The 128119-nt window shown below is 51.6% G+C and overlaps 5 protein-coding genes, 1 long non-coding RNA gene and 1 pseudogene across 14 annotated transcripts; 2 read left to right on the top strand and 5 right to left on the bottom strand.

Moving 5' to 3' along the window:
* Positions 1–19531: 19531 nt before the first annotated feature.
* Positions 19532–52418, bottom strand: GLYCTK (glycerate kinase). 7 transcript variants are annotated; one of them, XM_032411407.1, is made up of 8 exons: positions 45398–45739; positions 32686–34521; positions 29356–29622; positions 24878–25055; positions 22298–22713; positions 21907–22058; positions 21114–21289; positions 19532–20772 (listed from the first exon to the last, which is right to left on the bottom strand). In XM_032411407.1, exons 5-8 carry the CDS (start codon positions 22672–22674, stop codon positions 19906–19908), a joined length of 1572 nt encoding a protein of 523 aa, XP_032267298.1. In that variant the 5' UTR covers positions 22675–22713; positions 24878–25055; positions 29356–29622; positions 32686–34521; positions 45398–45739; the 3' UTR covers positions 19532–19905. The 7 variants fall into 7 exon arrangements, with proteins under 7 accessions (XP_032267298.1, XP_032267299.1, XP_032267300.1 ...); XM_032411408.1 differs by lacking the exon at positions 45398–45739 and having other exon boundaries at positions 32686–32953; positions 33462–34677; XM_032411409.1 differs by lacking the exon at positions 45398–45739 and having other exon boundaries at positions 32686–32722; positions 33462–34677.
* WDR82 (WD repeat domain 82) lies at positions 51488–70695 on the top strand. The gene is made up of 9 exons (XM_032411414.1): positions 51488–51976; positions 56249–56346; positions 59294–59360; positions 63766–63865; positions 64367–64483; positions 64906–65061; positions 65485–65554; positions 66326–66468; positions 67863–70695. Exons 1-9 carry the CDS (start codon positions 51816–51818, stop codon positions 67890–67892), a joined length of 942 nt encoding a protein of 313 aa, XP_032267305.1. The 5' UTR covers positions 51488–51815; the 3' UTR covers positions 67893–70695.
* On the bottom strand, positions 59367–63189 carry LOC116636619 (annotated as a pseudogene).
* Positions 70696–72096: 1401 nt separating the features above from the next.
* Positions 72097–77365, bottom strand: PPM1M (protein phosphatase, Mg2+/Mn2+ dependent 1M). The gene is made up of 10 exons (XM_032411405.1): positions 77142–77365; positions 76374–76497; positions 75978–76232; positions 75424–75536; positions 74995–75079; positions 74770–74888; positions 74544–74607; positions 74206–74313; positions 73948–74096; positions 72097–73587 (listed from the first exon to the last, which is right to left on the bottom strand). The coding sequence occupies exons 1-10, from the start codon at positions 77363–77365 to the stop codon at positions 73443–73445; spliced, it is 1386 nt and encodes a 461-aa protein (XP_032267296.1). The 3' UTR covers positions 72097–73442.
* A 240-nt stretch (positions 77366–77605) lies between these two features.
* Positions 77606–83979, bottom strand: LOC116636616. Its single transcript, XR_004300373.1, has 3 exons — positions 83583–83979; positions 79789–79922; positions 77606–78122 (listed from the first exon to the last, which is right to left on the bottom strand). It is a non-coding gene; the product is annotated as an uncharacterized LOC116636616 (long non-coding RNA).
* A 1360-nt stretch (positions 83980–85339) lies between these two features.
* LOC116636614 (twinfilin-2) lies at positions 85340–103764 on the top strand. 2 transcript variants are annotated; one of them, XM_032411404.1, is made up of 9 exons: positions 85340–85533; positions 89003–89080; positions 91312–91490; positions 91869–91964; positions 92174–92278; positions 92416–92541; positions 93659–93809; positions 93962–94083; positions 99244–103764. In XM_032411404.1, exons 1-9 carry the CDS (start codon positions 85509–85511, stop codon positions 102337–102339), a joined length of 3978 nt encoding a protein of 1325 aa, XP_032267295.1. In that variant the 5' UTR covers positions 85340–85508; the 3' UTR covers positions 102340–103764. The 2 variants fall into 2 exon arrangements, with proteins under 2 accessions (XP_032267295.1, XP_032267294.1); XM_032411403.1 differs by lacking the exon at positions 99244–103764 and adding an exon at positions 94479–96722.
* Positions 103765–108753: 4989 nt separating this feature from the next.
* ALAS1 (5'-aminolevulinate synthase 1) lies at positions 108754–122662 on the bottom strand. 2 transcript variants are annotated; one of them, XM_032411401.1, is made up of 11 exons: positions 122515–122662; positions 121336–121555; positions 118376–118603; positions 117429–117578; positions 116787–117009; positions 115360–115544; positions 114414–114593; positions 113910–114074; positions 111588–111856; positions 110762–110924; positions 108770–109078 (listed from the first exon to the last, which is right to left on the bottom strand). In XM_032411401.1, the coding sequence occupies exons 2-11, from the start codon at positions 121532–121534 to the stop codon at positions 108918–108920; spliced, it is 1923 nt and encodes a 640-aa protein (XP_032267292.1). In that variant the 5' UTR covers positions 121535–121555; positions 122515–122662; the 3' UTR covers positions 108770–108917. The 2 variants fall into 2 exon arrangements, with proteins under 2 accessions (XP_032267293.1, XP_032267292.1); XM_032411402.1 differs by lacking the exon at positions 121336–121555 and having other exon boundaries at positions 108754–109078.
* Between the last annotated feature and the right edge of the window lie 5457 nt (positions 122663–128119).

The following is a 128119-nucleotide window of genomic DNA, read 5'->3' as shown; positions in this document are numbered from 1 at the left end:
CTGGAAGCTTCGGGCTTGGGCAGACAAGCCTTTCGGGCAGGAAGTCTGAGGGCATGGAAGGTCTGGGCTGCCCCTCCCCTGTGCCTTCCTGCTGCTGGTGCTGAGGCTGGGAGCAATGCTTCACCGGCTGCACAGATGAAAGCCCCATGTGAATAGGAGGCAGAATGAGCCGGAACAGGGCGACAGGCATCCGGACAGGACGGCTGGAGCTATCCGCTCCCCACCTGCCCCCAGGCAGCCTCTTGGGCCCCCCAGGATCTCCCTCTGGTTTTCTAGGCCAGGAGCCCTGAGCTGCTGCTGAGAGAAACTGAGTCACAGGCATGGGGGCTTTCAGAGGACTGGGGTTTGAGGTCCGGGGTTCACCCTCTCCCTAGGCCTCCTCTGATCCTCCCCCTCTCTGCCATTGGCCAGCTAGTTTCAGCAGCTCTGACCAGCATTTTCTTTGATGAATAAAAATGGAGACAAATTAATTCTCCTTTGATCCATGAGGTCAGCTTGACAGACAAGACCTTAAAAGCCCAGAGCTCAGGGAGGAGTAGGAGTTCCTGGGGGACTGGAAGATTGAGGACCCCCATGAAGGCTCAGTCCTCATCCTGGCCCCCAGCCCAAAGCCATTCCCACCTGGACTCACGTGGAGCTTCCCAGCTCGAATTTCCTCCCTCTTTCAGTTTTTCTACAACTTCCCATCCCGTCTCAGGCTACACTTCCTCAGGAAGCCCTCCCTGATTGCCTCAGCCCACATTACACACTTATACTCTCCTCAGGGGCCCAGAGGACCATGGCCAGTACCACTTAGTAGGCAACCAGACATTGGTCACTGCTGGGTCACCCAACTGGAGGGTGGGCTTGAACAGCAGGGATGGTAGGGGGTGTGGTGCTGCTTTTCCCAGCAGCCCTGCCAGTCCATCAGTCCTGAAAGAGCCCTTAGGGGATGACTAGGAAACGGAGCGACCCACATCTGGAGATGGTGGCCACCAATAGCAGCCCAGTTGCACACAACTCCACCGTCACACCCCTTTCCCCAGCCTACCCCCCTTTGACCTGCAGTTCCAGACCATGCCCCAGAACAGGATGCTGGGAAAAGCAGGAACATCCAGGATGCTGAGGCTCTGCTCTCTAGGAGCAGGAGCCAGGAGGGGGGCCAAGTGATAGGCCCCCAGACAGTGATATCTTCCACAGGAATTTCCATGGGGCCCCGAGGAGCTACACAGGCTGCTGTTGGTCATAATCAGTGCCTCTGACTTCCCCTTGGCCCCAAGGAGCTCAGTGAACACCGGCGGCAGACCGGGACTGGCCTCATCATCTCGGCTCCATGACCCATCGAGGGCCCCCACCCCACTCCTCCAGGGAGCCTGAGTTTACTGAGTCTGGAAACCAGACTGCCATTCTGACCCACCCCTAGAAAGTTCTATGAACAGGGCAGGAGGCCCGGATTTTGCTGCCAACTCACTGGCAAGTCTCTTCCCTTGCTAGGTCTTAGTTTTTCCATCTGCACAGTGGGGTACACAGAACGTGCCGAGGCCCGCACCGGGGCCACCTGTACGGAATGGTCTGAGGGACACCAGGACTGTTGCCGTGCCCCAAAATGCCTCCATTCCTGGCAAAAGCTTCGCTCCCACCACACCTCTGGGAGGGAGCGCGTAAGGAATTCCAGACAGGTCAATAAGGATGGTTTGTTCTAGAGAGGGAATTCCTCATTAGCAGAGAGGAGGGGGCAGCCATCAGTGGCCAGCGTGTGATGAGCAGGGGGCGTTCACACAGCAGGGCAGCAGCTGGAGCTGACAGCCTCCTTGGGAATCTGCTCCCACACTCTAGGTAGGCAAACTGAGGGGGGAAGAAGGGAAGGGCCTTGCCCCAAGTATGAGGGGAACTTGGGGCTGGTGCATAGGATATAGGGAGCCACTAGAATGTGGGTCACAAGACAAAAACCAGTTGCCGTGGGGACCCCCAATCCTTTCCAGGAGCAGTGGGGACATTGGCAGGCATCCCACTTCTTCGGCTCCATTGTCCCTCCATTCTACCATCTGGTGGTAGGATACCAGAGACCCAGACACTACAGTTCCTAGGATCTCAGTTTCCCCACCTGAACTGGATTACCAGAGACCCCTCAGGCCATCCCCTGGGAGCATGCATTCTTCCTGTTGTGGGGGGTTGGTCCCTAGTACTCCTGATAGGCCACTCAAGAACCTGGCACTGATGGGTTCCCTGCCCAGATACCCTCTACCCCGGAGGGTCCCCTGGAAAATGTCATCTCCCCCTCCAAGCTGTGGCCCTTAAGTGTGCAGGAGGGCATTCAGGTCTCCAAGTGTTCTAACAGAGGTGGCCCTGAGAGTATGGCCCAAGACAACCCCTTCCCTCTGCTCTTCCCAACCTCGCTGTCTACCTTGATCCAGCTCTGGCGATATCCTGGCCTCAGATCTCCTTCCAAGCAGAGAGAAACTTACTCTTGGAGGCCCTGAGGGCAGAAATGGCTATTCCCATTTTACAGGTGAGGAGACTGAGGCCCAAAGGAGGCCTTGTCATGGGCACACACACTGCTGGTCAGGCAGAGCTGACTTGGCAGCTGGACCCTCCGTCCTTCCCCAGGGCTCTCCCTGTGACCCCTCCTGGGTCCACGGCCCCTCTTGACTGGCCCTCAGAGCAGGCAGCTGGGCCTGGGGATGGGCAGGGAGCACCTTGGGAAGAGCGCCTGGGCTGGGGAGCAGATGTGGGGGAGGGCAGCAGGTGCAGGATAATGGGGCCACCAAGGGAGGCGCAGGGAGCAGGTGCTGCCGCGGAGGGGGTGAGGTTGCAATTGTGCGCCCAGTTCTGGTGGGCCTGAAACAGGAGGGGAAGTCCTGTGAGCCCCTGGGCCACCCTGGCTTATGCTCAAAGGTCATCCAGATGCCTGGACTCAGGCACACAGCCAAGCCCCTCCCCTGGGTCCCAGCAACCCTCCAGGTTGCCATGACAACCAGCACTTTCATCCCTATCCCTTTGTCTGGTCACGGTCCAGCTTTTGTGACCAGTCATAATTGGGGGCGGGGGGAGATGCACTCAGCAGGGGTGGAGCTGTGAACCCAAGACAGAGGGGGCTGGAGGGCAGGTTAAAGAACACTGGAGACCAAAAAGCCTGGGCTTCTCTGGCCACCAAGCCTGCAGCCTCCTCTCCTGGCCTCTGACCACACCCTCGGAGCTGGGTCAACAGGCCTGGGGGTGACCTGCGCCCCAGGTGCTCCTATCCCTTCCCTGCACCTCATTTTCCTATCTGTGCCTGGAGCTATAGACCACCTATCTCCCCTGGTGCACTGTGAGGGGGGGCAAAAGAGTCCAGGCCAAACCTGAGTTGATTTGTTAACTCCCCTGTACAACTGGGGAAACTGAGACACATGGCAAAGCTGGGCCTTGGCCTGGATCAGGCCACAGTTAATGAGACCTCCTGGGGGACCCAGGACCTCAAGGCTGGCCCTCAAATCAAACAAAATTGAGCCTCAGGAGGTTAGGTGGTCTCTCCTCTGATGAGCGCCATTGGGAGGAGCCTGGCCACCAGGATTTGGCAGGAGTGGGAGCCAGCTGGTGGCCCAGGTCCCACCTGCTATGTGACTTTGGGCAAGTCCCTTCTTCTCTTGGAGCCCCAGTCTATAAAAACAAGGTGGGTCTGCAGTAACAGCAAGCCCTCCCTCCTATAGACGGAGTGAGAAGGAGAAGGACCTACTCTGCACAAAGCTCCTTGCCCAGCCCCACAAAGACCCCCCATCCTCTGCTCCCCCAGCATCACCCCTGGTACCCAGAACTTGGCAGCCCTGCATCCACCCGTCCTCACTGCTCTGGGCCTTTGCACCCTTGGTTCCTCCTCAGTGGTGTTCTTTTCCCTCAGACAAGAATCCGGAGGTCCCGGGTCCCCAGGAGTTGGTGAGCACGACCACTGCAGTCTTAAATCTAAAGGAGTCCCCTTGAGACAAGCCCTGATTGTCAACTGGAACGGGAGAGCACAGAGGAGGGTCCCAGGATGGCGTTAGGGATTAGGCTACAGCACCACGTGCCCTTCCTTCCTGGGCTGGGTTTTCTGATTCTTGAGGGGAGTCAGGGATTCCAGTCTCATGGGTGCCCTGAGAATGATCCGCACCACTGCGCTATGTGGAGTGAGCTGCTGTAGGGACTGCCAGCCTCCATGGGATCCAGGGCTCTGCAGGCACCTCAGGCTCGGGAGAGACCCCCCCTCCCCTGGGACAGCGCCACAGATATGAGGAGTCCCAGTGATGTGCCCCAGAGACGCCTATTGGCAGACATCTCAGTCCGGGTCGGTCTGCGTCCCCCTGAATGAGAGACTTGAGGAGAAGGGGGCCAGAGAGGAGGGGCCAAGGCTGCTCGTGCAGCCGGAGTGCATTCTGAGCAGAGAACCGATTAGAACCAGCAGGGCAGGTGTCTCACATCTCAGCACCCCTCGGCCATCTCAGGAAAACGTTACTTCCTCTTCCCCACGAACATCTTCCTCTGGGATTAGCTCTGTGTCTGGGCTGGATGTGAGAGGGACAGAGCAGAGCCTGCCTCCTGAGGCCGACAGGGGAGTTCTGGGGCCCAGGCTGAGGCTACATCACCGGCAGCCCGCGCCAGGAGGAAGACAGCGTCTACCTATATAGTTGTTCAGGGTTGTTAGGAGTTAGTGACCCATTATTGAGGAATTAGCATGTGTCCCTAGGTTTATGCACATCATGTCATTTTTTTTTTAAAGATTTTATTTATTTGACAGAGAGAGAGAGGGAACACAAGCAGGGGGAGTGGGAGAGGAAGAAGCAGGCTTCCCGCTGAGCAGGGAGCCCAACGTGGGGCTCGATCCCAGGACCCTGAGATCATGACCTGAGCCGGAGGCAGACGCTTAACTACCGAGCCACCCAGGTGCCCCCATGTCATTTTTTTTAAAGATTTTATTTATTTCTTGTCAGAGAGAGAGAGAGCATGAGTCAGCAGGGCAAGGGGGGGGGGGGTGCTGTGCAGAGGGAGAGGGAGAAGACGACTCCCTGAGCAGGGCTTGATCCCAGGACCTGAGCCAAAGGTAGACGCTTAACCAACTGAGCCACCCAGGCGCCCCGCACATCGTGTCATTAATCCTCACGCCAGCCCTAGAAGGTGGTGACTAGAATTATTTCCCCTTTTAAGGTGGGGACACTAAAGCTCAGAGAGGTTAAGCTGTCTTGGGAAACTCAGCAGACCCACCAGAGGGGTGGGAAACGGTCAGAGGCAGAGCTGAGGCCACTGTTAGATAGAAGACACTGCGAGGCTCAGGGTTTTTGAGCTCAGGGTAAAATTTATTTATTTATTTATTTTTTTTAGGGACGTCTGGGTGGCTCAGTTGGTTAAGCATCTGCCTTCAGCTCAGGTCATGACCCCAGGGTTCTGGGAAAGAGTTCTGCATCAGGTTCCTTGCTCAGCGGGGAGCCTGCTTCACCCTCTGTCTGCCGCTCCCCGTGCTTGTGCTCACGCGCGTGTGCTCTGACAAATAAAATCTTTAAAAAAACAAAACAAAAAATATTTTTTTTAAGTAGGCTCCACACCCAGCGTGGAGCCCAACATGGCGCTCGAACTCACGGCCCTGAGATCAAGACCTGAGCTGATGGGGTGCCTGGGTGGCTCAGTCGTTAAGCGTCTGCCTTCGGCTCAGCTCGTGATCCCAGGGTCCTGGGATCGAGCCCCGCATCGGGCTCCCCGCTCTGCGGGAAGCCTGCTTCTCCCTCTCCCACTCCCCCTGCTTGTGTTCCTGCTCTCGCTATCTCTCTCTGTCAAATAAATAAATAAAATCTTTAAAAAAAAAAAAAAAAAAAGACCTGAGCTGAGATCAAGAATCAGACGCTTAACTGACTGAGCCAACAGGTGCCCTGGTAAAACACTTTTTATAATGGCTGGAGCCAAGGTGGCAGGGAGTTCCCTGCCATGAGAGGCATGCAGGAAGAAGCCAGATGGGGTACCTGTCACTGAGCATCAGAATGGAAATGGAGTACCTGTCCCGAACATGTCAGACCCTAAGGTGTCAATCCCAGCCCCACCCCAGCCTGGAGGGTGCAGAGAAGGCAGCACTTCCCAAGTAGGGATTAAAGGACAGAGGGGGGCACCCTGTCCAGAATTATCCCTCTTGCCCCAACCCTCAGGGTGGCTTCCACTTTGTTAGTGAGAAATTTCAGAGGACCAGGGACAGGGCACAGATGGGGACACAAGGCTGGGAGTGAATGCCCCCAATTTTGCATCCTAGGCACTTTACTTGCCTCACCCTAGTCCCAGCCCCATGGGGCTCAGAAGCCAACCCCACTCCCAAAGCCCCTCCCCTGGGGGCTGCGGGCTCTTCTTTGCCTACCCCCTTTCAGCCACAACCAGTGCACCAAATCCCACCCCTACTACCTCAAACCCCCCTCAAGTCCAGCCACTCTTCCCTGGCCTTAGACCCCTCCACGGCCCACCCGGCCCCTCCCTGACATGGCCCCTCATTCTCCACACTCCCTCTGACCAGAAGGAGGCCCTTGTAGTTTCTGGCTCAGACCAGCTGCCTGACCCCCTCCTCACCTGGATCGTGTTCACAGCAGCTCAGACAGCTTTCCTCCCAGGTCTGACAATACTGTGTGGCCAGGGCCATTAGTAGGTCTGCCTCCTCCGAGACACCAAAGGTGCCATGGGCAGGGTCCAACCTGCCTCAGCCAGCCTTGCGTCCCCAGCCCTGGCCCCGCTGCCTGGCACAGAGGAGAGGCCCAGTGAGCCACAGCCAAATGGATGAGTGAATGGGATGGGACCACGGCTGGCAGGGCCGTCCTGAAGCTGGGGCAGGAAGTGGGTTTGGGGAGACAACTGGGCAGGAGACTGAAGGGGCCAGCAGGGCCTCTGCAGAGACCCCAGACTTGAGCGGCCCCACTCCCACCCTGAACCGCAAAGACAGGGCATCACTTAGAGCCACACGCCTGCAGGAGAAAGGAACCAGAGTAGGGATCCGAGCCAAATGGAGAGGGTGGCTTAGCTGGATTCCTACAGGTCCGACCGGCTGCCTCCCTCTGAGTCACACGTCCCCCTTCAGCAAAGCCATTTGACAGTCTTCGTGGGGACCGCCATGGGGCGTGAAGGAATCCAAAGGACAAGCCACAGCGGGCCCACCCTACTCGGCCAGTGGGGACGATGCCTGCCAGTGACTTTGTGCCCCGCCCCCCGCCCAGTCTCCCAGCCCCCCGCACCCCTGCGGAGAGAAGAGCTAGCAAGGTTGAGAGTGCAGGTTTCCCTGAGCCTGGCTGACCTTGAACCTGGGCCACTGCTCTCTGCGGGTGGTCCAGGCCTGCTGGGCTTCCCCCCCCTCCCAGCTCAGCGGCAGCCTCTCGAACTCCCTGGCGGGCTTCCAGGCCTCGGAGGAAGCCACCGCCTCTGCCGTCACTGCTGCTTCGAAAATGCAATTACAGCGAACAGCCGCCGCCTCACTTGAGCCTCGCCATCCACACCTGGAACTAATTAACTTAATTAGGCCTTAATGAGCTACACTGGTCGGAAGGCCTATTTTTACTTAATTATCCCCTGATGTGCTTGGCATGGGGGAGCGAGGGACGTGGAGGACGGCTTTGGCGGCCACCTCCTCGCCCTGCAGAGGGGATACCCAGGAGTGATGCCCGCCTGCCGCGAGTGGGCCCCACGGAACTGGGAGTCTGGGCGGGGGAGTGAGGCAGGGGCCACGGGCCACGCCTGTGGGGACAGCGCCCCCTCCCCCGGCCCCATCATTCTGCCTGTCCTGCCTCAGCTGGAGCTGAAGGGAATTACTCCTCCAACTGCCTCCGATGGGGAGGCCACTGCCCAGAGAGGTCGGAGACTTACCTGAGGACACACAGCTAACTTGTGATGATAGAGGGGGAGGTAGTCCCAGACACTCTGAAGGAGCATTTTAAGGCATGAGGGGGTCCTGTGAAGGTGGGCACGAGGCCCGGTTACCTGGACAGCTGGCCTCCGGGGTTTCCATGGCAACACCTTCCAGCCCATTTGGGCCTTGGCTCAGGAAAGCCAAGTTTGTGGAATCAGCTTATTTCTCCAGCTTTGGGGTGGGGTGAGGTGGTCTTGGCTCACCGGGCAGATATGGGGGCGGGCATTGAGAGCAGGGTCCTTCCCAACTGGCCCCTGCCTCCCTTCTGGAGACCTCCAGACGATTGGCTTGTTTGAATCTCTGGGCTCCTAGAGCTGACTGGGGACCTTGGGGCTTGTGTCTCCACTAAATATGGATGAGCTCCCTCTCTCTCTGTCTCTGGAACTCCAGACTTAAACCTGACAACTGTTTCCTTGGTGCCTCCAGCCCTCAATCTCCCTGTCACCAGCTAGTTCTTCCCAGTATTCCCCTCTTCTGAAAATGGCCACACCGTTGGCTCATGTGCCCAAGCCAGGAACTGAAGAGCTGCCCTGACAACCCTCCCTCACACCCCACAGCCAACACTCAGGAAGAGCCCTGTTGGTCCAGCTTCCAAACAACATCCCGGATACCATCTTCCCATCACCTCCCAGCAAGCATCCTGGTCCTAGCCACCATCCTCTCCCAGCTCTGCCCTGGTCTTCCAGCCTCCATACCACTGCCACAGTGATTTTTAAAAATCACTCCCGCGGCGGGTGGGTGGTCACTCTCCAGTTTAAAACCCTTTAATGACTTCCTGTCACACACAGAATGAAATCCATGGGCCTCAGCCTGACCTGTAGATGCCTGCCTGCCTCCCAGGTCTCATCCACCTCCTTTCTCCTCTTTTCCCTGCCCCAGTCATGTGAGCTGTCCTTCAGTGCCTCAGGGCCTTTGCACTTGCTGCTCCTTCTGCCTGGAATGCTCTTCCCCCAGTCTCTGGATCCCTCAGATCTTGGTTTAAATGTCACTGCAGGCTTCCCTGGCCCCACAGACTAAAGTGTCCCCCAGCCCTGGCACCTCACTGTGTTAGGATCTTCTGCATCACACGTGCATGATGCTGCTCTTGTTTTCCTATCCCTCACAACTAGGGTACAGGCTCCATCCATGAGGGCAGGGATTGCATCTGTCTTGGTCCCTACTGAATTCCCAACCTAGAACATCATACGCCTAACACATGAAAGGGACTTTATGTTGAATGGATGTCGAGGGAATGCCTTGACCCTCCCACAAACAGCCAGGGTCCCCAGCCCCTTCCTCAAGCTCCCCAGAGCCCACCCAAATATGTCGTGCCTGCAGATGGCATCCCCACATCCTCACTCTGGCCTCCCAGCCTCTGCTCACGCTGGTCCCACCTGAAGTACATCCTCTGTGCACTGAAAGCCTTGCCTCCCCCAGGCCCAGCAGGTGCTGCCCCTCCTGACCAGTGAGGGAGAAGGTCAGAGCTCTCTACGCAGTGTGGCCCTTAGTCTTGGCTCTTCCCGGTGCTTACCTTTGCCTCCCCTTCGGAGGACACTTGTTGCACCTGGGTCTGTCTGAACTCTGAGGTTGTGAGTCCCTGGAGGCATTTACCCTCATCTCTGCCTGCCCATCCCTTCCCACCCCTGCCCCCCAGCAACCAGGCCCAAGGTGCTTGGCCCAGAGTCAGCAATGAGCAAACAAGTCAGCCTCAACCTGACCATATAGATCTGGGACCAGCTCAGATAAGAGCAGAGTCTGGCCATCTGGAGGTATCGCCTATAAGATGAGGCACCACCGGGTGGGAGAGTCTAGGATGGCCCCCAGAGCCCAGGCCTCCCAGAAAGGAGACAGGGACTCCGCAGTTCTGAAGGGCAGAGGGCCCCGCCTGGAACAGACAGAAATGCCAGTTAGAGCTGCCTCCCCAGAGGCCCTGACAGCCAGGCAGGGCTCAAGTGGGACATAAAGGGGAGGGACATCTGTGATGACACAATTTAGAGGGGGATTAAATAGATGTCAAGGTGAGTCCCACCTCCCCAGGGGCTCTGGACAGTCCCAGGATGTCTGAGACCATGGATCATAGACTCTCTCCTTTCACACAGGGAAACTGAGGCCTGAGGGAGAGGATAGCCCAGGTGACTCAGCCTGCCAGGGAGTAGGTTTGCTGAGGCCTGATTTCGGTTCTCACAGCAGGTCCCGGAGCCTCAGTTTCCCCTTTGGCACAACAGTGGCACTGTCTCCCATCTCCTCTCACTTCCCTGCTTCCGCCACCTAGAAAAGCTATGGATGGTCTTGGAAAGGTCCGGGCCCTGCCTCCCGGCCTTGTGGAAGGGAGGGGAGGCAGGGGTCTGGGGAACCCCTCCCCCGCACCAGAGAAAGGAGCCTAAAGGGCAGGAGACCTCCCTGAGCCTGAGGATGATCTGCCTGGGCTCAAGAAGTCTCCAGCCATGTTGGGCTGCCTCTTAGGGTCAGCACTGCCATGATGGGCTTTACCACCCACTTGCTCTGAGCCTCAGTTTCCCTACGAGTCCAATGAGGATAACAGTAGACCTTCCGGTCTGTGGCCTCACAGGGCCACCATGAGCAGCCACCAGGCCAGTGGGTATGAGACAGTGGCTCTTGTGAGCAGCAAAGCCCTGAAGACAAAAGACAGATCCCGCTAACGGTGGCATCTCAGGGAGACACCCTGGGGGCCGAGGGGCCTGGAGTGCTCAGGCCCCCAGTCTCAGTCACCCCAGCCAAGCCAAAGCTCCTGCACTGTCCTGGGGTTGTGCGGGTGGCAGCGTCCATACGTGATGAGGGAGGCGGGGTCCGGTCACCCATCAGCCCCGGAAACTGCCTTTCCGCCCCCCCCCCACTGCCTCTCCGGTCCTATGCTGTCCCAGGCCGCCTGCAGTCACCCCCACGCACAGCGGCCGCTGCCTCCCTCCCAAGCACGGGCAGCTGCTCCGGCCTCCATGCCTGAACCTAAACTGAATGAGCTTTTCCACAATGTCGCCTCCCGCTGGCGGCTCTTAATTGCATGTTGAAGCCATGCGATGGAGCCCAACTTATACTAATTATGTCATTACCCTAATTAAGTAAATACCGTATGTGTTAATTGGCAGAAATCGCTTTGGGGGATGGGCGGGGGGGGAGGAGGCCTGTGTACCCTGGGCTCTCAACATGGGTGGGGGGTGGGTCGGGGGTAACAGATGCAGGGGATGCATTCGTCCCTCGCTTCTGCAGGTCCTGTGATCACCCGAGTGGGGTTTGGAGAGGACCCTCGGCCTCCACCCTGCACAGGCTCCCCCATGCCCCGGGGGAAGAAGCACAAGGTGCTGAATAGGTGGTCAGAGACCCAAGCTGGAGGCCTGCCTCTGCCCTGACAGGCTGGTGGTTTTGAACAAGCCTTTTTCCTCTCTCGGGTGCATCCCCTTGCCCAACACCCTCCTGCCACTTCAGCCACCCCAGAGCCTGTGGACTCTCAGTCAGTGGGCACAGGGGCATCAGAGAGACTCAATGTCCTGGCAGGACTAACCAAGCCACTGCCATCCATCTATGGGACACCAGTTATCTGACTGGCCATGGGCCGCAGGAGGGAGAAAGGCTGATGGCAGAGCAAAACTGTAGGCCGATATAGCACCAGTGTGAACCAGCAAAGGAACAAACAAGGCTGGCATTCTCCAGAAGCCATGTGAGGTGGGAAGATCTGAAGAAGTCTGGAGGGCTTCCTGGAGGAAGAGGAATTCATCTATAAGGGAGAGGAAATCTGGGTTTCAGAGTTCAGATCATCTTTCCCCATGTGATTTTGTTCTCCAAATTTTTAAGTTTATTATTATGACTCATTCGATTCAGGAGGTTTTAGTTTTTTTGTTTTTTTTAAGTAAGCTCTACACCTAATGTGGGGCTAGAACTCATGACCCCAAGATCAAGAGTCACAGGCTCCAACAACTGAGCCAGCCAGGTGCCCCTCACCGTGTGATTTTTAAATGCCACACTTAACCATAACTTTTGGATGGGGGTGAGGAGGGATAAGAGAGAAGTCGTCCGAAGGACAGCCTCCAGATGGGACTGCAACCATTTGAGAGCACCAGGGGGACAGAAGGAATGCCAGCCCTGTGTCAGGGACCATCGCATAAGCCCAGTATGACCAGAGCCCCCATCCTGCCCTCTTTAAGCCAATCAGCATGGACCAGCTATCAAGTGGGGCCCCCTCCCTGCCCTGTCCTTCATGGGGCTGTGGGGAGGGCCCAAAGGCAAGAATTCAAGGCCTCAAGCCCACTCAGGGCCAGGCAGGCAGGACCTCATCTCCCGAGTGGGCCCAGCTGCTGCAGAGAGGGCGTCCCTGCTCTTCAGGCTCTACCCTGCCCGCCGGCCGCGGGCCACAGATGTATGCAACCCAACTCTCAGGTGCCTTGGCCAAGGGCCTCCAGTCCCCAGGCCTCAAGCTCCCAGGAGGTGATGTCCACTCATTCCTTGCCTCTTCCAGACCTTCATTCATTCCACACAACATGATCCGGGCTCCCTTAGGCTGGCTCCACGAGATAGAAACAGAAGCAGATAGGAAACCATCCTTTCAGCCACATGCCTGCAACTTACTCTCAAATAGCTCAGGAAACAAATGATGCATGATTCTCCCTCCCTCCCTCTCTCTCTCTCTCTCTCTCTCTCTCTCTCTCACAGAGCAAATACGTAGAGCAAGTGAAACAAAATAATAACAATAATTGAATATGGCCAAAGGGTATATGAGTATCTTAGACTATTCTTATTTTGACAACTTTTCTGTAAGTTTGAAATTATTTCTAAATAAAAAGTGGAAGGAGGGAAGAGAGGATAAAAGGGAGGGAGGAAAGGAAGGAGGGAGGTAGTTTCTTTCCTTTCTCAGGCTTCCAGGCTACTGGAAGATGTAGTAAGACCAGTGGCAGCTGGGTTGATGTGGCCTGGCTCAGTGGGGCTGGGAGGGCTTCCCTGAGGAGGTGGTAGGGGGTGGGGCTAGGCAGAGTCTAAGGGGCATCTAGCTCTTACCCTTTCCCTGTGGGGTGGGGCTGGGGGCTGAGTGTCTCCCCCTCTCCCTGTCACGGCTTCAGGCCAGCCCATGGTTCCCTCCCCTCTCCTGTTCTCCAGAGAAGGTAGGTGCTCTGGAATTTCTACGAGGAGTCTTCAGTGGGACAAGGGGAACTTCCTTTGGTCAGAAGGCTTAGGAGGGCATTCTGTGCCTCTGGGCCTGAGAGGAGCCTGGACCAGCCCAGAGCACTATGCCCAGGGCCAGAGAGGGATGGGACGCCTCTGGTCAAGGCCACCCTGGCTTCCCTGCCACCTGCAGCACTAACAGGACCAACACAGACTTGTCCCTGGGCAGCCCAGACTGACTTCCTTGATGCCCTTGCCTGTCACAGCAGTGCTTCAATGCAGGAGGGAAGTGGCTCATTAGCCTATCCTGTATTAGGCAGCCCCAGAATTGTGGGGTGTGGAGAGGGAGGCCTCTGCTGCCCTTGGGCCTGTTGAGGGGCTGCAACTCTGGACCCACCCTTGTGGCCCCTTTTCCGCCTCATCTCTGCCCTGTCCCCAGCTCCCCACTCCCTCATCCCCAACCCTCCTGTTCCCTGAAGTGCCCACCGCCCTCCCCTCCTCCCCAGGACCCCAAATGCTTTTCCGTAAAAGGGGGCTTGCCCCACCCGGCTTTCAGGCCCAGCTTCAGACCCTATTGACCATCCCCTCCCCCAAAGAGACAGTGACACTGGCATCCTGATATGTGGTCAGTCCCCGCGGCCAGCGCGTACGACCTCTCTCAGAAGGAAGGGGCCCTGCCCACTCTCACAGCCCATCCCCTCTCCCCTTGACCTCGGGCTGCCACTTCAGAGCCTGGACCGCCCCAGAGTGGACCTGCCCTCCATTCGGGAGATTCTGTCCAGGACGCTGGGGACTGCGGCACCCGGAGGTCAGCAGGGGCTGATTCCTCCATTCGGACACCTTTGTTCTTCTCCCGCCTTTGTCCCCGGCCCCCCGTGCTCCCAGCCAGCCCGCCCGCCAGCCCAGCCCCTCAGCCCTCGCCTGGCGGCCCGCCTCCCCCTCCCATTCCCCTTCGTGGCCTTTGCCCACCCACCCAAGTGCCAGAGCGGGCAGAGGACGGGTGGGGCCCCCTGCCCCCCGCGCCCGGCCCAGCCCCCAGCCCGCTGCCGGCCCGCAGCCCTGCCTGTCACCCGGCTCCCTCTCCTGCCCACGCCCCTCGCCGTGCGGCCCCTCGAACAATCTCTCCCCTCCGTCCCCTCCCCACTTCCTCTCCCTTCACGCCGGCCCTTCAGTCCCGGGAGTCCGGCGCGATCTCCCTGCGTTCCCCTCCCTCCTGTCTCCTCCCTCGCCCTCTCCCTTCTCTCTTCCCCTCCAGCCTCCGCTCCTTCCCGCTCACTCACCCTCTCCCTCTCCCGCTGCCCCCCTCTCTCTCCCCCACCTCTTTGTTTCAGCGGAGAACTGGCTCCTCGGGACAGTTCCCACACTGCAGTGCCTCTGGTGCGGAGACAGCGCCACCGAGGTGAGCGGGGAGCCCCGGGGGCCGGCGGGTGGGGACAGGGAGCAGTCCGGCGCGGCGCCTCCCAGCCCGGGGCAGCGGGCACAGCAGTCACAGTGCCCGCTGCCCCAGCGGCCGGCAGGAGCCCAGGGCAGAGGGGCAGCCAGTTGGCCGCGGGGCGGGGGGGGCGGCAAAGCTGCCCGGTGCCTGGCTTCTGCGGGTGGTCTTGGGCTGATGGGGACGTGGGGGGCGGGGGGAGGGGGCTGGGCTGCAGGAATAGCCACACCTGAAGGTCTGAGTGCATGCCCAGTCCTGGAGTCCCGGACGCTAAACGCTGCCTCTGGCAGGGCTGTGGCTGTGAGGTTACCAGGTGGTAGCAGAGGCGCTGTCCACGGGGCTGTGACCCCTAAAGTGCCTGTCCCTGCTGGGCTTTGGGTTGCTGGTCGGGCATGTGCTGGGCTGCTCCCACTGCCCAGGTTGGGGGGTGTGGGCAGAGAAGGAGCGATCTGCCCCCCCGCCACAGGCTGGCTGTTTCACCCCCAGCTCCTGACCGCCAGACCCACAGAGCCACATGTGGGGAGGGGCGCTTCTCCCTCTGCGAGGGGTCTCTGACCAGCTCCCCCAAAATAGGATCCCCAGGACAGCTTTACCCACAGTAGTGAACAGTAGGGATTCAGGCCAGAGCCCAGATTCTCCTGTGGTCAGCTTCCTGAGCTGGACGGGGAGGAAAACCGGGGGACAGGGGGAGGAAGAGAACAGGTGGAGACAGAGCCCTGGCTCCAGCATGAGGGCTACAAGCGCAGTTATACGAGATGACCCAAGGCTACCAGGAGATCCAGAGACCCTGAAGCTGGGCGGGTGGGTGGGAGTGGATGGAAAAGGGCAGAAACCAGTGCTGGGGGCCCCGCCCCCTTCTCAGCTGGAGCTGGGGATGGAAAGGCAGGGCTGCATGGGGACAGAGCGTGCTGCTCACACTTCTCTAGAGAAGCAAGCAGGGTGGCTCTTCTGGCTGCCAGAGGAGGGGCAGGAAAGGTGGGGACTATGCAGAGCCCAGGGGGGAGCTCCCCAGTGGGGTGCATCTTGGGCATGCAGCCTCTGGCTATCTGGCTGGAGCACAGCCAGGTCCTAGAGCTCCCTGAATCCCCCCAGGGAGCCATCCGTGTACAAGGTCATGATGGGTAGTGACCCATAAGGCAGAGCTGCCGGGGACATTTGTCTCCCTGGGACTGGTCAGATGGAGCACTTGTTACTGGGGCCCAACTCTCCCTCACCCTCTTCCCTAATACGGCCTCCTCAACTGAGCAGGCAACAACCCCAGATGGACCAACACGTACAGAGAGGTGGAATCAGAGCTATGGGCGTCAGATCTCAAGGGCCCAGATGGGTTGCCACAGCTCAACCCAGCCAGGCCCAAGGCAGCCCAAGTCAGGGGAAGTGGGAGAGGATAAGCCTCAGGACTGGCCCCAGTGATTCCCCAGGAGCAGTTGACCTCCAGACACCCCTGTCCCAGGGAACAAGGCCACCCCTCCTGGCTTGGACTCAGCTCAGCACAGCTCCGTGACCCCACTCTCGTGCAGCACCCTGCCTGGGCCATTGGCTACACCCTGAGTGGCATGTCAGTATCCCCCCAGCCCTCCATGACCCCTGTCCTCCCCAGCACACCCAAATTCTCTCACTCGGCTAGGGATTCCTAGCCTGCAGTCAAGCCGGTTCTCCCCCACCCCAGTCTGGGCCTCATCATGTCCCTCACACATGATCCAGATCCAGAGGGATCAGGCTGTCCTGTCCTTTTTTTTTTTTTTCTGAGACAGGAGGGGGCTCTCCCCCAGGGTGGGTCAGCTCACTTTGGTTCTGTGACCTCTCAGGGCACTGTGCACACCAGCAGCCATTTAAAACTCAAAGACCATCCCTTGTGAGTGCTAGTCCAGTGCCGGAGGGCCTCAGTCAGTGAGGACCAAGGCTTTACTGGCTCTAACCCAGGCCCTGCCTGGAAGAAGGGGGCCTCCCTGTGTGGAGAGCTCCCTGAGCTTCTCCTTGGAAGAGGCTAGCACCTCTCCCTTCTTTGCCTCCCTCCCGGAGCACCCCCACTTCCACAGATCTTTCCTACCCAGATCCATCTACTGCTGACACCTCCCCAGAGCGGTGAGTGGGACAGGATGTTGTCCCCATTAGACAGAAAAGCAAGACCTGGAGAAAGGAAGGTGGCCAGGCCAGGACCTAGGGCCCGACTCCCACTGCAGGGCTCCTTCCAGGTCTTTTAACTGCCATCCTGTGAGAGCCCACATAAGGGCAGGGTGCCTATGCTCACCAAAGCATCCACTGGTTGCCCAGCTGCTCCGCCTTCCAGATCCTCAAGACCCTGAAGGCACTGAGAGGGGTGTCTGAGCCAGGGCTTCAGCCTTGGTTCCAAAGTGGCCCCCTAAATGTTTACCTGGACTGGCAGAAGACTGCTGGGGTGAGGCTGCAGAAGGCAGGCAGAGGGGAGCTGGGAGGGGCTCCCCAGCCTAGTGACGCACCTCTCTCTCATCTGTGGCACCTCCTCCACCTCCTGGCATGTCCGCCTGGCATCCCCCATCCCTGCAGTAAAGAAGGCCCCAGCACCTGAGTCCTAAAACAGCCTCCCGGCTGATCCTTGCCAAAATCCCAGGAGGCTTGTCACCACCATCCATGGTAAGTCTCACCCCCTCAGCCAGGCACACAAAGCCCTTCATGTTGGCCTCTGCCAGCCTTTATGGCCTCCTTGTCCAACTTGCTTCACCGTATCCCCAGTAGGTTGACCACACCAAACTGTGTGTCCTCACCCGGGGGTGGAGGGGAGCCAGCTCAGATGCCTGCTCAGGAGCTGGACACACAGATGCCCACAGGCATCCACACGCACACATACACAGACATGCAGACAGATGCAGACACGACCTCTGTGCAGGAGCCCATCACCCAAGTGCACGCGGTTTTCTACCAAATCATACATGCAATGGAACTGTGAAATCTAAACCAAAAAGGGACCAACAAATCTGTTTTATGGTTCCCAGAGAGGCCAGGCATGGTCACGTCACCATCCCCAAGCCCTTGAAGGGCAGCGGGGAGGCAAGAGGGGATCCCTGACTCTGGCTGAGCTCTCTCTGGGCCCCAGGGTCTCTGAGCCCCACAGGGTGGGCAAGCAGGTCCCGACCAGGCTTTCTGGTTCTGTGGCAGACTTGCTGGGCAGCCCCAGGCAAGCCACCTTCCCTATTTCTCCAGCTATAAAATAAGGGGACTGGGATTAGCTGATACCTAAGGGCTGTCCAGGCCCCCTGCCCAGCTCTTTTTAGTTCATGCCAAGTACAGAGAATGGAAGGGCCTGTAAAGGTGGCAGCAGTGAGGGGGGGCTGGGCACACTGCATGGCAAAAGCCTCCAGGTGGGCCGGGAAAGCTGCAGGGAATGGAAATGAGGTGGGCACAAGGGCAAGAGGAACCTGAGCCAGGAGAGACAGAAGCCAAGAGCCTCAGGATGGGAACAATTATTATGACCCATAATTGAAATTTATGGAGCAAATAATAAGTCCTATTGAACACTCACCATGCAGCGTTTATCTCATATTTTCATCTAGATTGAGGCCAAATATATCTGTTCTCATCTTGGGGATATCAAATGAGCAAAGCTAATGGGTTAGGCCCGATCCAGGCCCTGGCCTCCCAGCCCCCACAAACACAGACATAGGGCAAGGGTCAAAGGGACACAGGGGTACCCTCTGGCAAGCTCCCACCCACACCCACCCCCCTCAGCAGGCATGTAAGCAGCCTAGTGCACAAGCAGCAGCCCGGCCCTACCCCTGGCCACCCACGTGTGTGTGCTTACATGCCACCCCCCACACACACACTGTGGACAGGACAGACAAGTACTGCCGCAGGCCCTGCCCTCCCGTCCTGCTTTTGCCTGTAACTTGACACCCCGCACTAATGCTCGTGCTCCCAAGGGCAAGGACTGAAAACAGGAGGTTGTCAGAGGAGGAACAGGGCACAGGTACTTCCACGTAGGGACCATACCCCCTAGACTGTGACCCCGCAGTCAGTGGAAACTCTGTGCCGGTACAGAAGGGAAGGAAGCGGTGCCCTGCATCAGAGGGGTGCCAACTCCCCTCTTCCCTAAATCTCCCTGACCTCCAGAGCCTGGCTCACGTGACTCACCTCGCCTGTCCTCAGGTCATGAGCTATCTGCAAGCCGGGCTGTCCAGAGCCCAAGTGGGTAAGGGAGACTCTTCCCCGGGGGAGGGCGTGCCAGCCCAGGTCCGAGCCCCTCACACCGTCAGAGAGAAGGGCACAGCCGGGCTGGAGGAGGGGCCGGCAGGAGCAGCCCCAGGCCTCGCTGTTCTCTATGGCTTTTTATTCCTATGTGATTTTACTGCTCACTCATATAGGGATTGGAGCCGTGGCGTACGGCGGGGGCGGCCAACGGAGGGCTGGGATCCTGAGCGAGAGGGCCCGGAAAGAGGTAGGACAGCAGCCCCGCCATCTCCCAGCGCAGGCCGCTAGCCTAGCCGAGGGAACCTTTCCTCTGTTGCTCTCTTCCCCACTGACCTCCTCCCTAGCCAACAGTAACAGGGGGGTGCGCAGGGGGCTGCTGGACCCCCTCAGTACTCTGACCCACCATCTCAGCAGTAGAGACCCCCACTGCAAGGCTGGCACCAGGAACTGCACTGTGTCCCGAAGTAGCAGCTAAAGAAACTGGGATGTTCAGCCTGAGAAAATGGGCCTGACACAAGGAAATAAGGTCCAGAATCCTGTGTGGCTCGGAATAGCCCCTGGATACACAAAGGGCAGCTCAACCAACGGTGTGGTCTGTCCCTAAGGGCTGTCCAAATACAGAAGGCGAGGACAGCCTTAGTGGCTAGTGGGCTTGTACCCAGCAAGCTTTGCAGCAGAGCCTGGAGACTACAACAGGGATGCCACAGGGGAGTCACAGTTGGGACGGGTGGCCCGCCCCGCTCAGACCCCACAGACCGCAGTCCTTCGGCCTGTCCTCCCAGGGGTCTCTGCTGCCCACACTGCGTGTGACAAAGCCAAGCTCAACCTTCCTCAGCTCCTGTTTCAGTGAGACAGGTGCTGAGTGTGTCCTGCAGAGAAGGGTATGGGGAACCCCTGTGGAGTCCTAGAGCTCGGGCCGCAGCCTGACCCCACTCCTTTTCCCGGCAGCTCTGAGTCTTTGCTCTGAGGGAAAACACACGGAGAACCCACAGTGTGGTTCTTTTTATTTGCAGTCCTTCTCGCTTCACCCCACAGAAAAGACACTCAAGAGCTTGGCAGAGGGGCTGCCCGCTGTGGGGGAAGACCAAGAATAGCAAACGGGCCAAGGGGCTCATCCCAGTCCTCAGGGTTAGCTGCTGTCATGGCAGAAAGGGGGGAGAGGAGAGAGCCCCCATCTGCCAGTCTGGCTGGGGGAACGAACACAGAGCAGAGGCCCTGAGTATGAGGTGTCAGGGTCACCCAGGCAGCCAGCACCAAGGAGAGAAGGGGCCCTCAGGCCTGCTGAGGCCTTGGGGACCAACCCTGGTCTGCCCCAGGCTGCTACCCCGTAGGTCTCCTCTGTACTCCTACAACATGACCTACACCATCACCGCGGCCGCAGCAACAGGAGGTGAGCGTCCATGACGTTGGTGCCAGTCAGCCCCGTGTGCAGCAGGTGCACCCCGCCGCGGAAGCAGCGGAAGAACGTATGTGAGTCACTGCGGGACAGGAAGGAGGCCACGTCCAGGCCCTCAGCGGCAGCCTGGCTGGCAAGCTCAGGCACGACCCACGCCCCAGCTGCCTCCGTGGGCCCATCCTGCCCATCGGTGCCACCACTCAAAAACAGCACATCCACGGGCCCCAGCGGCCACCGTCCCAGCTCTGCTCCAACACGCAGAGCCAGTTCCTGGTTCCGGCCACCCTTTCCAGAGCCCTGCAACTGCACGGTGGGCTCGCCACCAGCCAGCAGGCAGATGGGGCCCTCAGCCCCCACCACGGTCTCCAGAGCCTCCTTTAGCCGCAGGTCCGGGAGCTGGAGCTCAGCTGCCAGCTCGTGGAGTTGTTCCTCCTGCTCCACGGTGGCTGCAGTCCCAGGCAGGGTGAGGTGGGCTCCAGCCACTCGGGCGAGCAGCCCGTAGAACTGGGCCACGCTTTTCACATCGCCCTGTATGGCTGCACTCAGCACCACGGCCCGGTACCCCAGCGCCTCGGCCCGCTGCTGGGCTTCAGCCAGTGCCAGTGCGTTGGAGCCGATGATCACGTTGAGCACGTGGCCACAGGTGTGTGGCCCGTGAGGGTCAGAGTCAGCCCGAGCCAGCACAGTCTTCACGGAACGTGGCAGGGCTGCACGAAGGCCGTAGCGATTGAGGATGTGCAGGCAATCTTGCACGTTGTGGACGCTGGCCACTGTGGGGCCGCTGGCGATCACCTCCACTGGGTCCCCCACCACGTCTGACAGAATCAGGCTCACCACCTGGGGAGGCGGCACAGAGGCAAGGCTCAGTCCCTCCGGGTCCTCACCCCACAGCCATCGAGAACAAGCAGCTACCCATCCCCTGCCATGTGTCCACACAGCCTCAGACGGCCCCGGTGTGTTTCCTCACCCTTTCCTAACCCCTCTCCAGGGGGTCTGCAGAACACGTGCCATTTGGACACCCCACCCCCATCCGCTCGGAGGCCCCTCCCAGCCAGCTCCGTGGATTCCTACGCCAGGCCCCTGCCAATTTGTATGCCGTTCCAGGCTTTTGTCTCCCTGGCACATGTGGTCTGGCTCCAGCAGCCCAGGGCTGCCTAGGGTAGCAAGGACCCACGCACCTGGGCAGGGTAGGCAGCCTGCGCCAGCCCCCCACCCTTGAGCTGGGACAGCGCCTTCCGGATGGTGTTCAGCTCCTGGATGTTGGCCCCGCGGGCTGCCAGCAGCTTGGTGAGTGTCTGCTTTTCCTCCAGTGTCACGGGGGGGATAGGCGCGGGCAGCAAGGCTGAGCCTCCACCTGCAGAGACAGTGAAGAAGTTGGGCAGAGGGGATAAGACTGCAAAGGAACCTCCCCACTTAAGGAAGCAGGCAGGAAGTACCCACGTTAGGGAAGGGGCTGCTGGAAAGGTGGGGTTAGGGTGCCCCCGTGTGGACATGCAGGGACCGTGCGTACAGTCACCACACCCTGGGCTGTGCCCTGCCTTGGAGCCCAGGTCCCAGCAGGCACTAGAAGAACTATTCACATTAAGAGCTTGGAATAGAGGGTAGACCAGGAGGAGACAGCGAGACCAAGGATGGGCTCCGTGGGAGCTAGAGACCTGGGTTCTAGCCCCAGATCACACTGGCACAGATAACAGAAACAGCAGGGACGTTTCACCCCTGCGACACCCTGAGTTATATGCTCCCTATATGCCCTCTTATGGTCGCCAAACAAGGTCATTCTGGGGAGGACCCCCAGCTCGGAGGAGGCCAGATAACCTGCCCAGGGCCACCCAGAGGTCAGCCATCCAGGCTCTTTACTGCCTCCCTTGCTCTGTGACCTGGGGGCTCAGACCAACCATCTCTCGCAGACCTGATATTTGGGACCACCACCACCGCCCCCTAAACTGTCCTGAGCCAATCTGGCACCCACACCTGAGATGAGTACAAGCAGCAGATCGTCAGCTGTGAGACCTTCAGCCAGCTGCCGGATGGCCAGTGCAGCCCGAAGTGCATCACGGTCTGGCAGGTTGTCCTCTGCACCCTCGAATACCTGGACACGGCTGTGTGGCTTCAGCAGCATCTCCCTGAAGAGAGAGAGAGAGAGAACAGACAGCAGGAGATGGGGCAGGTTCCCCTCCTCCCACCTGATTTCTCAGCTGTATAGGTGAAGAATGCCAACTGACACCCATCCCGGAGCCAGTCCAGACCCAGAAGAAAAGGGATGCTGGTGAGGGAGGGAGGCCTGACTGATCCAGCGCTGAGTTCGGGCCTCGCTTCCCCCCCACCTGGGGACAGTGGGCAGCAGCCCCCCAAGGCTCCTTACTGCTTGCCAGCATGCTCCATGGCAGCTCGGATCCCCTTGGGCACGCTGATCACACCTTGCACGAGATGCTGGCCCAGGAGCTCCTCAGCTGCAGCGGCCATGCCCAGCACAGCCTTGCCAAAGCCCACCAGGTGGAGGTTTTGCCGCAGTTGAAAGCTCCGGTCCCGCACCTTCAGCAGCCCGCCACTGGGATCCAAGGACAGTGCCCGGTGCAGCATGGGGCCTGGGAGCATGGCACCCACAGTGCTCTCGAAGAGCTGCTGAGCCTGCTCTGCCAGGGCCATGCCACTGGCCTGCCGGACCACTGCGCCCCCCGAGAGGAGCGGGCGAAAGGGGGCTCGGGCCACGCAGGGCAGAACCTGCAGGACTGCAGCCATGCCCCACTGCTCTCAGCACCACCGGGCACCCATGGCTGCCTAGGGGGAAGAAAGCACTAGTGAGGCTGCTGCAAGACCAGAGACAGACGCCCCCCCACACACACAGCCACCTCTCTGAGGGCTTGGGGCTGCTGGACCCCACAGCGGCTGCTGCAGTGGGCCAACTGGCAGGCCAAGACTTTCTGAGGCCCTCAGCTGCCTGATCTCACTCCAGTTCTCAGAGCCCAAGCCTGCCACCTACCATGTCCTCCTCTTCTGTAGGCTCTCCTCGAACCCTCTGGACACTCTGTCCTGAGTCCAAAGGTCCTGTTAGCTGAGCCCTCCCCCTAGGCCACCCGCTCTGGCCGGAGAGTTAATCATTCACAGAGGGAGCAATTCCTATCAGTGGGCTCCTGCCCCACCCCTTTTCCACCCCCTGCACTTCTGAGCGTTCCTCCAGGGGCAACACCCCTTTCTGGCACTCCTTCCTTGCCTCTTTACCACTTCTGTTGCCAAGAGGCTGCTGGCTGTCCCGCCGACTGACCCCGAGCCTGAGGACCTGCAGCCTGCTCTACGTCATTAGCTCGCGGATCTGGGCTGGGGAGCCTGGGAAGGCTAGGTTTATGTGGGGAGGCTGCAGGCTCACGGGAGCACTGATAGGCTCAGAGCACATCCTCAGGACACACAGCCTGCGGAATCCCAGCACTCAAGGCCAGTTCAGCAAAAGGTTCAGGTTCAAATGAGAAGTGGCAGCAAAGACTGGCTCATGCTGGGACCTTAGAGAAGTCACTAGACACCACATTGAGGCCACGTATCATGGGGCCCAAGCTGGACAGAAAAGGACACCCTTCCACCTGCTTGGCTGGCCAGACCCAGCCCTGCCAAGAAAACGCCTTTCGCTCCCACATAACAAGTCTTGGGTCACACCACCCGCAGGAGTGAGAGCCGAGTGTCTAGAGCAGGAAAGGCCAGCCTCCCACAGCTGAGGCCAAATAGTCATTTTCCCCACTGGGCAAGGTAAAGGCTAAAGAAGACTTGGGGTGAAGGTCAGGAGGCTGTAAAGGAGTTCAGGGACAATGAAGCCCCAAAGAGATCATCCCTAAAAAAGGCATCCACTTTAGTGATGCCCACCATAAATACCACCAGCTGACTGCAGCAGCAAGCGTGGACAGAGCAGGGGAAGGAGGCTGGGAAACAGGCTCCAGCTCTACCACAAAGACAGCTCCTTTTCTTTCACTGGGCCTCATGTCAAAAATGAGAGGTGGGATGAAAGTAAGACTAGTGCTCTCCCCTTGACATCCTTGGCCTCTCTGATGCTGCCCACTGTTAACACAGAAAACTTGAACCCCAAACACTTTATCCCACACCCAAAAACCTAACAACGTGTAGCCCTCAGTCACTTAGCCAGCATGGTTCTCAGCTTTCCCATAAGACCAATACTGCCTGACTCCAGCCCTGAAAGGGAACACAGAGGGTGCCGCCATGGGGACTCGGAAAATGGGCTCCGCTTTTGCCAGGAAGCCCCTGGGACTGGCCCCACTGGACTAGGAACCAAAAGCAGCTTAGAATCTAACAACAGCTTGACAGCCTGGGTGAACTCTGTACCTGTTTCCCAGATGGACACTAGCCTAGAGGATCCCAGCCTTGCCACGGTATACCAGGGCCCAGGGAAGGGGGTGGTGAGAATGGGGTGTCTTCAAGGCTAAGGTTGCCAGTTAAAATATAGGACGTCCAGTTAAATTTGAACTTCAGATAAACGAGGAATTTAAAATATAAGTATGTTCCATACCATATTTGAACATACCTACACTAAATAACTGTTGCTTATCTGAAATTAAAAATTTAACTAGACGTCCTGTATTTGTATTTGCTAACCAGCCACTCTCTACCCAGGACACCCTCCTAAACGCCCAGGTGCTTCAGAACGAAACGCGGAAACACCGAGAAGACCCTCCTTGACTCCGCCCCGCCACCAAGTGGGACTGGAGCCACTTCCGGCCTTCTCCTGCCTGCACATGCCCCGGAAGTAACGTCAGCCACAGGCCTTTGCCAGGGAAGTGGCTGCCGCGTGATGTCCGGTGGTGACCCGAGGAATAAGTGCCCGCCGCCACCTGGACCGCCACTGCCCCGCCCAAGGACTGCTTCCGTGGGGCCCCGCGCCGTAGCCTCACCGCTCCCCGGCTCAGGGACGCGGCTTCCGGTGCCGGAGACCGGAAGTACTCACGGGAGGGCGGAGCGGAATCCGGAAGTGTAGGGTGGGAGGGGCGGAGTCGGGGTACCGGCGCGAGCTGCGGTGGGACTCCGGTGCGGGGGAAGCAGGGGGTAGAGACTGAGGGCTTGGCTCCGCCCTGAGCTCTGGGAGGCTTGGATGGAATCACCTTCGGGCCTCACTGCCTTCATCTCTGCAATGGGGCAACGAATCCTGACTCACCGATTGCCGTAACCGTCCCCTCCTTTATGCCGTAGGATCCCATCAGTCAGCACATACATTCCTTGCTCCTATTAGGTGCCCGGCACTGGACTGAGCAAACGGGCTGAGAATTACTACTTCCCCACAACCCACCCCTTCTGGAGCCAGATTAAATCATCCTGGCTCTTCCCCAACGCTGTAATCCCCCAACAACTTTGTGTTCGCCTCTCTCCCCCTTGGCCAACCTAGTAACAGCTCGGACTCGGAAAGTTCTATTCCGTGATCCTTGAACACACAAGCTGTGTGAACAACGAATGACCCTGGGCCTCCCTGACTCTCCGCTCTCAGCCTGTGTCCACCCTTGAGCTCGACTTGATGCCCTCCCACATTCAAAAGACAAGTTCTGACCAGATTCTAAAGACACGAAAGAGTGCACTTTTTTTAACTGATGTTTTCTTGGGGAGAGAGGGAAGGGAGTTACATCACAAATCACACAGCAGACTTTCTAAAAATCTTAAAACATATCCCCCCCTCGCTTTTGCAATTGCCACATCTCTCCATATCGTGCTCTGCTCTCCCGAACTCCTACCTCCTTCCTAGCTGTTTGCCTGGATTTTTCTTTCCCTTTATAATAGAGGACCTTTTTTCCCTATCATTCTCTCCCAAACTTCCCCACTCCATCGTCAAAACAAAGGCACTTCTTTAGATGTGGGGAGATTGTAAATACTTAAAAGTTTGGCTTTTCTTTGCTTATAGTAAGAAGTCTTTATCAATTGTGAATTTATTCATTCCTCCATCATTCAAGGGACATTTCCTGACCTATGTGGGTCAAATGGTATAGCTACTGGGATGAATAAGAAGTGGTACTTTTAGTTAGGAATTTTACTCTGCTTTTGTAATGACAGTCCCACACTGCCGGAAGGAATGTGTATTTGAGGACCTTTTCCATTATTTACTGCCAGAGACTCATGAACAGACACCATTTACTATGCCAGTGCTGTTCTTCTGTCAGACTGCAAGCAGGAATATACCCATTTGTGAAATCCCCCATCCCAACCCACAGCTACTCACAAGATGTATTTAACATCAAGGTTTAGATGCCCACTGGACTGTGAGTTCTTAGAAGGTGATGACTTGGTCTAATTCATATTTGCATCTCTACTGCCTTACATAGGACCAGGCACTAATAAAAGCTGGGATTTCTAATTCCCCCCCGCCTTTCTTTCTTTCTTTTTTTAATGAATTAACAAGAGAACAGTGAAGTACTCAGCTGCAAAGTGCTGCAGACCCAAGGTGGAAAGAATTTCACAAAAGGAAAAGAGATGGTGGTGAATAGAAGGTGAAGCCTTCATGAAGCAGTGGGATTTAAGTCTAAGAAAACAATTAGGCTCATTAGACTGTAGACACATACCTTGAGAGTAGGCGTGAATATGTCTATCATCTTTTTTTAACAATGTTAACTATTTTATTTTTTCTAAGATTTTATTTATTTATTTACTTGAGAGAGAGAGAAAGCATGAGCAGAGGGAGGGGCAGATAGCAGACTCTCTGCTGAGTGTGGAGCCCAAAACACTCCATCCCAGGGCTTCATCCCAGGACCCTGAGATCAAACCCGGAGGGGAAGCCAGATGCTTAACTGATCGAGCCACCCAGACACCCCTGTCTATAGTCTTTTTAAGTGCACTTGGGCAATAAGTATCAATGTCTAAAATGTGACAGGCGACTTCAGTCCAGGGAAATAACTGGATGTATAGACAAAAATAATGTAGGGGTGGGACGCCTGGGTGGCTCAATTGGTTGAGCATCCATCTGACTCTTGATTTCGGCTCAGGTCATGATCTCATGGGTTGTGAGATCGAGCTCCACGTAAGGCGCGTACATGCTCTTTCTCTCTAAAAATAAATAAATAAATCTTAAAAAAAAAAAAAGATGAGGTAGGGGAGGAAAAAACCTTTTCCCTCTATTCTCTTAGGTTCAGTGGCTGAGGCCCTGGGACAAACTAAACCGACGGAAGACAGATTAAAGGAGAAAAAAGTTTATTTAAAAGTATATGGGGGGAGGGGGCTCACAGAAATGAAGTAAAAACCCCAAAGAAGCCATTAGGCCTGAGAGCTTATATACCATTTTTAACAAAGAGCGATAAATTTGAGAGATGTGATAAGACAAAAGGAGTTCGAACTTCTCGGGGCAGTAAATTGTGGGAAAGTAAATATATGGGGGAAACTAATGGAAGATAAGGATTACTGTAGTAAGATTTGTTTGTACAGATTCATCTTGGCCTTGGCTCTCCATCTCCTGGTACAGGCAGGACTCCTTTCTCATGGGAAATTTATGTTCTGCTTTTGGGTAGGAAGGAGGAGGACAGGGAGCCTTTTCTGCATCTATTCTCAAATGCCTTCAACTCAAAATAATCCTTATGCCAAAGTGACATATTTTGGGGTGGCATATTCTGATCCCCTTCAAATGGACATGAGATATTCAGCCCAGAGTTGTTAGGAGTATAAAGCAATCTAAAAACTCATTGATAAGAGAATTTATACAAATAAGTTATAGTACTTTTTTTTTTTTTAAAGATTTTATTTATTTGAGAGAGGATGAGAAGAGAGAGAGAGAGCACATGAGAGGGGGGAGGGTCAGAGGGAGAAGCAGACTCCCTGCTGAGCAGGGAGCCCGATGCGGGACTCGATCCCGGGACTCCAGGATCATGACCTGAGCCGAAGGCAGTCGCTTAACCAACTGAGCCACCCAGGCGCCCAAGTTATAGTACTTCTAAACAGACATTAAAAATGGTATTCTAATGTTACTAAGGTTTACATACATGTTACTTTTTGCAATGCTATTTTATGTTTTTAAAAAAACTATTGAAGGGCACCTGAGTGGCTCAGTTGTTAAGCATCTGCCTTTGGCTCAGGTCATGATCCCAGGGTCCTGGGATCGAGTCCCACATCAGGCTCCTTGCTCGGCGGGAAGCCTGCTTTTCCCTCTCCCTCTCCCGCTCCTTGTGTTCTTGCTCTTGTTATCTCTGTCTCTGTCAAATAAATAAATAAATCTTTAAAAATAAAAATAAAAATAAAATAAAAAAACTATTGAAAAGACCATTTAAGGGGCGCCTGGCTGGCTCAGTCGGTAGAGCACATGACTTATGATCTCAGGATTGTGAGTTCAAGCCCCCCGTTGGGTGTAGAGCTTACTTTAAAAAAAAAAAAAAAAGACTATTTAAGTCAAATATAAACCTTCCCCATTATTCAAGCAAGCCGAAGGAGAGAAGGCAATGTACTAGGGTAACATTACTCATACCTTATTGAGGGAGGGTTTACTGAATTTATTCATTCAGATTAAGCTTTAATTTAAATGTTCCCATTTAGAGGAAAGGAGAAAGTCATTTCTGGGTGATGTTAGGTCATCAGTGACCAGGGGAAGGTGGCAGTAATGGTACCCATTCTCCACTAACAGTGCTGAATCTCAGGAGTTCAACATGGATAAAGTACTTGGTCCCTATGACTCTGAAATCACCCTCCCACTCCGGCATACAAGCTCAAGAGGGTCATTGGGGTAGTGAATGGTACAAATTCGTGAGAACAGCGCTCAGCCTTGGGCTTTCTGACTTGGAACTTTGCTATAAATAAGTCCTGCTTGTCGAAGAAGCTGATTACACATGACTGCAGCCATCTGAGGTTTCAGATGCCTGAGGAGGTCTGGAGTGTTACTGCAAGCTGTCAGTCCAGCAGAGCCAGCCATCCCCCTAAATTACCTGCTCCTCTATCGACATTCACCCTGCTATCCTCCAATCTCAAACCACGGTGGTGGTTACTAGCTCTATTTACCACCTAAGTCCAGTTCTCTCCCCCTCCAGCACTTCCTGGCCCCCTTGTAGTTGAGAAGGGTCATTCAACTAATTCTGGCCAATGAGTAGCAAATGGAAGTGGTGTGATTCATTTCTGGGCAGTTAACTGCCCAAGTGAGGCCTTCCTGAGCATTTTCCCTTTGGACTTGGCCAACCGACAACATTCAAGATGGTGGCTTCTTTGCCAACCTAAGACCTGAGTGACTGATGGGAAGAGCCACCCTGCCAACCTAGAAAGGACAGGTATTGAAAGTGGAAAATAAACCTTTGATGTTTAAAGCCACTAAGATGTGGGAGAGAAAAAAAAAAAAAAAGCCACAAAATGTGAGGGTTTGTGTTATTGCAGCATAACTCAGCCTATGCTGGTTGATATGCACACTTTATCCTGTTGCAACTTGGTTTCAGAAATCAGGACCTGCATCTTAGAATCTTGATCTACTCTTGATACCTTTATCATCTGGAAAATGTTGGTTCTCACTGGCATTCATCTTGCTAGATGCACCAAGAGCTGAAGAACATCTTGCTGTGCATTCATAAATTCAGGAGAGTCTTGTGCACTAATCAATACCACAAGGCAGGAGCACAAAGCAGAAAGCAGCTTCCCTGAAGAGAAATTCTTTGCATCTGTCTTGGGTTTCTGTGGCACGGCAGATTTTTAGTCCATCAGTTCATGTGGTTTCTGGAGTCTTCCTCCTTTACTGCATTTTAATTGTGACTAGACAAAGATAAATGATAGCAAGAATTCAGGACCAGCAAGAAATGTAAGATTGATGTAGAACCAAAAATAGTGAATAGGAACGTTTTCAGTCTTTTCTCCAGTAAGATGCACTCAGTTTGGGGATTCAATCAAGAAAGTATTGTGAATTATTATACTGCATCCATAAGAGAACCTGTAAAATGTTCTGCCACCTTAAAATCCACTGTGAAGGGGCACCTGGGTGGCTCAGTCGTTAAATGTCTGACTTGAGCTCAGGTCATGATCCCAGGGTCCTGGGATCGAGCCTGGGATCAGCGGGAAGCCTACTTCTCCTTCTCCCACTCCCCCTGCTTGTGTTCCCTCTCTTGCTGTCTCTCTCTGTCAAATAAATAAATATTTTTTTAAAAATCCACTGTGAAAATAAAGTAGTGATTTTTTAAATTTATTTATGCAAAACCTGAGATAAGTCAGAGGCTCTCTGTCCTCAACTCGAGGTAGCTGCCTCCTCAGGGAGGCACTCCTGGTGTCTCTGGCCTCCCTTCCCACTTGTCTTTGACATCCTGGGCCTTTTCCTTAGCATTCAGCCCCTAATGCCTCACAGAGTTGGCACTGAGGGGTAGAAGAGCGCCCTTTTCAGGGTTTCCAGGGCCAGCTCTGCAGTGACCTTCCACCCTCCACCCCGGCCCTTGTCTCTGCAGTGCTGGACACTTCTCTGGGGCAGGCCCAAGGTGGGGTGCTCTGGGAGATGCAGAGCTCTGATGTGGGGATGCGGGAGTGAAGGGCCACTCAGTGGGAGAGGGTCAGGAGGTAGAAACCCTTCACAGCTATTTTTCTTGGAAGGAGGTGTGGGGGATCCAAACAATGCACCCAGAAGAAGCTCAGCTGTGACCGAGGAGGGGCTGCTGAAGCACGAGAGGCTGAGTTATCAGAAAGGGTTTTTAAGCCTTTTCAAACAGTTCTGTAGGCTTAGAGGCAGAGGCCCTGGGGCTCTATGCAGTCCTTCCTGGATCTGGGCAGTCTAGGCTTATCTGGGAAGAACCCATCCCTTCCTTCCAGAACAAAAAGGCATTGTCTACCAACAATTGACTTTTTAAAATGTGAATGATTACCTACCCTTTGCCCTAGAAACAGGGCTGGAAGTTTCCAGTTAGAAATCCAGACTCTAGGCTTATTGGCTGTGTGACTCTGGGAAAGTTACTTAACCTCTCAGAACCTCAGCCTTCATCACTAAAATGGGGTTGAGCATTAAATAAACAAGTGTTTAAAGTGCCTGCAGGGGGCACCTGGGTGGCTCAGTCGGTTAAGCATCCAACTCTTGATCTCAGCTCAGGTCTTGATCTCAGGGGTTCCAAGTTCAAGCCCCACGTTGGGCTTGGGGGCTCTGCCTTCGGCTCAGGTCATGATCCCAAGGTCCTGGGATCGAGCCCCATGTTGGGCTCCCTGCTTTGCGGGGAGCCTGCTTCTCCTTCTCCCCCACTTGTGCTCTCTAGCTCTCTGTGTCTCTCAAATAAATAAATGAAATCTTTAAAAAAAATATTTAAAAAAAATAAAGTGTATGTAGAAAGTCTCCAACTTGTGGCTGGGCCAGCTTTGTGGGTATGTGGCCTGTGCAATTCACACAGGGAACCAAGGTCAGAAGGGTTCCACACTTGAATATTGAATATTGTCGAATATTCTACTGTTGCTGTCTTGCATTCCTTAAATTTTTTGAGAGGGTGTCCATATTTGTATTTTGTCCTGGGCTGTGAAAATTATGTAGTCGATCATGCTACCAGGGGGAAGATGCCCTCCTTTCAGATCCCTCTGGTCCTGGAGCTCAGGACCTCTCTGAAGAATTCCAGCAAGTGGCCACATGTTAGGAGTGCCCGAGCTCCATGCTGGAGGGACTAGGGGAAGCAGAGGCGGCACTGCGCTTCCTGAGTGAGCAATGCTGAGGCTGTCCTGAGAAAGTCTGAGCCCCCTGCTAGGACAGGCACATCCTTGCCACTTGGCCCAGGAGAGCTCTTTAAGCAAGAGACCTAGAAACCCTCGGCTGGGCTCATTCAGTAGCCGAGGGCCAGGCTGATCACTTGGGGAACAGAACGCTGCAGGTAATTCAGGCAGGGTACAAGCCACATGAATTAGATGAAATCAGCCCGGGGTTCCTTGGGGAAAAAAATCAAATGTTCTAATCGTCTAATATGCTTTAAAAAAAAAAAAAAAGATTTTATTTATTTGACAGAGAGAGCATAAGCAGAGGGAGAGGGAGAAGCAGGCTCCCCACTGAGCAGGGAGCCCGATGCGGGACTTGATCCCAGGACCCTGAGATCATGACCCGAGCCGAAGGCAGCCGCTCAACCGACTGAGCCACCCAGGCGTCCCTAAAATGCTTTTAAGTATATATTAATTTGATCAACAGAAGGAAAAACAAAAAAAAAACAAAAAACCAGTAGAAAATATGTTTCACTGAATGAAAGCACTGCTAAGGTGCCTTTAATGCCGCAGAAGAGATTTGTAACTTCCATTTGGTGTAAAATGTTACCTCCACTGATGGCCATCATTATTTCCTCTTGGTGGTAAGTGAAATGAAGCATTCATTTAGTGAATCAGGCAATTTGTCAGGTACGAAGTGGTTCTATGCGAACTGAGTGTGACAGCTGAAGCGTGATGTACAGTCACCATGGGATGCAATTGTGTTCCAGCATTCTGCTCTTCCTCTGTGGCAATTATGTCCACACACACACACCCTTCCCAGAGAAGAGCCACCCAACTCTAGGTATTGTGAGGGCTGGTTTTAAGAAGTTGAGGGGGAGTTTAGAAAACAACACCCCTAGGGGTGCCTGGGTGGCTTAGTCATTAAGCGTCTGCCTTCGGCTCAGGTCATGATCCCAAAGTCCTGGGATTGAGCCCCGCATCGGGCTCCCTGCTCGGTGGGAAGCCTGCTTCTCCCTCTCCCACTCCCCCTGCTTGTGTTCTTCTCTCTGTCAAATAAAATCTTTTAAAAAGAACCACCCCCCCCCAACAAAGTATGCCGCTTTGACATGTAGATTGTTTTGAGCTGAAGGCAATTAAGACCTAGCCGACTCAGGAAAAGCTTCTTACCTCTCCCTAAACTGCCTGAGGAATTCAGATACGGGGCCTGTAAAGGAAGAGAGCTGTTACCAGAGACGAATGTTTACATCAGAAAGACTTACCTGCAGGGCATGGCAAACATTTGTTTACCAACCGTTTGCTTTTATCATCTTCTTATGAATTGTCTTCCTCCCCCTTGAAGCCCCAGCCCCCTAGGCTTTTCTCCTTAGTTCAGGATGGTATAGAAACCTCAAGTGCCGGAGCACCTGGCTGGTTCAGTCGGAAGAGCAAGCGACTCCTGTTCTCGCGGTTGTGAGTTTGAGCCCCACGTTGGGTGTAGAGATTACTTTAAGTGAATAAATAAAAACAAAAAACAAAAACAAACCCCTCCCCCAAAACCCTCAATTGCCTGACTGCCTGTAGGGGCCAAGGGCAGACTGCCCAAAATGTGCCACTTTGACATATTGCTTATTTTAAATAAAAGTTACTGAAGAGACAACCTATGCAGGAAAGACACTCAGACCTTCCTCTGTCCCCCTGAAAGCAGGAAATAAATCTCCCAGGTGAAAGACGCCCTCCCTGTACCAGGACCTAAAGAGACATCCTTATCACCAGAGATGGGAAATTTAGAGCCCAGAAGGCTATATGAACAGCTCTTGTTGCTTTTTACTAATTTATGACCCCAGGACAAATTCTGTTTAGAATTCCTTACTAATTGAACCTCCCAAAGTATGAAGTTTTCTTTGGTCTGTCAATTCCTCACAGATTTATTGTCTCTTTGTGTAAAAAGTATAAAAACTGCTCACCTTGGTTATTTCCTGAGGTCTCAATTCCATAACTGGGCCTCCATGCACATGTAATGAAACTTTATTTTTTTTCTCCTGTTAATCTGTCTCATGTCAGTTTAATTCTTAGTCCAGCTGGAAGAGCTTGCAAGTAAAGAAGCATTTTTCCTTCCCTTCTGTTGGCGTAGTTGCCAGGGTACTTTAACTCACTGGACATCACTTGCTCCAGATACTGCAGCCCCTGAGAGATCCTGGGACATCTGACATACAACTGGCCGAAGGTAAGATTTCGTACCATGTCAGCTTCCTGGAATCTCTGTGTGTGGAATCCAGTGGATCTAGAGTAAGGAGAATCTTTTCTTTCTCTAAATTCAGACTAGCAGAAGAAACTATGGAACAAAATCCTTGGGTTTAGCAACTCTTGGTAAAAATTTGATAGAGTAGTCTTTGGTTATTGATTCATTTTCTCCCAGCGATTGTCTTTGTTTTCCTTTCTCTGTGTCTTTTGTGTTGTCATAAAAAGGAATTACCATAGGGCAGAACACAGACATAGGCCCCATAAGCTTGCTGTTCCAGCTGGCCTCAGGAAATGGCATCTCTTGAGACAAACTTTGCTGTGGATCCTCTATGTAAAGACAGGATGAGGTTTTTCCTTTTGTTCTGTGTCCTAAGAGCCTGGCTGTGACCAATGAGAACATTCTCTCTGGTCTCTGCCTTCAGGAGGGTATACATACCGGAGTGCACTTTGGTGGCCAGCACAACAGAGACACGCAGTTACAAGTCGCCCCTCTGCCCATGACAGCTTGCAGGGGAATTTGTCATAAAAGGTCCCAGAGCAAAAGGGGCCTTTGTTGTCTAACCTTCATTGCTTGTCAGTGCTGGAAAAATCCCATTCCCGTAGCACCTGCCCAGTGTCAGTTTAGCGGGTCTATGACTGGAGGCATCTCACAATTTCAAGGGAGACCGGAGACATCCTTACCTCCTGTGCAATGAAGATCTTTGTTCTTACACTAATTTTGGGAATGAACTCTTGGACCATGGATCCTGCATCATCAATGCCCTCGCTGGACGCCTCTTGCATCTTTGGGTAAGCAATTAAAAGGCTTATTGGTTTGAGTCGCTATTAATGGGTCCTATTCATCAATGGTGAGACGATAAAGCCTTTAAATTGGCTATATTTGAAAAAAAAAAATCCTTTACAAAGAGAACTCTCGAGATGCCTGGATGGCTCAGTCGTTAAGCGTCTGCCTTTGGCTTAGGTCATGATCCCAGGGTCTTGGGATCGAGCCCTGCTTCGGATTCCCTGCTCCGCGGGAAGCCTGCTTCTCCCTCTCCTGCTCCCCCTGCTTGTGTTCCCCCCTCGCTGTGTCTGTCAAATAAATAAATAAAATCTTTACCAAAGGAAAAAAAAAATCTTCCAACTCTTGATCTCAGCTCAGATCTTGATCCCAGGGTCATGAGTTCAAGCCCCATGTTGGGCTCCATGCCAGGTATGGAACCTACTTTAAAAACAAAAACAAAAACAAAAACTCTCTCTTTCAAAAAGGGGTGGGGGCAGCTGTGCCTGAGTGGCTCCATTGGGTAAGCATCTGCCTTAGGCTCAGGTCTTGATCTCCCCACATGGACGTTGGCGCCATCGGCTCCTTGCTCAGCAGGAAGTCTGCCTCTCTCTCTGCTCATGCTCTTTCTCACTTGCTCAATCTCTCAAATAAATAAATAAAATCTTAAAAAAAAAAGATAATGGCTAGCCTTAGGATTCCCTTGACAAGGGGGGCCTCGGTGGCTCAGTTGTTACGCGTCTGCCTTTGGCTCAGGTCATGATCCCAGTGTCCTAGGATCAAGCCCCACATCGAGCCCCACATCAGGCTCCCTGCTCAGCAGGGGAGTCTGCTTCTCCTCCTTCCCCTCCCCCTGTTCATGCTCTCTCATCACTCTCTTTCAAATAAATAAAATCTTTTTAAAAACTTAGACTTGGGGCCCCTGGGTGGCTCAGATGGTTAAGCATCTGCCTTCGGCTTGGGTCATGATCCCATGGTCCCGGAATCGAGTCCCGCATCGGGCTCCCTGCTGGGCGGGAAGCCTGCTTCTCCCTCTGCCTCTGCCTCTCTCTCTCTCTCTCTCTCTCTCTGACTCTCATGAATAAATAAATAAAACATTAACAAAAAAAAATTTTTTTTAATAAATAAATAAATAAATTAGACTTAAGACAAATGACAACTAAGGTAAATTTCCTTTCTTAAAATACAGTCCTACCTGCCTATTTTAACTTCTCTTTCCCTAAAAGACTTGCAGAGAGCATTCCAGCCTAATCTCTAGGTTCAAAATATACAGGCTATTCTTGTAAATGCCGAAAGCCAGAAAGCGAATTTAGCAGAAGCACCTGGGACAGGCAGTAGGGCTCATTTTGCTGTAATCCAGTCCGCCAGCTTCAGGCATTTCTATGCAATAACCTCCACAGATGTATTGGACACCATCCCCCTACCCGCCCCCCCTACGTTCCCCATTTCAAAGAGTTCATATCCCTTGAACAGCAGCAGATCTTTTAAATTATAAAGCCCTTTTCCCTCCACTTTCAGAAGATCCTACCAAATTTAGAGAGGAATTAGAAAGATTAATTGCTATTCACAACCCCACTCACAGAGACCTTGACTAGCTGCTAAGGGGAGTTCTTCTGGCCCAAGATTATACTGTGGTTATTAGACAGGCCACTCTGCCCCCTGAAGAAATCCCCCTTCACAGAAGAAACAGGTGACCAAAATTTCTCCGAGGCCCTCCTACAAATGATCTGCCAAAGGGCAATATTCAGAAACGAATAAAAGCCTAGGTTAAACTGTTAGTACTCAGAAAGAAGGCTTTTGTTAAAATGCCTTATGCAGACTGTACAAAGGCATAAATCTTTTGATTCCCATTTTAGATTTAAAAATCTCCATGATACAAAGAAACAAATTTAGTTAAAGGTTGGACAAATCCCTTGATATTCAGGCTGTAATCCAGTTCTTTAGGGAATTAACATCTTTGTCTTACAAATATCTATAAAACCAGGTACTCAATCCTAGAAACAAGTCACAGCCAAACTTGCTTTACAAACCTCACCTATTTCTCTAATAATGTTTATGGATATTATACTTTTTTTTTTTTAAGTAGGCTCCTTGCCCAGTGTGGGGCTTGAACCCACCCTGAGATCAAGACTCACATGCTCTACTGCCTGAGCCAGCCAGGTGCCTCTGTTTATGGATATTGTAAAAGATCAAGATACTGGAACAAAATTGTCCTATACTGAGAAAAAACCACTTACATTCTTTCTCTGCCCTTTAAAGTTATAAATCTTATGTCTTTTAATGACATAGCCCACAACTGCCTGAGAATAAAGGGGAAAAAAGCAGGGAGGGGAGTAGGCCTTTTTTAAAATACAGGCTGCTGGGGCCCCCGGGTGGCTCATCAGGCTCCCTTGCTCGCAGGAGGCCTCCTTCTCCCTCTCCTACTCCCCCTGCCTGTGTTCCTTCTCTCGCTGTGTCCCTGTCAAATAAATAAATAAAATCTTTTAAAAATAAAATGAAATACAAGTTGCTAAAAGGGCTCTTTAAGACGGCACCTCTGATAACAGGCAGATTTGCTCCAAATGTGGGATATTTTGTTCACTTCTGGATGGTCTTGCTAAAATTGATTTGTAAAAGAGCTCTATTTAGTTGGTTTGAAGGCAAGTGCTTATAAAGATTGGGCATTCTAAAACTCAGAAATCTAGACACTAACCCAAATGTTTTTAAAGGTCATGTGATCTGGGAAGATGTTTGGTACTAAAGCTAATTTAAAGTTGGTTTAATACATTTTTTTTAAAAGATTTTATTTAGGGCGCCTGGGTGGCTCAGTCGTTTGAGCGGCTGCCTTCGGCTCAGGTCATGATCCCAGGGTTCTGGGATCGAGTCTGGCATTGGGCTCCCTGCTCAGCGGGGAGTCTGCTTCTCCCTCGGTCCTCCTCTTTGCTCGTGCTGGCTCTCACGCTCTCTCTCCCAAATAAATAAATAAAAATATTTAAAAATAAATAAAAGATTTTATTTACTTGAGAGAGAGCACAAGCAGAGAGGAGAGGCAGAAGGAGAGGAGGAAGCAGGCTCCCCGCCGAGCAGGCAGCCCCATGTGGGGCTCAATCCCAGGACCCCGAGATCATGACCTGAGCCAAAGGCAGACGCCCAAATGATTGAGCCACCCAGGCACCCCTAAGGTTGGTTTAATCAAGGTAGACATGTCTTTAAAGTTATCAGCATGAAAATTAAAACTCTTATTCTGCCTGTGTTTACTTAAAGTCAAGTAAGCTGATGTTATCTGTTACAAATTGTTTAAAATAATAGTGATAGTTTGAAAGGATGACTAACTTTGAAGTCTCAAAAAGTTTTTATGGGTAGTCTAAGCATAATTGTCAAGAACAAGTAAATTAAATAGATGTAAATAAGATAAAAAGTTTCAGGTAAACTTTTTAAATAGTTTCTCCAAATCTTTTTGTAACCTGAAAGTTTAAAGTTTTGCTAAGTTAAATAATTCATTTAATATCTAATAACTCATTTAATTAATTTAATTTAAATCATTTAATTTTAAATTAAATTTAATATCTCACTGCCAAATATGATAAAATTATAAAAATTGAGTATTGGACATAGGTTTATCTACTTTTGTTTTAGTACAAAGAAACTAAAGATAAACTTGGGTCTGTTAGAAAATAGGTTTTGAGCCCATTAATGAAAGATTGTACTATAAAGAAACACATGTTTCTAAATTATGAAATGTATTTTTTTTTTAAGATTTTATTTATTTATTTGAAAGAGAGAGAGCAGGAACCACCAGAAGGGGGAGTGGGAGAGGGAGAAGCAGGCTCCCACGGAGCAGGGAGCCCGATGTGGGGCTTGATCCCAGGACCCTGGGATCATGACCTGAGCCGAAGGCACTTAACGACTGAGCCACCCAGGTGCCCCTGAAATGTATTTTTTTAAAGATTTTATTTATCTATTATATTTGAGAAAGAGAGAGCATGCAAGCAGGGGGAGGGGCAGAGGGAAAGGGAGAGATGTCAAGCAGACACCCTGCTGAGCACGGAGCCCCACATGGGGCTCAATCTCATGACCCGGAGATCATGACCTGAGCTGAAACCAAGAGTCCAACGCTCAACTGACTGAGCCACCCAGGCGTCCCAGAATTATGAAAGGTATTCATAAATTTACCAATCTAAAGAACTCTAGTGTAACAGTTCACAATTGCTTACTTCTTAGTTTTCACTAGAAATTAAGGTTTCTAAGAGTTAAGCATTCTAATAAATGTAGTAATTAAGACAACTGGAAATAATAAGGGAAACAACTCTGTATACAAGGAAAATAAGGTATGTGCTTTTCGTAAGAAAAATATATGAAGAATGGGAACACATTTTCATTGAGGGAAAAGAAAATAATTTTGTCCTAAAGTGAGGCTGGTTATAAAAGAGGAAAAACTTAGGACAAAATCTGAATGTAAAAAGAAAATTATACAGGCGTCTGGATTGCTCAATCGGTTAAGTATCTGCCTTCAGCTGAGATCATGATCCCAGGGTCCTGGGATCAAGTCCCACATCAGGCTCCTTGCTCAGCAGGGGTCTGCTTCTCCCTCTCCCTCTGTGCTCACTCTCTCTCTCAAGTAAATAAATAAAATCTTTAGAAAGAAAAAGAAAGTTGTAAAATATTTATGGAAAAAAAAGAATCTTTGGAAAGAGACTTATGTGGTCAGTAATGGACACTTAGAATAAATTTATTTAAAATGAGTTTTAGGGGTGGCAGCCTGGCTCAGTTGGTGGAATGTGCGACTCCTGATCTCAGGGTTGTAAGTTCCAGTCCCATGTTAGGTATAGACATTACTTAAAAATAAAAATCTTTTATTTTATTTTTTTAAGATTTTATTTATTTATTTGTCAGAGAGAGAGAGAGTAAAGCAGGGGAAGCAGCAGGCAGAGGGACAAGCAGGCTCCCTGCCGAGCAAGGAACTCCATGCAGATCTCGATCCCAGAACCCTGAGATCATGACCTGAGCCGAAGGCAGACACTTAACCAATTGAGCCACCCAGGCATCCCCAAAATAAAAATCTTTTAGAAAAAATAAATAAAAATAAAATGAGTTTTAATATCAAAAGTACATTGATGCAAAATTAGAATTTGTCTTTTGTCCTTAAAAATTTTTTTCTTAGAGGGGCGCCTGGGTGGCTCAGTCGGTTAAGCGTCTGCCTTCGGCTCAGGTCACGATCCCAGGGTCCTGGGATCGAGCCTCACATCAGGCTCCTTGCTCAGCAGAGAGCCTGCTTCTCCCTCTCCCTCTGCCTGCCTGCCGCTCCCCCTGCTTGTGCGCTCTCTCTATCTCTCTCTCTGTGTCAAATAAATAAATAAAAAATCTTAAAAAAATTTTTTTTTTCTTAGATTTTTTTTAAGTTTATTTAACTAATCTCTACATGGGGCTTGAACTCACAAACCTGAGATCAAGAGCCTTATGCTATTCCAACTGAACCAGCCAGGTGCCCCTATTGGTTTGCTTTTTATAAGAAATTGTAAACAAAGTTTTTCTTTACCTCTAATGTAATCTGCCTGAAAAACAAAGATTCTGTATTTTATCTTTATCAGATCTTTGATTATTCAAAAAAACCCTGAATCTTAGTATTAAAAGAGCTAAGTTTGGGGCGCCTGGGTGGCTCAGTCAGTTAAGTGTCTGCCTTCGGCTCAGGCCATGATCCCAGGGTTCTGGGATCGAGTCCTGCATCGGGTTCTCTGCTCAGAAGGGTCCTGCTTCTCCCTCTGTCTGCCACTCCCCTTGCTTTTACTCTCTCTCTCTCCCTGTCAAATAAATAAATAAAATCTTTTTATAAAAAAAGAGCTAAGGGGCGCCTGGGTGGCTCAGTCGTTAAGCGTCTGCCTTCGGCTCAGGTCATGATCCCAGGGTCCTGGGATCGAGCCCCACAACGGGCTCCCTGCTCCGCGGGAAGCCTGCTTCTCCCTCTCCCATTCCCCCTGCTTGTATTCCCTCTCTCGCTGTCTCTCTCTGTCAAATAAATAAATAAAATCTTTTAAAAAAAAATAAATAAATAAAGAGCTAAGTTTTATTCAGAACTATGTAACCTTCTGTATTTGCTTTTAAAATCTTTTTTTTTTTTTTTAAGATTTTATTTATTTATTTGACAGAGAGAGACACAGCGAGAGAGGGAACACAAGCAGGGTGAGTGGGAGAGGGAGAGAGGCAGGCTTCCCGCGGAGCAGGGAGCCCGATGTGGGGCTCGATCCCAGGACCCTGGGATCATGACCTGAGCCGAAGGCAGACGCTTAACGACTGAGCCACCCAGGCGCCCCTGCTTTTAAAATCTTCTATTGCCACTTTGGTTAAATAGATAAATATTGTTTCATAATGATCTGTGATCCGGTTTAGCCAAATATTCAAACCTTGTGGCATTTTTTTGACAAACTTCCCAAAATCAAATTCTAAAATGAAATCTTTTGACATTAATCTAACAGGTGTTCCAGAGAGCTTCCGGAGCATTTGAAAGATTTTGTGAGAGATTAAACTAATTAGGTTTATTTTATATGTTGAATTACCTGGGAAGCATTGTCAAGTAAGTGTTCTAAAATTTTATGAAACTCCTAGAAATTTGATATGTTGTGGTATGTTATTATCTTGAAGTGTTGTATGTCACAGACGTAACTGAATTTCCTTGTCAATCGCACTGTAACGAACTTTAATCAGATCTTTAACCATGGCCATTTTTAAGTCTTTTATCATTTAAAGAGTTATACTTTTACTCAGATGCTTTTACAAAAGCTTCCTACAAATGTGTTTGATCTTCAGAGAGATTCATGGAAAAGAGTTTTTTGACAAATATAGGTTTCTGATAACCTTAAGATCATAAAACTGAACTGGGTAAGAATTTCCAGAACTAGTGGAATAACTGGATTCAAGCAGAATAAGAATTAGTAACATGGGACTAAAGGAACTGAGGAGGATGATTGTATTTTTATGAAATTTTTTGTTTAAAACATTGCTAATTTTTTAAAGATTTTATGTATTTATTTGAGAGAGAGCGTGCACACGCTCAAGAGCGGGGGGGGGGGGGGGGGGGGGGGGGGAGGGGCAGAGGGAGAGGGAGAGAGAGAATTCCAAGCAGACTCCAAGCTCAGAGCAGAGCCCCAAATGGGGCTTGATTCCATGGCTCCAAGATCACCACCTGAGCTGAAACCAAGAGTTGGATGCCCAACTGACTGAACCACCCAGGTGCCCCACATTGCTGATTTTTTTTTAACATTTTATTTTTCCAGGTTTAAGGAAACTTTCTCTTAGCTACCTGATTACAGCAATTTGATAAAATAGACCTTTGTGACCAAATTGAAACATTTTATTTTCTCCCTACTGGATCCCTCCAGAATTCAGAACTCTCAGTGAGAATTCTTTTATTTTCATGGCAATGTGTTTCTTTTTTTTCTTTTTTTTCAAATTTAATTTTTTTTTAAAGATTATTTATTTATTTATTTATTTTGACAGGGAGAGACACAGTGAGAGAGGGAACACAAGCAGGGGGTGTGGGAGAGGGAGAAGCAGGCTTCCCGCTGAGCAGGGAACCCGACGCGGGGCTCGATCCCAGGATCCTGGGATCATGACCTGAGCCGAAGGCAGACGCTTAATGACTGAGCCATCCAGGTGCCCCTGGCAATGTGTTTATTTGCAAAAAAAAAGAAAAAAGAAAAAAGAATAAGTTCAGTGAGAATCTGTTTTCCTTGTAACGGGACACAACTGGAAGCATCAGTTATATTACCAAGGCTTTGGAATGTTGTATTTGAGAGACATGCATAGACTCAGATATGACCAGAGACCTTTAAGGAACTAAGGTTGACTATATGGAGCCAACAAAGCCCCTTAGAAAAACAGCCCGGTACACCTTACTTCTGGGGTTCCTAGCAGCCTTTACCAGGTGAATAAAGAAGGTCACTTCCTGGCAGGTGCAGGAACTCAGGATATTTTGGGGACCTCAAAAAGAGAGGAATTAACCCAGATCTATAAGTATTGCAGGTAAAGTCTGATGGCAAGTATTTGGCTTGACTTCTGGCCTCAAGAGGTTAAAAGTTCAACCTCGAGGGGTGCCTGGCTGGTTCAGTCGGTAGAGCATTTGACTCTTGATCTTTCAGGGTCGTGAGTTCAAGCCCTATGTTGGGCATAAAGCTTAAAAATAATAAAGTTTCAAGATGCATTTAAAAAAAGTTCAACCTAGAGATTCTTTATTAAAAATTTCCAGGGGCACCTGGGTGGCTCAGTCGGTTAAGAGTCTGCCTTCGGCTCAGGTCATGGTCTTGAGCATCAGTGGGGAGTCTGCTACTCCTCCCTCTGTTCCTCTCCGTTTGTGCACTCTCTCTCTCTCTCTCCCTCATGAGCATGCGTGCACACTCTCTCTCTAATAAATAAAATCTTAAAAAAAAAAAAAATTCCAGCAAAGCAAGTTTAAAATCCTGTATGACCAATCACTATTCTCGCTGCACTTACAAAGAATCAGGCCAAGTTTTTTGAAACTAGACTTATTTTGCAAACAAATTAGTCTTAATTTGATGGTCTTTTGTAAAAAAAAAATGAGGGTGATTGTAGAGAGCAAAATTATGTTCCAATAATACACTTGTGTAAATATTAGATTCTAATACAGCTTATTATAAACTGGACTAGATCCTGATTTCTTCTAGTTTCTTCCAATGCCTGGCTCCAACTCTCCAAACTAATGTTTTTTATTTTTTCCCATCCTTTTGACTTGGAATCATTTGATAATTAACACCGCCCATTTTCCTGAAGCCCTGAAAACTAAATATGAACAACTTGATGTAAACTTCAGAGAAATCACCACAACAGCTCAAATATAGACAATCTTTCTGCCTCTTGCTCTGTGGGCCACTCAAAGACAGTCAGAGACATTGGAATTACTAACCAGGAAAATTCGTCAGACTGCCACTGTTTTCTATCTGAAGATGCTTTGAGCCTGACATCTAGAAATCTTGACTAGCTGGCCTAAAAACTCAAAAACTGGTTTACAGTTTGATCTAATCATTAACCATTATTTTTCTTGTTTTATAGGAATGCCTCTTATTTAATACCTTATCTGAATCATAGGCCTAATTTTAAAAACACACCTGCATCATTGCCTCCTGAAAGGAGTTTAGCTGAACTAACCCATTGTCAAGACTAACAGACCGATTCAACAAGATGGAACAATCTACCAGCTCAACTTGGAATGTGTGAAATTTCCAGGGAAGTTTCAAAGGAGGGAACTATAGAGGCTGAGGGCAGGCTGCCCCAAAATATGCCACTCTGACATATTGCTTATTTTAAATAAAAGTTACTGAAGAGACAACCTATGCAGGAAGGACACTCAGACCCATTCTCTCTCCCCCTGAAAGCTGGAAATAAATCTCCCAGGTGAAAAGTACCTCCCTGTACCAGGAGCTCTTTTAAAGAGACATTCCCAGAGATGGGACATTTAGAGCAGAGAAGGCTGTATAAACACCACTTACCTTTTACTAATTTATGACCCCAGCCCAAATTCTGTTTAGAATTCTTTACTAATTGAAGCTCCCAAAGTGAAGTTTCCTTTTGGTCTGTCAATTACTCGCAGATTTATTCTCTTTGTATAACATATAAAAACTGCTCACCTTGGTCATTTCTTGGTCTCAATTTCATAACTGGGCTTCTGGGCACATATAATAAAACTTCGTTTTTTTCTCCTGTTAATCTGTCTCATGTCAACTTAATTCTTAGTCTATCTGGAAGATCTTGAGAGTAGAGAAGAAATTTTCCTTCCCTTCATGCCTTTGAATCTGTCTTTGTGGGGTTCCCAAACCTACATACGTAATTAAATTTGTTTTTCTCCTGTTGACCTGCCTTATTTCAAAGATATTATTTATTCACTTATTTGAGAGACAAAGAGAGCACAGGCTTGGGAGCAAGCAAGGGGAGGCACAGAGGGGAGGAGCAGAGGGGGAGGGAGAGGGAAAGGGAGAGAATCCCAAGCCAACTCCACACTTGGGAGGGTTCAAATTCACGACCCTTAGATCATGACCTGAGCCAAAACCAAGCTCAACCGACTGAGCCACCCAGATGCCCCTGTCTTATTTCAGTTTAATTATTAGACCAGCCAGCAAACCTAGAAGGAAAGAAGGGAAAATTTTTCCTCTAAAACCATCTTAATCAAGCTCCAGGGAAGCCCCAGAAGGCATTCTAGCTCAGAAATTTATCTCAAAGAATTGGAATTCATAAGGAACCCTCAGTTTTAGAAGCTATATTGTTTAGGAGAGGTTCCACTTTAAATTGTGTAACATGAAATTTAAAAATTTAATAAATGGGCCAATCCTAACCCAACTGTGGTACTAATTTCACAATATATAAGTGTATTAAATCATCATCACCTTGTACATCTTACATAATGTTACATGTCAATGACATCTCAATACAGCTGGGGGAATAAACCTTTCCACCTAGTCTAAACAATAAGGAATAATTGTTATTTCACGTAACAAGTGATCTCAAGGTAGGATGGCTGTAGGGTTGGTGTGTGGGTCACAAAGACTGTGGGTCAGTGTCCTAGAGCTGCCCTAACAGCCACACAAGGTGGGTAGCTTAAAACAATAGGATTTTATTGTCTCAGTTCTAGAGGCCAGTAGTCCAAAATCAAGCTGTTAGCAGAGTCATGTTCCCTCTGAAACCTACAGGAGAGACTCCCATTTCTACCTCTAATGTCACATTGCTATCTTCTTTCTGTCTCTTCTTATAAGGACACCAGTCATATTGGGTTTAGGATCCACCTTACTCCAGTATGACTGTATCTTTACTAATTACATCTACTACGAATCTATTTCCAAATTTGGTCACATTCTGGTGTACTGGGGGTGAGGACTTCAGTATGCCTTTTGGAGGGACACAATTCAACTCATAACAGACCTTTCCCATCTTTCTGCTCTGCCATTCTCATCCTGCTGGCTGCCTTCCTCATGGTCCAACTTGGCTACAGCAGTCCCAGGCATCACATTCAGCACAGCAGTGTCCACCAGATGGAGAGGGATCATCCCTTCCTTGTATCTCTTTTAGAAGCAAAGAAACCTTCAGAGACCCCTTCCCCAGGAGACTTCCTCTCATTTCTCATTGGCAAAAATATCATCACACATGTAAGCCTAATCCTATCACTGGGAAGGGAAACAAGACCACTCATCATGATTGGCTTAGACCAGAGGTTCTCAAATTTGAAAAAGTATCATGATCATCTGGAAGGGTTGTTGAAACAGATTGCTGGGCTCCATCCCCCCACCCCCCCACCCCCGAGGTTCTGGTTCAGTAGGTCTGCTGTGAGTTCTGAGGATTTGACTTTTTGACCTCGCCTGAGGCTGATGCTGCTGGTGCTGAGACCACACTTTGAGAACCAGTGGTTTAAACTAATCAGGATTTATCTCAGAGGACTGGGGTCAACTCTTGGAAAATACACTGCTATCCAGAGGAGGGAGGAATACCCGAAAAAAAAAAAAAAAAGAATCAGGATTCCATCAGAAAAGAGCCAAGAGGAGGAAACTTTTGGGTAGGTATCCAGTAGTGTCTGCCATACAGTGGCCAAAGAGCAGCTAGGAAGAGACCAGGAATGTGTCCAGACAGGTGAGAAGAGAGTCAGAATGATGTCAAGGGAGCCATGGAGAAGAGACTGGGGAATGGTCAACCCCTTTAATGTCACAGACAGGAACAGGAGTGTAAGCACTGAAAAGTGACCAGTGGAGGGGCGCCTGGGTGGCTCAGTTGTTAAGCATCTGCCTTCGGCTCAGGTCATGATCCCAGGGTCCTGAGATCGAGTCCCACGTCGGGCTCCCTGCTCAGCGGGAAGCCTGCTTCTCCCTCTCCCACACCCCCTGCTTGTGTTCCCTCTCTCGCTGTCTCTCTGTCAGATAAATAAATAAAATCTTTAAAAAAAAAAATGACCAGTGGATTGAACCACTAGAAGATCTTTGTTGATCTTAGCAAAAGCAGTTTTATTTTGAAGACACCACATAGGAAGAGTTATAGGAAATACAGAAATTAACTCCCTTGCACTGTTGGTGGGAATGCAAAGTGGTATATCCACTCTGAAAAACAGTACGGAAGTTCTTCAAAAAGTTAAAAATAGAACTACCGATATTCCAGCAATTGTACTACTAGGTAGTGCCTCAAAGGATACAAAAATACTAATTCAAAAGGCTACATGCACCTCCATGTTTGTAGCAGCATTATCTACAATAGCGAAAATATGGAACAGCCCAAGTGTTCATCAACTGATGAATGGATAGGGAAGTATATATAGACAATAAAAATGAAATAATACTCAGCCATAAAAAGAATGAAATCTTGCCTTTTGCAAGGACATGGATGAAACTAGAGAGTATATCATAAGTGACATGTCAGTCAGAGCAAGACAAATACCATCTGATTTCACTCATAGGTGGAATTTAAGAAAAAAAACAAATGATCCTAGGGGAAAAAAAGAGAGAGGCAAACCAAGAAACAAACTCTTAACTATAGAGAACAGACTGATGGTTACCAGAGGGGAGGTGGGTGGGGGGATGGATTAAATAGGTGATGGGGATTAAGAAGGGCACTTATGATGACCACCAGCTGTTATAATGAAGTGTTGAATCACTATATTGTACACCTGAAACTAATATTACATTGTATGTTGACTAGAATGTGAACAAAACTTTTAAAAAATAAAATACTGTGAGTTCAAAAAAAAAGGTTAACTTTTTGGGGTGCCTGGGTGGCTCAGTTGTTAAGCGTCTGCCTTCGGCTCAGGTCATGATCCCAGGGTCCTGGGATCGAGCCCCACATTGGGCTCCCTGCTCCGCGGGAAACCTGCTTCTCTCTCGCCCACTCCCCCTGCTTGTGTTCCCTCTCTTGCTGTCTCTTTCTCTGTGTCAAATAAAAAAAAAACAAACCAAAAAAACGAAAAACAAAAAAAAGGTTAACTTTTAAATCCCAATATAATTTTCTAGCTGGAATTATTATTAAGGTTCATTTTTGTTTCATCATGATTATTTCACAAATTCAGTTTAATTGTTTAAAGTACATAAATCCTCTCATGGCCAAAACTTCTGATGGTCCTGTCCTCTTTCCTTAAAAACCAAACCAATCAAACTTTTGTTGTAATCAACCTGAAACAATCAGTTTACCTTTGTCTTGCATGACATGACATTATTTTCTGGTGAATTGAACTTGGTATTATACATTTCTCTTTGACATTTTTGCTTGTTCTCCCCCTCCCTTTTTTGTTTGCTTTGTTTTCTTTTTACTTTGGCTCTGGAATGTACTTCTATGTGAGCCTCTTTTGAAATGAGTTTTGAAATCAATTGGGCAAAATTAATTCAATTATTAAAGTAGCAGACATTTCCTTTTTCAGTTACTTTTGTCACATAGTCATGGCCAATATCTCAATTTCCAGACAGAATCAGATACACACATGTGCGGATTTCTGGTCCATTATATTTTGTTGCAGATTCAAAATAATGAGGCACAATTAGAAACAATTCTTATTTAATGGTGGTATTACTGCTCTGAACATAATCTGAGCACATAATGCAAGTGGGCATTTCAGTTCCTTTGAAACGACTTTTCCATTGGGTGAACATCTGATAAATTCCTCCTTTTATGCAGGCTCCCGTGGACCAGATGTTACAGAAGATGGGGTATGCACAGGGGTCCATAAAATGTGTGGGGGCAAGGAGTATACAGGACATTTCTGTATCTTCCTCTTAATTTTGACATGAACCTACAACTGCTCTAAAAAAATTAAGTCTTGGGGCACCTGGGTGGCTCAGTCGGTTAAGCATCCGACCCTGATTTCAGCTCAGGTCATGGTCTCAGGATGGTGAGGTCGAGCCCCATGGTGGGCTCCACGCTGCAGCATGGAGTCAGCTTGAGATTCTCTCTCTCCCTCTCCCTTTGCCCCTCCGCCTGCTCTCAGTCTCTCTCTCTCTCTCTCTCTCGCTCTCTGTTGGTCTCCCTCCTTCTCCCTAAAATGAATCAATCAATCTAAAAAAAATTTAAGTCTTAGAAGAAAGAGAGAGTGGGGCACCTGGGTGGCTCAGTCGTTAAGCGTCTGCCTTCCGCTCAGGTCATGATCCCAGGGTCCTGGGATCGAGCCCCACATCGGGCTGCCTGTTCAGTGGGGAGCCTACTTCTCCCTCTGCCTGCCGCTCTGTCTCTGACAAATAAACAAAATCTTAAAAAAAAAAAAAACAACAAATTGAGCCAGATCTTGGCTGGACCCTAGATAAAATGAGAAGTAAAATTACTTTACAAACACATGATGGAATAGCATGTAGCCATTCAAAATGGCTATGTAGTTCTCTACTTATTGACCTGGAAGATGTTCATAGCATTACATGAAAAGGGTAGGTTATAAATATATTATGAGCCCATTAAAAATATATTTCAGGGGAAAAGTCTGAAAAGCTCTACATCAAAATGGTAAAATTTATGTTATGTATATTGTACCCTAATAAAAACAAATGTAACAGTAGTTACTTCTGGATGCTATGTTTTTTTACTACTAATTTGTATTTTTTTAGTTTTTTTGCAATGGGTGTGTATTATTTGTATGAAAACTAAGTAAATAAATGAAATAATGGTTTAAAAGAAAAGGAAAAATAAAAAAAATAAGTCTGATGCCCTTCAAGAAGCCTGATGCATTTCTGACTGCAGCTTTCCCCTCTACCCATCCCCCACTGGAGCCAGCCTTTCTGGGTCACCTTTTAAAGTCCAGCCTTTAAGGCACTGTTGGACCGGAAGCTAGGAGAGCCCCACTCTAATAGGGCAGGGAGCCAGACGAGGAATGGGAAACAAGCTGAGCCATTTCAGGACACTCTTAAAATATGAAAAAATGACTTTTTCCATCCCAAAAATAATTCGGGGAGTCAAGTCTTGGGAGGGAATTTCAGTCTTAACAGTTAAATCTGGGAAAGGTACAGGAAGTACAAAACTCAAAAGATACCCTACAGAGATTTCTTTTAGCTGACATTTAGTTGTTTCATAAGAGGGATCCAAAAAATGGTATTTCATTGGGTATATTCACTTCCCGAAAGTTCGAGGACATGGCATCAGATCTGTTCTTAGTGCCATTTAACTAACCATTCAAAGCCGACTCTAATAAAGAAGGAGGAATTGCAGGGAAGTGAGTGCTTCAGGGCACAGAGGACTTTTCTTCCATTGCTTCGCAGTTTGGGAAAGTTGCCATCCATTCGGGTTTCACTCAGACTTTTGCCAGATCCCAAAACAAATTGTAGCCAGAAGTTCTGCTCTTTGTCAGGAGGCAACTGCAGTCCAGACTTAGCCAGGATCTTGCCCTCTCCCTTCAAAGAACAACTTCCCTTTCTGTGTGGGGATCCTGGTTCTCCTTTTACCCAGGGACATCCTTTCTTTCTAGAAAGACTCGACTGTCCCAGGGTTTCTGTTTTGTTTTTACCATCGTCCGGGTTTTATCTGGATCTCTGGATATCACATCTTCCTAATATCAGTGATTTTAATGTTTAAGGCTTTCTTCTCTGTTTTTCTTCCTCTTTAGCCACTGCAGTTTAGTGAAGCAAAATAAACAGGCCAGTTTCCATTGTTAGAGACCCCAGCAATTAATCTTTGAGGAGTTGCCCACAAGTTAGAGATCTATGAACTCTGAGTCTGACCCCTTGCACAGAAAGTTAAAGCCAAGGTGCCCGGTACCTATTTTGTGATCAGATATCGCTTCCCTTTGTTAGAGATCAACTTTCCTTCCTTTTAAGGCAAAGAATCCTTAAACAAACCACTGAGACAATCCCATTGACTACAAAGAGGTTAAGGCAACTGTTTTATATTTTAAACGTGGTGGTGGTTGCACAACTGAATATGGGTGTCAAAACTTACAAAACTGTCAATTTAAAAGGCCAGTTTTTACTGTACATAAATTATACCTCTATTAAAAACACCACCGCCAATTCGGTTTACTAGCATGGAAAAATGTGTAACATATAATACTGACCTAGGAAAAAAGATGGTAGCATTTATAAAGTTTATGTTGATATGTGAAAAAGGAGGAGGAAATCCGGAGAACTTAAACCTATATTTTGTTGAATAAGGAGATAATTTTCCCTTCTAAAAATTTCTTTGTAATCGGTGCTTTGAGTTTCCAGGCTATAAATACGTCTTAAAACTTAAAGATAAGGGGCGCCTCGGTGGCTCAGTCGTTAAGCGTCTGCCTTCGGCTCAGGTCATGATCCCAGGGTCCTGGGATGGAGCCCCGCATCGGGCTCCCCGCTGGCATTGGGCTCCCCGCTCAGCGGGAAGCCTGCTTCTCCCTCTCCCACTCCCCCTGCTTGTGTTCCCTCTCTCGCTGTGTCTCTCTCTCTGTCAAATAAATAAATAAAATCTTTTTTAAAAAAACTTAAAGTTTTTACAAAAATGTGTCGAGCTGTACACTTAAAATTAGTTCACTTTATGCACTTCATGTTACGTGTCAATTAAAAAGTTTTTAAAGAAGGCTTAAAGAAAACTTCTGGGTAGTAGTCACAAGGGTATCTAACCAAATGAAAAAAAAAAAAGAACATTTAAAATGTGCGCAGTCTACCGTATATTCTACCTCAAAAAAATAAAAACCAAACAAAAAAAAACCCTGAAATGGAAACTATGCAGGCGCTGTGGTGCTCGAGCAGTCAAAGCCCGCCAGCGATCCGTGCACTGACTCACCCCCAGAACAAGCCTCCAGTGGCGCAGCCGACCCCCGCAGTACCTGCTCCCCGTGGCCTGCGGTAGGGGGGAGCCTCTCGGGAGGCTGCGACCCCGCACAATTACCCACGGCTCCCCGGCACCAGCGGCCTTCGGGCCCACCCGGGAAGGCCGTGGACATCCCCGCCCCTCGGGCCCCACGGCTGGTCAGAGAATCGCTGCCTCCGGCCACCCGCCACTCCACTCCTGGGCGGCCGCACTGACGTCACCGCCTCGCCGCCCCGCCTCGCGCCGCCGTTCCACCCCGCCCCCTTTCCCGGCGTGCGCCGCGGTGAGGCTCCTCGCCCTCGGCTTCTGCCTGTCGTCCCAAGATGGCGGACACAATGAGCCGGCGCCGCGCCGGTTGGCTCTGAGGCGACTGTGAGGAGGAACGGTCCGCGAGCCCTCGCAGCCCGGGCAGAAGAGCGTCGCACGTGCAGGAGGAAGAAGGGGAGGAGGTGGCCCGACTGTCGGCCGCCTTTGCGCTCGCCGCCGGCGCGGCGCCCGCCCCGCCCGGGTCGGCCCCTCGGCAGCCAGCCCTCCCGCCCGCTCGCTCGCCGCCGGGCCCCGCCCCAGCCCTGCGCCGCCGCCGCCGCCGCCTCCAGCAGCCGCCGCCATGAAGCTGACCGACAGCGTGCTGCGGAGTTTCCGCGTCGCCAAGGTGTTCCGCGAGAACTCGGACAAGATTAACTGCTTCGACTTCAGCCCCAACGGCGAGACGGTCATCTCGAGCAGCGACGACGACTCCATCGTGCTCTATGACTGCCAGGAGGGCAAGTGAGTGCGGCGGTGGCCCTGGGCCCGGGCCCGAGTCCGTCGTCGGTCCGTCCCACCCTCCTTCCCTCCCGTGGCCCAGCGCTCGCCCCCGCCGCCCTCCCCCGGCCTGTTTTGCATTCGCTGCTGCCAGGGCCGCTTCCACTCCTAAGCCGCCCAGGAGACCTTTAATTTTCTTTTTAAAAATAATGAGAGTGATAATAACATCGTTATTATTTTGTATGCCTTCGGCCTCCTGGAAAAGCGCTTCTGCATTGCTTGCCAAACCCCACCTTGACCTTGACCTTTAAACGCCCGGTCCGCCCACTTCAGCCCCAGCAGGTAGCTTTTCCGCTCCTCCGACTCTGTCAGAGGTGCCCGTCAGCTCTAGCCCCCGCGCAGAACCGCAAAGGCAGCTCTCCTACCTCAGTCAGCAGCGTCACAGCTCGCTCTCTCTGCCCTCCTCGGTGACCTCGATTCAGCCCTGGCACCCCGCCCATCCCCTGCCCCTCAGCTTCCCGCGGCCTTCTGCCGGAAGGCCGCGTGGGTTGCAGTTCTTAGCTGTCAGGATTTATTTGTTTTGCCTCTTTGGGCCCCCTGTCTTTTCCTTTCTGTTCTAAATCCTTCTCTTACTCCCTACTCCCTGAGACCCGATGCCCGCATTTGTAGTTAACTTTTGAACAACATCAGAAACTTTTCCTTTTTGCCAGAAGAAAACGAACTTGGTTGTCCCATCCCGACCTGAATGGGAACCTGCTATGAAAACAAAAAGGCATCCTATAACAATCTCGTGTTTCCTCTTATACTTTTTTTTATTATTATTACATGGTCCACTTGGAATTATCAGAATTCAGGGCCTGATCCTGAAATTTCTCTGTTGCCCTAAGTCCTCTGGAGACCCACTGCTCTGCATCTCATCTCATTCTGTAAAGTCTTAAAAGCACATTTTGCCTTTTTCTTTGGGCCCTTGTCAGCTTCACCTCACCCTTTGTAGACCTGCTTTGCTTTCTCCTTGCCAAATTGTGAGCTCCTTTGGAGGAGAAACTGGTTTAGGCTAGATTTGATTTTCCTCAGCCACTGTCCCCACATAGGCTTGTGGATGTTTGGTTTAATTCGGTGGCTACTGGTTTTGTCAGATTTCATTTTGTTACCTAGCTCCAGATAATATTTTTTGAATTCTCGGAGTTTTCTCTATTTTCTCCAACTGTTCCTTTTGCCTTTTGTTTTAAAACCGATGTCTTCTATAAACTTTCTTTTGGAACTTGTCTCTTCATTTGTGAATTTGGTTATCTAAAGTAATTCTGTTTTGGTCTAAGCTGTATCCTCTCCCCAATTTTTTCCCACGGGGGCTATGAAAAAATATTATGTAACTGGCTCTGATTCCGCCTGCAGTATGCGGAAGAGAGGCCTATAATGGTGGTCCTGGGTGAGGAGAGAATTGTTAGCTGGACCATTATTCATTTAGTAGGTGGATTTCTGTCCAGGTCTGGCCATTTGAATCAGATTGGGAGAGAAAGTGACATAGAGCTGGAGTGGGCATCAGGGTTGCTGGGTCCTGGAGCTAGAAGTAATTTGAAGCTGGCTGGCTTCAAATGTTTAGTGCTTGTGCACAGATTAGAACTTCTTCCTGTAACCTGAGGATAGAGATGTATATTCTCATTCAAAGGAAATGAAGGTTGTGACATGTGACAGCATTCCTTAGCAGTTTGTCTCCAAATGTGGCATAATTTCTAGTTGTTGGGAGCAATGACTTGGAAGTCCTGTCTTGTTAAAAGTAAAATGTTAATTTCATGACCTAATGCAGTTTATTCACTCATGTAGCAGTTTTACATAATTACAAACTTGCAGAAAAGTTAAAACAGTATTTCATATATCCCATATCATCCAGTAATCGGTTACATTTTACCCCTTTTGCTTTATCACTCTGTATGTATTTAGGTACGCATTTTTCTCTGAACCATTAGGGAATGAATTGGAGGTATCAAGCCCCTTATCTCTAAACACTTCAACATGGATTTCCTGAGCACAGGGACATTCTTTTACATAACCAGAGCACAGTTATCCAAATTAGAAAATTTAACATTGATATAGTAGTATAGGGCACACTTTTTAAAAATTTTCTCTTATCAGTGAATTGTGACATTGTGGTCTGTGGCAAGAGAGTGGCCTCGTAGTTAGGAGACCTGGGTTCTAGTTTGGCCTTGTGACCAGGTATGTGACAGTGGTCAGATCACTTTAGATGACATCTTTCACCTTTAAGAGTCCATGATCCTAAGTGGTAATGTGAAGAAAAAATTTGCCACTAGTGTAAGTCAAATGAACATTGGTAGAAGAGTAGTGTTTTTTTTGGAAGGCATAGTATCTCTACTAGATGGTACTAATGTTAGAATTTGGGAGCTTGAAAATGGCTAAAACAGGGTTCCTTATGCTTAACATTTTCCAGTTTTTTGTTCATTTTGTCTGTGTTTTGTTAACATCCACTGAATGATTTTTCATCTTGAAAGAATATGAAAGATATTATCTGCTAGGTGATGCAAATTATTCATAGAGAAGGCTTTAATATTACTTACTCATACCTGATCACAAGAATCATAGTTTGTGGAAAGAAGCTTCCCAAAATATTCATGGAAAAATGTAGTGCATGGGCTTTGTAAAGATCCTGTGAAATGGATGTAAAAATTAGGCTCTTGCTTTCAAACTAGGAAGTGATAAGAAGTAAAATTTTCTGTTATTAAGGACAAATCTTCGATTAGTGTACTTGATAAATTTGAGACAAATAGACCATATATAAGTGGAACTGAAAATTTTCCTTATACCACACCCTTTAACATTGGGTCTTCAGGATATGTCTTCACTATTTTATTTTATTTTTTTTTTAAGATTTTTATTTATTTATTTGACAGAGAGAGAGCACAAGTAGGCAGAGCAGCAGGCAAAGGGAGAGGGGGAAGCAGGCTCCTTGCAGAGCAGGGAGCCCGGTGTGGGGTTCGATCCCAGGATCCTGGGATCATGACCTGAGCCGAAGGCAGACGCTTAACGACTGAGCCACCCAGGCTCCCCTGTCTTCACTATTTTAGACAGACCAAATTATTGGGATAAGTAAGCTTCTTTTTCCACTTGCAGAAACAAAGTCAACTTTTTTGAGAGCAAGAACATGTGCCTGTGCATGCATGTGCTCACTCACTGTTTACCACACAGTAACCCCACAGCAGAACTCAGGATGGTGGACTCAGCAGGGTAGCCTTTGGGCTGATCTTTTTAGCTGAGCTTTCAGTTAAAGGTGAGAAAGTGGAAAATTCAGTACATATGGAGTGAGAAGTCTTGTTTGGAAATAGGTTTTATCTATCGAAACTCTTGACCCTCCCTAACATTAACAAAAATTGAAAGTGCAAATATTTGACTTCTTAAAGCTGCCTGAGTAATCTGATTGTTTAGCATCTAGGTTCCATTGAGAGGGTGAACTTCTTTCTTTTTCAAAATTGTAACTCTTTGTAAACATTGGTATAGGATTTATGAAATCCTCCTATACCTAAATGTAGAACATGGTGAAGTTTTTGGTTAAAGATTTTGCTGAGATCCGTTTTAGCTTGATCTTTGATTTTCAAGGTTCTATAGAGGGAAACACTGAAGGAACTTCAAATGGATTGGTAACCTCTAGCTTGGAAATACGTGATTTTGCTTTAAAAAAGAAAAGAAGTAATGACTAGTTTTTTTTCCTAGGGAGAGTTAGTCTTGCCTTCTATAAGGCTCAGTAAGTACTTCAGACTTGTAGGATAGGGAGGATGGATAGCTTCTGCAACAGCAGGTTATGTTAGGAAAGGCAGGCAGTTTTGCATCTAGTTTCAGTTTTGATAAATCATTTCTTCTTGAAAAAAGGACCTTATTTCTTAAGTGATGGCTTAAGAAAAGTTATGGCCTCATTGGTATGACGTATTCCCATATCCGTCTTTGTTATAAGTTGTGACTTGTGTTTTATGTGCCTTTCTTCCCAAATAGATGTACTTTTTCTCAAAACTTACTTCTGAACATTGTAGTAAAGACTCATTTGAGCCCTCAGATTTACTTCCACTTCTTAACCTCAGCATTTGGTGTTCAGAGGTGAAAGTCTGTTGTACTTGATTGATTCCATTTGTTTCCTCCCTTTTGGAAGAATTTCTGTTTCTCTCCAGTGTTAGAGTTTCCCAAGAATGCTCATCCTTGCCACATCATTCAAGTGCTTTTTTTAATATGAAGATCCCAGATTTTGGTGATGGAGGATTTTGATGGTTTTCTTTCTCTGTCCCATTTCCTCATCAGACCAAAGAGAACCCTGTACAGTAAGAAATATGGCGTGGACCTCATCAGATATACCCATGCAGCAAACACAGTCGTGTACAGCTCTAACAAAATAGACGGTAAGCAAGCCTTCTTTTTAGGAAGTTATGGTCATGGTTTCTTTTGTTAAATAGTTCTTGGAATCTTGTGACTACTTCTGCTTTGGTTAGAGTTACTTTAATTTAAATATTTTCCTATGATGTTAGCAATGCCAACATTGTTATGACTCAGGGGATGCTGGAAGCAATCCACTAGTACTTTTGAAGGATTTGAAATGGACTATGAAAGGTCTCCAGATTAGAATGGTATAGGAAGCAATGAATTATATTTGTAGTTTGTACTTCTTTAAACTTGAAAGAATACTTTTAGAATAAATAAAAGGAAAGAATACTTCACATACAGCAAGTGGTAAATAACCACAAATGCTTGAACTATGGTAATTTAGGGACCTTAGAAGAGTTTCTGGTGTATGCCTACCTTTTATGGTCTGTGTCATAAAGGACAGTGTATTGACCTTAATTACCTTTGATTTCAGGGACTTCTTTTGTAATCTGAATTTGTCCCTTTTCTCTTTTTACTTTATTTATTTTTAAAGATTTTATTTTTAAGTAATCTCTACAACTAACGTGGGGCTCGAACTCATTAACCTGAGATCAAGAGTAGCATGCTCTACTGACTGAGCCGATCAGGCGTGCCCTCCCCTTTTAATTTTTAAATAAAACTAATGTCTTTGAAGAGTAAAGAGTTATTTTTAGAAATTAAACTTGTGAATTTTTTTCTCTAATAAGTGATCGCCGTTTTTACCTGTATTTCCCCTGGAATAAGTCATTCTCAGTTGACAGTTCATCTTGGTAATTGAGCTATGTAACACTTACTTTTGTGTTAGGACTCTTTTTTTTTTTTTTAATCTCACTGGATTTATTGATTGTTTCACTTTTTGCAGTAATTTATTTATTTATTTATATTTATATATTTTTATATATATATATATATATAGAAAGCGTGATGAGGGTGGGGGGAGGGAGAGAGAGAAAATCTTAAGCAGGCTCCACACCTAGCACGGAGCCCATTGCAGACCCAACTTGGGGCTCGATCTCACAACCCTGAGATCATGATCTGAGCTGAAATAAGGAGTTGGACACTTTACTGACTGAGCCTCTCAGGTGCCCCTACAGTAAGATTTTTCTAATGTCATCCAACAAAGATCACTTAGACTGCTATTTTGGCTGTGCCTATCTCAGGGCAGATGTGCAGAAGTCTTTTTATTTTTTTAATGGGACTTTTCTGCCTGTACTTGATTTTTAGTAAGTATATCATTTCTACTTTTCATGCCTCTATTTCAGAAGTGGTTTTCTAAGTAAGCAGTGCAGTTGATGCTTTTGGACAAGAATATAAATCATTAGGATCCTGAGGAAACATATCTATGTGATCATCTGAATGACTGGTATACTTCTTCTGTTGGGGTATTTTTCTGGGTGAATAAATGTGAGGATTCTCCAAATATGGTGCAAAATGAGGCAAATGTGTGGCACTTGCAGCTTTGCTGCCAGGCCTCTGCTGTGAGGATGTTGTTGCCTTTCCTGTCTCGAGTGCATCCTGAAGAGTTCCTCCAACGCTCCGTTTCCTTTTGCCTGATTCCAGGCTGAGGTAGTAGTTTGTACAGTTTGAGGGTCTGTGATACCACCCGGTACAGGAGATAACTGTACAGGCCACTGCCTTGCCAGGAACAGCGCACCAGCTACTGAGTGGGGCAGAGAGGATGGCGACGCCCTGCTTATCCCGGGGAGCACAGGTAATGGGGAGGAAGTCTTTTTCTGCTTAGGGCAGGTGAGTCGTTTTTAGAAGTAGAACAACCAGGAAGACTTTGTAGTTGTCATTCTAGAACTTTGAAGATTTTCAAAGAAAACTATGTTAGAGTTCCGTTTTGGAACATACAAAGAGTGTGATTTTCCCTCTCCCAGGTCAAATGCCCTGTTATTAGAAAGTACCCCTGTGAACCACTGAAATGACTTGGTGCTTTCAGCCTCTTTGTTTCTGTGTTCTGTTTGCCTCTAGAATGTTCTTTTGTGCTTTCCTGTTTGTGTTTTGGCACCGTTTCTTACTGCCTCTTTCTCAACAATTGCTTCTTATTCCTAGTCTTTTTGGGGGCATAGCACTTTCCAGTTCTATTCTTTATGGCACTTCATTCCTTTCCCACCACCATCTTTTTTGTTTGCTTACTTTTTCAGATAAAATCCCTTGGTTTTTAAGAGTGTTTGTCTTTTTCTCCCCAAGTACAAGCCTCTATGAATTATTCCTTTCTTTGGTATTGACAAAATCTCACTGCTATGATTTGTTGGTATATTCATGAGTTTGATTTTTAAATGTTTTAAGATCTTTTTAACCCAAATATTCTCATTCTTTTGGTTATTATTATTTTAACTGACTTCTTTGATGCACAAAGGACCAGTGGATAGTTGGTTAATTTAAAAAGTAGTAGGACATTACTTCTCTTTCCATCTGTTTAGTTTTGATGTAAATTGTATATCCAGTTAACATTTAGGTCAGGGTTGGGTCGACACACTGTTGAAGAACCCTGGACAAAAATATTATGCCAGAGTCCAGCCTGATCCTCAGTTTAGCATGGCTGCTTAATTCTTTGAACCTGTTTCTGAGCAGCTAAATGTTCCTCTTTAAGGCTTGCCGTTCTGTAGGTACTGAAACTATTGTGTTTTGGGGGGTGGTGTGGGCAGGGTAATTTTGCAGGACAGGTTGCACTGTAACTATGCAGAAGCCAAAGATGGTGGTAACAATGATTTTAAACATTGCTCTATATGACGTCAACTTGAGAACTCTGCTTTTGAATTATGTGAAATCTGTAGTGCCCATTCTTCAGCTGTGGAGAGGAATTACTTAACCTTATTTATTCACACCTTGCTTGAGTTATGAAAAACAATGAATTGTTTGGCCTTGTTTTCAAGATGAAAATACAAAGCAATTCCTTTAAAAATAATAGGATATCATCATGCCTTATTTGTCTTCTTACAGATACTATTCGTTACCTGTCCTTGCATGACAACAAATACATCAGATACTTTCCTGGACATAGCAAAAGGTAAGAACCAAGTGTTACAGAAGTAGATAGTTCTTTTATCCCTGAGGTTATCCAGAGACCAGGAGAGTAGAGAGATTTTATTAGTGAACTGAAGCTAGTTCCTCACTGCTGTTTGGCATCCTTCTTAGTCTTCTCTTGTTAACCCTCCCTAAAATAGTCAACACTTGATTAACTGAGGTTGTGGAAGCAGGGGTGGGATTTTGTAGAATAAACCAAGATCTCAGTTAAAACATAATTAGGAGAAAAGAGGATTAAAGATACTCGGTGGAAACCTAGGTAATACAAATTATGTTCATCATTTAGAAACCCCAGACAAGCAGATGTCCCTTCATGAAAGGACCATTTACGTGTTTGAGGCCTCTTCTAGTATTGGCAGCCCCATTTCAGCAGGCCTTTGCTTTACATAAATGTGTTCCATGTGAAGATCTTAATGAGGATGAAAAAATATTAATAAAATTGTCCTTTGTTACTTTTGAAAGTCCAAAAGCTTGTTTCCTATTCTTTGTAATGCATTTTGTTTCTCTGTCTCCTACCCCAGTTCCCCCAGTGTTTTTTCCTCCCAATTTTTCAAGTTTGGATTGAATGTTGAACATTTTCCTTTGGATGATACTTAATCATTGAGGGTATTTCCTCGTCCTTTTGTTTGCAAATATACATTAGCCTAGTACAACTTGGAGTGGTACAGAACCCTGACAGGAGGTGGACGAAGAGCACCCTGTTTTCGGCTGTGCTTCTGATTGGGCAGGGCAAATCTGTGTTGCTGAAGATGAAAGGTGGCAGCTGTTGGTTACTGTGTAGTTCCAAACAAAGAGTGGCTTGTGACAAGTAGATGTTTTTGCTTGTTAGTCAAATTAATGTTCACAAATGTACTGTCTGTAATTATAAGTTGATTGCAGTTGTGTAAAATTCTTTCCAATCTTCCCGATTATCCATCCTCCTGATGTTCTGATTCTTAGATGACTTTGTGCCTCTTTTGTTGTTTTGAGAAAATCAAGGCCATCCCAAATGAGTTCTTTTCAACTTCTATCTCTTCTGTCTCTTTCTTGGAACCTTTTCCTTAAAAAGAAATAGCCTTTTTTCCTCGACAAAACCAACCTCCCTTTTTCTGCTTGCTTCCGTCTTCTTAATTAGACCTTTCCTTGCTGCCTGCAGACTTACTTGGTCTTCCTTGTTTTAATTCTCCCACTGCTTTTAACTGTCCAGCGTGACAGAATAATCTGCATACTCCCATCTCCACCTGCTTATACTCATTCACTGTTTAAATCACTCGGTCTAGTCCTAGAATCATTTATGGAGGTTTTTCCCCGCTGTTTTATTTCCTTTTCCCTGCTGCCTCCAGTTAAAATCTACTGCCTTGGGGTTTGGTTTGTTTGTTTTTGGGTTTTTTTGGCTTTTTTTGGTAACTTTTTTTTTTTCCTTTGGCATCTTAACTTTTCCCATCTTGGTGCTACTCTTGCTATTCTTGGCCTCTCTTTCTCCTTTTGACTTTAAAGTAAACAAGACTCTACCCTCGTTTTTCTTCCTCTCTTGATATTTTTTCAGATATCTCCATCACTAAGTTCATTCAGTGGTGAATGGCTTCCCAAATCAGTATTTTTAGCTCATGTCTATCCTGATTTCCAGACTCAGTTTCCACCTCCAGGTTTTATATTCATCTACGTAGGTGTTTCTTTCATGCCCCACCTGACAGGTCCAGCACACCTCGTTGTTATATGCCTTGGGCCAGCTCCTCTCTGTTTGCCTCGTATTTCTTCATCACTGTCCCTTCTGATTATCCTGACTCAAAGCCTCTGTTACCTGTTTGTTTTCTTTCCCCTGCTTTCACATCTAGTGAGCGGTTAATCCTGTTGATTCTGCCTAGGTTTAACCTCATGTGTCACTCAGCTCTGTACTCTCTCCTTTTTGTCTGCCCCGGCTCATGCCCTGTCAAGTGAATTATTGGCAAATCCTAATTAATCTCCCCATCCCTCATCATCCTGCTTTAGCATCCTGTATTACAGCTCTGACCACTTCACAGTCTGTGTCCGGAAGCTTTAATGGTTCTCTACATCTGTCTGCTCCTTCCCCTTGGAGTCAGGCTCACCTCCATCCAGCTCTGACTCATTTTCCCAGCATTATCTCCTGCCACTTGAGTTGAGGTGAACTCTGCGCTGCTTCATGAATGTGGGCCTCATGCTTTCCTATGTGGCACCTTTTTCATAAAGGCATCTCCCATTGAAATCCTGTCCACTACATGTGCTGCTTCTTTGAGAAAGCCTTCTCTGACCCTCTCTTGGAATTCTCTGAACTAGACAAGCTTCCTTAGAGTCAAGATTTTGCTCCTCATTGCATTCCCTTTACCTCTCAGCATAGAGCCTTGTGCCAAGATAGACTTCCTCTGAGCTTTTCACCTGAATACCACAGCATTAAAATTACATGTCCATATGCATTCTGCTCATTCTGTTTTATTACCACCCCAGCATTCCCAGGAAATTTTGGCTTACAGTATCTTTAAATGTTTAGGTTGAGGAACTAGTATGAATGTTAGTTGAGTTATAGTGCAAGAAATTTTTCTTTAGGTAAAAGCTTTAAGAAAAAAGTACATTTTCTTATTTTCTATTCATGGCATAAATTTTAATTCTTTCCAGTGGAACCAAAACTTCCTGAACCCCTTTCAGTGTCATCTAAAACTTGAACTTCCTCTATTTCTAGATTAAAACAAAAAAAATCCATTCACAAATGAGCTGTGCAATTTGGTCATCTTTTTGACTTCAGACTTTTGTCCAAATGAAATAACACAATAGCATTTCCTTTATAATCTTCATCTATGACATCAGCTCCTATATCTATGAAGTGTTTTACAGCCGAACCCGAATGTGGAACTACTCTTCCATAATCCAGAAGAAGAGTTACCCAGATGTCTGTTTCCACAAGGGCTTTCTCTATAGCTGGTACTGACTAGAATCGTAGGCATTGTACAGGTCATAGCTGCCCTCAGTTGGGGCTGTGATGTGCTCTGAGAGGTGAGTGAAGTAGAGCCACATGCTGTCCTTCCTTGCAGGCCAGGCCCAAATGCTTGGGAGGCGGCTGGTGTCTTCAGAGCAGGGCGTGGCAAAGTGAGAACATGAGCAGAGGGGACAGGAGAGCTTGGAGTGAGCCTTTGGAAGAAGTGTCTTTGAGTGAGCGACTCTTAATGCTGTAACCATAGGAGTGGACCCATATCCGAAATACAGTTGCTGTTAGCACAGGCCTGTGGCTTAGTAAGTGTGGTGCCCAAACCAACAGTCTCACCATCACCTAGGAGCTTGTTAGAAGTGCAGGTTCTCAGTCTTCACCACAGACCGACTGGATTAGAAGTTCTGGGAGTGGATCCCAGTAGTCTGCGTTTCAGTCCACCCTCGGGTGATGCTGATGGTACTCGGGTTTGAGACTTAGTGTAGTCCACAAAACTGTAGTTAAGGAATCATGAGGATTTTTTGTTTTGTTTTTTGATTGAGATATAGCTTTTAGTACCATAAATTCACCCTCTTATTAAAGTACGCAATTTAGGTTTTTAGTATATTCACAGAGTTGGGCAAACCCATCACCCCAATCCAGAACATTTTCATCACTCCCAAATAGAAACCCTGCACCCCTCAGCAGTCACTCCCTATCCCCCTTCCTTCACGATCCCAGTAACCACTAATCTACTTTCTCTCTCTATAGCTTTGCTTATTCTGGACATTTTGTGTAAATGAAATGAGGCAGTGTGTGGCCTTTTATGTCCAGTTCTTTTCACTTACCATGTTTCCAAGGTGCATACATGTTGTAGCATGAATCAGTGCTTTCATTTCTTTTCATTAGCAGATAATAACATTTTGCTTATCCATTCATTAGATGATGGGTATTTGGGTTGTTTCCACTTTTTGGCTAATATGAATAATGCTGCTGTGGACATATGTGTACCTTTTTGTGTAGACATACATTTTCATTTTTCTTGGGTATATACCTAGAAGCGCAATTTCTGGGTCATATAGTAATTATCTGTCTTTAACTTTTTTGAAGAACTGTAAAGCCTAAAAAGCAGCTGCAGCATTTTACATTCCTGTCAATAATGCAGGAGGGTCCTAATTTCTCCATATCGTCACCAGCACTTGTTCTCTCTTGTGAGGTGGGATCTCCTTATGGTTTGATTTACACTGGAATCTTACATTTTTATGCTGTAGTTTTAAGTTTCTCTTTTCATTGCTATTAGTTTCATTCATAGGGCTTTTCATTATATTAGTTGCCTTTGGTTATTCCAGATTGCTTGTATATGGATGTTTCTTAAAATGGCAGTTTTGGGAGAACAGGTGTGTGTAGGTAGGAAAGTACCTGTGGTTTAGAGTTCACATCCAATTTTTGCAAATATTTTGCTTCAACTCCTATTTATCTTGATGCATTGCAGGGTGGTGGCCTTGTCCATGTCACCTGTGGATGACACTTTCATTTCTGGGTCTCTTGATAAGACCATTCGACTCTGGGATCTCCGGTCTCCTAACTGCCAGGTAATGGTACCTCACAGTTACACTTTGAGTGTTCCCTATGGTAGGCAATGTCATCAGCTCTTCCTCTCAAACAAGGGAGAAAGTAATGGTTCCATTCTGAGATCCCAGAGTCTTTCTAAACTTTGGAGAAAATCTTTCTTCCTGGTAGGTAGCTGGTAATTAAGCAAATACCCTAATCCAGTGCATATTGCATTATGCTCTGTGGCTTTTTGCTTTCAAAACCATTTTCCTGAAACCTGTGAGCTATAGCTTTTATCCTCAAGGAATTTGTTTTTATTTGAATTCAGTGTCTATAGAATTGTACAGTTAGGGTTGATGAAGCCAGTTGTATGGAGACCTGTTTGTAAAAAGTCTCATTTTACTTAGTTTTGTTTGCTTTTTCTGTTCCCTAGGTAGGCAGGTGTCTATTTGTGTCCCTTTCTTAAGTTTTCATTGGAAAAAGTAAATTATATAGTGGTAGGATCCTGGGTTCATTAACTTTTTTTTCTCATTTTTTCTTAGGGCCTCATGCATCTACAAGGCAAGCCAGTTTGTTCCTTTGATCCAGAAGGGTTAATTTTTGCTGCAGGTGTCAATTCTGAAATGGTCAAACTTTATGACCTTCGCTCTTTTGATAAGGTAAAATCTTTTGAGTCTTTGAGCTATCTTGGTATCATGGAAGTGTTGAAGGGTAAGATGAGAGCCTTTTCCTTGGTAGAGGAGGTATGTGGTAGACATTAGAGAATGTCGGAGCAATAGTTCTTTCTCTCCTTTTCCTAGTCAAAAAGGAATCTTTTTCTTTTTTTTTTTTTAAGATTTTATTTATTTATTTGACAGAGAGACAGATAGAGAGGGAACACAAGCAGGGGGAGTGGGAGAGGGAGAAGCAGGCTTCCCGCTAAGCAGGGAACCCGATGCGGGGCTCGATCCCAGGACCCTCAACAACTGAGCCACCCAGGTGCCCTGTCAAAAAGGAATCTAAAGGGATAGAGTGAGAGTTGGCTCTGCCAGGAGGAACACTGATGGGCCTTGGGCTGGGGCTACTGTCTTTATCATTTCAGGGGCCATTTGCGACTTTTAAGATGCAGTACGATCGGACTTGTGAGTGGACAGGACTTAAGTTCAGCAATGATGGTAAACTCATCCTCATCTCCACCAATGGCAGCTTCATCCGTCTCATCGATGCATTCAAGGGAGTGGTGATGCACACCTTTGGGGTGAGCTGACAACCTTTGAGCATGGCTATTTCCATGCTTCTACCTCCTGGGCTGAGATTTATGTTAGCTGGTTGATGGAGACCAGCAGTTATCCTGGACTCACCAATGGAGGCACGGCTTGCGTTTTCATTCTGAACATGAACTTCTCTTGGATTCTGAGACATTCACTTCTCACATAGTGACCCAAGTTTGGAGTTTAGATACAAAATAATTCTTGACCAAAATAATTTTCTTGCCGCACTGAATATGGAGTTGGAGATAGGGTTGAATTGTAAAGGGTGGCAGCCTTGTGTGGAACATTGGTGATGCTATGCATGAAGAGGAGAGGGTTTCATGGAAAGGAAGGTGATGTGTGTGCTGGCTCAGTGTTTGCAGGTAATTATGTTAACAGGGCTGTGATAAGAGAACTGTTCTTGTTTTTAGGGTTATGCCAACAGCAAAGCTGTCACTCTGGAGGCCTCGTTTACTCCAGACTCCCAGTTTATTATGATCGGTAAGCTTGCTTTATCCCCCTTAGGGGTTATTTCTCTGGTACTGTGCATTTATTTGTGTTATTTTTATTAGTTTTAACTAATTAAGATACTATCTATTATCCTTTTGATAGACATTATCAGATTTCTGTATAACAGCACGTTATGCCAAAGGTGTAGTGTCTTTATCCTGATTTTGCAGTTCCTTACCGGGAACTGGCATTAATAATGTTGGTCTTCCCTGGACCAGCATAAGAGTTAAACTCTACAAGCACGATCTTTTTTTTTTTTAAAGATTTTATTTATTTATTTGACAGAGAGAGACACAGCGAGAGAGGGAACACAAGCAGGGGGAGTGGGAGAGGGAGAAGCAGGCTTCCTGCAGAGCAGGGAGCCCGATGCGGGGCTCGATCCCAGGACCATGGGATCATGACCTGAGCCGAAGGCAGACGCTTAACGACTGAGCCACCGAGGCGCCCCAAGCACGATCTTATTAGTAATACTAACTTCCTGATTTAACCCTGCATTCGGTTGTCAGTGGCCCGATGTTGGTAGAATGTGATGGTATTCAGCCCCGTTGAGAAAACTGAAGTTAGAGGAGAAATGACATGCTCAGGAACAAATAACTGAGAATTAAGATCAGTTTCCTTTCTTCACTGCCTCTCCTCCCTCAATTTCTGATGAGGGGCCAGGTCCTGAAGCTTGACTTTTCTCCAGATGTCAATTTGTGTCTTTCCCATTTGTCTTTGCATTGCACCTTGAGCTGTTGTATTTTCCCTTATCATTCCCTTTAGGTTCAGAGGATGGCAAGATCCATGTCTGGAATGGAGAGAGTGGTATAAAAGTAGCTGTGTTGGATGGCAAACACACAGGCCCCATTACCTGTTTGCAGTTCAACCCCAAGTTCATGACCTTTGCCAGTGCATGTTCCAACATGGTATGTGAACATGGGAGATGTCTTCCATTTAGGGGCCCTTTATAGTTGGGGTGGTGGGTGCTTCAGTGAGCACAGCAAGCTGTGTTCTATATAGGTATGTGACAAGCCTCCAGGTTCATCCTCCTCAACTGGTGGCTTCTCTAGTTCACCTATTATCTGATCTCTGGTTGGACTAGTCTTCCCCCCTCCTTTTTCAAGATTGATTTATTTATTTCCGGGGGGAGGGGAGAGGGAGAAGCAGACTCCCTGCTGAGCAGGGAGCCCGGCTCAGGGCTTGATCCCAGGACCCTGAGATCACGACCTGAGCCGAAATCAAGAGTCAGACGCTTACGGACTGATCTTTCACTTTTACTTTTACTCTTCCTGATCTGAGATCACCTCTGTTCTGCTGGGAGATCTCAGACCAGTTTTTGCTGTGGCCCCTGGTTTTATGCCCTGGTTTTATGTACTTGGGACTACACCTCATAGTTTTTTGGCCTTTTTTTTTCCTTTTAAGATTTTATTTATTTGAGAGAGCGCGTTCGCACGAGCGGGGGGGGGGGCAGAGGGAGAAGGAGAAGCTGACTCCCCGCTGAGCAGGGAGCCTGGTGTGGGACTCAATCCCAGGACCCCGGGATCATGACCTGAGCTGAAGGCAGACGCTTAACTAACCGACTAAGCCACCCAGGCATCCCGTTTTTTGGCCTTTTTAAAAAATACTTTGAACCAGCCTTTTGTGGCTGCAAACTCTCATTGTGCCGTTTCTTTCAGTTTATGCTGAATTCCTCAGAAAATCATACAGTTGATCATAACTCACTACTTAGAATTTCCTCTAGGCCCCTGTCTCTTCCTAGGCAACGCTAGCAGAACAAAGCGAAGTGTGTCTCAGTCTCAAGTTTCTTTTTGGCATCTCTTAAATCTTCCTGGGTATTTGAGGATGAGGGATTTCGCTTCTAGCCTATCCAGAACACATTGCCCCCTTGGCTCTTTTTTTTTTCCTTTTTTTCCAACTAAGGAAACCGTGTCAGAAGGAAATGCAGCAAAACCAACTAGTTCAATTCTTCACTTTTTTACAGCTCAGGAAGGAGAGGGCCTGTTGGAGGTCACCTGGCAGATTAGCAATGAGTCCAGGTTACCCAGACACCCACCTTCCAGACAGCTTTCCTGTTTTTCCTTACCACTGGGCCACTGGCATGGAAGGTAGACAGTGTTGAAGACAAGACCAGCTTACTTTCGCATGGAGGGGGTGTTTCTCCCTAGATTGCCAGAATTGATTGGTCATGAGGGAAGGCCACCAGCCAAAATTCTTCCACCGTTGGGGTTGGGCACCTTGATGCTATGGGGAGGGGTAAGAACCCTCAGCAGTGAGGAGAGAGGCTTGGCTTTTAAAAACTGACTTCTGTTTCTCCTTCCAGGCCTTCTGGTTGCCCACCATTGATGACTGACCTTGGTGCTGCTCGGCTGTTTGTGTACAGTGAGGGTGGCCAGCAGGAAAGAACTCAGAGGGGACTGAGATAATGGATTGGATCATTTGGGCTGGAGAGCATCCTTCCACATGGCCTTCCCATGGATGTGCTGTACATCTGCTCAAAAGAAAAAAAGTACTTTGCCGAGCTTCTCCAAAAAGACTCTTGGTGTGGCACATTCTATCAGGACTTAGATTTTACAGCTGTCACTGCACTGAGCTCCTCCAGAGGAGTGACCAGATTCATGATTAGGGTATACTAGGGCCCTCAAGACGCCTTCAATTTTGAATGTATTTGCTGCTGAGGAGCCGGTGAAGTTGTTAATTCTGCACATCCCTTCTCCCACCCCCATAAATGCATGGGAAGCCACAGTTCTGGTTTTGAGATGCTAAGGGCAGCTCAGCACCCCTTGCCCTCACCCTGCATGTCTTGTTACTGGGTCTCCCTCTGTCATTGTGGCATTATTCCACAACCATCATGTTACTTAGGTGCCAAACATTTACAGAAATAATTCTTCATATATCTTGGGGTAAGAAAGGGATAGATACAGAAAGGACCTTGCTTGCCAGGAAGCCTTGTGAGTTAGTCATGTGAGGGTGGGTGATCTGGGCATGCCTCAGGGCTCTGAGTGTTGGGTGGGAAATGGCCCAAGAGCCTGAAAGGGAGGAAGTAGGGGTTGCAGGTAGTCTCTATGGCTGGGAGATTTAGCAGTAGCCTAGTGTGATCCCCCGTCATCAAGACAAACCTGCGGTCTTTCTGGGTGCCTGCCAAGCTTGGTTTTGTACAAAAGCAAGGTGGGAGTCTATTTTTGTACATGAGTTACATCACACTTTCCTGTGGGCCAGTATTGTGGAGTGAGTCTGAGTTGTTTACACTGATGCCTTCCCTGCCCACCACAAATTGTGTACAGAGTCTCCAGATGATAGCACCCCTTCCCAGCTCCCAAGCAAGAGCTGGCTCTAGGCCTGTGTTATATGTTATATTTAGCCTTTTTATATATGACATGGGGTTTCTGTTGTTTGTATTTTAGCACAGTGTGTACACCTTCATTTAAATATATCCGTGTGTGCATACATATATATGTATATGTATGTATGCATATATATATATGTATATAGAATATGTCATTTCTCACAGTTCAGCAGAAGGCGGTGGAGTCCGGCAGCCCAGGAGAAAGACTGAATCCTTACTAATAGTGTTTGCCACAAGTGTTAGTGAGTCTTCTTTATTACCTTTATTCCTTTGGGAGACAGAACGAAGCAAAGCTTCAAGTGTTTGCTGTTCCCATGGCAGCTAAACGAGGGTCTTGGGATAACTTCCCTTGTGTTCCTCAAGCCGCACTTTGGGGCCCTTTCTGCAGTATTAGCCCCTTTTTGCTCGGTGATGCTCTGTCTGCGCCTGTACATGTGTGACAGTCACTCTTGCATGCCTTCTGTGTCTGGCTTCTGGCGTTTGGGGACACGATGCTGGAACCAGAGCATTTTCAGTTTGTCTGAAGCTTCTTTTCCAATTACAGGTCATTCCTGTTTACCTGGTATGTCTGCTGCTTTTCCTTGCCTTCTCTTGGAAGGGGGAGAGGTCTTGATCAGGGTTGCGATGAGCTAAGGCTGGCTCATGGCCTTTCCTTCCCCTGCATGGCCTTCTTAGAGCAGGACCAGTGGCATATTATTTCACTAAGTTCCCAAACATGTAAGCAGGTCACATGTTCCCTGCAGATACAGAAACAGGCTCAACAAGGTTATGACTTGCCCAAGAGTACATAGCTGCTAAGGGGAAGCAAGCCATTAACTGCCTTCATTCAGCAGCAGGAATACGCTGTGAGTTGCTAGCAGTTACAGTTTTGTTAGCAGTTACTTTTGACTTGTTCCTCAAACTTAAAGGGCAAGGGGCATACATCTTTCCAAAACGTAGACTGGAATCTGCAGCTTTTCTCCAATGCCACCCACTATCTATAGCTCTGCCTTCTCAAGAGTGGAGGGATTTTTAGAAACCAGGTGATCTGAGCTATTACTGCCCACTTCTGGCTCTCCAGGGTAGAGAATTCATGGTAGGAATGACTCTTCAGAGTGCTTGAGACTGGGGGTTTCCAAGAAGAGCTGCGTAATGAACATACCTGCAACCACAGCAGCCACTTGCCTGGCAGCAAGGAAGAGGATTTCTATTGAGTTACTGGTGTCCAAAGCTAAGGTACCATGTCCTTTGAAATATGCACAGCACTGCCTGTCTTTCTAGGGACCCATGGCTACAGAGCTGGCTCCTGAGTGTGCAAGGAGAGGAAAGGGCTGGAAGTGACTGGGGATGATGTGTGGGAATAAGGCAGAACAAAGGGAGCAGAGGGGCTGGGGCTGCAGGGATGCTCTCCATGGAGCCAGGGGAACCCTAGCTCTCGGGGTGGGAGGGGGCGCAAACCATGCTCTTGAGAGTCCAGGCCAAAGCCACCAATTTGTATGTGACACTGCACTGCTCAACCACCAGCCAGTGGGGTGTTGTTTTTTTTATTTTTATTTTTTTTTTAAGAAAAAAAAAAAACTTCCTGTTGCAATCATAATTAATGCTTATTGAGGAAATTTGGGGAATTTTAAAATGAATCAGTTCGCCACCCAAATGCTACCACTGTTAATCTTTTGGTGTTAAATGTTCCTCTAGATATTTCTGTGCATAGATTTTTGGTGTGTTTACATAGTTGTTATTCTACTGTATATACAATTTTATGTCCCTTTTGTACTTAACATATAAACATTTTTTCCATGTTAACAGTCTTAAACAGAATTTTATGGCTGTAGCCTCTCTCTTGTTGAGTTTCCATAGCCTTGTTTGCCTGGTTCCCAGAGTTGGAGGGAGGGGTGGGTCGTCTCCTGTCAGTCCTCCTGACTCACCCTGGGACTCATGATAATGCTGTGTGGATGGATTGTTGGGCTCCCTGGGACTGTCCCCTGCCTGTCCCTGGTGACCAAGGCCTGGGGGCTGGTGGGAAGACCTCCTAGACCCAGACCTGAATGCATCGCAGCCTGGGTCTCAACCACAGGTGCTAATAAGCAGCCACAGGACCAGAAATGAGTGGGAAGAGCCAACCTGAGCCAGCACTGAAGTAGCATTTCAGACTACCTGGCATGTACCTTAGGCTGCCTTTCATCCCCCATTGTTACCTCAACGCTTGATCAGATTGGCAGCCTCTAGCTGGAATACAGTTTGGCCCGCTAGGCCCTGGCTTCTGTGGGGCAGGGAGAATGGGGCCTCTTCTTTGGCTCCTGCACTAGTTCTGGCAGAGGGCCTGGCCAGTAGCTTGATAACCCATTGCCTGGCTGGTGAGTTGGCAACTCCTAGAGCCCATGCACTAACTCAGTATCCTCAGAGCTGCCTGCCTCTTCCTGGCCGCCTCTGAACCAGAGAAGACACCCTTGGGCCTGCCACTTTGCCCATGGTCGTTGGAGGTTGGCCAAGGATTATGAAGAGCAGCAGAGGGAACATGCCAGCATGTGAGTGATGATAGGCCATGCATAGGTTCTCCTGCAGACGGCTCAAGGAGAAAGGCCTGGTGGGAGGCCTGCTGCAGCCTTTGGCTCTGCTGAGACGCATGAACACATAGGTCAGTGTGGCTGACCCTGCAGCAGTCACTCCCGCCAGTTTGACGTGCTTGCAGTTGAGAGACCAGGGTGCCCACCCCCTGGGCTTTGGCCTTGTGTGAGAAGCAAGAGCAGAGACAGCGGGCTGCCAGGGTGAGCTGCCTCCGCAGTTGATGGGGGTGAGAGAGGCAGGCACAGGATGCTGCCCACACTGCTGGGGGGCAGGGGTGGTTGCTGAAGAGAGGAAGTCAAAGTGCAGGCTGCTAAGGCACACTCCTGCGTTGACTAGCCACCTAACTAGAGCAGTCCTGGGGAGGCTGCCAGCACTTTGGGGGCCCCCAGGGCGTCAGGGCCTAGCTGTGCCCAGACCGAGGCCCAGAAGTGCCGAGAAATTTGGTAGTTTTCCCTATCTTCCCTGGAGAATGTATAGGAAATGGGAGTCTAAAATGAGTTAATGAGGGGCGCCTGGCTGGCTCAGTAGCGCATGTGACTCTTGATCTCAGGGTTGTGAGTTTAAGCTCCACACTGGGCATGGAGCTTTCTTTAAAAAAAATAAATGAGCAAATTAAAAAATAAAAATAAAATGAGTTAATGGGCAGGAAAGGGGGCCTGAGAGCCTCCCCAGTAATCTAAACATGTAAGTTTTACCATCAGTTCTCGTGCCTCTTAGCCCATGTCCCTCCTGGCCCCCATCTAGGGTTGTGAGTTGCCTGAATAGAATTTATCCCAGTTGTAAACTAAAGTAGGAGTGTGAGGCTGAAATCATAAAGGTGGTCGCCTTGTAATTCAACAGATGCTTCCGAGCACCTGGGCCTTGGCAAGTGCTAGGTGATGACAGTCTTGTGGGGAAGGTGAAGAACTAAGCTGTTCATCAGACAGTAAGCCCTGGAACACGATGATTTGTCTCCAGCTAATTCCTGGTTTATTGAAGTAGGCATGCAAAACCAAGTTAAAGGCATTCCTTCTGGTACATCAAGCCCAGAGCTCACGGATGGTGGTAGAGACTTTTTTGTGTCCTAGACCACAGTTCTCACTGGGGCTCACCCCATGCTGGGGACTAGGGAGGTCCTCGGAGAAAATGCAGTCCTGACTATAGACAAACTTGCAAGGGGGAGCGGAGACCAATTCTTTGGAAAGTAACAAGAAAGAGCAAAAAGTGTACTATAACGCCAAGCTTTACAGCAATCCATGATCCACAAGGGCTCTTCAGCACACAAACATTTAATAATAGGAGGTGATGGGGAGCAACAAAACCAAACGCATTGCTGGCACATCAGCCTATGGCAGGGCTGGGGCCAGGAGGGAGTGATCGGGGGACATTCCCGGCTCAGCAAACTCTGGGGCTCCTCTTGCCTCTTTCTGTTCTGCCCCAACTTTAGCTCCCCGAGCCTCTGCCTCCCCTCCAGTGGCAGAAGGGGGCAAGGCAGGACCTGGGCTGGTCTCTCCCAAGGGGCTGATTCAAGATGGCTGTTGAGCAGATAGGAGACTACCCACAGCTTCCCATAAGGCACCTTGCATGGGCTTTGGGGGTTATTGAGTAACCACCCTGACATTCATGGGTTGGAGACCTGGATCCAAACAGGCTCTTCTGCCCTTCCTGGCATTCGTGGCCAATGCCCTTAGTCCGGCTGTCCCCATCTGGGAATAACGTTGGGCTGCTATGACCCTGTCAGAGGAGCCGTCCCCACCCCCCACCCCCCCGCCCCGGGTTTCCTACATTGTAAAGGGAGGTTATCGATACTGCGCTCTTGCCCTGCCTGCCAAAGGGCGGACCTGGGGAGCTGGGCTCTCCATACTCTTCCTGCCTTGGCTGCCTGGTATAAACGCTCTCCTTGAAATAGGCTGGGGTGGGGGATCACCCCATTGTGTCTGGGGCAGGGCAGGTAGGCCTGCTGTTGACCATGGTGGAGGGATGCCCAGACTACACCCGGCCCCAGAGTGGTTCTGGGATGTATTGTCTGAATCCTCAGTGGCCGCCGCTCCTCTGGCCCTGGCTGTGCAACGGAATCACGAACACCGAGATGTCGTCGTAGGACACCTGCCCGTCCCCTGTGGGACCGTCGTCCTTTCCCTGCGTGCTGTGTATCAGCCTTTGGGCCAGCTCCGAGAACCTGTGGGGGTCATCCTACAGATGCACTTCGGAGCCACAGCAAAGAGGCAAGGGCCCCCCTCAGGGAGAACTTGCTGCGGAGGGCTGGACACGTGGGAACCCAAACAATGCAGTCCAGCTGTGGAGCCAGGCAAGCCACAAGCATGGGAGGGCCACAGGCTGGACCACGGAGATTTTTGGTCCTGGGGATTTCGGAACCTAGAGATTTTGGGGACCCACAGTCACCCCCCCAGAAGCATGAGACAGCTCCACTCCTGACCACATGCCCCGAGCCGGGCTCATCATCAGCACTGTCCACTTAGCCACAACCATATCCTGGTGTCGCTGCTGGTACCAGGCAGGTCCCCAGAAGCGACAGTACCTGTGTGGGTCCTCTCGGTTGCCAGGGAGGAAGCTCCGTACTAGCCGTGCCACCTGCTCATTGGACAGGACATCCCAGAGACCATCAGTTGCCATGACAACCACATCCTCCTCCTGCAGCTGCAGCTGGTCCACATCCAGTACAGTCACCTGCAAGTTAAGCCTGAGGGTCCCTCAGCACTCCCTTCCCGGCTCCCGCCAGCCTCCTCATCTGCTTTTCTGGGCAGATGGAAGCTGGTGTGGGCTGTTGCCCGCTCACCTGTGGGACAGAGAGCAAGAAGGGCTTGAGCTGAATGTTTGTGTCCAGGACTTTGAGCTGATGGTCTCCCAGGCCCCGGGAGACAGCCAGTGTTCCCAGTAACCGAGCCTGGGGACAAGGGAGACGTGAGGTGACAGCAAACAGCCCCAGCCAATGTGCAAATAAAGCACACAGAAGCGTACTGTGGCCCTCAGGGGCCCTGGGTTGAGGGACAAACATCCTGTAGCCTTGGAGGAAACCCCGAGACCCAGGCCACAGCCCCCAACAAGGAAGAAAGGAGCTCCCACCTCTGCAGGGGGCGATTTAAGAGGGGCTCTTCGAGGGGGCCATTCACTGACCTGCCTACCCTGCCCATGGATCAGTGGGTACTTGAGATCCGACTTCTCCACGCACTTGTAGCTCCTACCAGGAGCAGACCCAGCATCAACCCAGGCCCCACCCAGCCCCTCACCTCCCCGCACCAGGGAGCCCACCCCGCCCAGGTGGAGGAGGACGGCCCCAAGGCCACACACTGGGCCTGGACACCAGGGCTCTCCCCACTGTCTCCAACCCCACCTCACTCACCAGCCTCTCATGTGGTGATCCCGGAACAAAACCTTCTGCCCCAAGTCATCCCCCTTCAGTCGCCGAGGGAACTCCAGTCGGGTGAACTCACCTGCCAGAAGCTCGGGGTAGACGAAGGCCTGGGGTAGGGAGGACAGGCACAGATCAGGCTCTCTCTGGTGGCCTCTGGTGACTCTGGACTCACAAGTTGGGGCTCCACAGCCTCCCTCTGCCAAAGGCACCTACCAGCTGCTGGATCCGCTGCCGCTCAGTCTCCGGGGTGAACTCGGAGCTCAGGGGCCGAACCTCATCTTTCCGTACCAGTATGGCCCTGGACGGGGTTGCCGAAGAGAGGGAGAGGTCTGTGGGGCAGATTCCGCCCTCGTTCATAGCCTCCCTCCTGTCGGCCCCTCCTCCAGCCACCAGGGACCAGCGCTGCCCCCCCCCCGCCCCCCCGTGACTACCTACAGCCTGCAGAGTAAAGGCTCAGCCCTTGGGCCTGGCGCTCGAGGTGTCTGCCCTTCCTGGCATCTGCTGCCCACTCACACCTGACACGCCAGGTCCACCCAGCCAGTCAATCCCCATTTCCATCCCTCACTTCCAGCCCCCTTTCACTGTCCCCCTGCCCCTGGTGCCCGCCGGCCCGCACCACCACACCTACCCTCCAGCTCTTACCTGCTGTCCCCAGCATTGGCCACATACAGCTTGCCCTGCAGGGACACAGCCACCAGGGCTGTGCAGCCGCCCACCTGGCCTGAGGCCTCCAGCTCCCGCCCGATCACCTCATCCTGGGGTAAACCGAAGCCACCTGAGCTGCTGCCGGTACCACCACCACGCCACTCCGTCCCCAGTCCCCAACCCACCGTTCACTTCCCCACCAGCCAGCCTGGCGGTCCCCACCCAGAGTCTAGTTCTGACTCCGGGATCCCTGTGGTCAGAGGATCTAGGCATATCCCCTGGGAGGGAAGGAAGTCCTAACCAGAACTGAGGAAGGGAAAGCAGGCCCCACACCAGGGACGGGCAGGGCGCGCGAGGTACGTGGCGCGGAAAAGCTCCTGGGGCGTACCAGGCACCGGGTAAACGGGAGGGCTTATGATGACAACGATGACCGTTACTAACAAGCCAACCCCATCCTGTCCTCCCCATGCAAAGATCCAAGGAGACCACCTCTGTGGGCAGGGGTGCCGCTCAAGTCCCTGGTCCCTTCCCCAGCCAAAGGCCACACTCACACATTCCTGGAAGGCACTCTCCAGAGCCCCGATCACCAAGTCTTCCGCCCTAATGCCCTTTTCTTCCACAAACTGGGGATCACTGGGGCAGACGCAACGGCCGCTGAGGTGCATGGGGGGCCGAGTGGCCACCATGCCCTCTACCACGGCCTCCAGCTGCCGGCGCAGGCAGGAGTGCAGGGTGTTGGCGGCCAGAATGGCTGCAGCCGGACCGCCGTGCCCATCGAACAGGGCCCAGTAATGACCTGTCAGGAACTGTGCAGGAAGGGCTTGGCGTCAGGCTCTACCTGGCTTCCGCAGCTGTCCCCTGGCCCGGAGTGGGACACTAGAGCAAGAACCTCAACCTGCAGTCCTGGTCCCAGCCTGAAAGCCGGGCTCAGACCCAGCTGTACTCACCTCCTCTGGGCACAAGGTCAGCCACTCCTGGTCCTCTTCGGCCCCAAACTCACATCTCCGTATGCACAGCTGCCCACAGGCCGCCTGATCCTCATTGAACTCAGACTTCTCTGCATTGATGATCCTGAGACCGGTAAGTGGTCAGTGACCCTTCAGGGACACACCCATGTCCCCACAGGCAGAGACCAGAGCTGGTACACAGAAGGAGGAGCCCTACCTCTGAGGCAGCAGCCCCCATGCTGCCCCTGACACACATCTGGACAAAGCTCAGGCTAAGGCAAAACTCGGGGCCCAGCCCCCCTGGAGCCTACCCGCTGACCTAGGCTGGGAGGTGAGGGTGGGGCTGCCTGGGGAGATCTGGGCTCCTTTGCCTATCCTCCATCCCATCTCAGCCAGATTTCCTGTCCCATACAGCACAGGCCACAACCCAGGGTGAGATGCATGCGTGCGGGGGTGGAGGGTGGCTCCAAGGCCCACGATGCTGGAACTCTACCCAGCGTCCCTGCCTCATCTTGGAAGCCCCAGAGGTGCAGGTCCTTCCCGCTCGCAAGCCTCTCTGAGGGAGGCTGGAGTCCCCAAGAAAAGGCCGCGGTGGGACTGGGAGTCGGGGGGAGGCTGTCACCAGGGGAGGACCAGAGGGAGGAATATCCGCAAGGCTGGGGGGCGGGGGCACTCGCTCAGCTTAGGCTGTTTTCCAGGTTGGTCCCGGCGCCGGGGCTGGCCCAGCAGGGCCGGGGAGCGGGGGAACCCGGGGAGGGGGGCACTCACTCGGCGTAGCCTGCGTTCCAGGGCAGCGCGCGGCCCCGCGCCGGGCTGCGCACGGGCCGGGCGTCCGGGCGGCGCGGGGCGTCGGCGGTGCCGGGGCCCGAGCCCGAGCCGCGCAGGAAGCGGGGCCGCCGGTAGGGCACCGGGCTGGCGCGCGGCCGGGGGGGCCGCGGCGCGGGGAGCGGACCCCCCGGCAGGAAGCGGCGCCGGAACCAGCCGGCGGACATGGCGCGGCGGCAGGGGGCTGCCCGCGGGGCGCCGGGCGGGAGGAGGAAGCGGGCCGGGGGCGGGGCCGGGGCGGGGCGGCGACGCCCCCAAACCCCGGCCTCCCGCGGGGAGTGCGCGCGCGGCTGGGCGCCCTCGGGCCTGCCGAGCCTCGTCACGACCCCGAGAGGCCGAGGCTGTTGTCGAGCCCACTTCACAGGCAGGAAAACTGAGGCCTCGAGAAGCGAAGCGGCTCGCCCGCGTCACACAGCCGCCCGAGCAGGCCGGGTGCTGCCGAACACGCGGGGGGGGGGGGGGCCGGCCTGGGCGAGGGAAAAGGCCCTCCCGGCCACCCAGCGAGGTGACGGGGTCGTTCGGAGCGCAGGTCGTTCGGAGGCTGGGCACCCCCCGTCCGCCGCAGAGCCCCCGGCCTCCTCCTGCTGGGCCCCAGCCTTGCGCAAGGGGAAGATGAGAACAGGATGTGCTTGGAGGTGTCAGGCTGACGCGTTGAGTAAGAGTCTCAGGGCACAGGGTTCCCCCAGGTGGCCTTCATTCCCCACCCCCGCAGTCTGTCACCCCTCTGCCCCCAGACGGGGCTTGGTGGTCACCCCGGCCGTCCTCATCGTGGGAGGCCGCTCCCCATTTCGGGGACAACCTCCCAAACGACCCCTTGATGTCCTCTCTGGATAGACAGCAGGATCTTCACTAGAGTGTTCGTGCCTGGTGGACAAGAGGAATTCATGGTCCCCAAAAGGCTCCAACCAGAGTTCAGACCTGGAACTAAGGGAAGTGAAAGACTTTGATCTTCGCTGGACGCGGGGTTTGCAGTCTCTTCACCCCTGACCAGCTGTCACAGTGGGGTCTGCCGCAGTGTCTCCCTTCACATCTGCTTTGTCACCCTTCTGTCACTTAAGCCCAACTCCTGGTGCAGGAGTGTTCTTTCTGCCTCCTAAGGGGGTCTCTGAGGCCCACAGAGGGGAAGTGTCCTGCTGCCCAGGGTGTGCTGTTTCCATTATGACAGTTCAGCTGACTCAGACCCCCCCCCCCAGGGGATTTCTCTTCCCTTTTCCGCCTCCAAAAACGCAGGCTTGCCAACTCAAAGGCCCTTAGCCCAGGGTCCCCGGGGAGAGCTGCAGGAGGAGTCCCTACCTTTGCCTCCACTGCCCAAGCCTAGCACGTGCTCACAAGACCCTACTTCCTCTGGGCTGCCAGCCCTGCCCCATTGGGAGGTCCCTCTGCCCCAGGAGGATTGTTCTTGAGACGGGAAGGTGTGCCCCATGTCCGTTCCCTCAGATGACTCCAGAGCAGCCTGGGGGCTAACTTACTGACCCCACTGTGTGCGCCAGGCCCCACGCTGGGGACAGGAGCACAGCACTAATGGAGATGGGTGAAGTCCTAGTGGACGGTGCTGGATCCAGCTGGCAAGGGTGTGGGGGCTAAGTCAGAAAAAGCTTCCTAAAGGACCCCTCCCTGAGCTGTGCCCTATCATTGGGACAGAAATGGACCAGGGACCCAGGGTGAGGCAGACCCAATTCAGTCTGTGGGGTTACCTCCTCATCCCTACCAGCCAATGGCTCAGACGGTTTAAAGTCTTAAAATGAGAGGAAACAACACACAGTCTATTCCTCCAACCCACTGTCTTGGACTCCCCTGGGTGGGATGACTCCTGTCCTATAAAGTCTATTCAGAGAAGCTCCCGAGGTGTCACAGGGGGTCTGTTGCTCGGCGTAGCTGTGGAGCCCTACGGCAGCCCCATCCTCCCTTGTCCCAAGGCAGCCTGAGTGTTCCTTCAAGGCCACAGAGGCTCCTCTGGCCTCTAGATTCCTGGGAGCCTCCACTCTTATTTGGATCCCAAGCCCGACTCTCTTAGTTTTCTATCTCATTTTGCTGAAACACATCCTCTAACAACTCTTCAAGGAAGGATGACTGGAAGGTAATTCCCTGGGTCCTTGCAAGTCTGAAAGGGTTTTTCTCAAAAGCCCCCCCCCCCCCCCGCCAAAGTAAGCTCTACACCCAACATGGGGCAAAAGCCTTTGCTTTTGCCTGATATTTTGGTTCAGAATTCTGACTTCTCTGTTCATTGTCTTTTGACTATTGCTGCTTCTGCAATCCAGTGCCCCTTTCATTCCCAGACCTTTGGATTGGCCATTTGCCTTTTTCTTTCTCCAGAAGTTTCCAGGCACTTCCGTCTCTGTTGTCTGAAATTGTAGGTGAGTTTCCTTGGGGTTGGTCTCTCTTCATTTCTGGGCTGAGCCCTCCCTGGGGGCCATGCACTCCCCACCCTCCAGTGACACCCTTCTCCCGACTGTTCAAATGAACCCAAGCTTGCCCCCCTCCTGGCCAGACACCTCTCCTCAGCTAACTCAGCCAGCGTGTGAGGGATGGGGGTGGGGAGGAGCAGTTTAGAAAAAAAAAAAGATTTTTATGCTACATTTTTTTCACTCACAATGAGAATAGCTACTGTTGAGTCCCATGGCTCAAAATTTCAAAGGTGGGGTGTATGACTGGCTCAGTCAGTAGAACATGCAAAACTTGATCTCGTGGTCATGAGTTCAAGCCCCACGTTGGGCATAGAGATTACTTTAAAAAAAAAAAAAGAAGCCTTTTAAAAAACCCCAAATTCGAAAGGTGTAAAAGTATATTTAGTAACAAGTCTCCACCCACAACTCCATCCCCTCCCTGGCCACGCAGTTCCTCTCCCTGGAGATATCCAATATTACTAGTTTCTTGCAGATCCTTCCAGAGATGCCAGGTATTCTGTGCAAATTCAAGCAAAAAAAAAAAAAAAATTACCTATAAGACAAGAAATAATGAGTGTTGGCAAGGATGTGGGGAAAAGGAAACTCTTGTGCACTGTTGGTAGGACTGTAAATGGGTTGCAGCTGCTGCAGAAAACAGTATGGAGGTTCCTCAAAAATTAAAAATAGAACCACCATATGATCCAGCAATTCCACTTCTGCGTATGTCTGAAGAAAGTGAAATCAACATCTCGAAAGCATGTGCACCCTCATGTTCACTGCAGCATTATTTACAATAGCTAAGACATGGAAACAACCAAAGTGTCCACTGACAGATGAATGGATGAAGACAGTGTGGTGTACACACACATACACACACGCACACACGAATATTACTCGGCCATAAAAAAGAAGGAAATTCTGCCATTTGCAACAACACAAATAGACCTTGAGTGCATTAAGCTAAATGAAATAAGAGAAAGATTAAACACTGTATGATCTCACTTATATGTGGAATCTAAACAAACAAATCCCAAATTCATAGACACAGAGAACAGGTTGCTGGTTGTCAGAGGCAGGGGGTAGGGTTGGGCAAAATGAGGGGAAGTTGGTCAAAAGGTATGAACTCCCAGTTATAAGGTAAATAAGTTCTGGGATGTAATCTCTAACATGGAAACTCTATTAACCTGATATACTGCACATTTGAAAGTTGCTAAGAGAGTAGAACTTAAAAGTTCTCATCACAAGAAAAATCATTGTAGCTATGTGGTGATGGATGTTAACTTATCATGGTCGTTTCACAAAATATACAAATAATAAATCATGTTGTACACCTAAAATTGATACAATGTGATATGTCTATATCTCAGTTTAAATTAAATAATTTAAAAAATATATGTAAAATCTTTCCTCCTCTCCTCCTTTTCTTTACACGAACGATAGCATACTCTAGGCCGTAGCCTACACCTGACGTTTTCAGAGAAGATACCTCTATCTTTTAGTATTAGTCCCTGAAGAGCTGCCTTATTGTTAAGGCTACAGAGTAGTTTCTGCAAAAATGCAGATTTTATGTAGCTAGCCTCTCAGTGATGGACATTTAGCTTGTTTTCAGTTATCGGCTTTACAGTTTTTTTGTGGAGGCGTATTGGTAGGATCAGTTCCTAGTAATGGAACTGTTGGGGCAAAGGCATTTATTGTTCTCATAGCAGCCCTATTCACAATAGCCCAGAGGTGGAAATGACACAAATGTCCATCATCTGGATGAATGGATAAACAAATTGTGGTATACATGTGCAATGGAATATTCTTCAGCCATAAAAAAAGAAGTACTGTCACATGCCACAATGTGGATGAGCCTCCAAAGCATTATGCTAAGTGAAAAAAGCCAGATATAAAAGGTCACACGTTTTATGCTTCCATTCATATGAAATATCCAGAATAGGTCAATCCATGGAAACGGAAAGCAGACTGCAGGTGGCCAGGGGCTGGAGGAGGGAGGAATGGGGAATAACTGCTTAACGAGTACAGTTTTCTTTCGGAGTGATGAAAATGTTTCAGAACTAGAGATGGTGGTTGCACAACATAGTGAATACACTCACTTGATCACCTTAAGATGGTTAATTTTTTTTTAAGATTTTATTTATTTATTTGACAGAGAGCGCACAAGCAGGGGGAGAGGCAAAGGGAGAGGGAGAAGCAGGCTCCCCATTGAGCAGGGAGCCGGACATGGGGCTCCATCCCAGGATCCTGGGATCATGACCTGAGCAGACGCTCAACTGACTGGGCCGCACAGGCACCCCGGTTAATTTTATGTTATGTGAATTTCACCTTAATTCATAAAAGGACGGGAGCATACACATTTACAATTTTGTAGATATTGTCCTACATGAAGGTTGCACCGATTTACTCTCCCATCAGCCTATTTTCCCATCATAGTTTTTCATTAAAGTTTTTAATCTTCCCTATAAAGATATGCAAGTCTAGTTTGATTTCCATTTAACTTTGTGAGAAAGGATAATCAATTTTCTATAGTTCTGAGAGACCTATTTGTATTTCTTTTTCTGTGGATAGTCTGTATCCTTTGCCCAGTTTCTTAGTGAGCCATTCGATTTTTTCTTATTGATTTGAGAGCTCTTTATTTATTTATTAAGATTTATTTATTTATTGAGAGAGAGAGAAAGAGAGAGGGAGAGAGAGAATCTCCAGCAGACTCCCCACTGAGCAGGGAACCCACCTCGGGACTTGACCCTTGACCCTGAGACCGTGACCTGAGCCAAAATCAAGATTTGGACACCTAACTGACTGAGCCACTCAGGTGCCCTAGAGCTCTTTATTTTGAAGTGAGTTACAAGTATGTTGTTTGTAGCCAATTACAGTTTGTTGTTTGTGTTTTGGCTTTGATGGTGGCTTTTTCCACACAGGCTTTCAATTTTTAATGTAAATGAATTTATCGATTTTTTTTTCTTTTATGGTTGCTGAGTTTGGTGACATACTCAGAAGGCCTCCTTCATTCCAAGATTCTACAAAATTTTCCCTTTGTTTCTTCAGTACTTTTATAGCTCATTTTTTTTTTTTTCTGAAACATTTAATTAAACCTTGGATCCACCTGAAAAAAACAGTATGTTCTAATAATTTCAATGGCTGATTCTGTACTGAGAAACATCAGGAAAGAGCAATCAACCTGTTCCTGGATCCTGTGTTCATCCTGGACTCATGTGAGGAGCTGTGTGCAGCTTTCTCATCTTTCCACCTGAAACCAGATCTCAGCCAGGGAGGGAGTCTGGGCACTCTGCTGGCCCTTGGGCTCCTTGCCTGCATCCCAGGCTGTGAAGCTGAGCACGACTGGGCTCGAACCCACCTCCCAAGGAGTTTCCTTCCCTGGTCAAACCGTCACCACTGAGGTGTGAGATACTGATGGAGGGCGCGAGGACCACTGCCCAGTAGGATTTCTCATCCTTTGATTGTTCCATTGTCTTGAGTAAAGGAAACTAAGTTCCTGGGGACACTCACTACCTCGTAACCTGCATCAAATCACTTCATCTCTCCAAACCTCAGATTCTTCAACTGTAAAATACAGTAACACCTCCCTCATAGGGTTGTCATGAGGATTAAATAAATGTGCCCAGTACATAGTAAGTGTGCAACAGAAAGACTCTAATTTGATTTTGTTTTGTTTTCTTAAGTAAACACTACACCCAACATGGGGCTCAAACTCAAGACCCTGAGATCCACAGTCTCGTGCTCTACTGACTGAGCCAGCTAAGTGCCCCAAGACTCTAATTGTTCATTCATTTGTTTATTTGGCAAATATTACTGAACACTTACCAATGCTGGGCACTGTCCTAGGTGTTGGGGATGCGGCAGGGGCAAAAACTTAACTACCGGTAGAGGGAAAATAAGTAAGCAGGTAAATATAGGTATCAGGCAGCAATAAAAACAAAGAGAGTGATGCAGGCAGGGGTTAGTCAGGCAACAGGGAAGACCATGCAGTTAAGGTACTCACAGTTCATCCAGTGATGGACATTTCTACAGGGAACATACATTATTATTTCATGAACCTGTTTTCTTGGCTAATTCCCGTTTCCAAGAACTTGAGGCTCTTCTGCTTCTGTGGAATTGCCAAGTGCTCCCGTGGAGGTGGCCAGGTCTGAGAGCTGATGTAACTGTTCGCTCTGTGTGGCTCGTCCCATCTGCGATGTGGCAGGGCTGAGTTGGGGACTTGCCTATGAACTATTCTTTCAAGGGCAGGCCACAGTCTTTATCTTCCATTGTGAGTTCTGAGGTGGCCAAAGTGAGCACACTACACAGGTTCAGTCCTCAGGGTGCGCACAGGAAGATAAAGAAGAAAATCCTTCAGGGGTAGCCTGGGTGGCTCAGGTGGTGATCTCGGGGTTCTGGGATCCCGCCCCACATCCAGCTCTCCGCTCAGCAGCAAGTCTGCTTCTCCCTCTCAAATAAATAAAATCTTAAAAAAAAAAAAAGAAAAAGAAAATTCTTCAGGCCGCCTGGGTGGCTCAGTGGGTTAAGCAACCAAGTCCTGATTTCCGAGCAGGTCATGATCTCAGGGTTGTGGAATCAAGCCTGGCGTTGGGCTCTGCACTGGGCGGTGAGACTGCTTAAGATTCTCTCTCTCCCTCTCTCTCTCCATCCCCCCACCCCGCGCTCCCTCTCTCTCTCTTAAAAAAAAAAAAAGAAGAAGAAGAGAAGAGAAAAGAAAATCCTTCAGTTTTCTGTTTGCTGGACTCTCAGGAAATGAGAGACCCAGGGCTTGGGGCACACAGAGGAGGGCGCAATGCTCCTTGCTCAGTGTGGGGTAGTGGGACAGTGGGTAGCAGGGAGCTCAAGCTAGGGCCAGACGGCAGGCAGGCCCCCACTCCATCATTAATTCTCAGCAACCCCAGCCCCAAAACGTGGCCTCCCTCCCCATCTTCCCAGCCAAAGTCTGGGACAGGCTCTGATTGGACTGACTGGGTCACGTGTTCACGCCTGACTCACCGGGGCCTGGAAGATACGTTCTGTTGATGGGCCAGTCACAGCAGGGCTGATGCCAGAGAAGGTAAAGCCGCTGGGTATGGAGCCAGAAGTTGATTAGGAGTTGGGAAGTTCCTCACTCGCCAAGCTCTGGCCCTCCATCAACCTCCGGGCCTTTGCACATGTAGTTTCCTCTTCTCAGAAAACTTTTCCCTCTGTTCTACTAGGCTGACCTCCAGGTCTCCACCCAAACTTCACCTCTTGGTGGCCCCTGCGCTCGGGGCTGGGCCCTCACTGCCACAGGTTCATCTGCTAACCACCTGGTCTGTCAGTCTGACTCCTACTCTCAGGATAGGGCCTGCAGCCAGGCCAGCCTCGAGGGGCCAGTGTTTCGCAGGAGGCGCTCAGGAAACGCCTCTGGGAAAAGGGATGCGGCACAAACACACGCGCGCACATCCGCACACGAACCCTCTTCCCGGCCATAAATGGCCATAAATGGGGCGCGGATCCCACCCCACTTGGAAACCCGCCTATCCTGGGGCGCACAGACTCGCGCGCGCACTCCCGGACGCGCCCCAGCCACAGACCCCTCGGCTCAGGGCGCACAGACACACACGCCCGCGTGCGCCCACGCACGCTCGACCACACGCACGCCCTGTTCTCCGCCACAAACAGGCACGCGCAGGCGCGCGGACACACCGATCAACTCCCGGCGATAGGCCCACCCGGAACAAGGCGCACGGTGCGCGCACGCGCGGCCCCGAGATCCCGCCCCCTCCCGGCCTCGCCCGTCGGGGGCGGGGCGCGCTGGGCCGGGTCCTGCGGCACCGCCCGGGAAGCTGCGCGAGGCTGGGCGGTCGCCGCCACATCCTCCTCCTCCTCCCGGGCCGGGCGAGCGGAGCGGGTCCAGGGCTGAGCTGAGGGCTCCAAGGGCGCGGGCGGAGCGGGGCACGGAGCCATGGCGCACCAGACGGGCATCCACGGTGAGGGCGGATGGTGGGCGGGCAGGGGGCCGAGGGTCTCCGCTCGCGGCTGCGCCCCCTCCCTGGCGCTCAGCCCCTCTCTCCTCCCTGGCACCAGCCTGGGGAAGCTTCCTGTTCTCTTTTGCAGCCGCGGGTCGCCTGGGGTGGGCACATCTGGGGGCGTGCGACTTACTGTGCATGGTTAGGAGTGGGTGTACATGTAGGTACACAGCTGGAGTGGAAATATCTGTGTGCCCATCTGGGGGTGGATGTGCCTGTGTGTACCCATCTATATATTTTTGTTCCTTTCTGGGGGTGGGGGTACCAGATGTGCACATCTGGGGGTGTGTGCACGCATGTGCACTTGTGTGTACAGTCCTGTGTTTGCACATCTGGATGTGACTGCTTGTGTATGTCTAGGGTCATTCATGCACATGCACTAATAGCTGATTGAATGACCACTGTCGCATGGAACCATCTTCAGGCATCAGTGTTTTGTGACTATGTGCACATGTCTGTGGGTGTCTGTGTGTGTGTGCACAGTTTGGGTACATCTCAGTGTGCATTTGTTACCACGGATGCATGTGTCAGATGTGTCTGTGTTTGGCTTCTGTGGGTTTGTGGCCGTGTGAGGAGTGGTCCCTGACCTTTGGCTCCTCCCAGGACCCTCACACATTTGAGCAAGCTAGACTAGGGAAAACCGGGGCCAGGGCCCTCAAAGCGGGATCGGGAGAGTTGCCAATCTGACCTTGACCTCTGACCTCCCTACCATTTTCCACTCTGATCTCCTGAGTCTGCTCCAGCCAGGGTTGGAAGGTCCCAGCTCCAGGACAGAGGAAGAAAAGAGGGTCCACGTATGGGGTTTGTGAGGGAGGGTCCTGGCTTTAGAGACTCCAGGCCAATACCCCCTACCCTAAGCTTCTCCAGCCTAGAGCATCACCCCCTCCCCAGGAGCCAGGTGTCCTAACCCTACCCCGGTCTGAGTGTCCCCACTCTGTCACTGGCTTGGGAGGACTGCCTAGCCTGTGGGAAAGGCCCAGGCTGCTTGCCCAGACAGCCGACAGCCTGGTGGTTTGGCCATCAGCCACTCCTCCCACCACACCAGGATCCCCAGCCCGGAGACACCACCACCGTCGACCAGCCCGACTGCCTGGATCTCAGCTTGGCTTGTGGTCGTAGTGGCTGCTTGGTGGCCAGACCAGCTAGAGGGTTTCCCTGGCCGCGCCCCACAGGACCAGAGAAAGCTGGGGTCTGGGTCAGGGCCAGCCTCCTGCCAGTGGGCCAGCCTCTGCTGGAGGGGCTGGAGGGTGGCTTCGTGACTCAGCCCCACAGAAGGGAACAGATGCCCCCTGGACCTGCCCCTTCCTTCCCCTTTGTCTGGTCACTGCTGCTGCCTCCATCTGAGAGTGGATCGGAAGTCAGGGCCCCTCCTCCCTGCTCAGGACTGACAGGTCCCGTGGTCAAGGCCCTGCCTCACACCTTCATTTCCCATGTGGTGAGACAGGCCTGCCTAGGGGATCACTGGGGACTGGGCCATCCCCAGCCCTCCTGCCTATGAGCAGCCCACTCCTTCCCATTTCTGGCCCGGGGAGGTGGCAGGTGAGATCGAATGACCTGGATGCCCAGATGCCAGCCCAGTCGTGGCCATAAGTGTGGATCTGTTGACCTCAGAGCAGGGAAGGGAGCGGGGGGGACTTGTAACTTGAGGCTTACCAGGGTGGAGGGTGGGCAGGGCAGCAGAGGCGGGGGCAGGGAGGTGGGAGAGCATGAATCTTTGATGATAGAGGCTCAGGTGTCCCAGGCCTGGCCTCTGGATTATTGATGGTGGCTGAGGAGTCATGGAGGGGGATGTCTCTTCCACTACTGGGGTGTCACTCTGTCCTAGTAACTCTAGAAGGGACGTGGCAGCCTCCCTTAGGGGAGCTTCTTGGCTTTACCTCCCAGAAGGTCTGAGCAGGTGGAAAGGTGCCATCATTAAAGTAATAAAATTTAACAATTGTTATTCATAGAGGCCCCATTACTGAGCATTTTTTTCCATTCACTCCTCAGCATGGCTTTCTACAGCTTGGGAGTATTAGCTCCACAGTATGGATGAGTTTGAGGCTCAGCAAGGTCAGAGGTCACACACAGCTGTGGGAAAGATGGAGACCCAGAGGCCAGGCTTTACCTCGGCGACCTGCTTGTGGGGTCTGCTGATAGGCAGCTCTGTCCTGGCCCAGTGGGGTTGTGTCTCCATACCATGGTCACTTGGTTGGGACTCCACTCGTCCAGCAGCCATGGAGGGTGGTATACAGCCTGAGGTCTCAGGCTCAGAGTCACCCTGCCTGACGGGCCCCTGAGGACATGACCTGAGTTTGTTTTCCTAATCCCCCCCCACACACCCCCCAAGCTGCCCAGTCTGGGCCCTATAAATATTCTCTGACCTCAGCCCTCCAGCTGTGTTCCTGCAGAATTCTCCTGACCCCTGGGTAGCCTCAAGGTCATGCTGGCCTGGCCCTGCACACCCAGAGACCCAAGTCGGGCCCTTCCCCAATTGGACTTTGGTTACTGCGTCTAAACCACTGCTAGATCTGTGAGGTCCCTGGTCCTCACCTCTGCCCGTGGGATCCTGGGTCATTGGATGTCACCTTCCAGCTCTGTGACACGAGGACCAAGACGGTCTGTTCTGAAGAGTTCCTGATTGCCACTCCTCGTCTGGAAGCCTTCTGGATGGCCTTAGGGCTGGGGCCTTGTTGCCCCTGGCAGGGCTGGGCGTGGGCTGGGCTTGGGCTGGGCTCCTGGCCTGTCAGGGTGAGGCACCTGGTTGACGGGCTGGGGCCGGGTGTACGGGCCTGTGTGCTTGTTACTCCGGGACCGTGTCTGTGTGTGTGTTGGAGTGTCTAAATGCGTGTGTCCACTATGTTTGACCAAGTGAGTGGGTTTTCACGTGTGAGGGTATTTGCATTTCTACTCCACTCTGTCACATACGGGTTTATTTGTTACATTCACACATGCTGGACTGAGTAGGTATCCGATGGCATACGCAACAGGTGACGCACGTGTGCCCGTGTGTGTGTGTGTGTGTTCATGGACATAGGGGTCAGTGCACAGTGGGGGCATTGGCTCACCTATTTCTGTGTTTGTGGATATGACAGAGAGTGTCACGGGCCAGTTCAGTGCTGGGCCTTCCTAGGGGGCAAGGGACAGGTGGGGGCCATTCGCTCTGGTGGGCCTGTCCTGTCCAGAGCCCCCCCCCTTCCTTAAGTGGGCTGGCCCATCCCTGCCTCCCCTGTCACCAGAGCTGTCTCAGCCAGCAGGCCACACTGCTGGCTAAATTTGGGAGCTTCTGTTCATGGGCCGTGTCAGGTTCCCAGTCACATGGGGGGCCCTATTTAACCCGGCTCCCAGCTCCACCAGCAGACCCCACAGGACGGAGCGGGCCCTGAACGTGTCCCAGTCCACCCTGCTCACCCTTCCCGCTCATCCCTCACCATGTTTCTTGTTCTCGTAGCCACCGAGGAGCTGAAGGAATTCTTTGCCAAGGCTCGGGCCGGCTCTGTCCGGCTCATCAAAGTCGTCATTGAGGATGGTGAGTGCCCCCTACTGCCCCCTTTGATGAGCTAGGGCATAGGCCGGCAGCTGGACCCTGCTGCTTCTCTGGGAGCTGCTTGGACCTTGGCCTCCAGCCCCTTCAGGACCTCACTTTCTCCATCTGGGGACGGGAGGGGTGTTGTAGAAGAGCAGCGGAGGTGGGCATGATCATTAGCCCTGTTACACAGAACAGGAGTCAAAAGCTGGGGAGACAGCAAGGAGAGCCCTGCCCGGGGTCCTGTCCAGCTCCCCAGAGGCTATGTAGGGGTCAGAGGCCCAGTCGGGATGCTGGGCTGGGCGTGGGGGCAGGGGACCAGTGAGGCCAGGCACTGCCCCATGTGGCGAGTGCCACTCACCTCCCTCTGTGATCGGTAGGCTGGCCTGGCTTGGCTGCTGGCCGGGGGGAGTCCCTAGGAGAAGCCCGGGGCCCTGCCCTTGGGAAGTGCCCCTGCAACAGGCAAGGGGCCTCGTGCCCAGCTTGCTTTGAGAGCATGACTGGGGGATTCCAGGCTTGGCCAGGCCTTGGCCTGGACGCTGGGAACCCGAGGCTTGCATAGGGGTTGCGGGTGGGTGAGCTTGAGCTGAGGCCTGAAGTGGGGGGAGAGTTTGAGGAGGTAGAGGACTAGACTGAGGCTTGGTGGCAATACCTCTGCCTTCCCTTCATGCTGAGGCGTTGTCCCTGGAGGTGAGGGGGAGAGACACTGGGAGTGGGCTGGGCCCCCCCACGAATCCTTGCAGTCCTCGGTAGCCAGCAGTTGTGGGCCCTTTGGAGGGCCCCCAAATGGGCTTGGTTCCCACTTTTGACTCATGGAATTGGTGCAAAGCAGGGTCTGCCCAGACCCAGAATTCACCCCAGGCTTCAGTGCCAGAGCTGTGCTGGGTTTTGTCTGGGGTCCCCAAGTTCAGATGCCCTCAGAGGCTGGGTCAGGGTCACTATGGTAGGTCAAGAGTAAAGGCTTCCTGGGGTGACAGGCCACAAGCCCCCTGCTCCCCAAAGGGATAGACTCATTGGCCCTAGTCCTCAGCCTCCCTGTTGCCTCCCAGACAGGACGTACGTGCAGGTGTTTAGCAGGAGGGATCTCGGGGTGGGCTCTTAGCTCTGTTATGCATTGTGGTTGTTGGGGCACCTGGGAGTCCCCAGGAAGGTTCAGGCCCCCTGACAGGTGGCCACTGCCCACCTCCTACCGAGTGCAGCTTGAGCACCTTCTAGAGAATCTGTCCATCCCACTTCTTATGTAAACTTCCCATTTTGAAAATGTTGGCAACAAATTAAACAGTGTTGGCAGTGCTGTTGGGCCGACTGTGCCTGCTGGTTTTCACCCTTGATCCCGTCTGAATTCTGGGAGGATCGGTGAGGAGGCCAAGACCTGCAAAGAAGCTTCTGGGCTGGTGGGCCTGACATGCTTGGGCTCCAGACAGCTGGGCCCCTTGCCCTCATGAGGAGGGTCTGGTGGTCAGGTACCCCCTGGCCAGGCGGTGATCAGCCCATGCCTGTGCACGCCTGGGCTGGTGTTTGGTGCCCCGCTAAGGCCCTGTGGGTGGATAGGTCAAATGTATGTCCAGCCTCAGTGGCCCATTCGGCCAATGCGCACCAGCCAGGGAGGTGGCCGGCCTATCGGCCCCAGGCGCTAAGAGGTTTGTGACTTTTTGGGGAGGGGACTACAGCTGGCTGGTGGCAGCAGGGTACAGGTTTGTACGGTGTCTGGGAGGAGCCCCCGTTCTCCCTCTTTGCTCCCGCAGCTCCCTGTGGCCTGAGGCTGGACCCCCCACCTCCCTCAGCACAGTTGTTCTGAGAAGGGTGGGCTGGGGCTTGTGCGGGAGCCTCAGACTAAGGGAGGAGGCGCAGGAGGTGGTACCGTGCGCCCAGGAGCTGGCGGGATGGGTCTGAGCGTGCGGGTGTTTGTGAGGGGACCACGTTGTTGGTGGCCGTGGGCAACACGGCTGCGTGTCTCCTCGTGCTTGCCGGTATTCGGTCACCTGCGGGCGCGTTCTCGGGGCCCTTCCGTGCGTGCGTGTGCGTGCGCTCGTATAGCTGGTGGCGCCGTGGCCTCGTGCATTCCTTGGCTCACTCATGGATTCAGTCACGTCGCCTCCTCCTTCAGGGACTTGCGAGCTCCCGGGGAAGGTGGTGGAGTGGCCCGCAGATCTGAGCCCCCGCCGAGGAGGTCCGCAGTCCGAGGTGGGGACAGGAGATGGCTACTCCTCGGCTCACCCGGCCTCTGCCCCCAGAGCAGCTCGTGCTGGGTGCCTCGCGGGAGCTGATGGGCCGCTGGGACCAGGACTACGACAGGGCCGTGCTGCCTCTGCTGGACGCCCAGGAGCCTTGCTATCTGCTCTACCGCCTGGACTCGCAGAACGCCCAGGGCTTTGAGTGGCTCTTCCTCGCCTGGTCGCCCGACAATTCTCCCGTGAGTCCTGGGGACCCCTGCCCAGCCCCCCAGGTCAGGGGAGAGGGGAAGCTGGGTCTGAGCAGGGGACCAACGCCCTGCCCTGGGAATTCTGAGGGGAGAGACACCAGGTCCTGCCCCAGAGTCTGAGAGGGCCAGGCCCTGTGCCTGGAGCCTGGCTTCTCCCAGAGGCCCCCCAGCCACCTCAGCCTGGTTCTGGGAGGCAGAGAGGTCGCGGTGGAGAGGGCTCCACCCCATCGCATCCTGGCCCTGTGCTGCGCCCTCTGCTGGGTATATGGGCACAAAGCCACAGCCCGGTCCCCACCCAGAGCCTCCTGCCTGCTCCTGGAGAGCCAGCTCTGCCTGGAGGGGTCTCACGGCTCAGCTCCTCCCCTCCAGGTGCGGCGGAAGATGCTGTATGCAGCCACACGGGCCACGGTGAAGAAGGAGTTTGGGGGCGGCCACATCAAGGATGAGCTCTTTGGGACCGTGAAGGTAGGCCCCCTAGGCCAGACTCCACCAGGCCGGAATCACAGGCCCACAGAGGGTGGGATGTTATGCAGGGTCCCACAGGAAGTGGGTGCCAGGAGTGGGGAGGCGTGGGGAGGGCTGGGAGAGTCCAGGGGCTTCCAGCTGGGGTGCTCAGTGGGCTTCTGCCAGCCCACCCCCCGGTGCCCATTTATGCTTCTGCATCTACCGGCCAGGATGACCTCTCCTTTGCTGGGTACCAGAAGCACCTGTCGTCCTGTGCGGCGCCCGCCCCGCTGACCTCGGCCGAGAGAGAGCTTCAGCAGATCCGTATTAATGAGGTAGGTGCGCCAGACCGGGTGGGCGGCAGTCCCGGCCTGAGGCCCTCCGGGTCCCATGAGGCCCAGCCGGCTGGCCTGTGCTCCGAGGGCTCTGGTCAGGCAGGTCAGGGCCTCCCTCACTCTTCACCCACCCCCAGGTGAAGACAGAGATCAGTGTGGAGAGCAAGCACCAGACCCTGCAGGGCCTCACCTTCCCACTGCAGCCTGCAGCTCAGAGGGCGCTACAGCAGCTCAGACAGAAGACCATCAACTACATCCAGCTGGTGAGTGGCCGTGTCCCCCCCCCCAGAGCACTGTGCCACTGCCCTGCTCAGGCCTGGGGACGGGTGTGCGCCCGGCCCCCAGTCTGTGCCCTTCAGCTCCCCGGTGTACTCGCGGATCGCACTGGCTCCCACCCCCTCCCCCTCCCTGTCCCTACTGGTTCCTGTTTGCCGCGTACAGGGGACGCACAGGGTTCCCCTGCCTTGCCCAGTCCTTGCTCACGTGCAGGGACATCTGTGAGATCCTGTCCCTCACCATGCCCTCCTCACTGCACACACATACTCACCCTGGAGTTCACGCTGACCCCTCAGACCTGAGCCCCTGTCTGTCCGAGATGCCCTCTGCAGCCCCCCTGGCTGCCCCCTCTCCTCGGGCAGGGCCTCTTGGCCCGGTGGCCAGGCTTCCCCCTTTCTTTGTTTGTTTCTTTTCTTTTTTTTTAAGATTTATTTATTTATTAGAGAGAGAGCACGAGCTGGTGGGGAGGGGCAGAGGAAGAGGGAGAGAGAGAATCTCAAGCAGACTCCCCACTGAGTGTGAATCCTGACCTGGGGCTCGGTCCCACGACCCTGAGATCATGACCTGAGCTGAAATCAGAAGTTGGATGCTTAACGCACCCCTGCCCTTTCTTTTGTTCTTCCTTTTTTTTTTAAAAGTAAGCTCTACACCCAACGTGGGGCTTGAACTCAAGACCCTCAGATCAAGAGTCACATGCTCCACTGACTGAGCCAGCCGGGCGCCCCGTGCATCCCCCTGCCAAGCAGAATGGCTCCTTCCTTCTGAGGCGGGTCCCCCCCCAGAAGCCTCATCCTTGAGGATGGGCCAGCCTGACAGTGGGGCCTGCCTCAGGTCGAGGCTCTCCCCGCTGTCCTGTCCACTGCCCTTGGTGGGGCTTCCTCCTCTAGCGGAGCTTCAAAGGGGCAGAGGTCGGGGCCCATGTGTGACCTCTTCATAGGGACCCCTGTGGTGGGATGGCCACTGGGGTGGGGAGTCCTGAGAGAGGGAGACCACAAACAGCCTCCACCCTGGCTCCTGCCTGTCCCCTCGGGGACTTCTTGTTCGCCAGGGTGGCCCAGGCCCTCCCCCCGCTCATGTTCTCGTGTCTCCCCTTGCCCTGGGCAGAAGCTGGACCTGGAGCGGGAGACGATCGAGCTGGTGCACACGGAGCCCACAGAGGTGGCCCAGTTGCCTTCAAGGGTTCCCCGAGATGCTGCCCGCTACCACTTCTTCCTCTACAAGCATACCCATGAGGGTGACCCCCTCGAGTCTGTGGGTGAGTGGCCACAGCAGGGTCCCACGCCTGTGTCTGGACAGGAGCTGGGTAGCCTTGCTGCAGGGGGCGTGGGTGGGTCAGCAGGTCTCCAGCCTCGGCTCACCGCCCCCCCCCTACCCCCCCCCCGCCCCCCCCCCCCCCCCCGCCCACAGTGTTCATCTACTCGATGCCGGGATACAAGTGCAGCATCAAGGAGCGCATGCTCTATTCCAGCTGCAAGAGTCGCCTCCTCGACTCTGTGGAGCAGGACTTCCAGCTGGAGATCTCCAAGAAGGTGGGTGCCCATTCCCCAGAGCCTCAGCGCCCAGGGGCCAGTACCACCAGCCTCCAGCTGGGGCACTGGAGTCCGAGGCAGTGGCGAGGCAGGGGTTATTGGTTCTGTGTCACATGGATGGGCATGGGGCCAGCTGACTGGTGGCGTGGACAAGCCCCAGCCTTGGCCACCCATGATCCTCCTCTCCCTGGGTCTGAAGGCAGGGAGGGGGTCACCAAAGCGTGCAGGGCAGCAGACCCAACTCTGTGTTCCTGGGGGTGGCTTTCCAGGTGGGGATCTGGGAGAAGACCCCAGGGCTAGAGTGTGAGAGGTCGAGGGGGTGCCCCGGGAGTGGGGGTGACCCAGGGTGGTTTGTGTCGGGGCCCCCCACCAGACCACTGCCTTGCCCCATGCAGATTGAGATTGGCGATGGGGCGGAGCTGACAGCCGAGTTCCTCTACGACGAGGTGCACCCCAAACAACATGCCTTCAAGCAGGCCTTCGCCAAGCCCAAGGGCCCAGGGGGCAAGCGGGGCCACAAACGCCTCATCCGTGGCCCCAGTGAGAATGGGGATGACAGCTAGGTGGCTGGACCTGAGCTGTGCCGGCACGTGGACCGTGGGGCTCTGCGCCCGACTGCTCCTGGCCACCTGCCTCCTTCCCAGCCTGGGCTCCGGGGGGGGGGGTTGCTTCCTGTGGGGCAGGAGGGCTGGTGACAGAACATTCTTGCAGCTTCCGAGGGCCACCGGGCTGGCATTTTGTGACCTTCCCCCTGTTGCTGTCCTTGCCTCTCACCTATGTGCCCAAGGGGTCCGGGGACCCCACCTGGCTGGCTCAAGGGAGCTGGGTAGGGAGCCGGAAAGAATGAGCTTGGCCCCCAGGGGAACTGAGACTAGGGTCCTAGCACAGCCCCAAAGCCTTTGGCCACAGGGGTGGGTTCAGTCAGGGCTGGGATAGGGGGTCACTGAAGGATAAGATGGTTGAATGCTGTATTTTTTAAAGAATAAAATATTTTTAAATCAACACCTGAGTCTGGCCCTGAGGAATCACCTCTGGCACTGGGAATTGGGAAACTGTGTATATAAGTGCCCCCCCTCAACTCGGAAGGGGCCCGTCAGCCTGCTAGGTGGGGCTGCAGCACCCCTGGCTACAGGAATGTGGGAGAGAGAGAGAGAGAGAGAGAGTGTGTACACATAAGCCTCACACGGGTCTCCTTGTTGATGGGAGCTCAGCCCGAGAGGCAGGCACACCTTCACCATGATAGGGGGCATCTGGGCATATTTATTTCCTACGGCCGCTGTAACAAAGTACCAAACGTAGCGGCTTAAACCCACACTAATTTACTGTCTTAGTAGTTCTTGTAAATCTAAGGCTAAAGTCTGACAGGGCTGACATCCAGCTGTTGGCAGGACTTGTTCCTTCTGGAGGCCTCAGGGGCGAGTCTGTTATCTTACCTTCTCCAGCTTGAAAGGCTGCCCACATTCCTTTGCTCATGGCCCCGACTCCCTCTTCAAAGCCAGAGAGGTAGCATCTTCTCTGTGATTCCGCTTCCTTCTGCTTCCCGGTCACATGGCCTCCCTCTGTAGTCAGATCCTCCTCTGCCTCTGTCTTCTAAGGATGCTTGTGATTATATTCACTTCCCCACTTTCCGGATACTCTCCCCACCTCAGGATCCTTCACTTAATCCCACCTGCAAGGCCCCTTTTGTCCTGTATAGGAACGTATCCACAGGTTTGGGGATTAGGCCGTGGATCTCCTTGGGGCATTCTTCAGCCTGCCACACTGGGTCTGCTCTGCCCGCTGGGGTTCCTGGACCCTTTGGGGCTGAGGTGTAGACCTTGGACCTCTAATCTGTGTGTATGCATGCAGACCTGAGCTCTGTCAGTTCGTTGGTCCTCTCTGCTACTTTTGTTCCTGCCCCCGAGGGTCTGGCTCCCTGGTCCCTGGGACTCTAGGAGAGTCTCCTTTAGGCTCAGGGATTCGGCAGGAGCCAGAACTTCAGCCCATGCCTCTGGGAAGGGGGTGAGAGGCCCCTCCTATCCCAGGTAGGAGGTGTGCAGGGGTGGGGGCATGAAGGGTCATCGGCTGGGATTCAGCTGCTGAGTGGGCACGGTCTTTCTCTTGGGAGCATGTCTTGGGCTGGGGCTCCAGGGAGTGTCCCATCCCTGGGGCCTTTCACACTCCCTACTCAAGACCCTAGAATTATAGAAAGGAGAGCTGGAACCCTAGCTAGGACCCAGAGAAGGAGGCCTATCCTTGCCCACCCCAAACACCGGTTCCCAGGTGGGCAGGAACACAGTGGCATTGCCCCCCTTGCACTGCTGAAGCCCTGGGCCTATGTACCAGCTGGATGCCTGGCAGCCTGGAGCCTGCCTGCCATGACAGCCACCCAGAAGTGGGCATGGAGAAGCAGGGGTGAGCAGGTGTCCAGCCCTGCCTCCTCCCAGCAGAAGCTCTATTTGTTCATTCATTCATTCATCCAGCCATCATTCAGAGACATTCTCTTTGCCCAGAGCTGAGTGCTGGAGACTCATGGACTCAGTAAATATTGAGCATCTATGATGTTCTGGGCACTGTGCTGGACCCTGTGTATACAGACAAAAAACTCTTGCCATTGAGAAGCAGAAATTCCAGGGCGCCTGGGTGGCTCAGTCAGTTAAGTGTCTGCCTTCGGCTCAGGTCATGATCTCAGAGTCCTGGCATCGAGCCCCACATCAGGCTCCCTGCTCAGTGAGGAGTCTGCTTCTCCCTCTCCCTCAGCCCCTCTCCCTGCTTGTTCTCTCTCTCTCTCTCTCTATCTCTCTGTCTCAAATGAATAAATAAAAATCTTAAGAAAAGAAGCAGACATTCCAGCAGGGGAATAGGACAATATACAATAGACCATGGAAAATCAATGATATGTTAGCAGGTAAAAAGTTACGACAATGAAAAGCAGCAGGTAAAGGGGCTGAGTAGTGTCAGATCTAGGGTGAGAGGTTTAAAAGGAGGTCAGGGAAGGCCTCCTGAGGGTCATGTGTGAGCCAAGATATAAAGGAGGCAATGGAGGGGGCCAAGTGAATAGGAAAAGAGTTTCCAGGCAGAGCAAACAGTAAGTCCAAAGGCCCTGGGGCAAAGTATTCAAGCCCCAGCCAAGGAGGCCAGTGTGGCTGGAGATTGGTCAGGGAGGCCATGGGAGGGCAGATCTCATAGGACCTTGTTGGCCAGGATGTGGACTGTGCCTTGGATTCCAGAAAGGGCCAGGAAGGAGTCTGAGCCAAGGAAGGGCCTAGTGTGACTTAGGGGCGGAATTTGAATAGGCTGTGGAGTGTGAGCGCAGAAGTAGGGCAATCCGTGGGGTGGCGGTGACTGCACTGGTCCAGGCGAGAGATGAGGACGGCTCAGGCCAGCCTGGTGAATGTGAAGATGGTGGGCAACGGGCAGATTCTGAAGCTGGAGCCAACGGGACTTGCCGTGGGCCCAGGTCACCCTGAGGCTTTGGGCCTGAGTCACCTGTTAGGATCAGCTCAGTCAGAGGGAGCGTGGCAAGAGCCGTCCCAGCTGGCCCGGCCATGGGGCAGGTGCTCTGACGGGGGGCCCCCCGGCACACTGGGCACGCGGAAGAGGAGGCCCTGCCCCTGGAGGAAATGGCAGGCTGCGGTGGAGGCAGGTGCAGCCAAGGTGAGGCCCATGCTGCTGCACCCCCGGGTGTGCCAGGCCCCCCCGGAGCCCTGGGGACAGGACCAAGGGGGCAGGAACGGGCAGGTGTGGGAGCCACTGGCCCAAGAGAGCTCCCTTTGGGGCAGGGGCCAAGGGGCTGAGGTGTGAGGGTGCCAGTCCTCTTGGGACAGGGAGCGCCCTGGCAGGGGTGTCAGCATGCCCAGCCCACATCTGGTACTGCCCCCAATCCCAGTCTCTCACTGACCTGAGCCTGGGCTCTGGGCCTGTTCCTCCCCAGACTGTCCCTGACGACAGGTGTGAGGCGCACTGGGGCAGTGGCGCACTGTTAGGCTGGGGTGGGGGTGGTGGGGGACTGGAAAGAGGAAGGATTGAAGGGGCTTGTCTGCCAACTGCCTATGCAAATGGCTTCTGACTCAGTGCACCTCCCAACACTCGCACGGGCCCGGTGGGAGTGAGGGAGGGGCCTACTAGGTTTTTTCTTAATTCTCATTTCCTCTATTCTCTGAGCCGATGAGGGAAGGGGCTGTGAGCTCTAAGCATCCTTTCCTGTAGCCGCTGCCCAGTCTGCCAGCCAGACCCTCTGGAGAAGCCCCCCCCCCCCCCCCCCCCCCTGTCATGGTAAGACAGCAGCCCTCAGCCCCTCAGGGAAGGGGGCAGTGGGAAGTGGTGGTGGGGGGGGGGGTTGGTGGCTGCAGACAACAGTGAAAGGGCTGTCCCTGACATGGCCCTGAGGACACTCACTGAACCCCGAAGACATCAAAGCAGAAGCCTTTCTCTGAGCAATGAGACCAGAACCCATTGTGTGGCTGGGGAGGCTGAGGCCTGGGGCTTTGCTCAGTGGTGGTGCTGGGGCGACAAGCCAGGTGGACGCCCTGGACTAGGCGCTGTCTGGCCCTGTGCTGCCCTCCCTGTCTGATCCGTTCTGACCTACAGTGGCTTAGGTGCTTGGTCTGGTAGAGGTAGAGGAGTTGGGAGAGCTGGGCAGTGCCCCCTCCCCCCCACCCCGCCCCAGCCGGGGCCCTGGGTGGTACTCAGCCCAGACCCCAGCAGAAGACCCTTGTGCCTGCCTGGGACTTGGCCAGAGGCAGAGGGAGGCGTTGGGGGAGGCTGGTGGAGGACATGGAGGGCTTTTCAGGGCAGCTGGGTGGAAGGGAGCCAGGTGTCCCCTGGCTTGGGAGGAAAGAGAAGTGGCCCCTGAGGCAGGAAAAGGGAAGGTGGGGGAGAACCCGGTGGGCCTGCTGACTGCTAGTCTGGCTCTCCTGTCTGGCTGGGGTTTGGTTTTGAGTGAAAGTTCTAGATCGTGAGTCTGGATTCCAGGTCTCAGACGCAGCTCTGACTTGAAGACCGGGTCTGAGACCCGAGTCTACGTTCTCCGTGAGCCTTAGACGGGGGTGGGCGCTGAGCAGAGGCAGGAGCCTCCCCGGGGAGGGCTTGGAGAGAGGGGTGTGGGAGCCCTGCTGGGAGCCCCCAGGAAGTGGGGGCAGGTGGGGGCGGGGCTGGGGCCGTTGTCTCACAGGCCCGCAGGGCCCCTGCTGTGGTGCCCTGCACCCCCTGTCTCTCCTGGTGCAGGCCGCCGTGCTGGCCGTGGTCCTGGCCCCGGGTGCCCTGCCTCCCTTCCTGCCCTGTGAGCTCCAGCCCAACGGCCTGGTGGACTGCAACTGGCTGTTCCTCAAGTCTGTGCCCCGCTTCTCGGCGGCAGCGCCCCGCGGGAACATCACCAGCCTCTCCCTCTACTCCAACCGCATCCACCACCTCCACAACTCTGACTTTGTCCACCTGTCCAGCCTGCGGCGTCTCAACCTCAAGTGGAACTGCCCCCCTGCCGGCCTCAGCCCCATGCACTTCCCCTGCCACATGACCATCGAGCCCAATACCTTCCTGGCCGTGCCCACCCTGGAGGACCTGAACCTGAGCTACAATGGCATCACCACTGTGCCCGCCCTGCCCAGTTCCCTCGTGTCCCTGTCCCTGAGCCGCACCAACATCCTGGTGCTGGACCCTGCCCACCTCGCAGGCCTGCACGCCCTGCGCTTCCTCTTCCTGGATGGCAACTGCTACTACAAGAACCCCTGCCGACAGGCCCTGCAGGTGGCCCCGGGCGCCCTCCTGGGCCTGGGCAACCTCACACACCTGTCGCTCAAGTACAACAACCTGACCGTGGTGCCCCGCCGCCTGCCCCCCAGCCTGGAGTACCTGCTCTTGTCCTACAACCACATCATCACCCTGGCCCCCGATGACCTGGCCAATCTGACCGCCCTGCGCGTGCTTGACGTGGGCGGGAACTGTCGCCGCTGTGACCACGCCCGCAACCCCTGCAGGGAGTGCCCCCACGGCTTCCCCAAGCTGCACCCTGACACCTTCAGCCACCTGAGCCGCCTCGAAGGCCTGGTGTTGAAGGACAGCTCTCTCCACAGCCTGGACCCCAGGTGGTTCCATGGCCTGGGCAACCTCCTGGTGCTGGACCTGAGCGAGAACTTCCTGTACGGCTGCATCACCAAAACCACAGCCTTCCACGGCCTGGCCCGGCTGCGCAGGCTCAACCTGTCCTTCAATTACCACAAGAAGGTGTCCTTCGCCCACCTGCATCTGGCGCCCTCGTTCGGGAGCCTGCTGTCCCTGCGGGAGCTGGACATGCATGGCATCTTCTTCCGCTCGCTCAGCGAGACCACGCTCCGGCCGCTGGCCCACCTGCCTGTGCTCCAGCGTCTGCATCTGCAGCTGAACTTCATCAACCAGGCCCAGCTCGGCATCTTCGGGGCCTTCCCGGGCCTGCGCTACGTGGACCTGTCAGACAACCGCATTAGCGGAGCTGCGGGGCGGGCGGCGGGGGCCACGGGGGAGGCGGGCGGGGCGGAGAAAGTCTGGCGGCCGTCCAGGGACCTGGCTGCGGGCCCACCGGGCCCCCCGAGCTCTGAGGACTTCATGCCAAGCTGCAGGACCCTCAACTTCACCTTGGACCTGTCGCGGAACAACGTAGTGACGATCCAGCCGGAGATGTTCGCCCAGCTCTCGCACCTGCAGTGCCTGTGCCTGAGCCACAACAGTATCTCTCAGGCGGTCAACGGCTCACAGTTCGTGCCGCTGAGCAGCCTGCGCGTGCTGGACCTGTCCCACAACAAGCTGGACCTGTACCACGGGCGCTCCTTCACCGAGCTGCCGCGGCTGGAGGCCCTGGACCTCAGCTACAACAGCCAGCCCTTCGGCATGCGCGGCGTGGGCCACAACCTCAGCTTTGTGGCGCAGCTGCCGGCCCTGCGCTTCCTCAGCCTGGCGCACAACGCCATCCACAGCCGCGTGTCCCAGCAGCTCCGCAGCGCCTCGCTCTGGGCCCTGGACTTCAGCGGCAATGCCCTGAGCCAGATGTGGGCCGAGGGGGACCTCTACCTGCACTTCTTCCAAGGCCTGAGGAGCCTGGTCCGGCTGGACCTTTCCCAGAATCGCCTGCACACCCTCCTGCCCCGCAACCTGGACAACCTCCCCAAGGGCCTGCGGCTGCTGCGTCTCCGTGACAACTACCTGGCTTTCTTCAACTGGACCAGCCTGGCCCTCCTCCCCATGCTGGAGGCCCTGGACCTGGCGGGGAACCAGCTGAAGGCCCTGAGCAACGGCAGCTTGCCGAACGGCACCCGGCTCCAGAGGCTGGACCTCAGCAGCAACAGCATCGGCTTCGTGGTCCCCGGCTTTTTCGCCCTGGCCACGAGGCTGCGAGAGCTCAACCTCAGCGCCAACGCCCTCAAGACGGTGGAGCCCTCCTGGTTTGGCCCCGTGGCAGGCGCCCTGAAAGTCCTCGACGTGACCGCCAACCCGCTGCACTGCGCCTGTGGGGCGGCCTTCGTGGACTTCTTGCTGGAGGTGCAGGCCGCGGTGCCCGGGCTGCCCAGCCACGTCCGCTGTGGCAGCCCCGGCCAGCTCCAGGGCCGCAGCATCTTCGAGCAGGACTTGCGCCTCTGCCTGGACGAGGCCCTCTCCTGGGACTGCTTCGGCCTCTCGCTGCTGGCCGTGGCCCTGAGCCTGGCCGTGCCCACGCTGCACCGCCTGTGTGGCTGGGACCTCTGGTACTGCTTCCACCTGTGCCTGGCCTGGCTGCCGCGGCGCGGCCGACGGCGGGACGCCGCCGCCCTGCCCTACGACGCCTTCGTGGTCTTCGACAAGACGCAGAGCTCGGTGGCCGACTGGGTGTACAACGAGCTGCGGGTACAGCTGGAGGAGCGCCGCGGGCGCCGGGCGCTGCGCCTGTGCCTGGAGGAGCGCGACTGGCTGCCCGGCAGAACGCTCTTCGAGAACCTGTGGGCCTCGGTCTACAGCAGCCGCAAGACGCTGTTCGTGCTGGCCCGCACGGACCGCCTCGGCGGCCTCCTGCGCGCCAGCTTCCTGCTGGCCCAGCAGCGCCTGCTGGAGGACCGCAAGGACGTGGTGGTGCTGGTGATCCTGCGCGCCGACGCGCACCGCTCCCGCTACGTGCGCCTGCGTCAGCGCCTGTGCCGCCAGAGCGTCCTCCTGTGGCCCCGGCAGCCCCGCGGCCAGCGCGCCTTCTGGGCCCAGCTGGGCACCGCCCTGACCAGGGACAACCGCCACTTCTACAACCAGAACTTCTGCCGCGGCCCCACGACGGCCGAATAGCCCGGGCCTGCCCGCCCCGCCGCGCCGCCGCCCGGCCGCCCCTGCTCCCGGCCGTCGTGCAGCGGGCGCTCACGAAGCGAACGCCCCTCGGAGGCCCAACGGCTAACCCTGAGCTCCCCGGAGGCGTGAGCGGGAGGCCAGAAGGGGGACTGCGCCGGGCTTTCCTGCCTGCAGTGAGGAGGGACGAGAGGTGATTCGGGAGAAATTGCCGAGCAGGAAAACGGGGGGCCCAGACACCGCAGGGCTGCAGGGCAGGGAAGCTGCTGAGGGCTGTTGTGTTGACGAGCATCTTCTCAGGGAGTCTGAGGAAAGTCCCTGAATGTGGTCTCGGTCCGTCGCAGGGAGCAGGCTGGGTCTCCGGTCCCATCCAGGCCCCTCCTCACACGCCCTCCCCTCCCCATCCCAGGCCGCTCCAGGCAGCCCAGGGCAGGCTGGGTCGCATACTGGCCTCAGGATCTGCCTCCCACACCCGCACGCCTGAAAATGCCTTGAGGGCAGAGAACTGGCAGGCCTGCTTCATTTCTGGCCCCCAGCAAAATCCTGAGAGGCAGCGGCCCTGCGGAGTGTTCATTCCGGCGGGGGGAAGCTTTGTGCTGAGTTCAGGGGGGCGTTGGCGCCCTCTGGTGGTCATGCCTGTGCTGTGCCCTGGAGACTGGCCCGGGGCTGGGGAGAAGCCTCTGAGTAGCTCCCCGCGGCAGGGAGCTGGGAGCCACAGAAGATGCTAGAGTGGGCTCACAATCCGTCCGTTTCTGTTTTCACCTAGAATGGATACTGGGTCTCTCTGTTCTGACATCAAAGGGACACCTGGGTGAGCCCCCACCTGGCTACAAAGGTGGGGTCTGCCTTCCCGGCCCCTGCGTTTCACCGTGGGTTGCCCTTAGGTGGGAGACAGCCACATCTGATGAGGGTGGAGTACGTGTGTACATTTCTGGTTCTCATATCCAGTGTAGGGTTCCAGACACTGCTTGGAGCACTAATGACCGGTGTTTGGAGACAGCCGAGTGTGTGGGGAGTTGTGGGTCACGTCAGGCCTGGAGCCTTGGAGGTTGCTTTGTCCTGGACTACTGCCTCACTGTCCCCACAACTGAACCTGCCCTCTGAGGAGCAGAAGAGACGTGTGCAGCCAGACAGCTGACACTGGGGCCTGGGGTGGCGGGAGAGTGGAACCAGCTTGGCTGGCTCAGGACATTTGGGGGCCGGCCCAGCCACTCCAGGTCTCTGCAGTGGAAGGTGGGTGCTGGCCGAAGACTTGGCTATAACCTTACACAGCCTGACTGTGGGCAGTCCTGGGGTTTGAGGGGGAGCATAGCTGGGAGAGAAATGTAGGCCAACTTCCTCTTTCTGACTTGGGCACAGGGGCTCCTGTGGTAGGCTGGTGGCCCCTATTATCTGCTGGCCTGACAGAAAGAGGGGCGCCTGGGTGGCTCAGTTGGTTAAGCGTCTGCCTTCGGCTCGGGTCATGATCCCAGGGTCCTGGGATCAAGTCCCGCGTCAGGCTCCTTGCTCAGCGGGAAGTCTGCTTCTCCCTCTGCCGCTCCCCCTGCTTGTACTCTCTCTCTCTCTCTCTCTCTGACAAATAAATAAATAGAATCTTTAAAAAAAAAAAGGAAGAAAGACAGAAAGGTCTGATCCACCAGTTGGAAGTCCCACATGGGCTCTGTCCTGTCTTGAGAAGGCCTGTTAGCTTCTGGAGGAGCGGACCGAGGCACGGCATGGCCCCGCATACTTCCTTGGCCTGTGCCTGGGGAGAAAAGAAAACAAGAACTGTCTTTTCGGCCAGGCTGGAGTCGAGGGGAAGCCCCTGCCGCACGGCTCGTGGGCTGATCTGGCCGCGTCTAGGAGCAGGAAGCAGGGCCTTATCCAGGGCCCCACAGTTTGCATGTGGGGAGCACCATCTGCCTGTCTCTCAGGACAGCTGAGTCGGCCCTCAGGCAGTTCTCAGATAGAATCCTCATGTACCCACCCACCCACTCATGCTCACAGTCCTGGTTCTTTTGGGGCTTCGGATTCAGAAGAGCATTTTCCGAAATGAAGCACGGGGTTATGGTAGGATGGTTGGCTTGGCTTAAGTGAGTCTGAGGGTCCATGGCCCTTGGTTCAACCTGCAGAAAAAAGATCTGCTGTCTACAGGATCAGAAGGGGCAGAGTTCCGTTATCCTGGGTGTTAGGCTCAGGTGGGGCTGGGGGAGAGGCGGCTGCCGCTGCACTGTGCTCAGGAAGGGCGCTCATGGTTGACTCCAGGCCCTCTCCTCCACACTGCTGGACATCCTTGACCACGAGACTAGCTGCGACCTCGCCCCGCAAGGCTGGGGAAGAGTGGGACTCAGGTCGGGCTACCTGGGCTAACTATTGGTTCCGCCATTTGGATTATCTCGGGCAGGCGACCTCCTGTTTGGAGCCTCAGTTTGCTCATCTGTAAATGGGGGTGGCCAGGGTTACTCTGCCGGCTATTAAGAAGGCTTGGTGCTAATGCATGTGAAGGTCTGAGAAACTAGCAGCCCTCAGCCATCATTATTAGGTAAGGGGCTTCTGCGGAGGACAGCTAGCTGATGCGGCTTCAGTATTTTATCTCTGTAACCCAGAGACTGATCCTCCACCCAGAGCACTGAATGGGGTTCAGAGGCAGATGTGGTTGAATTAGAGGCACATGAAGCTCCGAGCGGGCCCCTGGGGTTGCCTCCTGTGCTTTTTGCTGTCGTGGGGGCAGTGAGTACTAGACAGACGTCTGGGCACAAGACTTAGGAAAACCTGATAGGAGGAAAACATAAATGTAAGAAAATTCTCCCTGCTAAGATTAGAAACGACAACTCTCTTTTCCCTCAAGGATACTTTCATGCCCCGGGCATCTATATATTCTTGGAAAACTTCGATGACATCATACATTTCCATACTCAAGTCCTTATTATGATGAGGGAGCAGAGGCTAGCTGAAGACAAAGCACAAGCTGATACCCTGCAACCTCCCTGCACCCCCCACTCCCGGGCAGGACAGGTGTGACACTCTTCCAGGAATCTCCCAACTATCTTAATGCCTTGCCAGAGGGAAAAACAACCTTAGCTTGATGATAGCCAGGCCTCTAGTATCCTGAGGGTCTTCTTTAACATATGAAAATCCTTTTGAAACCTCCCTTTTCCGGGGCACCTGGGTGGCTCAGTCATTGGGCGTCTGCCTTGGGCTCAAGGGGTCCTGGGATCAAGCCCCGCATCGGGCTCCCTGCTCAGCGGGAAGCCTGCTTCTCCCTCTCCCACTCCCCCTGCTTGTGTTCCCTCTCTCGCTGTGTCTCTCTGTCAAATAAATAAGTAAAATTTTTTTTTTTTTAAAGATTTTATTTATTTATTTGAGAGAGAGAATGAGACAGAGAGAGAGAGCATGAGAGATGGGAGGATCAGAGGGAGAAGCAGACTCCCTGCTGAGCAGGGAGCCTGATGTGGGACTCGATCCCGGGACTCCAGGATCATGACCTGAGCCGAAAGCAGTCGCTTAACCAACTGAGCCACCCAGGTGCCCCAAATAAGTAAAATCTTAAAAAAAAAAAAAAAGAAACCTCCCTTTTCCTTACTTCCCCCAACTGCTGAGTATATAATCAGCCACTTCTCAAGACCCCTGGGGGAACAGCTGTTTCCACCCACGGTTCTGTCCCCATGCTTTAATAAAACCACCTTTTTGCACCAAAGATGTCTCAAGAATACTTTCTTGGTCGTTGGCTCTGGACTTCACCCCACCGAACCTCACCTATATTCTAAAACCACATCAATTAGAAGCCCAGCTCCTTATTGTGAAGCAGTTCACAAATCCTGTCCACTTCCTGCAGACAGGTCCATCATCCTGTCTTCTCATAACCATGAGTAGCAGTGAGAAAAGGGGCGTGACCAACCCCCTTGACCCAGCAGATTCTGGGTCTTATGAGAAGGAGGGGGGGTGGGTCTTGCTAAGTGTTCAGAGAGAAACAGGACCTGCACTAGAGGGAACAAGTCACCCTGGGAGGAAGGGGGCGGAGGGAGTTCCTGCCCAGTGTAGGAGTGTGGGGGACGATGGGAAAGCCCGGCCAGCGCTCAGGAGGGACCGGGGCTGGGAAAGCAAGTGAGGCGTGTTTCCCGAGCAGAAAGGAACCGTGTGCGGTTTGCAAGGTGACGGGACTTGCATCATGCCCAGGGCCCTGCCTAGATGGGTGGCTTTGATGGGACCAGGACTCGGCCGCTCTCTCCAGACCCAGTCCGGAGAAGGGGGTGCCCCGGGAAGGCGTGCCAGGACAACGGTGTCCAGGGAGGAGAGAGCACAGCGCCCCTCTAGAGATAAGAGCAGGGGGGCAAGGCCACGCATTCTCTGTCCTCCAGCTGCTTGTTGTTTCCTCAGCTCACTTCTGCTTTCCGGTGAAGTAGACTTGGATGTCTCCCTTGGTCCCTGTTATGGGCTGAATGCGTATGTCCCCAGTTCATGTATTAAAGCCCTAACCCCAATGTGGTGACGTTTGGAGGTATGGCCCTTGTGATGGGATTAGTGGCCTTAGGAGAAAGAAAAAGGCGGCGATCTCTCTCCACCCACATTCTGAGGAAAGGTCATGTGAATTTATAGCGAGGAGAGAATGGTCCGCAAGCCAGGAAGAGGGCTCTCACCAGGAACTGAATCTGCTAGCACCCTGGCGTTGACCTTCCCGGCCTCCGTAACTGTGAGAGATGGAGGTCTCCTGGTGTCTGGTGTCTGCAGTGGTTTGTGAGGGCAGCCGAGTGAAGAAAGCCCCCTCTCCTTCATTCAACGCACATTTGCTCAGTGCGCGCTGTGTTGTCAGGTGCTGTGCTGGCCGCCGGGGATACAGAAGGGGTAAGTCGGGGCAGATGACCAACAGGGGCAAAGTCACTGCGGGTGGTGACCCGTGCTCTGAAGGGCAGCACAGGAGGAGGTCAAGTGATGGGAAGAACAGAGGGGCTGGGCTGCCTCATCCTGGGGGCTCAGGGAAGGTCTCCTCAGGACCCTTGCCCTGTGTAAAGACAGGCAGCCGCGCCAGGATCCAGAGTAGCAAACTCCAGGGAAGAAACAATGGCGAACACCAAGGCCTGGAAGCCGGGGAGCACCTGGGGGAGCTGAGGCCCGGGAGCGTGCGCCAACACATGAAGCAGAGGGAGCAGATGGGAGGCGGGATGGGCTCCCCACCTCAGAGGACGCGGTCAGCCTGTGAGGAAGCTAGAACTTAACCTGAGTGCCCCTGGAAGGCCCAGGAAAGTCTTCTGCAGGGGAGGAACATAATCCGCTTTATAATTTTAAAAGCTCTCTCGGACTGCCATGTGGGGTCGAGGCTGGGGCAGATGCCAGGATGAAGGCGGCACCCCCGGGGTCACAGCAGCAGGGCTGACAAGAATTGGCCTGGCCCGAGATGGAGCTTACAGGTAGAACCTAAGAGGACTCAATGAGTCTCAAGTGACGCGAGAGAGCGGACTTGTCCGTAAGCGGCCAGCACAAGCTGGTAGAGGCCGGGGAGGCGGGCAGACCGGCTGCCCCGGGCCTGTGTGGCTCGAGAGGCCTGTCTGCCGGCCATCAGCGGCCAACAGCTGGCAGCGGGAACCCAGGGCTGGGGGAGGTCGCATGGCGTGAGGGGGAGCGCCGAGGGCAGGTACTGTGAAACTGGGGGGGCTCGGCCTTCAAAGGAGGACCAGCTCATGAAGTAGGAGGGCCGTGTTCAGGAGAGGTTAGTGACATGGAAGCTGTGAAGGCCAAGGACAGCCAGCCACCTCAAAGACCCCTGGGGGGTCAGTGAGAGGAAAACAGAACCACTGGATTTGGCACGGTAGAGGCAAGACGTGGTAAGAAAAGGGCAGCCTCCACAGGGAACAGGATGAGGGAGCGAGCGGGGCAGCAAAGCAGAAAACAGGCAGAAGAGAGGGGTGCGGTAGCAGCCAGCAGGGGGTCTAGGCGGAGGGAGCACTTGTTTCTTTTTAAGGTGGACAACAAAGCCCGCTGCAGGGTTAGGGTTAGGGTTAGAGAGGGTTGTAGGAAGGCACTAGGAACCAGGGGACGCAGAATACACGCGGAAGGAGTTGGAGAGGAGCACGAACACCTGCACCGTCCCTGTAAGGGACACCATCACAGGTGGCAGGGGCAGATGGGCTGGAGGACTCGGTGGCGACAGACAAGCGTTCCCTCCTGCTGTCCTACCTGCAGAGGGAAGCCTGAGGCCAAGGTGGTGGCAGGGGAGGGACAGCAGGGAGGGCGACAGCGATCAGAGGCGGAATGATGGGGCCGCCGCCAGGTGGCTGGCATGGCGGGCAGCCGAGAGGTAGCTGGGTTCAAGCCGAGGAGGAAGCCCGGCCGCTGCAGCAGGGGCAGAGGGCCCAGTGTATGTTCCTCATCACTTCACAGAGCGCCACCACACAGACCGCATTGAAAGGGAGGAAAAAAATGATTTCTTTGATTCAGTGGCCAATAACAGGAGGACCCATCACTTACACAAGAATTTATTTCCAGGACTGTGCTTTTACTATAGATTAAAATTTAATATAATTTAATTCACATATAAAGACAGCTCTGGAGACTATCTGGATACGACATGGCCTGGGGTTAAGTGAGTAACTGAGGTCATGACACACTCAGGCCTGGGCAGATACCAACTTGCTCATGCCGGAGAAGTAGGATTTCTCTCTTTCACTCATCACTTCGAAATGCAGTGGCCTCCTGCAGAAGTTGCACTCGGCTGAAGAATGTGGCTTGAGTTCCAGCCCCACTCGCTTCCATGTGGCCAGCAGATTCTCTGTGAGGAGTTTTTAAAAATTGAAGGGAGTATGTATCCAAGAGAAATGCAAACATCGGCCCACACAAAAAGTCGAACACAAACATTGGCAGCACTATTATCTTCCTAACAGTCAAAAAGCAGAAACAACCTAAATGTCCACAGACTGATGGACAAACACCGTGTGGTATATCCACAGCAAAGAAGATTAGTTGTTACTAGAGAGAGAATTCGTGCTACAACGCGGATGGGCCCTGAAAACACTGTGCTGTCCAAGAAGCCAGGCACACAGGACCCATGCAGTGTTACATGGAAAGTAAAGCCTGGGCACACGGGCAGGAAGGGGGTCAGCAGCTGATAGGGGCTGGGGCTGGGGAAACACGCAGTGGCTGCTCGTGAGTATGCGGTTTCTCTCTGGGCTTATGAAAATGTCCTGGAATCAGATAGTGGTGACGGTTGCCCAACATCACGACACACTTAGAACCCATGGAACTGTATACTTTATGTATAATTTTTAAAGATTTTATTTATTAATTTGCATGCACGCACGTGACAGAGAGGGCACGTGAGAGAGCACAAGCAGGGGGGAGCGGCAGGCAGGCCACTCCCCGCCGGCAGGGAGCCTGCTTCTCCCTCTCCCACTCCCCCTGCTTGTGTTCTCTCTCTCTCTCTCTCTCTCTCGCTGTATCGCTGTCAAATAAATAAATAAAATCTTAAAAAAAAAAAGGTGAAAGTAGGGGTGCCTGGGTGGCTCAGTCGGTTAAGCGGCTGACTCTTCTTGATTTTGGCTCAGGTTGTGATCTTAGAGTCATGAGATCGAGCCCCATGTCATCGGGCTCTGTGCTCAGTGGGGAGTCTGCTTGGGATTCTCTCCCTCTCTCCCCCTCTGCCCGTCCCCCTTCCCCTCTGCGCACTCACATACTCTCTCTTGCTCTCTAAATGACTCTAAAAAAACCAAAAGGGTGAAATTTGTGATATGTGAATTATATCTCAATAAAGCTATTATAAAAATAAGCAAAAATCAAGCAACAAAACCCAAGTCTGGCTTTGTTTCACACAGCTTCAGGGAAGAACTTGCTCCAACATCGTTCCACTACACTGAAACTGAACATTCCTGGCAGAACGGCCCCAAAGCCCGCAAGGCAGCAAGACCATCTTGGGGGCCTCAGGAGGCAAAGGCGACCTGTGGCTGAAAGCAGCCCCTCCATCTTTGCCTTTAGGTTGGACACAGAGGGTGCTGGGACGGTTGAACAGAGCTGCAAGCCTTATAAAACACTGAACAATTACTCTTATGAGAAGAGGTTAGGTGGGGGGTTGCCTCAGGGACCATACACCAGAGAAACGGAGAGAAGCACAGAGCTGACCTCCAGAGGACCAGGGCTGACTCAGGCCTTCAGAGGCCTCTCTCTCCTCCCCTGCACTAGCCATTCCTGTGCATCTTTGAGTCATCCCGACAAGGGGGCACTGGAAACAGTGGATGGATGAGCAGGGACGAGCCCTCAGAGCTTCTAAGTCGTGTCTGCACCCCCTAAAGCGAATCCAACAACTAAATGTCTTTTACAGTTTTAAAGCATCTGAAAGCATTCTTAATTTCTTGGAGAGAAGAAACGGATCTGAATGCCTTTGAAAGGCTCCAATCACACACATTGCAAGGACAGCTTGGTGCAACTTTCTAGCGAGGTACCGCAGCTCTGCAGTACTCACCGAGGAAATAGTTCATCATCTGTGGTGTGTGGTGAGGGGTGGGGGCGATCCGCAGAAGCTCCTCCCCCCGGGGCACCGTAGGGTAGTTGATGGCTTGGACGTAGATGTTATGCCTGCTCATTAGTTCATCACAGACTTCGGTGTTTTTAGCAGCATCTGCAACCTGAGTTTGTAACAGAAGGTAAGGTCACCGCAGGACAGACCACCCCTTAGCAGCGATTCTAATGAACACGGCACTCAGGAGGGAGGCTCAGGCTCGAGCAGCCACGCAAGCTGCCACTTAAAGGGCCCAGGAGTGCTTAGTACGGACCAGAGAACTGAAAGCACATTAGAAGATCACACACTGATCTCCCTCCCAGGCTTCAACTCCAGGTGCCGCCAGCTGATCCTCCTACCCAGGGATGGTAACCGTGGGAATAAAGCAGCTTTGATTATACTAGCTATATTAATTCTACTAATTCAACTGTGACACCAACAGGGCTACCATTTATAGTGGAAAGGGCAAGACCTATTTCGATATTAACTGAATAAAAAGCTAGACTTCAAAGCCAGCCATGTGGAGGCTTCCGGAACTTTTTACACAGAAGCTCTTTTAAGGCTAGTGCTCTGGAGAAGGAACCTCTGCTCTAGCCTGCTGGGTTCAAAGGCTTCATTCTCACTGTGAAGTCAGCCCAAGGCAGGGACAGAGCAGAGGGCCGCTGACTACGGCCCCCTGCCCCAGCAGTCACCCTGCCCCAGCCCAACCTCAGGAAGGCGTGAACCAGAACATCCCAGGTCACGTGCGGAGCACAGCCCCCAGCAAGTCCAGTCCCGGACAGGTCATTACCCGGACAGGGATGATGTGACTGGGGCAGTGGACGACCGGGAGGCCTGCGTCCATGAGCATCTGCCTCATGAGCTTGACGTTGCGCTGGTGCTGACGGCGAAGCGCCCGCCCCTCGGCGCTCTTCAGAATCCGCACAGACTCCAGGGCTCCGGCCAGCAGCATGGGCGGCAGGGAGGTGGTGAAGATGAAGCCGGCCGCATAGGACCGCACAGTGTCGATCAGAGAACTCGTGCTGGCGATGTACCCTCCGACACAGCCGAAGGCTTTGCCTGCGAGGAGAAAGCTTCATGTACTCCGTTAACGGCCCCCGTATGTGCCCAGCAGGGTGCCACAGAGCCTCGGAGCCCTTCTGTCTTTATCCTCTCTATGTGCCCTAAGACTCAAGTCAAGGGATGTCCACCCATTTCTGAAAGGCAGAAAGTGGAGGTTAGGGTCCTCCCCTAAATCACAGGACCAAGCTGGTGTCTGACGAGGACCAAAGAACAGGTCTCCACACCAGTCCTGACGCTGAGGGACCTGTCCCCGTGTGCCCCAACAGCGAGCGGCAGCCTCTCGTCGCCCCTGCCTTTCCCACCCGGACTCGCTGCTCCGCCGGCAGGTAAGGTGCCACCTCCCACGGCAGGCCTGGTGCGTGTGTCCTCTCACCACGAGCATCCCCCTGGGGCCAGGAGGTAACCCAGCTAAGACATGAGCTGTTTTGGTGTGACCAGTATTATTTCCTTCCAAAGTAAACACAGAACTCTGACGAGCAGCACTGCCCAGAGAAACATGAAAACTCAGAACCTGTTAGGGCTGATTTAGGGCCAACCTCCTTTCTCAATTCTCCTTAAATCCCTTTGTATAATCTGTAGCTCAAGTTTCAGGGTTAAGGACTGCAGAAGGGTCCTTCTAGATGTCAACGCTGTGTTCTGTACCGAATACCCCTGCTTGAACCCCATGTGGGGCTGGGCTGGCATAAGCTCTTACAGCGGCCAGTCTCTCTCTGCAGCCCGCCCCAGTGTGCAGCGACTACACCTTTCCCGCTGCAAGAAAAGCATTGCTGGAAGGAAGACACGTGAACGAGTGCTTTCCTCCTGACAAGGCTCTGCCCTACAACCCCTGGGCTCTCCTGGTCTCCCCAAGGTCCTCAGCCCCGACAGTGCCAAAGGGCACTCTTTTTGGCCTGCCCTTCCTTTACCAAGTGCAGGCTGTGAACTGGCATTTTAGCTAAGTGCTACCTGGGTCTCCAACTGCCTTACTAACTTTGAAATCCTCACATTTGTTTAATTCATGTTTTCATCTCTCTGGAGTCCTCACAGGCAAAGAGAATGTCTATGGCAACTGTCTGCACACAATTCATTTATCTTCTCCACAAAAACTGAGGTAGGGTCTGTTATCTCCATCACATAAGCGTCCCTACTTTCCGAAAGTTGTTATGCCACCTCACTTTTACGAGAGACCTACATTACACTTGTTTTCGCTAACTGGAAGAAATCTGAAGAGGACTTTCACTTTTACGATGAAAGGTGAAAAGCGAAAACAGCCTTTGGTGTGTGGCAGCGAGCCATGAGAGAGGCAGCGTGCACCCCAAGCAGCCAGAGTGGCCCCACTGAGCCCCGGCTCCGGGAACCACTCGGCACCCCAGCAGCAGGCCGCCACAGCTTTGACCTCGGTCTGTGAGCACCTGTGTCTCTGCTTTACGCCATTTGGGCTGACGAGAGGTTTCAAAGGAACACTCCGCTTCTGGGTCATGGGGAAACCTATACTGGTGAGGAACCGGAGGGGCAGAGAGATGAACTACCAGCCCAAGGTCACAGAGGCGGGAGTCAGGCAGCCAGGATTCCCAGCCAGCAGGCAGCACGGCGACAGCGCCCAGCTCCGTGACACGATGCTTCTCACCCAGGAGCAGCAAATACAAAGTAGAGCTCAGTGCTTCACGCCACCTGAACCCACAGGTCCTCACGAATGCTCTAGGAGAACAGCACTCCATCTTTTTTTTTTTTTTTAATATAACAGAACAATCTGAAGTAGAGAGAGTAAAGGCTGTCACCACGGCGTGTAGCTAGAACCACAACTACACTTGCAATGAGCCCGAATGGCAACAAAGAGTATTTCTGTCAGGTGAGGCTGTGAGATTTCCTTTGGTTCTGGGAGCCATGCCTCTCTGACTGAAGGGGTTCTGCTAAGCCGTACCACCACTGAGCAGATACAAACTCATCCAGAAAGTGGCCCAGGCTTTATAGGCCACCACCCTGTCTCCTCACCCGATCCCAGCTAGTCCTTGGCCTTGATAGGAGAATAAAATTTTAGTGCAGATTGCAGAATGTGCAGGAGTATACGTACCAAGTGTTCCAGAAATGATGTCCATTTTAGGCATAACTCCATCCCGATCACCAATCCCTCCACCTTGAGCCCCGTACAGTCCCACTGCGTGGACCTCATCCACGAAGGTGATTGCTCCAAACTCATGCGCCACATCACACAGCTCTTCCAGTGGGCACACTGCTCCTGAAGAAAGAGCACAGACTCCTCTGAAGAGCTTGCTACTTCACAAATTCCTGTTTTGGTAAGAGTCAGAACAAAATAACTTCTGTTCTAAAGGTATTATTTTAATATTGGGAAAAATAATGAACTTCCCCCAGTTTCTAGGTCATCTTGGGGTCTGAGAGCCTAGTAAGAGCCAGAATAGAAAATCTACATTCACCCAAACCTCCACAATGTCCACCAAATACAAAATCCTAGCAGAGTAAGAAGAAATTGCAGAAACAAAATAAACATCACACTTTTCAAAGAGTCCAGGCCTAGTTTTTCATCTAAGGTTTCAGACTGGCCTCTACTTCGACTTACCATCCATTGAGTGGACGGTTTCAAATGCGACAATCTTGGGGACCGAAGGGTCAGATCTTTGCAGCAGTTCTCTGAGGTGGCTGACGTCATTGTGGCGGAAGATGTACTTTGGCACGCGGCTGTTCCGAATCCCTTGGATCATGGAGGCATGGTTCCCAGAATCGGAGTAAATCTCACAGCCTAACATGATAAAAACAAAAACAAAACACTACTTATTGCCATCTGCACCAAAGACAAATTATTTCCTAGACAGGGACAACAGACTTTGCCCTGAAAGTGCTGCTTTGCCCAGTAGGAAAGACACTCCTCGCCAGTTTCTTCCTGGGAAAATCGTGAGCTAGTGCTTCTCCTTTGAGAAGGCCCATAGGTGTAGAATAACCCAATGGCAGACACCAATCTGCTTTTGCATCTGGCCACCTCATTCCAAACTCCATCAAAAGATAACTACGAATGATTAAGAGAATTCTCCGAAGGATTTGCCTCGAATACAAAGCACGTTTGAAGCAATTAGCTTAAGGACAAGCCCTTAATTAGTATCTTTTGCTACTTCATCTTCTCATGTGCAGTGAGCACTTCATGTTTCAATTCAAGAAAAAAATGCTCCCGGGGCGCCTGGGTGGCTCAGTCGTTAGGCGTCTGCCTTCGGCTCAGGTCATGATCCCAGGGTCCTGGGATCGAGTCCCGCATCGGGCTCCCTGCTCCGCGGGAAGCGTGCTTCTCCCTCTCCCACTCCCCCTGCTTGTGGTCCCTCTCTCGCCGTCTCTCTGTCAAAAAATAAATAAAATCTTTAAAAACAAAACAAAACAAAAAAAGAAAGAAAAAATGCTCCCAGATACTTTCATTGCTCATAACTGTTTCTGGTAAGCCCTCTGTGTTGTCACTATCCCTGCTATTCCTAAGAAACCCAAAACACTCTAAGGCACCAGGACAGGCTTCCTTAACCTACCCGGCATCATCCTAGCCAGAGTGAAGAGGGTGGAGTCGTTGGCCACAAAGCACGAGGAAAACAAGAGTGCTGCATCCTTCCCATGTAAATCAGCCAGCTCCTGCTCCAGGTCCACATGGAATTTACTGGTTCCAGAAATATTTCTGGTACCACCAGCTCCAGCACCATGCTGTTTCAAAGTGTCCCTTTTATTTAAAAAAAAAAAAAAAAGAAGAAGGCAGACAGAAAATAAATCTCATGGTTCCAGATACTCTGTGAATCATTCCTCTCCCCAGGAGCTGGGACACTGAATCTTATGTTCATCTAGCAAGTCTCTCACGGTGAAACCAGGGGCCAGAAGTTTCAACTGCCTTCATCTTTAGACTAGGTGGCAGGTGTCAACACTAGGGTGAGGGTATCCTGAATACCTCTAGGGATCATCAAAAACAAGTGTTTGTCACTAGGTACTTAGTATCAGCTGACTTAATTTACTAAGGCATCTTTTCTCTGACAAACATCCTTCTCTCCAAACACAACCTCAGTCTCTACCAGTCACATAATGTTAGGAGAGATCTACTACTACACCTCAGACTGGACTCTCTTTAGCAAGCCTCCCTACAGGTTTTGGCAAGCAACTCTCTCAAGTGTCTCTAGCCATGGACAACCTCCCGAAGCACATGAATGAGGGGATCTACCACCCTTGTTAATGTCTTTCCTCCAGTGCTGCTACATTTGTATCTCTCCATCTGCCTGTGCAAAGTGGCCTGCCACTGGGAGCCGTGGGAAGTGAACGGAAACGAGTAGTCAATGAGCCCATACACTTGAACCCTCACACACAAAGGGGCTCCACACCTACTTGTCAATTCCAGTCTAAAAGTCATCTGTCAGTATTTTCTTTTTAAGATTTTATTTACTGGGGCGCCTGGGTGGCTCAGTCGTTAAGCGTCTGCCTTCGGCTTGGTCATGATCCTGGGGTCCTGGGATCGAGCCCCGCATCGGGCTCCTTGCTCCGTGGGGAGCCTGCTTCTCCCGCTCCCATTCCCCCTGCTGTGTTCCCTCTCTTGAGGTCTCTCTCTCTGTGTCAAATAAATAAATAAAATCTTTAAAAAAAAAAAGATTTACTTACTTGACACAGAGAGAGAGATAGTGAGAGAGGGAACACAAGCACGGGGAATGGGAGAGGGAAAAGCACGCTTCCTGCCGAGCAGAGAGCCCGATATGGGGCTCGATCCCAGGACCTCGGGATCATGACCTGAGCCGAAGGCAGACGCTTAAGGACTGAGCCACCCATGTGCCCCATCTGTAGATATTTTTGAAGGCTAAGATAGTATTTGTTATGGCACACTTTCAGCGGCTGAATATTGCCCCCATAAAAGATCCAATCCCTCTAAATCATCAATGTCTTGCCAAATAAAGTCAGTGGTATCTGAAAGCTGAGGGCTACTTACATGACTGCCCCACACACTCGTGGGTGTCGACTCATTCCTAGGTAGTCATTGCTACACCAGACTGACACCTGCTTTTTGGTGATCAAAGAGTCGGAATAGTCATCTGCCATGGGGAAGATGTGAGCCCTCCGGTTCACAGTTTTAAAAACTCGATAGGTATGGTCATTTTTTTTCTCATCAATTTTCTTCTCAAAGAAACGATCATACTGAAAAGTGGAAACAGCTAAAAACCAAACAAAAAACAGGACAAACATGGTTAGGAAGGCATGTCTGGGTTTTGGCAAGAGACCTGGGTTCCAACCCCAGCTTGGTCATCTAACAGCAGGGTGATTCTGGACAAATTAATGAAGTACTCATGTGAGCCAGTTATAGGACATCCTCATTTTGAGACCGTGAAGGTCTCAAATGAGACTGTGTATGTCAATTGTTTAGCACAGGGCCAGGGCATAAAAGGTAGGTACTAAGGGAGAGAAGGCAGTTTACCAACAGGGTTTGTATTTACTGTGGCCGAGAACACCTACGTGCATCAAGCAAGAGACATGGCTTTTAATCCTCAACTCACCAAGCAATTTTGTGTTTAATCTAATATATGTTTAAGTTAAAAACCCTCTCATGCATCAGGCAAGTAACAATGAGACCTACATTTTGGCAAGTTATCTTGAAGAAGATGGGACACTCTTTCCGGTCTTTGCTTTCGCATGATATCCTGGAAGTTCTTGAGCAATCCACTTGTCTCCCCTTCGTCGGCCTTCACACTAATCACACTGGGGTTCACTGAGGTTTGGGCAACCTCTGTAACAAAAGTAACAAGAAAAGAGGACAAGCATTCTATTCTGAGTTCACAATACTTTCCAGAAATATTGTCAAAAATGAATTACTGCCTAGTTCACCAAAAAAAGCTGATCATAACCAAAGTTAGTAGTAACCGAGTGTATGAGGCTTTTCTTCTCCCCTTCTATTTTAATGGCCAATGCCTGGTGTTGTTTTGTTTTCAGAGCTACCAGACAGCTTTAATGAATATTAGAGTCCAAAGCTTTCTAGCTGGTTGGCAGGTCTTCCCCACCTTCCCACTCCACCCAACCCTAATCTCAATTTTCTTCATGGAAGACAATTCCAGCCATATGCATCATTTCTGCTGGTGCGGTTTTCTGGGGACTTTTGGTGCTCTGTGGCTATAGCCACAACTGGAATTAAAGTTGCCTCTTAATGACCATCAGTAACACACACAGCTTGGGAGTCCTAAGACCATCAATTACTGCAGGAACACTATTTTTTTACCTTTTATCCCACTGATGGCAGGAAAGAAACAAAGGGCAGTTGGTAACAGCTTACGCCGCAGGGTATTTTCAGAAATGAAGCAATTACTATAAAAAGTGGTCACATCCTACCCACACACCCCAGAAAGAAAGTCCCACATTTTCTCAAGCAGTCCTCTGACCGACTATCTTGATGACCTTCCTCCTTGGCCCTAAAAGAGGAAGTTTTTTATATAAATGCTACCCTAATAATAGCTCATACATAAATCTGAAGGATCAAAAGAACCAAAGGGACCTCTTGGTTCTTCCTAACGGTTCCAGTCATGTGTTTACCTTTCCTCACGGCATGCATTTCCTGCACATCCTCCTGAAGCTCGAGACTGGCTTTGCAGAAGACACTGCTGCCCTTCTGGCTCATCTGGGCTGCCAGGAAAGGGCATTTGCTTGCAGTGCCCTGGCTCGTGGCAAGGGAGGGATGTCCAGATGAAAGCTGCGTGCCATCTGGAGTCTGCTGGGATCCATCAGCAGCTTGCTCAACCTCAGCTTTGGCAGTTTTGTCCTCTGCGGGGTGAAATGGAAAAACCGAAGCATCAGATCTAGTTGCACAATACACAAGAAAGCCCCTTGTTTCTCCTATTGCCTCAAAGACAATAGGAGCCCTCCGGTTCACAGTTTTAAAAACTCGATAGGTATGGTCATTTTTTTTCTCATCAATTTTCTTCTCAAAGAAACGATCATATTGAAAAGTGAAACTGCTAAAAACCAAACAAAAAACAGGACAAACTGATGGTTAGGAAGGCATGTCTGGGTTTTGGCAAGAGACCTGGGTTCCAACCCCAGCTTGGGTCTTATACTTACTCTACCCCCACATTTCAGGCACAAATTTATTTTTATTAGGTTCTGCTGATTGAACTGTTTTCTCATCTGCCTCACTGGAAACAATGTTTCTGTGAGGAGTTAACTGGCACAATCCAGCTATCTCTTAAACCCATATTTATCCCTTATAAATCCACCAAAAAGTAGTATTTTCTAGTTTCAGATAGCCTAGAGTTCTTGAGTTGGAGGATTTCCAGTAAATCTACCCAAAGGACACATAGCATATTTCATGAGAGGACACACTCTTGAAGATAAATAGAAGCGTTTATACAATTTTTTCTCTGCTAATATTTTTGAAACAGATTCTTGACAAAGAAGCTTGCTGTTGCTTAACATATAAATTACTGATTTTCTTCTTAACAAAAGAAATTGGCGGGACGCCTGGGTGGCTCAGTCGTTGAGCGTCTGCCTTCGGCTCAGGTCATGATCCCGGGGTCCTGGGATCAAGTCCCACATCGGGCTCCCTGCTCAGTGGGGAGCCTGCTTCTCCCTCTGTCCTGCCCCTCCCCCTGCTCGTGCTCCCTTGCTCTCTCTCAAATAAATAAAATCTTTAAAAAAAAAGAAATTGGGCTAAAATTGAGGTCTTTCGATTGTTGTCTATAAATTACTAGTATGCTGAGAAAAAACCACAGAAATATCACATTCACACACGTCATCTACTTGCTCATCTAAATGCATCAAAGAAATGCACTGACTTAACAAAGCTGGCTGGTAATTATGCTTTTAGTCACAATGACTTTCCTCTCTCCTGGAGCAAATTCATTCACCTTTCTTCTAGTAAAGTCTTACTCTGCATCATCCTGGAATACTGTGAGTCACAGGCTAACCTTGCCTACAACTTGGGTAAGATGTCTCAATACAGTTTTTATTAAAATCTTCTATGAAGTAAAAAAAACTGCTTTGAAGTTCATTTCATTCATTATAAAAGTAATATACATTCACTGTGGGAAACCTAGAATAATAGTGTTCTGTCTCTCAAAAAATAACCATTACAGGCATCTTGGTAAGTTATCTTTTTTTCCCTATGTACAAGGGAAAAAAAGTTTTACTTATTCTGCATGAGCTTGCTTATTTTTCCCTTTCCATTATAAAGATCTGCCTAAGCTAGTAAATAGTTTGTTAATATCATTTGCAATGGTTTCCTGAGAGTCTACCAAGTGAACAAATCATGTTCTACTCAACATCCTCTATAGCAGGGAGAGAATTGTAAAAGAGTATTTTGATTGTTCAGTAAAAAAAACATAACTCCTAAAAGAGGAAAAGAAATCCTACAAAGGATTAAATCCCTTCTGCTTACAGAAAAAAACAAAACAAAACAAAACAAACACTCCTTTCTTACAAGGAACACATCCAGAGAATACACCCAGAAGAGCCTGTAAGGTAAATTATTCTCTAGGATTAAGTGAAATCTGAAAAGCCTCATTCTCTCCTGGTACAGCCAGAACAAAACAAAAGCCAACTCTGATCTCTTTATTAAAAACAAAATTTAAAAATTCACATATAAAATAAAGATACATGTGTTAAAAAAAATCACTAACAAATTCTGTATGATTCCATTTATTGAGGTTCCTACAGCAGTCAAATTCACAGAGACAGAAAGTAGAATGGTGTTTGCCAGGGGGCGGGGGAGGGGAAGTTAGAGTTGAAGGAGCAGAGTTTCACTTTGGGATGTTGGAATAGCTCTGGAAATTGGATGGTGGTGACAGTTGCACAATAATATGAATGTATTTAATACCACTGAACTGTACAATTGGTAAGAGATGGTAAGTTTTATGTTAGGTGCATTTTACCACAATAAAAAAATAATTTTAAGGAGAAAAAAGTCACAACTTTTTTTTAAGTCAGAGCTTTAAAAGCCAAAAGCTTCCACTCAATTTTGCTGCAAACCTAAGACTGCTCCAGAAAGTTAAGTCTATTAAAAAAAAAAAAAAAGCCAAAGGGCCCAATATTTAATGAAGGAAAGGTTGAAACAAAACATTCCAACTTTTTTTTTAAGTAGTGTGGAGCCCAATGTGGGGCTTGAACTCATGACCCTGAGATCAAGACCTGAGCTGAAATCAAGAGTCGGACGCTTCACCGACTGAGCCACCCAGACGCCTCAGAACATTCCAACTTTATATTTACACAAATGAGGTACTGATGAACACTAAAACTCCAAAAGACACCGACATGCAATCCAGAAACCTGTAAGGTACACACTGGCCACCGTCTCACTTTTAAAGATGGGAAAACTAAAAGTGCCTACTTGCGGGGTTAGGATGACAAGTATGAGATACTCCATGCAAAGAACCAAGCCTGGCACAGAGTAACGCCCTCAGTTACTGTGCCCCTCGTCACCGCTGTGGACTAGAAATGCTTCTAGTCTAGTGATAAATGCAAACACTGCCACCTCCTACGTTATTGCCAATGACACTTACTCTCATTAGCTGGAGGGGTTTCTTTGACCTGCTGACAGTGTACTGTGGAAGTGGACAGGGCCCGAGGGGCTGGCTTGCCCCCAACTTCCATCATCTTAGGGCAGTTTTGGGCATAGAACAACAGAGATTTTCCTGCCTTCTGCAGAAAGGCCTGAGGCACTCGGGATAAGAATGGGCAGCGGCGAACAACAGTCTCCATGTCCGAGAGGGTACACTGATCCTATAGAAAGACAATGAGTGACATCAACACTTGTTAATAATCAGGCAAATACCACGCAAGGTCACTGGGTTCAGGTGTCACCTGCAGTTTATAGCAAGGGTACCCTTATAACAAGTCTCACTCAAAAATGTCTAAGGACCGCACTCATGTGGGACTCAACTAAGGAGTGGTAACCATACTCGACCCAGGTCACCAACTTCTTCTTTCATTCCCCAGCTCTACACAAAAGCACCTGCAAAGCAACTTTACCAAGTGAAGTAAATGCCGATGATTAACAACCAAGGGGCTGGAGCAACGAAGGACAGACAAGTCAGGAACAGGTTTGGGAGGACAGGGAAATGCACAGTGCAGATAAGCCACCTTGGCATACACCCGAGTGAAGTGAGGCTAGGGAAGAAGTCACTGTCATCCATCCAGGCAGAGAGGACTCCCAGGGATCCTGAACTTCTCCTGGTCCTCACATCCCCAAACCTGAGGAAGGCACCCAGCTGGGCTCTGGGTCCCTGAGGCAAGGATTTCCCTGAGGTCATCCCTCACAGCTCCAACAGGACATAACTGAGAGAGGAGGAGACATAAAGGCAGGGGTAGGAGGGGACGCGGTTGGGGCTAACTGGGGAGAGGCAGGAGCTATAAAATCGAGGGCGTTAGGTCTGGAGATAGGTGGTGGCCCTGGACAGGGGAAGGTCAGAGGTTATCCGGGGTCGAGGGCTCAAGAATAACGGGGAAAAAGGAATTCTAAAGAAGCGGCCAATTAAAAGGGAATGTAGGAAGAGGGCCGAATGGGTGAAACTGAGGCAACCCAGTGGGCTCAGGGTCTGGAGATGAACGCTGACCCCAAGGAGGCGAGGGACGGGAGCAGTGGGGGATGGGGTCCCAAAGACCGGGCAAGCGGGGCGCGCGCTGGCAGGACACGCGGGGGCTTCCCTGGCCGGCGCCGCACCCAGAGCGCGGGCCCTCACCTGCGCGGGGGACTGCGGAGGAGGAGGCGGCGGCGACGGCGGCGGCGGCGGCGGCAGGCACCCAAGACAACTTGAACCGACCCGTTGCCCTTTTCGGCGAGGAACCTCAGGCCGCGGGCGCCGTCTTCCTAATATACAGCCGGAGGGAGCGTTGCGCATGCGCTGTGGGCGCGGGCTTCCTTCACGCAGGCGCCCTGCGTCGCGCTCCCAGAGTAGGAAGGGCAGGGCGGGGAGTGTGGGACCAGGACTTTCCCGAGCGCCTGCCCGGAGGAGTGGGGGAACGGCGGTTGATCAACGACTTTATCCTACCCACCCCGCCCTTCTCGCCTCCCTACTAACTGCCCTATACTTTAGAACCCTACGTATGCCTCCGTGTAGGGCATAAAAGGGCAGAGTCAGAGGGGAGGTGCCACTGGAGACAACTCGAGGGTTACGGGGCTGTAGAAACGGGTCCCTTGGATACAGAAGAAGGAGAGTAAAGAAGGGGGTTCCGGGCCATGGTCTAAAGCAGGATCCGCCCCGTCTGTGACTAAAAGCTTCCCGGAAGAGGTGGGTGTGTAGTTACCCAAGGATGGAGTGGTTCTGGGAGTGATGGGGGGGGTGGGCAGCTGAAGGGGGAGTTCTTGGAGTGAGGAGGCGCAGAAGCGGAAGGAAACCCACCTGTGGCACTTTCGGTCTGAGATGAAGGGACTTAACCTGAGGCAGAGAAGGGGCAGGATGGAACCTGTGGACTACACAGCTCTGAGAACCTGAAGGGGGTGTGGAGGCACAGGGCCTGACACATGGTTAGGGTTTGACACATACTATTGAAGAGGGAGCAGAAGGTTAGCTGAAGACAAAGCATAAGCTGACACCCTGCAACCTCCTTCCACCCCCCCACCCCCACCCCCACCCCACCCCCCCACCCCCCCCACCCCCGGCTCCTGGGTGGGACGAGTGTGGCATTCTTCCAGGAATCTCCTAAGTATCTTAATGTTAATAACTTCCTAGAGGGGACAACAACCTTAACTTGAGGATGGCAAGGCCTCCTGTATCTTGTAGGTCGGTCCTCTTTAGCATATGAACGTTCTTTTGAAACCTCCCTTTTCATTACTTCCCCCCAGCTCCCCGAGTATATAAACACCACTCCACAAGACCCACTCCACAAGACCCGGGTGCAGCAGCTCTTTCTGCCCACAGGTCCTGTCCCCGCGCTTTAATAAAACCACCATTTTGCACCAAAGACATCTCAAGAATTCTTTCTTGGTTGTCGGCTCTGGACTCCCCCCCACTGAACCTCACCTATATTCCAAAACCACACCACTATTATTTTTATTTTCCATTGCTGGCTGTCCAAGATCCCTTGCTGGCCACCCTGGGCACCAACTGGGTGGCTCAGGACTCCAACCCAAAGTTCAGAGTTGGGCCATGCCTCCTTTGGGTCTCCCCCAGTCCACACCTGCATGGTAGGGTTAGGCAAACCCCTCTCAGGAATGCCCGTCTGGCCTCCTTGCTCCACACCCTTCCCAGCTTAACCTGAGCCGGGTTGGCCTGGGCCTGTGCCAGGCTCAGAGCTACCCTCCTCCACTCTTGAAGAAGGGGCCATCCAGGTTGCTTCTTCCCCAGCTGGGCATTAATAAAAGGGACAGTTACTTCTCAATTCCCTTTCGATTCTCCAGCCAGCTGAGAGGGAAGTAAGGTGAGTCTCCACATGCTGAGGAGGCAGCTGGGTCCAGATTGGCACTGGGACCAGTCCAGGGCCCGGGAAGAGGGCTCTGGCCTGGGAGCCTGGGGCCCAGCTCTGCCGCATCCTGCTGAGGGGACCTGGGAAGTGCCCATTAGCCCAAGAGGAGGCATGAGGAAAGGTCAGCGCTTGGACTCAGACCCAAGTGCAGCTAGAAGTGAAAACATAGTAAAGATGGTGTTGGGTGGTTTGCCCATCTCGAGCCTCACTTTCCTTATCTGGGCAATGGGATCATAATCTCTGTTCTACCTGCCTCACAGATCTGTTTGAGTAGCCAGAGGCAAAACAGAAGCAGAAAGAACTGGATGTTGGAACTAATTATGGGTTCCAACCCTGGCTCTGAATCTTACTTGGCTTTGGGCAGGTCGCAATCTCTCTGAGGCTTGTTGTCCTCATTGTAAAGCTCTGTCAGCCCTGCCACTTGTGGTTGGCAGGAGGGTCAGGTGAAGTCATGGATTTCAGAGGCTTATTGTTTAAACCAGCAAGTCTCCAGCTCTCTGGGAGTTTCCTGTTTAGTAGAGGGAAAGCTTAAGAAACAAAGAAACTCATATGGAAAGTGAAATAGATTGTTGTAAACAATTCCAGATGGAGCAGGCTATTACTCCCCAGACGCTGAAGGAGGGGGGATCCCAACCACCAGGAAGGCTTCCGGAAAAGAGGTGCCAGCTGGAAGGGTGGGTCTACATGGGACCGGGAGACTGATAAGTGAAGCCTTGAGTGGGAAGGTCCCAGGCCTGTCCTGGGGTGGGTAGTATGAGTCAGCCCAAATAGCTGGGCTTCAGGGATGCAGCCAGAATGTGAGGTCAGGAGGTCAGACAGAGGCCACAAAAGCGCCACAGAGATTCTGGTGTCAGGGCTCAAGAACCTCCGCCCAGGGCACTGGTCAAAGTGCATATTCCCAGGCAATGCCCCTTTGATCCTGGCCCAGGAATCTACATTTTCACCAGGCCTCTCTCTCGGTAATGTGGGGGTGGCATATCTTAGGGCCACATTTTGGGAAATGCTTGCCGAGTGGTTTCCAGTTTGAGACTTTGAAGGGCAAGTGCTAAAGCCATGATTTCTAATCCTGGCTCTGCCCTCAACCTCAGTTTTTGCATCTGGGAAGTGAAAGTAGCCCACCTGCCTCCCTGAGGAGTCTGGGTGGGCCCCATTCTGGCAGAGTTGTGACCCCTCTCCTGAGTTCAGCCTTCGTCCTCTCCTCTCCCTCCCCTCTTCTTTTTCCTTTCTTCCCTCTGCTCCTCCCTCCCTTTTCTCCCTCACTGCTGGCTTGCTTCCCTCAGAGCTGCAGTACAAATTCACCTCATCACCCTGCTTCTGGGCAGCGGAGCCCAGGCTGCTGGAGTTCAGGCAAGGTCAGACCCCATGCTGGGGCCTGGCCTCCCCCATTTCTTCCCTCCACCCCAGTGTGCGTCATCATTGTTGTCACAGTCACCGTCAGGGGCTGCTACACACAGCATTCATCCAGCAGTCAAGGCAGAGGGAGAATGTCAACCCCAGCCCCAGAACTCAGCCTTCTCCACTCTCGGCCCCAGAAGCTACTTGTAGTAGTGCCCCTCTGTGAAGGTCAAGGAGCCGACGAGGGGCCTTAGACAAGCTTACTGCTTTCCCCTGGGCCTCGGTTTCAACCTCTATCTGTCAGGCAAAAAATCCCTCTGGCCCCCCACCCCAAGGAGATCCACATGGACATGGGACAGGGGTTTTTTTTGTTTTTTTGTTTTTAATTTTTAAAATATTTTTTAAAGATTTTATTTATCCATTTGAGAGAGAGAAAGCGTGCACCAGCGAGCGGGGCGGGGAGGGGGGTGGCGCAGAGGCAGAGGGAGAAGCAGGCTCCCCGCTGAGCAGGGAGCCTGTCCCTCTGGGCGCTGGGCGGGGCTGGATCCCAGGACCCCGAGATCATGAGATCATGACCCGAGCAGAGCCCAGGGCAGACGCTTAACGGCTTAACTGACTGAGCCACCCAGCCTCCCCTGGACAGTTTGAAGATGGGCAAAACCTCCAGCCTGGTGCTGCTTCGCTCCGTGTAGCCCTGGCTGTGAGTCAGCTGTTCTCCTTGGGGTGGCTGGCAATGAGGGGGAGCCCAGCCTTGCAAAATGGCTAGAGATTCTGGAAACAGCTCAGTTCTGCCCTGGAGGGTTGGAAATGTGAGCTCCAGGATTTATAGTAATAGGGTCCAAGAATTACCATAGGAAATGGAATTTAAGGGTTGGGCAGGGTAGGAGGGTCCTGAAGTCCCCAACACCTGCCTTGTGCTGGCCCTTCCTTAGGCTCTAGCCCACCAGGGACAGGCCTGGGCCTGGGTTTGTAAAGCCAGCTTTGGAGCAAGGGGTAGGCTCTGACCAGCTAGGGGAGAGAGGGGCTGGGTTGGGGCAAAGCCATCAAATGCTCCAGGTGTGTGTGTCAGGGGTGGGCGGATTGTACACAGGAAATAACATCACCCCGCAAAGAGCAAACACTATTCTCCCAGAAAGCCCCAGAGGACCCCTGAACCTAGTCCTCCAGGATAGAACCCACAGACTGTGGTCCAGACATATTCTCTTTGACCCACACATGGCTTTTTAAAAATGTGAATTAGTTGTCAACATTCAACAGTCAGGAGATTGTTAAATTGAAAGATTTCCAACTTCTCTTGAGGGATCAGCAAGCCTGGAGCCCCTGAGCCGGCCCAGGCAGGATGTGTTCTCTCCAGTTCTCTACCAGCCCTCCCGTCAGTGGGTCCCCAACCCTAAGGATTTGTGATGTCTAAGCAATGACATATGTTTGCTCTCTAGGCACCTGAGTGTGTGTCTGCAGCCCTAACCCATTTTAGAGCTAGAGTGACTAAGACCCGGAGAGGGGAGAAGACTCAAGATCACGTAACAAGTGAGGTTTGGGCTGTGAGGGGACACAGGTGTCCTGCTTTCTAGGCCACACGCTAGGCTCTTCTGCCCTCACAGCCTCTAGGGGACGGTCTGAGGCAGGGCCTTAGAGGAAAGATCAGGCTGGCTGTGAGGGGCTTTCTGGAAGGGACTGACCAAGAGGTGGGTTCCCTGGTGCTTGTCCTCCTTCATGCCCCACCCTCAGCTCCTGCATGTGGATCAGGCCAGGGCAGGCCCCGTGAGGTGATGGGCTGGTGTTGAATAGAGCAGACTGAGCCCCCGCCCCTCTGGCCCGTGCTGGATGCACAGCATGGAGGAGCCTCCTTCCCTGCCCTCCTGGGCTGCTGCAGAGACAGATGCTAGGAAAGTGCTATTTTCAAGGCCATGACCAGTGTGAGCAAGGGTGCTGGGACAGAGAATGGCAGGGAGGGAGACCCACCTCAAAGCTGGAGACTGGTGTCAAAGAGATGCCTCCTCGGACAGGCAGCTAGGCTGAGCAGTGCCCAGTAAAGGCTCGAGGAGGCTGGTATGGAGGAGGGACATCAGGAGGCCAGGGAGGCCGGGGCTCAGCAGGAGAAGGAGGAGGTGTGTGGTGGAGGTTGGGGGGAGAATGGAGTCCCAACCAACTACTACCAGGATCCCCCTGTTATCAACAATGCGATGATCAACCCAGACAAGGCCCTTAATTTCTCACTGGCCCCAGAGGCATTTAAAGGCCTGCCCCGCACCCCTTCTGTCCAGATGTTGAGGAGCTGGAACAGAGGAGGTATGGGAAAGAGTGAGTGAGGCCCAGAGAAGTGGTACTGGGTGGGCAAGGGTAACTGGGAGAAGGCCAGGGAAGATAACACTACGGTGAACAAGTATGGCAGCAAGGACAGCTCTATTCAATGTTTTGGCCTGGTGCCATGATGATATGCACAACCTCGGGTCCCCTTGGAGAACCCTATAGGTCAGTGGAATGATGAGCCCCATACACGGGCAGAAGCCTAGAATGGTTAAGTAGCCTGCCCAAGTTCACACAGCC

This window comes from Phoca vitulina, unplaced genomic scaffold (genome assembly GCF_004348235.1).
Source record: "Phoca vitulina isolate PV1807 unplaced genomic scaffold, GSC_HSeal_1.0 scaffold13, whole genome shotgun sequence".
In the NCBI taxonomy this organism is placed as follows: domain Eukaryota; kingdom Metazoa; phylum Chordata; class Mammalia; order Carnivora; family Phocidae; genus Phoca; species Phoca vitulina.
The sequence above is the reverse complement of the archived record's forward strand: the minus strand, read 5'-3'. Positions and strand labels throughout refer to the sequence as shown.

Bases quoted from the DNA above. Each gene is read 5' to 3' on its own strand.
- PPM1M (XM_032411405.1), bottom strand. From the start codon at position 77,365: ATGTCCGCCGGCTGGTTCCGGCGCCGCTTCCTGCCGGGGGGTCCGCTC. The intron at 74,889-74,994 runs GTAGGTGCCTTT...TCCCTACCCCAG, and splicing joins GGCAGCGGATCCAGCAGCTG to GCCTTCGTCTACCCCGAGCT. The intron at 74,314-74,543 runs GTCAGTGAATGG...CCTTGTCCCCAG, and splicing joins TCCATGGGCAGGGTAGGCAG to GCTCGGTTACTGGGAACACT.
- GLYCTK (XM_032411410.1), bottom strand. From the start codon at position 22,674: ATGGCTGCAGTCCTGCAGGTTCTGCCCTGCGTGGCCCGAGCCCCCTTT. The intron at 22,059-22,297 runs GTAAGGAGCCTT...CTCTCTCTTCAG, and splicing joins ATGGAGCATGCTGGCAAGCA to GGAGATGCTGCTGAAGCCAC. The intron at 20,773-21,113 runs GTGCGTGGGTCC...CCGCCTCCCCAG, and splicing joins AGGCTGCCTACCCTGCCCAG to GTGGTGAGCCTGATTCTGTC.
- LOC116636614 (XM_032411404.1), top strand. From the start codon at position 85,509: ATGGCGCACCAGACGGGCATCCACG. The intron at 85,534-89,002 runs GTGAGGGCGGAT...TTGTTCTCGTAG, and splicing joins GCACCAGACGGGCATCCACG to CCACCGAGGAGCTGAAGGAA. The intron at 91,491-91,868 runs GTGAGTCCTGGG...CCTCCCCTCCAG, and splicing joins GGTCGCCCGACAATTCTCCC to GTGCGGCGGAAGATGCTGTA.
- WDR82 (XM_032411414.1), top strand. From the start codon at position 51,816: ATGAAGCTGACCGACAGCGTGCTGCGGAGTTTCCGCGTCGCCAAGGTG. The intron at 59,361-63,765 runs GTAAGAACCAAG...GATGCATTGCAG, and splicing joins TTTCCTGGACATAGCAAAAG to GGTGGTGGCCTTGTCCATGT. The intron at 63,866-64,366 runs GTAATGGTACCT...ATTTTTTCTTAG, and splicing joins TCCGGTCTCCTAACTGCCAG to GGCCTCATGCATCTACAAGG.
- ALAS1 (XM_032411401.1), bottom strand. From the start codon at position 121,534: ATGGAGACTGTTGTTCGCCGCTGCCCATTCTTATCCCGAGTGCCTCAG. The intron at 114,594-115,359 runs GTAGGTTAAGGA...TTATCATGTTAG, and splicing joins TCTGGCTAGGATGATGCCGG to GCTGTGAGATTTACTCCGAT. The intron at 110,925-111,587 runs GTAATGACCTGT...TTACAAACTCAG, and splicing joins GTCACATCATCCCTGTCCGG to GTTGCAGATGCTGCTAAAAA.